General features: G+C 40.0%; 4 protein-coding genes and 1 long non-coding RNA gene across 7 annotated transcripts in view; 2 read left to right on the forward strand and 3 right to left on the reverse strand.

Annotated features, from left to right (window-relative positions):
* Nucleotides 1-2,779, forward strand: part of LOC122968619 — an 8,160-nt gene extending 5,381 nt beyond the window's left edge. The window contains exon 4 of the long non-coding RNA XR_006398853.1: nucleotides 473-2,779. This is a non-coding gene — a long non-coding RNA (uncharacterized LOC122968619). The remainder of the gene's footprint in view (nucleotides 1-472) is intronic.
* Nucleotides 2,780-6,891: 4,112 nt separating this feature from the next.
* On the reverse strand, nucleotides 6,892-8,957 carry cldn23.1 (claudin 23.1). The gene has a single exon (XM_044334048.1). It carries the CDS (start codon nucleotides 8,745-8,747, stop codon nucleotides 7,917-7,919), a length of 831 nt encoding a protein of 276 aa, XP_044189983.1. The 5' UTR covers nucleotides 8,748-8,957; the 3' UTR covers nucleotides 6,892-7,916.
* Nucleotides 8,958-15,583: 6,626 nt separating this feature from the next.
* Nucleotides 15,584-98,373, forward strand: LOC122968247 (poly [ADP-ribose] polymerase tankyrase-1-like). Of its 3 annotated transcripts, none has more exons than XM_044333296.1 (29): nucleotides 15,585-16,387; nucleotides 19,549-19,664; nucleotides 21,009-21,117; nucleotides 26,140-26,235; nucleotides 44,806-44,842; nucleotides 49,309-49,384; nucleotides 64,745-64,839; nucleotides 65,305-65,371; nucleotides 65,801-65,987; nucleotides 69,101-69,222; nucleotides 69,340-69,431; nucleotides 69,581-69,659; nucleotides 71,513-71,684; nucleotides 72,100-72,179; nucleotides 75,814-75,959; nucleotides 76,095-76,260; nucleotides 80,485-80,704; nucleotides 82,552-82,661; nucleotides 85,300-85,488; nucleotides 86,054-86,134; nucleotides 86,704-86,890; nucleotides 87,033-87,115; nucleotides 90,055-90,175; nucleotides 90,511-90,608; nucleotides 91,468-91,542; nucleotides 91,736-91,841; nucleotides 92,941-93,127; nucleotides 93,811-93,967; nucleotides 94,225-98,373. In XM_044333296.1, the coding sequence occupies exons 1-29, from the start codon at nucleotides 15,892-15,894 to the stop codon at nucleotides 94,309-94,311; spliced, it is 3,837 nt and encodes a 1,278-aa protein (XP_044189231.1). In that variant the 5' UTR covers nucleotides 15,585-15,891; the 3' UTR covers nucleotides 94,312-98,373. The 3 variants fall into 3 exon arrangements, with proteins under 3 accessions (XP_044189234.1, XP_044189231.1, XP_044189233.1); XM_044333298.1 differs by having other exon boundaries at nucleotides 15,587-16,387; nucleotides 87,036-87,115; XM_044333299.1 differs by lacking the exon at nucleotides 26,140-26,235 and having other exon boundaries at nucleotides 15,584-16,387.
* A 4,095-nt stretch (nucleotides 98,374-102,468) lies between these two features.
* dusp4 (dual specificity phosphatase 4) lies at nucleotides 102,469-112,843 on the reverse strand. Its single transcript, XM_044334581.1, has 4 exons — nucleotides 112,234-112,843; nucleotides 110,565-110,692; nucleotides 108,295-108,514; nucleotides 102,469-105,963 (listed from the first exon to the last, which is right to left on the reverse strand). Exons 1-4 carry the CDS (start codon nucleotides 112,601-112,603, stop codon nucleotides 105,575-105,577), a joined length of 1,107 nt encoding a protein of 368 aa, XP_044190516.1. The 5' UTR covers nucleotides 112,604-112,843; the 3' UTR covers nucleotides 102,469-105,574.
* A 22,828-nt stretch (nucleotides 112,844-135,671) lies between these two features.
* LOC122967900 (cytochrome P450 26B1-like) overlaps nucleotides 135,672-144,179 on the reverse strand; it is a 22,652-nt gene continuing 14,144 nt past the window's right edge. Inside the window, exons 10-11 of the mRNA XM_044332695.1 lie at nucleotides 140,774-140,861; nucleotides 135,672-136,490 (exon numbers count right to left, since the gene is read on the reverse strand). Of these exons, the coding sequence (XP_044188630.1) occupies nucleotides 136,329-136,490; nucleotides 140,774-140,861 (250 nt within the window). The 3' untranslated portion in view covers nucleotides 135,672-136,328. The remainder of the gene's footprint in view (nucleotides 136,491-140,773; nucleotides 140,862-144,179) is intronic.

A 144,179-nucleotide genomic window follows, 5' to 3' on the forward strand; every position in this document is an offset into this window, starting at 1 on the left:
CCCCTGTGGAGTTTTTTGTAATCCAACAAAAGTTATGTTTACATTCAGTGTTTCTCACCAAACACAGTGTGTACTCTTCAGGTCTAACAAACATGTTGAGTGCATGCTTCCTCAAAAATCATATATTTTAATATCTTAAATCCTACATTGTTTACAATCATGTTTAGCAGTCTAGTTTCACACTGGGATAGTGTGAAACTAACAGCAGGAATCATGCTACAACGACACACATGCGCTTATGAGTGAAAAAAAAATCCCCAAAAACAAAACGTGGACTCACTCTTAAAAGATTGCTCCATAGCACTACTAGTGGTCAAAAACTCCACAGAGTACCTTTAACACACTGATATCTGAGTGTCTAATGTGGATTTTGAATCAAGAACGATGCAACGTTTTTTATGAAGGACCAGCAACTATCTGTTACTGTCATTGAGGCACATATAAAAATAATTACTTTCTCATTCTCATCCAGGTCAACCGTGACATTACGGCCAGTGACACTGGAAGTGAGCTTCCATCAGCATTCCTCTGCAGCAAGCTTACAGTGCAACTTATTCAAGTGTGAACTATGTAAAAATGGACTCTACAGTTCTACTTTAATGGCTGTCTTGTGGCTACTACTTTATGACTGATGCTGAAGCATCCCAGGAACTCCAGTAGTGAACTGAGGTTTTTACACTTCAAGCAACACGGCTGATGGATCAGCCTGTTCTGCCCAACCGTGCCCTGATTACATTTGTAATCTGCATATACTGTTAAAATTCCTCACATTTCACACTACCAGACCATTGTGATTGTCCATAGAGGGAAACTAAAACCTATTTCTATGTTGTCATAGGCCAACAGTGACACAGCTTCACTGTTTTCATGTATCATATTTGATGATGGGTGAAATACAACTTTAAATTATATCCCCACACATGATTGCATTGAAAAACTACTCAACAGAGGAGGCTAATGGCAGGTACAGTATGTATCACACCAACACCCACAAAGTGCTCTCAGTTACTTCATTTAAACAGGTAACCAGTTGTTGCCTTGCCCTACAAAACAAGCCTTTTCTGATCTGATGCCCCTATCAGCAGGACAAAAATACGGTTTTATGATTTTGTTTCATTTTGGTGAATTATCATGGCTATCTAGTGCTAATGAACTACGATTAAACATGAACAAATACTGTAACCATAAATCCCAACAGTAGATGCAAGCATTTTTTGTGTTGTGAGCATACTTTTGAAAGTCCACACACTGACAGAATTTCATGAACTAAATGATCATGTTGTTTGTAGTTGGAATGCCCAGGAAGAAATGTCAGGATCTGTCAATACTCCTATTCAAAATCTACTTCCTTAACCACATCACTTGGGCCAAAGCTTGTTTCCATAGAGAAGCTGATCATGTCTAACACTGGCGCCATTTAGTAAAATAATGCAAATGTTCACCTATCAGTTACTGGCTTTGACAGGGTAGTGGCTTCCTTTAAATACAGCGAAAGCAGAGAGAATTGCTACAGTTGCATAGTGAGCGTTTCTTACTGCCATGTTTTTGTACGTAACGCTGAATTCATACAAGTGTTGAAAACCAGAAGTGGAAGAACTTCAGATGTTTCTACAGTAATCCATTTCATAGAGGTAAGCCACATTTGATTTGCCATTGCTTCTGTTTTTATCCAACTTTAATCATAAAGTATGCACTTTAACCTGCTTTATTTATCTGCTTTAAGTCCTTTACTACATTTTTGTTTTGTTTGTTTTATGTGCTTTGCTTCAAGTTGAACATTTGACTTTGATGCACTCCCTAAGCACCTATATGTCACTGCCAGTCTTTATTTTTGCTTGCCATCTGAGTGACAAGAATAGAGGTCTTCACTTTATTATAAGTGGTAATCGGCAAATCGAGACTTGAGATACTAGAGGACAGACACTGAAGTTTTAATCACGGACAGAATCATTACAGATGGTTTGTTCTCAAAAGTAGCCGTGTCTCTCATTTTGAGTGAGAAATTGGGCTTCTTTTCCTCACAATTTTCCAAATTGTATATATTTTGTATGAAAAGTAAAGAAATGGTGGTTTCAAACTGAACATGTACAAGATCAGGACAGCAAATTCATTTCACTATGGGCTTTTAAATCAGCCCCTGTGCTCTCTGAGTCTTGGCTTGCAGATTGATTACCACTCAAATTTATTTTGACATAAATAGACTTCTGTACCCATGCAGATGTCTCAAAATCAAAGCATAGTATACATTATTTGGCCCTTACTGAGTGGTGAAGTCACTCTCTGGAATATGTATTAAATACTTTTTTATATTCTGTTGTTTCTTTTGTACTCTTCTGACTGAATTACTATGTTTTATACTGTATGTATTTTTTGTAACTCCATTGATAACTACAAGCATTAGCAAGAGGGATAACTTTTACTATGATCTTTATCTATTTTGTGTTGCTGGATTACACAATAATTCATTTGAGGATGATTGTGGAAGATGTTTTGACAACTGTATGTGTATTTCTATGTAATCATGCACACACACACACACACACACTGGTTTTCAGTTTCTCATCTTTCTGAAGACAATAAAAACTGTGTGTCCAGGTGTGTTGAAAGCTCTGAGCATGTTGTATTTTTGTATAAGTTGTTGAATGGTTTTTCATTCTTCTCAGAAATGATGACTCAGGATGACAAAAGAGAAATAGAAGATACTCCTTGAATGAGTTTTGAAAATACCTGCCTCATTTTATTTGTGAAAAGAGTAAGATTTCTGCTCACCAAGCTCAAACAGCCAAAACAACAACTTGCCTTGTCGGTTTTCAAAACTCCATCTTGAGTCTAATCTGGCACCTCATAGGTAACATAACTACTGAAGACCACCACCAGTCCAGAAAGCAAAAAAAGTGATTTTAAAGAGTTTTGACCAAGAGAAAAGAGAGTAGCCTACTTTTTTTCCACAGAGAATGAACTAAGTCTACCACCTGAAACTAAAATGTGTGCGCACACCTCCCCAGATCCTGTTTTGCTTCATTTTTAAATGCCTTCTCCTGTCATAAGAATTTGCCACGCAGCTGTTCAAACTCAAGCCAAACGGTTTTAACTGTCTTTTGGTTTAATTACTATGCATAAATAGATTGTAGAGTTTGTAGTTGGTCGGTGCTGGATTTTTACTAGCAACTAGTATTATTTATCTAATTATGATGACGAGTTTATTTTACTTCATGTTGTTATATTAGCTCATATTAACAAATGTGAGTCTGGGGAAAAACTGATTTCTCTCAATGTTTCTGCCCCTACGGTCAAGGATGTCTGTTCATTTACAGTATTTCATTGATATGTATATTTTTTGATTATATATTCAGAAGATGATAATGCCGCACTGCTATTTACCTGCCCTTCAACATTTTGAATCAGTCAGTTAGTGCATTCTTAATGACTTTTGCACTGTATATTTTGTATTTTATGTTCATTAGCTTTCAAAGAAAATGTGCAAAAACTCCAACGAGTCAATGTTTCATATATAACCACTTTACAAATATCACATATTCATATAAAGAGAAATAGTAAATGACTTGATGAAGTGTTTTTTACTTTCTAAGTTTTCTGGTTATTTCCAGAAAAGTAAAGATGCAAGTTTTCATGTTATTTACACCTGTGTGGATTTTTACTTGACAATACAAATCAAGAACAACTATTTGGATGATGAATATTCAATCAGTGTTAAGACTTTACTTACTTTCAACTTGTCCAGTGTAAATCCTCAATGTCAGTATTAACATTTGAGAAGTTGATCATGAGATGAGATTTTGTCATCCAAAAATTATAATCCAAGGTAATGAGTTTGTGACATTAAAATCATTATTAAGTTGTTCTTACATGCTGCTGTACTGCAGGATGTCAACACTGACAACAGACAGTCTGTGTGTGCTTTGCATTCACCAAAACATGAACTGCTGCCTGATTATCTCTTTCTGGGATCCAGTGACATGATAGTATCAGCTTCAATATTTACTAAACTCTAACTAACAGGAAGCGATACTGGGCATGACTGATTCGTAATCATGCATGTTGACCAAGTAACAGTGTTTGTTATATGAGAAAATATGTATCTGTTACAAGAAGGGACGGGAAGGAACTGCCACAACGGAGACATTATTTCAACACCTGCTTTTCTGTTAATGAGCAGACTTTGTTTAATTTACAGAAGGAGGAGCGCATTGAAATTATAGCTAAATAAACTGCAGTAATTTAACATTTGGTGGTTTGTATGCAAATTATTAAAAAGGGAACTCTGCTGCTTTAACCCATAAAGGTCAGTTTACTAGACATGGGGAGTCCTTCTCTTCTACTGACTCTGTATAAACAGTTGAATCACGTCTTTTGTGGCTGTGGAGGAACTTTCTAAAGTCTGACAAAATAACCCTAATGATGTCATCAGGGTTATTGTAGCTTAGACTTGGACACTATAAACTTTATAAAAGACACAAACTGGGAACATGGGTTTTAATGAGCAGGGAAGGTCTCATGAGAAGATGTTTTGGTTGCATTATGGGAAACAGGCTCCAGCATGACCCATTCAATGGACTAAAAATTAGACTCTCAGGGTCAATCATACTTCTTTTGTTTGTTTTTTTCAAAAAAAAAAAAAAAGTCATTTTAATGAACACACTTCTTAGTCATCCAAAGGTGTGACACTATAGAAAACCTCTTTTGTCACACCCTGAACGCAGGATCTATCTTAAAGAAATCAGTTCAAGTAGTAAAAACATCATCTTGTCTTGGGAGGGGTGTGTCATTGTCACCATTGGAGTGCACAATTAATTGAGTTACTGACATTATATTCTCTTGCATTTATAGTTAATGTAAATATAGACAGTGTACAAACAGATTCCTTATCAGGAGAAGGCTGAAAAGTTGAAAATGAGTCAGTATTTTACAAGAAAAAAAACACAGACAGGGCCCAGTCTCTCAACAGACGTGACACACAGTAACATTCAAATGTGAATATGTTTTTTCCATGTCCCACGTGATCATCCCAACCACAAAGAGCTATCTCTCTCTAAAACATTCATCAGTTTTTTTTTTTAAATTTTGCCAGAGGCAGTAACGCTACTGTAACTCATCTGATGCTACATAGTTTGTTAGCACATATAACTACACCAGAATAAGTAGAGCTGAAGCAGGCAAAACAAACTTTTTTCAATATACTAAACTAAAAAACATAAAAACAAACATTATCTGAGCCTGATTCATCCACTGAAAACAATGACTGAACTGTTTAATGAAGGGAGACCTGTACCTCTCCTTCTTTCACACAGAGTTAAACATAAATATTTGCACTTCTTTAATTGTAACTACTAATTTTATTGTGTACTTTGAGAACTAACACCTACAAAATTAGTATCATGCTTTTGACAATTTGCAATGATCGTACTGGTTTGAAAATGCAAAAATTATGTAACACTCTATAATTCTCATATTCTGGCCCTAATCAGCAGGATTTAGTTTCCCACATTAGACTCTCTGACAATAAAGTAAGGTTACCACTTTCTGGAGCATTGTTAAATTAGAAGGGGTTGGATAGAAGATCATATATTGAAATAGTTACAGTATGATGCTACATTGGTCCTTTTCAACATGTTCTCGCTCCCAACTCGTTACATATGGAAGCTTGGTCAAGACCCCATGGCATCACTTTTTGACGCACAGGGTACCCCTTTAGTGTCATTTTTCAACGCGCAGTATCACGGCAGTCACTGTTAAAAAATAATTATATTTAACAGTGTGCACAAGCACAAAAACTTTTGGTTAGGGTTAGGGAAAGATCATGGTTTGGGTTAAAATAAAAAATAAAATAAAAATGGCAAGGTGATCTCTGTGCTGATTTCCAACTTTCTGCCAACAACATTACAAGCCATCCACCAACCCCTCCACCTCCTAATAAGAAAGTAAGTCAGCTTATATAGATGTCATGTAAAGTACATCACTTCAGAAATGTTGATAGGATACATATTGTTGAAATGTTAATATGCTCCGTATTACAGGTGTTGAAATGTAGATATTCAACGCATCTGTGGTTTGCAGAAACGTACATTGCTAATGTTTTATTCTGGAGACCAGGCTGAAATTTGTCACCTTATATAGACGTCATCAGTCTCATGGCATCTATTTCAGACGTTGTGGGACCCTGCACGTTGAAAAATGACGTTAAAGGGGTACTCAGTGTGTTAAAAAGTGACACCATGGGGTCCTGACCAAGCTTCGATTTGTGACGAGTTGGGAGTGAGAACTGGCTGTCCTTTTGCAGTGACCATTTGAAACTAAGTAACCATTAAACAGAGTAGTAGTAAAAAAGAACAACTTTGGTAACTTTTACCCAAGTTTATCCAACACTAATAATCTTATTTCCACTTGTGTAACATTCAAGGCAAATAACGGTATCTCAGCAAAAAGTTACTCTGCATCTACAGTAACTCAGTGGTCATTAGTTGTGGCTTGAAACAGGTCCCGCAGGGAGACCCGCATCATCATTTCATGGAGGCCACGCAGGAGCTATAGAGGGACGATTGTTCACTACAGTGTTGCTTTGTTTGAGATGTGAAGCTAGTTTAAACACAAGAGGTAATGTTTTTCGACAAGCTGCGTAAAGAAACCAACCGCTCAGACTGGTTGGGCTACATTGTCTGAATACTTATGAGGTTCACACTGAATATTCTGCCTGTATGTCTGTGTTTGAATAGTGTCGGCAGTTATTTCCAATATGTTTTTTTACTTCACACACACTTCTGCAGTTTTGTTGATACTTAAATACAATTTTTTAACATCAAGTGGATTATTAATTTATTATTTATTTATCCACACAAACAAAACAAGAAGAGTCAAGCTAAGAGAAGGGACTCGTTATTAGGAAACACAGTGCACATTTAATAAGGCACTTGTATCACAAAGCAATAAGGACATAATTGATTACATCACAATGCTTCTCAACAGTTGGCCAGTTGTCCTACATCGTTGGTCACAATTGTAAAGTGCATAAGAATACAATATTTACATAAAAATAGAAAAAAAGAAAATGGCAATGTACACTGAGAAAATGTAAAAGCTTCCTTAAAGATGAGGGCTATTTACAAATGGGGTTTGGCATAATTTGCAGACGAGCAAACTTAACATTGTTTTTTCTATAGGCTCACTAAACAATGCAGGTATTAGCTCCATGTTTCACCGTTGAAATAAAACAGAATTATTCACTTTCTAAACTTCTTTTATAAAAAAAACTCTCCTTCCATTCCCTCACATAACAACATTAATCTCATCTCCGTCTCTATTACTATTGCACTGCTTGGAGCACACAGCTATTATAATGACATTATAATTAATCATAATCAAGGCAAGCACTTAATGAGTCTCATCTGCTGCCACATTAAACTGCAGCCCTGCCATTTAAATGATGTGTCACTCACACATCATTTAACCTATTATTCTGTTATAGATGTATGCCTTCAAGTGTTGCTGTCCTAATGATAAAACACTGTAATACTTATAGGGGCATTTAAAGTGATTCTGCTTCACTTAATAGTAAGTTTACAGTGATTTCATAATCTATTTGATCTCTAAGTACCACTGAAATATCAATATTCCTTTATGGTCAGTAAACAATGAGTGTATGATGACTTTAAAGTACTTTTTTGGTATATTTATCTCCTATTATTACTACAATACTTCAGAATATTATTGCCTAAGTTGTTTAGAGTTTAGACTACAGTTTGGACTAGATCTGTAATGTTATAACTTCATTGCGTAATTACCATTTTCCACTCTCAGTCTCTATTGCAGATATTCCTCTCAATCTTCAAGTTGTTTCTCTTCTGTGTGGTTTTGTGTGTCTCCAGATGTGGGATATGTGCTTCTTTGGGGGTCCCTTCCTCTCAAAGGTCTGCATCATAGGGTCTGCCGTTGTAAGAGGTGTTGACTGACCGCACTGCGGGGCTCTTGGCCCGAGGGAAGGACACATCCTCATCCATGGAGTCCCTGGAATATGGGACGCTGCTGCTGGCGCTGCTCCGTGCCCGGTTCAGGCTTGGCACATCGACGCGTCTCGACGGGGGCTTCTGGTGGCTGAACCGGTTGGCCATGACCTCCTCAACCCGTACCTCTCCTCGGTTCTTCCCTCCACAGCAACGGCAGATCCCGATGAACATGACGAAGCCACCCAGGATCTCAAATATCCCACCGATGTAGCCCAGGATGATGCAATAGCCGACGCGCACTTCTGCCGTCGGGGTCACAGTGGCAACATCTGGGAGGATGTGCGTATACCAGGCGATGGGTATGATGGTCATGACGCCTGAGAGGAAGATCAACAGTCCACCCAGGCCGGCCACGATCCAGTTAGGCCTGTCTTTCCAGCACCTGGCACCCGGGATGGCCACGGCCAGCCCGATTAGAGTCACGATGAGGGAGGCCACCATCAACCCCTGAGCGATCGGGATGATCTGGTTGTTGAAGTAGGTGGTGTCCTCCTGGCCGCAGATCGATCTGGTGGTGGTTGTGGCGGCTATGCAGATGTCCCAGATGCCCTGCTGGATGACCTCGTCGGCCGGTCTGCCGGGGACGTTATGGATGGTCCTCCAGTTTGGGGCCACAGTGGCAGTCAGGTCCAGGACCCATCCGCAAGGAGCCATGACCAACCCGAAGATCAGGATGCCCGGGGTGCGCAAGGACACCCGCATCCACTCCTCCGCTGATCGATTCGGCATGGTTACTGCTGTTGTTGTTGTTGTTGATGATGCGTTTGTTCTCACTGCCAAACTCAGTGTAGCAGTTTAGACAGACGCGTCTGAGTTTTGACAGCTGGTCTTAAAAAACAAGTCTAACTGAAACCTGACAGTGGGCGGGGCTTTGGCCCTACCTGTAAGCCTCTGTACTCAAATAGGACAGGTGTGGCGCGCAGTGCACAGCCGGGCTAAAAGCTTTTCCATCTCCACCGGCAATCAAAGACGCGGAGAAGGGAGTTTCGATGAGGCTTTTATCATGCAAATGCCTCTGTCTCCGATAAAGAACCAAAAAAGGGTGTCTGTGAAAGGCCCCTGGAACGGGCGCGCCTGTATCCTCAACGTGCTCAGGTTTCAAAATAGTACAATGAGTTTATATTTATACCCCGTTATTAACTCAAACTCAAATAAACACGTGTGTCGTTGTTCTGTAAACATGTGATTGCTGTAATAAAACATTTCAGTCTTAAATAAGTTAGGATAGTCATCTTCAGATGAAATCAAAGTGTGTGTGCATGAGCTCAGTGGAAAGACTCCCACACATTCATTAACACATTGTATCATAGACTTTGTTTCTGAAGTAAAGTTTTGTTAATCAGTGGCACAGTTAGTGAAACACAGCATGCAATTAAAAGATGATGAAGGTTATTTTTTTTGAAACAGGGCTGCAGTTGATACAATAAAACAAGAATGAGACTCATGAAAATGTTACGGAGGATTCTGTGGTCTCTTTATATAGTCTTTTATTCAGCTCAGGCAAACATACAACAGTACTGCTATTAGGGATTGAACCAATTTATTGGTATGGAGAACTTCATTTTAAAAAAGACACATTTGAATTTCCTAACAAGTAAACAGGTTTAGTAGAACCTCAGTGATTATCACTGTTTAGGTTTGAAAACACCACTGTGGCTGTGTGGGAAGTGTTTTTAGCAAGAATGTAGTTCTGCTGGAATCGTATGACAACTGCTCAAAAACCTTTCTGCCTCTTTGTCTTTCTGTTCTCTTCATCCTTCCTTCAGTGTATTTCTATGTTGTCAGTTTCTGCTTGTTGCTAATTAATAATGCTCAAAACCTCAAACTCTCATGACATCACCATGCACAGATCCTGGGGTCAGTGTGACCCACAAACAGCAAGGTGATTAGTTTTCTAAGGATCTGAACAACCTGTGAACAACTGATGATACACCCAGAAACTACATTGTTGAAGTTTACCACACCTCAACCTCAAAGTGTTTTTTTAAAAACATGCTGTGTTTTCTTACTGCGCCACTGATGAACAAAACTTGGAAATAATTTCCTAAGGACCACTGGAACCTTAAGCCTTTTCCTTTAGGACTTAAGTTTACTGCTGCGAGCTTTGACGTTTTTAAATGTGTGAAATATAAAATCATCCATAACTGTGCTGATTCAAATAATCAAATCACATGTTCTTGAAGCTGCCTGGATCATCGTTGTTTTTGTTCTGAGAATTGTTTTTTCAAGCCAGATTTGAGCTTTGACACACAAGGAACAGTTAAAGGAAGTATGAGAGGTATGTCAACCAACCAGACGCAACTTTGCATACTCATCTCCTGACACCACAGTCTTGTTTTATCAGCAGCTGTCATGTGTAATCAGCTGTCATATCATCACTTCACTGGAACACATAAAAACCAAAGAGGATTGTGGAACACTGTGGTTCAATATCTAATTGTAAATATCTACTTTTGGTGCTGATACTACTACAACCACAGCTATTACTTCTACTACTACTTCTATGACTACTATGATGTATTTTAAGGTGAAAAAGGATATCATCAGCAGCAATTAACATAATGTTTCTGTTGAAGCATAGGGGCTTGATGATGACTTCTGGTGACTAATCCGTTAGGCGTTCTTGGCCTCAAGCAGAGATAAAACTGCCTGTTGTTGAAACAAAAGTTCCCACACTATTGTAGCTTCAACATACTCTGAAAATCTCTCTTACCATTTTTAGTTTTCTTTTTTTGCATTAATCAGTGTGAAGAGCACCTTAACTGTTTTCATTTTTAATCTTCTTGCAGTTTGTGCTTTGCTGTAAGGCAAAGCAGCAACAGGCTTTTAAGCTTGAATGTGAATAAAAATGTATTTAGAACCTGATCAATCCTTTTGAAATGACAAATCATGGTTTAGATACAGCTATCTTCGTTCCAGTATGTCACAATGATGCTGTATGCTTTCTACATCTACAGTTTCATTCGTCATGGCATTTCCATCACAGATCATGTCACAATGATTGCATAATGCATTTCCAAGGTGCTAATAATAATCTGTGGATATGATACATGGATACAAACTGGCTGTCACACACATACAACTGATGCAGTGTAATAGTGCCTTCATTTAGGTCTCATTCTTCAGATCCCAGGCTCTCACTATCACATATATATCATATATGGGTATAGGTTGTATGTAACGTTTTTTAGAACTAGTTGTCACCAAAAGGAGAAGGGACTGATATATTAGACCAAATTAGCAAATTATAAATGAAAAAGAAACAGAATACAGTCTGTCTATTTATTTATTTCTGTCATAGATAGTTGGGCTTTTATGTTTCTTCATGGTGAAAATGAATGCACAGTTTTGTGTGTACATAGTGACTAAAGATGCTGATCTTGCCTTTGGCTCAAACACAAGGGTTTTGGCTATAAAAATGACCCACATCAGGCAATTGGGGATCTCTTGTGTGAGAAAATCTGTTAAATCCAGAAATTAATTTAGGAGAATGATGAGAGGGATGCCAGAGTTTGTGTTGTTGCCCAAAACTTCTGTAAAGGCTGTAACGCTTTCTTGCGGATTGTCTGCGTCTATCTGGTAGCCAGTTCATGTGATAATCTGTTAGTTAACTGTCTGAAGTGAAGGGACGTTTTCCAAAACTCTGTATATGAAATATATATTTTTAAATGTGGCACAGTATCTCAGTCATTAGTCACAGTGTTGCCTTATCGAGAAGGTCCTTAGATGAAATCGCAGCCTTCTGTCAGGAGTCTTCCTCATGCTTGGGTTGATTTTTATCTTGGTGCTCACGTTTCTTTCTGCAGGTGAAAAACATGTAGCTGGGGTCAGGTAAACCACAAGTCAATACCACAGGTTTATGAATGGAATTAGTAGTATGTAGTCTCTCTAGTTTACTGTTTTGCACTCTCTCAGAAAATCCGAATTTGGGTGGAGCTGAGGAGGAACAATCAAGACAGACAAAACCAGAGTAGCTACTAAAATGTCAGAGCGTGGTTGGCCGAGTCACCTGTCAATCAATCAAACGCACCTTTAGACTTAAGACTTAAATCAGATTGAAATTTAAACAAAGGAAATAATGTTATTTCAGTAACTGCAGGCAGATTTTCAGTGTATTATCTAAATGAAATTACATCTGATGAATCCATATGATAGTTTAGTGCCACACTGTTTGCACACTCTATTGTACAGTTTGTCTATCATTTACATTTAGTGTAATGTGTGAATTGCATGTTCATTATAAAGTACACACTGGAATGATATATTTTACAATATATTCTTATAGGCTACTCCTTTGTTGTATCAGTGACTGGCGCAGCTCCTGTATTCTGGAGTCATTACCAATAGTCTCCACTGGAGGGAAGTATTGTTTTCAGGCAGGCCAGCTGACATTAATCAACTCATCAAATACTGCATAGGCCTGTTACATTGAGCTAAAATAATCTCTCACATATTAAATGACTGCCATTACATTTCCCAGCCCTTCATTTGCATTAAACATTTTTGGTGTATTCAGATAATTAAGTGAAGCTGGTAGGGATGTAAATAATTAATCAATTATCGGTTAACTGCTGTTAATATTTTAAAGGTGCAGTCAATGACATTGAGCCTCACTGGATGTCAGCAAACAACTATTTACTCTGTAAGGATATAGTAGAGTAATGGCGACCTGAGCAGTGAATGAAGTCACATTCCCTCTGTGAGTGTTGTTAACCGAGCTTCTCTGTTCTTTGTTTCAGTAGCCACATCGGCCGCACATGCATGGTAGTGCATATGAGTCCCACCGTGTCCCATGGATGTATAAAGAGAATCTGGATACAGCGTTTCATTCCTATGAAGGTTGCTCAGTGGTGCATGAAGCCAAAAAAGTTCAACTTCTTCTGCTTTGCTTCCGCATCTGTGGGGCCCATAGAGCAAGCACACTAATGACTTTTGCCGGCAAAGCCGACTACTTCCGGTTTAGATTCTAAGCATGCCTTAAAGACATAAAGACCTGGATGACCTGTTACTAAACTCAGACAAAACTGAGGTTATTGCGCTTGGCCCTGAACACCTTAGAAACACATCATCTAACGATATAGCTACTCTAGATGGCATTGCCCTGGCCTCCAGCACCACTGTAAGGAATCTGGGAGTTATCTTTGATCAGGATAAGTCCTTTAATTCCCATATAGAACAAATTTGACTGACTGACTATTTTCACCTATGTGATATTGCAAAATTCAGGCACATCCTGTCTCAAAAAGATGCAGAAAAACTAGTCCACACATTTGTTACTTCCAGGCTGGATTATTCCAATTCCTTATTATCAGGCTGCCCTAACAAGTCTCTAAAGACTCTCCAGCTGGTCCAGAATGCAGCTGCATGTGTACTGACAAAAATTAGAAAAAGAGATCACATTTCTTCTATTTTGGCTTTGCTGCATTGGCTTCCTGTAAATTCCAGAATAGAATTTAAAATCCATCCCCTCACCGACAAAGCCATTAATGGTCAGACATCCTCATATCTTAAGAGTTCATAGTACCCTATTACCCCACTAAAACACTGCGCTCCCAGAATGCAGGTGGTCTGCTTGAGGTTTCTTGTTTCTTCCCATTAAAAGGGAGTTTTTCCTTGCCGCTTTCACAAGTGCTCCCTCAGGGGGGAATGTTGGGTCTCTGTAAATTAAAGAGTACGGTCCAGACCTGCTCTATGTGAAAAGTGCCCTGAGATAACTTCTGTTATGATTTGGCGCCATATATATATATATATATATATAACTAATTGAACTGAGTTGAACTGAATTAATGCAGAAGAAGAGGGACGTGTGGTGTACCTGTCAGAAACTGTTCTGCAGAGTTGCTGCAGTACCTGGTTGCGCCACTAAGTGGAGCCTCTTGCGCTTTAATAAGGTTGGGTTACAGGTGTGTTTGGTGACCGCCCATAAGGGCTGTACTAATTTTAAAACAAACGCATCTCCCTGCCGTCCAAGCAAAGAAAAAAGGCGCAGCGTAGCTCGATCTGCTCACAGCCACATTCGTGTTGATGAACTCTGAAGCATAAAGTTGTAAAAAGTCAGTGTTGATGTTTGGCAGCTGTCCGGTTTAGCTATATGAGGCTCAAGCTATTGCTTAACTAGCATCTTGAACAGAAGCAGCTGCTCGTATAATGTAGGCTGAGAGCTGAGTGTCAGAGAGCAGAGAGCAGCTCTATGATGCTAATGTCCAGGACAAGCAGGACTCTAAGTGATGAACAATGTACTAAAAGCTAACACTGCCCTGTTCTGAGTAGACGTGCATTTTAGCAGTGAGAGAAAATGGACTGATAAAGTTGGAGCGACAGTGTCTGTGCGTCTGTTGCAGCTGAGCAGCTGTTTCTATCAGCTGGACTGAAGTCTGTCGTGGTGAACTGTTTTCATTTATACGATAACGTTACGGGTTATTGACTTGTTTTGATTAAATGTTAATTAATTGTTAGATCTGTCCAACACATCTAGTCTCATCTAATTATGTCCTCTAATGGAGCTGGAAGTTATGCAACTGTTTGCTGTGTTTAATACTTTGGATCTTATCGGGCCAGTTGATGAATAGACGGGAGCTTTTAAATGTTAAATTAACTCCTGATTTTGTGTTATTTAATTTATCATTCGAGTGTTACTGTATCTGTGCTTTGAACTACTTATTAATGTGGCCTACTCTGATTTTGTGTCGACCATATATCATGTCAGTGGTTAACTTGGTTTTTATAATGGAAAAATGTCCTGGGAGTGGAACTGGAGTCAAGGTGTCGGGGGAGGATGCTGAGGAATCTACTCAGTATTATGGATAAAGCCTCTCATCCCCTGCACGCCACACTGGACTCATATCAGAGCACCTTAAGCCGTAGACTGAGACCACCGAGGCTTCACAGAGACTCACAGGAGGTCTTTTCCACCAGCTGCCATCGAACTGTATAATTCGTCCCCCTTCTGCAGGACGGGCAGCTGAAACATCTGACTGAGAACATTGATATCAATATCATGTGCAATATTACTTTTATATTTTAGTTTACTTATTTTACTAAATTTATGTCACTTTTATTGTTATTCTATTATCTGTTATTCTTTTATTGTTATTCTATTAGGCACTGGTGTTATACCTTTTACATTTATTGTTTTTATTCTTATGTTGTAATTTCTGAGCGATCTCTGGCACAAGAATTCCTTCAGGATCAATAAAGTTCTATCATCTTAAAACCTGCAGCATATTTCATAAATTGTTCATGATTAACCGATAATCGATTGTTAACACGGCTAAGTATCGATTAAATAAATTGCTTAAAATTTGCGTCCTCAGAAGCTGATGACCTGTATGAGATACACTTATGGATACACTAAACATTTATTCAAGGTCTTAGTGTCTATAAAAAGAGTTTAAAGCCAGGTTAATCTGCATGAACACAGATGCTACACATAAAGATAGATGAAAATTAAAGATGTAACAAACGGGTGAACATTTTTTTTTTGTATTGTCACATTTCACAATTATTAACGATTTCTTTGGGTCCATTGAAAAAACATGCAAAATCCTCTTATATTTAGCCAACCCCCAAATATAATATATAATATTTAATGTCGCCCATAATTAAAGCATATTTTGTGATTTAAACATTAATCAGAGACTAAAACAAGTTTCTGATAAATATTTGTGTAAATTGGTAAGTGACCACATTTTTTGCAAAGTCATTAATCTTCCATATGATTCTCTGTAATATTATAAAGGTGCCTCCCAGTGAGACTTTTGTTTATTCCAAACAGTCCAGTTAATGTAATCCCAATGAGCCCGAGCGGAAGTTTGACTTTCCTCGGCAGGAAATTGTCAGCAGTGTTTTTGTTGCTAGTGGGGACTGTTGTGTTATGAAAATGGCGACGCCTCGTCGCTCCTCTCAGCAGCAGCAGCCAAACTCCTTGCTGTCCTCCCCGCCCCGCGGCTCCCCTCGCCCTGGGACCCCGCCTGGTTCCCCGCCGGGACCCTCCGACGATGCCACCCCGCTTTCCCACGGAGACAGGATAGAGAACACGGCTGACGGTGAGGCAACTCCGGCCTCTCCCACCACCACCTCCCCTGCTCCGGCCCTCAGCAGCAGCGGCAGCAGCAGCAGCACTAGCAGCAGCGCTAGCTCCCCGACCACCACCGAGGGCAGCGGGACCAGCGCAGGCTCTACGCCCGACTCGGGAAGCAGTGACCCGGGCAGCGGTAGCAGCGGCGGTGGTACAAACGGGGCTTTCAGGGAGCTGTTTGAAGCCTGTCGTAACGGGGATGTCTCGAGGGTGAAGAAACTCGTGGATGCGGTGAATGTGAACGCAAAAGACATGGCAGGACGCAAATCGACACCCCTGCATTTCGCAGCAGGTAACCGAAATCATATAACAAACTGACGTCTTCTTTTCAGACTGTCCGACTGCATTTAGGCGGTGCAGCACAAAAATAATCCACGTGGGTGGGACCACAAAGTCATAAACAAAGGTTGTTAGCAGAGCCATCAGCTGTATGTTTCACCACAATAACAATTTTCAGGGCTGTTTTGATCAGCAGATATCATTTGCACCTACAAAGACAAACACCCTGTACATTTTCTCGAAAACATGCATAATATAACGTGTATACTCATAATTCCAGTCTGTTGGACACACTTTTTTCCTCTGGACCATTTACCAGATGCACATCATGATGTAATATTATTACAAATCTGCAGGCCATATCTTTTCTGTTTTCATAACCAATTCTCCATCTCTATTTATGCCAATGTCAGTCATTTAAAGTGTGATTCAAACAGGATAGCAGCATAATGAAATAATCAGTTATAGGAGGATAACAACAAAGAGTGGTTTACAAAGTTAATATAATCTTATTTGGGAAGCAGCAATGGCACAATTTGATTTCCCGGTACTGTTGTACCTTTTTCACACACCGATTTCCATTTTAATTTGTGTAAAGGGTCATTGTGTAAGAATTCGCAGCCTGATCCAGACAAATGGGGGCAGCATATCACCCCACCCACCCTTCTCCCCAAAATCACCCCACCACCATTTTAGTGTAAAGCTTACTGTTTACAGTGAATCTGTGCTATGGTGCTGTTAATATATCGAATTGCTACAGAGACATTTGAGCCAGCGGTAAGTTGCAAAAGAGTTGCACAGATCAGAAAGTGGTTGCACCACAGAGATGAGTTGCAACATAACTCTCAGTAACAACTAGTTAATTACACACATGCCCTAAGGGTATATGCAAATCATAAAATGTCACAGAATTCACTAATGGTTTTTCTGTCACAGCATACATTTTTCATTAATTGCTGCCATTTTGCAACACAGTAATCCAGTAGAAACCTAATTTATTTATATTTCAATATCGATCCAGCTCACTACAATGTACTATGATGCCAAATGGCTCATGCCAGCTTTCACATAGGTGGTGCAGCCCAGTGCAGTTTGTAGGATCAGCTGACATGACCAGCTGATCTCTCACCCAGCCAGCGTCTGAGCGGTAGCCAGCTGCTCTGACAACATCAGTGCAACTTTCCAAACAGGTGTTATTTGGATAAACTGACCAAATATTGGGATTCTACTTGGTTACTTTCTCACATGAAAAAATATTAAAACATAATGAAGTGACATATTAACACTCTTACAGCGAAAATTTCAACAGCTTTCAGCCTGGCTTCACCATCACTGCCAGTGGCTCAGGGCACATGGATGTTTTAAGAGAACTGGATACAGGTTGGAGGCGGGGCCCCGTTCATTCCTATGAAAGTTGCTCAGTGGCACATGAAGCTAAAAAAGCCACTCCCCGCTGTAAAGAAATTACCCGGTTGTAAACATACTGCACGTGCTCTATGGGCTGCATGCTCACTAGAGACTTCTGCTGACTGAGACCGCTAACTGCGGGTTTAGCCTTCAGGCTAACTTGAATGGGGATAAAATTCAATGGTGCAGCTCGTCTAGACTTTTGAAATGTGATGGATGGATCAAATTCTGATAGTGAAATAAAAGTCATTTCGCAGGGGTTGTGACACTCAAAAAAATGTATCCACTGATTAACAGACATCTCTCTCATAATGTAGGCTAAGTCTATAGGAAAAAGTCTTTTTGGACCAGTGTGCATCATGTGACGTTGTAATTACACGGTTTGGCCGCTATGTCAAATTTGCTTCGTAGCTCGGCGCTGTTCCTGTATCTACTTCTATTTATACATCCATGTCAGGGCAGCACTACTTCTTCTTCCTCTCATGTTTGACTGAGGGCAGACTGGACGCCACAGTGAGGTACAAAGTGGTATTATGAGACAGGACGGCCGGACGAGCTGGAGCTAGCGGGTTAGCATGCTAACTTCAGTAGATATCTCTGCAACACAATACCTATACATCTTTGACACAACGTCAAAACTGTTATTTCCTCACATTCTGTTGATAATTTTAGTTAATATTGGAAGGTTTTAAACTAAAATTCTGGCCAATTCTTACACATTGAACCTTTAAAGTTTGTTAATTATCTGACAATTTGAGCAACATTTGGAAGGAAACTTACCTAAAATAACCTGAAATCAAACAGGTTGTGACATATCACGTCTGCGTCTTCACCACAGTCAAACAGTGCTGTCACTGCACAGTTGATTTTTGTGGTTACAGTCGATGATATTTTCTTTTAAAATGAGCCGCTTGGCAACCTATAGGGCCCAGCATGCATCTGAGCTCAATGGCTATTCAAAATGCACAAGTAGTACTCAGATGATGTCAAAAAACAGTGAGACCAATGAAATCTGCTGAAATAAAAAGGTTTGCAGACATAAATGAAACAAAACAACCAAGGTGATTTTAATTCAGACTTATCTATGAATGTGGCATGATATTGTTTTATGTGAGCTCTGCCTTTGGTTTAATCTAAGTTTATACAATGCCGCATACCAACGGTTTACCCTGAACTTTAATATTGTTGTTAAATGAAAGCTAGGGTAATGGAGTACATTTATTTTTGCCGAGAGCAAAATGTAGAGAACACTCAATCATCTCGACGATAGATTAAGATTCAACCCTGCAATTTCATTTCATTTAATTTCACTCTTCAATCTTCCATTTTAGTCTCTATTACACTTGTTCATGAATAAAAGAAGTCCACGGTTATGAAAAAGTGCTCGTCTTCACTTCAGCTCTTCAGTTCCAGGCCGTTTGTTATTCTTTCACCAGTGCTGATAAAAAAAAAAAAAAAAAAAAATATGTACAGCTGTTTTATATCTGAGGTCTTTCAAATCCTCAGCAGCCTGAACAAGAACAGATTCTTCCGAGTCCCACGGCGCGTTCGTAGTGAAGACATAACAAGCTTCACTTGTATTGCACTTTCCTAAACAGCTGCTACACGTGCCTTACAAAACAAATGAACAATATGTATACATAGAAAAAGGCCTGAAAGACAAATTGGAATTAATTTTTGATTCTTAATATTAAGAATCTGGACATCACTGTTAGATGGTTGTAATGCGTCTTCACTGGTCCCTCCCTCTCTCTCCTCTTTTCTCAGGTTTTGGGAGGAAAGACGTGGTGGATCACCTGCTTCAGACGGGCGCCAATGTGCACGCTCGGGACGACGGGGGTCTGATCCCGCTTCACAACGCCTGCTCGTTTGGCCACTCCGAGGTGAGACTTTACACACGTACATTTGGACACGATTGTGTGTCGGTTTTGCCGTTTTTGTGTTCAGGATGGGTCGTTTTGCCACTGAGCTGCAGAGATTCAGACAACAATATAACAATTTACATGCTGACGATTGAAGGTGAAGCACATTATTACAGGGTAAGAGAGTGAGACACAAATGTGAGAAGTACAGTTAATACTTTAGTACAATTGAAATGATAGCTGGTGATAAAAATATCTGGAATACGGCAGTGTTGTGCACAAGAATTAGTGTGGTGGTAAATTTCAGATTGGATGTTGGGACAAACTGTTAACAGTGTTGTCATGAGAGCAAAAGATAATTGTGTTTAAATATGCTGTAAACTCTAATGTGCTTACTCAGCCTTAAAGATCACAATGACAAAACCTGAACATATTACACTTCACTGTCACTGCTACTTCAGTATTCTGACTAGGCCCCGATCAGACAGAGTGCTTTTTAGCAGCCTGGGGAGGCTTTTTGCAATTGTTTTCAATGAGAGTGAAGCTTTTTGCTCATTGCTTTTGTGTTGCTGAGTGCCTCGCGTTTTTGCAGGAGCGCCCTGAACGCTTCGAGTTGAAAAAACTTCTACTCAGAGCAGAAAAGCGCCCAACGTTGTTTGCTTTTTTTCCCCCATTGTCCAATTGGATGAATTGAGATGCGGGCCTTCTGTGGTGGAGACAACAAGTGGAGACGACTATCACAGAGGACAAACTAATGGTGGCTGTTGCTGGATACCTGGAGCTATATGACTTTACCGATCGTTACTATGATATGAACAGAGAACTGCAGGCCTGGAGTGAGTTTACTTCACAGCAAAATAACAGTTAGGCTAAGGGCAGGTGATTTAGTGGCTGCCTAGCAACAGTTTAAAAAAAAAAAAAAAAAGACGCAGCAAGCTGCTCTTTTTTTTTAAATTGTAGGCTTCAACAGAAAAGGCAGTGTGATGCACCTCGCGTTTTGCAACTTCCAAAAATTGCTCTGTCTGATCGGGGCCCTGGGATTATCTGTGACAGATGTGCTCATGCTTTTCTGCCTCCTGACTGTTAACCACTGTGATCAATGTAATGTTTGCGATTTCAAATGTTTTAGAGGCTTTTAGAGCTTTGTTGGGGAGCACTTTGCAGTCTTGTCAGGAACCTGTCATACTAATGCACCTACACGATCACAATGATGATTTAGACATCCAATCTGAAACCAGTCACCACGACTAGAGTTCCACCGCTGAACCCGAAAGTTGTTGGACTTGCTTTCACGTTTCTTTCACCTGATTTGATGTATTTTGTGAAATAAAGAATGAACTCAGACGTTCTGTATGTTGTTGTCAGGTGGTGTCCTTGCTGCTGTGTCAGGGGGCTGACCCTAACGCTCGAGACAACTGGAACTACACGCCGCTACATGAGGCTGCCATCAAGGGCAAGATAGATGTCTGTATAGGTAAGCACATGGGTGCATGTTTAGTATTTTATTGTTCCTTTTGGCACAATAAAAGTCAGTGTGGTTCCTCCGTTGCTAAATGTGTTTATTCATTTGTGATGATTATGCTGTGGCAAATTTTAAGTTATTAAATTCTTCATTGGGTTTGAAGGCAACTGTGTGTGTGTGTGTGTGTGTGTGTACCTTTGTTTTAAATGCTTCTTCCCTGTCTCCCCTCTAAAGCCACAACCTGGAGTTCTGTATAATCACACAGTCATTTTAGAAACTATAATAAGCAACCCGTGGATTGTGAGCTATTATTTTCCATTAAGTATAAAGCAGCAAATAACCTGTAAATTGCAATTACTGTGTTCCTGCTCGTTCTTAAGCCTACGCAGGGGACAAAAGAGCATTGATTTCTTTCTCTTTACTTTATATGAGCTCCCACAAATGTAGTTTTAATTTTATAAGTAAAACAACAACACAGTATCGGTTTAGAAAGGGCAGCAGCAGCAGCAGCAGCAGCCATTGATCTTTAAAGGTGAACCGAGAAATAGAAAGGCGGTGTCACTGATCCCTGAGGAAAATCAGACGAAATCCGTCTGAGCAGAAGGTTGTAGGATCATCTTTATGATCTTAATGGAAAAGCGCTGCTCAACATGAGGTGTAATAACAAACGACTGCAATGATAGTCAGCGTCACCTTGCTTCCAGCGTCAGGCTGGAGCGCTAAGAGCAACAAGGAGGAAAGTTGCACCAGTCATTTTTATGTCTACAGTAAGTGCTGCAGAATGTTTTGACTGCATAGCAGCAGAAGGCTTTGCAGAGCTGTGATGATCCCCGAGCACTAAATTCATCTTGTTGTTATTGATGTTTCAAAAAAAAATTATGAAAAACACTCGAATCGATGTGAAAGAACTTTGTTGTTGGTTCTTGCATAATGTGCATAAATCGACTTCATCCATTCCTGCTTGCTGTTGATTGTGAATCTGAGTAGCGTTTAACATCACAAGCAATTGAAAAGAGCACTTCAGAAATTAGATACAGCACAACAAAGGGTGTAACCTCTTAATGCCTCGCACTACCAGGCCTTGGAGGGAGCAGGTCATGCAGAGGGTGATGTGGTTTCTGCCACACCTCGTCAAAACTCGTTTTTGGGCAACACTTAGTTTCGTTTTATTCTGCAACAATGTTCTGGCCACATTTTCGGGGCTCATGTCATTGAAAGACACAGACGACTAAAACGTACAACGCTCCGATCGGCCTTGCATGACTGCCGAGCGCTGTCGTGTCGGAAGCGGCTCCCGCTTCCAGAAAATATTGCCTTGACAACGGTTTGTGAAGCAGGAGGATGATAAATACTTGATTTACTACTGGTTCATATTTTCAGGTCAAATTACCAATTTGTGAGATAATTTGAAAAGCTGGCACCTTCACCGCCTCCATCCTCAACTCACACACACATTTTCACACAAGGACAACTACGGCACACATTTCCACTTATCATTATTCTCAAATTCTGAATGTGGGCGTCCTTGATTGCAGCAACAGGGTGATGCTTTTCTGCATTACCGTTCTACAAATTACACATAGTACCGAATAAATGTCCCACTTGATCTCAGGCAAGTTCCATGTGCCGGCAAGTTCATTTTCTCTGTACAGAAATGATCTGAAAGCAGTGGCTGCCTGGGATGTTGGAGTCTGAAAACTCACAGTATGCTGTGGAAAATGTTGCGCAATAATCTTGAGTAAACACAGCTTGCAGGTTAACAGCTAAAACAGGATGCAAACAATATTATGTTTGAATAGAAGAAAGTTACTTAAATAACTATTTTGAACCAGTTCTTCACAAATCAGATGATGTAGCACAGTTATTATTATTATTTTACTTGACATAATGATTAGCTTTGAGTGCTGAAAATCATTACTCAGCTAGTCAGTAAGTGTAGGTGTGCATATCCATTCCATAAAGCTTTTAAACATTTGCCCGACAAGGTCAGTGCCTGAGCATTTTGGGTAACCGTAAAGCACTCAGATGGACCTCAACAATAATATGTTTTGTTTTGTTTTTTTGTCCAGACAGCATTAACGGTTTCATAACAGTTTAAATTTGTTTGTGTGGTCTGGATCAGAGAAGGAAAGCTGACTTTGTTGCATGTTTTTTTTTTTTTTTTTTCTTTGGTTTGCAGTCTCAGCTCGCACAGACACAATCAAACCAAGCCATGTAAACAAAAGTCACATGACTTCCAGTGGCCTGTTTATTGGACAGAGTTTCTGTCGCCTGTCATCCTGCCAGGTTTCCAGATTTGGCAGCAGAACGAGAGTCAAATCAACTCTTGATTCGAGTAACTGCAGCGTAAGCTCAGCATATGATGGACTGTCTGTCCTCTACTCCGGCGCTCAGACGACTTGAGTAAGAAATTAATCTCTCATTACCAGACCGGCATCTCTTCAAGCTCAAGGTCTGGAGAAAATCTCAACAAATTTGGGATAAGAAGATCTTGGAAATCCTAAAGCAGCCATACGATTGGCTCTGAGTTTGACTAAAGATTTGTCCTTGAATTTCTCTGGACGACAGCGAGGTTGATGAGATGGAGGGCTGGTGATGTGATATTGGTGTGAATCAGTAGGGACATGGCTTTGTTCTGCTCGGCTTTCCAAGCATGATTTTTTTTTTCAAGGGCTAAATAAATAAACTTTATTAATGTCATCTTATACCCTTAAATCCGTTGAATTGCAAGATGCCCTTTCAAGGGGTTTTAAATTGACTTAACTGAAGACGCTTGCATTGGTTAAAATAGCTCTATATGCATCCAGTTAAGGTTGCAACTAACAATTATTTTCACAGCGCGACACTCGGTGCAGACACTCTTTCGGTTTCAAGCATTTATTTGTCGCTACAAGAATCCAGACAGTGTTGTTTTTCTCAGTTTTAACTTGAAGAGACAGGAAAAGGAGTTGCTTTCCTTCATTATGTGAAGTGAAGGTTTGACTTTTGCCCAGTCAGTGCCTGAAGCTCTTTAAATGTTAATGTGTGCTGTGCAAAATTCCACCCAAAAAATATCAAAATGTAAATTTAGAACAACTAAAAAAAAAGCCAGATGCATGCTATAGTCTCAAATTGTTTTACTGTTTACACTTGTCCTGTCTTATTATCGGCTTGTCAGTCATCTGTAAAGGATTTCGAGTTGCACTAATTGTACGCAAAGTGCAATACAAATAAAGTTTGATTTGATTCTCACAGGAAGGCTTTTACAGAGAAGCAGCTGTAGGAAAGCTACATAACATCGTACCTGCCTGCTTTGTTTTATCTGCTGCTTTCATTCTCCAGCAGCTCCTTTGTCCTCATGATATGATCACTTTTGGCGAAACTTTTCCCGAATTCAGCGTTCACGTTAAAAAAAAAAAAAGTCACAGCACAGACTCACAGTTTTGCACTTACTGGTTGATCACCAGTATCGCAGATAGTCACATAAGATAACTGCTGCAAATCTGACATTGTCCAGAAAACTAATCCTGTCCAAAAAAAGGGGATTTAGGTTGCTCAGAGAGGGCTTTCGCAGGTATTACAGGCGAGCCGTGCCCATTAGAGACAAACCCGAAAAACACAAAATGATAAGTTGACAGTTGCATCTGACTCAGAGACATTTACACAGAACTGGACTGCAAGATTTATGAGCTATTACTATCTGTCTATATGCATGACTTTGTGCATCAGAATGTCATTTCTCCCTCTGTCTCAGCTGAGCGAGTGAGTGACTAAGATCTGCGTCAGTGCCGGGGCAGAGGCACACGCATGCTCTTAGGCGTGCGCGTACGCACACATGAGGCGGCTATCTCTTCTTCTTCTTCTCTGCTGGGTTTTAGCAGCGTAGTTTGAAGTGTACACAAGTCAAAGGGCATGTGCGCCGGGGACCGCTCAGCAATCACAACACTGGGAAGTGAAATGGAGAGGAAGGCAGTGAGCGTATTGACATTAGCGCCCGCAAAAGAGCTAATTTACAAAAAAAAAAAAAAAAAACTGAGAACAGGCAGAGTTTGTTATTCAGCTCATACCTGACAGGTAGTCTTGCATGTCTTCTCTCCTCTCCCCTCCCCTCCCCTCCTCTTCTCTCCTCTCGGTTTTTACTACTTCATCTCTCTCTGTCTCTCTTTCACACTCTTGTTTTGTTTTGCTCTCTCTCCCCTCTCTTCGTCCTCTACCTCTCCCATCCTCTCTGACTCTCTACTCCCCTGCCTCCCCCCCACCACCACCATCACCCCCGCCCCTCCATCCCATCCTTCCCCCCCTCCTCTCCTCTCCTCTCCTCCCCTCTCCTCTCTCATCTTGCTCTCCGCTGCATCGCTCAGTCAGTCGGAGAGGCGAGAGTCTCTCCACTCGCACTGCCCGCCCGCCTCGTCGCTGCTGCTGCCGCTACCTTAGCCGCCTCTCTTGACTCGTCTCTCTCTCTCTCTCTCCTTCACTCATTTTTATTTATCTTCTTGGCTTAAGCGTGCCCTCCCCCACCCCCCTCCCCTTCCCCTCCATCCCCCTCATCAATGGAAGTGTAATGTGTTTTGTAGCCGGTCACGTAGCCGCTCTGTTAGGTCCGCTGTTTCTCCGGCGGTGTGTTGTAGCGTAGCTTTTGCTGCTCTTGTTGTGGCATGTCTGTTTACATCAGCAGCATGGCTCGCAGGGCAGGGGCAGCCAGGGGCAGCCGAGGGAGCAACGCTAGCAACAGAGGAGGAGCAGCTGGAGGAGGAGGAGGAGAAGAGAAATGTGAAACAGTGCTCGCAGAAGGGCTGCCAGGAGACACAACCAGAGGAGGAGGAGGAGGAGAAACAGGGGGGATAGCAGAGGAGCAAGGTGGTGGTGGTGGTGGTGGTGCTGGGAGTCCAGGAAGAGCAGTTTTGGGAGCGGGATGTGGTTTGGCAGCAGCAGCAGGAGCAGCAGCAGCAGCAGCAGCAGGAGCAGGAGGAGGACTAGGAGGAGGTGTGTGTCGGGGAGTTTGCATGTCAGTCCAAGAGCTCAGCTACTGTCTGTGTCTGCCCTGTTGTTGTACAGTGTTACTGCAGCATGGAGCCGACCCCAACATCCGCAACACCGATGGCAAGTCTGCCCTGGACCTGGCTGAACCCTCCGCCAAGGCCGTGCTCACAGGTCAGTGCTACTTCCCTGTCCGTCTATATATATATATATATATATATATATATATATATATATATATCTGTCTGGTGCAGATTGTGTTTGTTCCTGGTCTTAGTTTCTTGCATGCTCTTTTTTTTTTTTCTAAAGATGGAGCACTCCTTTCTTAATTTTACCATTTTGTCCACAACTTTCCCCAACATTCAGCATGCTTTATTTCTTTTAAATCCTCATTTCCTCTTTTTGTCCAAGGCTGCAGGCAGTGTCACCTTGTTTTTTTTTTTTTTGTCCATTTATCAATCACCCTGTCATTTTGCAAAGCTCACTACGCTTGCTATTCAGTCTTTTCATCCAAGGCTGTACGCACGTTTCGCTCTCTGCCTCTCTCCAAGGCTGTAATCAGCGGTCAGAAGTGTTTGTGTCCCTGCTTTCTTTTCTACTCTCTTTTTTTTTTCTTTTTTTTTTTTTCTTTGAGTCCTCTCGTGGCTGAGGCTGCACTCATTGATCAGCTACTCAATAAACTCGCTTTCTGTGTTGGTTTTTGGTTTGCTCGCCTTTTTTCTCTCCTCCTCTTCCTTCCTTCCTTCCTTCCTCTTTCTTTCTTTCTTTCTCTCTTTCTTTCTTTGTCACGTCTTGCTGAAAAACAGAGGAATAACCCAAACAATGACACAGGAACCTTATTGAACAGTGTTTTCTTTAATACAGCACAATGCTGCAAACGATGACAAATTGAAAATACATTTAAATGTAGTTGGAGACTGTAAGAGCCCCACACGTCCCACCCCATCTGTTGGCCTCACGGGGAGCCATCATCATTTTCATTAGTGTCCCACTTGTGTTTATATGGGATGTTGAAGGCCAGTACTAATACTTTTGATTGATAATACTTCAATACTACCTTTTCTCACCAAAATATTCTGTCTATATATTCAGCGTTTCCCTACAATAACACTACAAAGAAGAAGAAAAATGCCATTACACCCTGACCAGCAAAAAAAAACTCATTGGAGAGCTTTAGTGACCACCATGGGACACTAAAGCTTTGTAGTGAAATTCAGACTAATTACCGGTTCCTTCATTGTTACGAGCTCATAAAGGCAGGGAAACACCTATTCAGTGCTAGAGGAACTGCTGGGATACAGTCACAGCTCTTAAATGAGGAACTAATTAAAAATATATCTTAAATAAATTGTAATTTTTTTTTTTTTGCAGTGTCCTCTTCAGCAGACATCTTAATTTACAGACACAGAAAAAACTTTCTCGCATATTTTCCAAGTCTCGTGATTTAGTTTGACATCTTTCCTCTTTGCAAATAATCACATCTTATCTTCACACTTTTAATGAACTTTTCGGCACCGTATTGTACGTGTGTGTTTTCGCACAGGTTTGCTGAGTTGTGAGTCCGTTTTTTTTTTTTCTCTTCAGCTGGGGGGAGGCTGAAAGACATTGTTCTTATATTGAACTAAATTAGTTTTTGTTTGCCGTAGTGGAGCAGTAAAGAGAATGTTAAATTTAAATTCTCTCCTCCTGCATTCACTGTCGCTCACTCGCTCTCTCCGGGTATCGATGCGGGCTCTAAATCAGTTTCCGCAGCAACACTTCTGTGTTTACACTGGGTTACATCAGCAATTCGCCTCGTTCAGCCTCTTCGGTAAATGAGATAAATCTTGAGATACCACAGAGGGGGATTTCACCGCCGCCCCGTGAAAGATTATTGTCCTTGCCAGCTAGAATTGAAATGAGGTTGTTCGGGGCCAGAATTATTGAACATTGCCGCATATGTTGCAGTTAGCCCCCTTCACCCCCATCTCAGTGTCTCCCATGTTATAGTTTTATAATGGAGCTGTCATGAAAATGCAATTTATGAACAGTGCAACTGGAAGATTTAGCAGAGGAGTGGTAATGAGTGGAGTAGACGTGCGATCAAACAGGATCCCAAACATTGCACATTTTAATAGTGTAAACAACAGACTGACTGGGACAGACTTGGATATAGTGCTGCTTACAAATTGTGTTTGTTTATTGACATTTCACACTAGCAGGGATCACATAATTATAACCAAGGGAAATTAGAAGTATATTCTACAACATCTAAAGACACAGCAGAAGTGGCTGCAGTGAGAATCAAAGATTTGAGGATTTAAAAAACTTTTTTTTTTTTCTTTTTAGCACTGAAATGAAGATTTAAGCAGAAACTGTTCAGCAACACATCCAGCCTTGTTATAATTCAGACTAATCACTTACCCTATCTCACCCCATAATGTGCGATAGTCCAAAGCAGCAGCTCGGCACATAATGCACTCCTTGTGTCTTTTTTACCTGTGAGAACTGTCTAAAATCAGTTTTAGCGTGCAGCAGCTGCCGTCATGCATCACATTCATTTATGAGACAGGGTTGTTCCCGGCTTAGTGCGAGGCAAAGGTCCTGCCTCATCGGTGACCTACTGAACCTTGATTTATTTTCGTGTGGAAATACATTTTATCCAGATATATGAGGCCCCATCTGCCTGTGCTATGAATCTTAAACCTCTATAATGGGGAAAAAAAAGGATTTGGCTTTAAAACATGTTTTAATTTACATAAAATAGAGGCTGTAATAGACTCTCTTCAAGGCTGACAGTTTAACTTGTCATAGCAGGGAAAGCACAGGTGTAATTAATAACATTAATGATGGCTCTGTTCCATTGAGGTAATTCATGAAGCCACAGAATCAACACCTTAGCTGGAATACAGCCTTAATGAAGGTTATTAATTACACCTGTGCTTTTCCTGCTATGACATGTCAAGATGTCTGCTGTGAAAAAGGTCGATTAGAAAGTAGCCAAATACTGACTATTAAAAAAAAAACATTTTTACAGACCCCTTCATGGCTTCCACAAAGCAGTTTTTACAGCATTGTGCTTAAAACACACAATGGCTGCATTCATTCTAACTTTTGTTCATTCCATTGATGCATTCAGGTGAAAATCTGCACTTAATAGAGAAATTAGTTGATCCATAACATTTGTACTTTGGCTCTCTCCTCTGTTGTCGGTCCCATCCTCCTGCAGTTGATTGTTCTGTATTCCGTCTGTGGTTCATATCTAACAAATTTACTGCCTCCTGTTAGAAACATGAATTATGCTCTTAATGGCCAGCACTAATTACTTAAACTATCACCCTGTTACATCGTCTTTTCACCTCGTGCCGCCCTGGAGTGATTCCACAATTGTAATTGCTATTGGCAGCGATGCATTGAACGCAATGCTCTTAAAGGCGGTTTTATTATTGGCGGCATGGTCAGGTTTTCGTAAAGGCGGCAGAGAATATTTGAGCAAGGCTTTTAAATTCTCCTTCTTGGAAAAAACTCTTCAAGAGTGTAAATGTGAGCGTATATAATTACGTGTGTTTGTATTTTTGTAGCCTCTATATATTGTTCTACTGTGACACTCTGCACGAGTCTTTTCCTCTCCGTCCTATATGTTCTGTGTCTACGATTTAGAGGTTCTGCTCCATTCTTCATCTCTGCCGCAGGCCAGCACAGCTTTCAGCTTCAGTCTGTGGTGATGGAAGTTTATATTGACCCATAAATTAGCTCTACTGCTCTGCCACATCCAAGAAACTGCTCTCAGAAATGATAGACTCTGTTCCTTTCTAGCAGGAGATGAGGAAAGGAAAGACAGAGAAAATTAGTTTTTTTTTTTTTTTTTTAACCAGCCTCAAACACCTCTCACACTATGTCTCCTTTTCTTAAAGGAAGGGAAGGAACAGGAATCTGTGAGTTTAGCTTGTTTTAGGGTTTTCTACAGTTGTTTGTCAAATAGTTTTCCTGATCAGGGTGAACATACATCAGAACAGGGCAGTGTGGTGTTGATTATCAGGTCTTTATTCAATCCTTTGATTCAGTCGCTCTGCAGAAATGCACACATGACCAGGGAATTCTGCAGATTTGCTGCTCCAGTCTATCGCTAACATGACACACAGCGATTCATACCACACCAGGGGGCAGGCTCACATGCACAACTGTACTTCCCACGCAGAATATTTGATGACAAAAGCCTGTGTGGTGTACTTCTCAACATTGTTTGCAGAAGTACATTGAGCTAATAAGGACGTATGGTACATATAGCATCATTGGTTGGGCAGATTATGTTTTTAGCATGGGCTTCATGACTGGTTTCATCTCTTACATCTTATCCAAATCAGTGTGTGTTACTGGTCAGAATCTGCTGTCGCATTATCAGTTGTGAAAAATATTCACAGTCAAGTCTAATGGAAAAGTAAATTCTTCAAAGCCAAACTGGAGGTAAAACCCTTCATTACTCCTTTGTGCTTTTGTAGTGTCAAAGCTTAGAGAGTAGCAAGTTAATTATATTGTTCCTTATCAGGTTACAAAGGAGGGCATGCACAGATTTGCTATGAGATTAGCCACCTAATCATCTAACAATCACTAAATGGTCACTGGCTCCCAGAGCTAAATTCAGACAGTCCAGGGCACACAGCTTTTATCAGATGTTGGAGCGAAGCTGGTATGTTTAGGCCAGATTTATAGTCCTGCGTTAATGTAGAGCAGGTTTAAAAGAGTCTGATAAGTCTTCTCTTTTTTTGGTAATGCGCGATGAACTTGTATTTTGTGATCAAGCAGTCATTTTCTACAAACCACTTAGAGGCACTGCTCTCTATCACAATGTATATGAGAGTATATAAACTTTTGGTAGCCAGTATCATCAACAATACAAAACACGTCCATCTAGTGTTTTGGTGGACCAGTATTTTGTAGTGTATTCCATTAAAACCAGTATGCAGTGGACTTAAATCAACTTTCTCTTGAATTCTACCGTCAATATTTACTCTAATGAACATGGCAATGTTATGTAACCATAAATATAAAAGAAGGAGTAGTCTTTGCATAGCTGTAAAATGGTAATGCAGATAGTGTGTGATACTACAAATTAGGACCCATGGCAAACCTCAATAAATAGGTCCATCTATTAAAACTACATTGGTGGAATTGAGTGCTTTTAACTGGGGTTCCCCAGGACCCCAATATGTTGATATTTTTAAAAATCACAACACAACTAAAACAGAAACAGAAAACAATGATATGAAGTCAGTAGGAACAAATTGATTGACAAAGTCATGAAAAATTGGAATGATAGAATAAAGCACATGTGATATATGACAAAAAGTGAACCTCTAGGGTCTGAGGGTACCCCAGTCGGTAGGACACAGAATACTCATCACTCACGGTGGGTTCATGATGATCCATTACAAGAAAATATCCAATAGTTACTAGTCACACAAGAATTGAGTCTCCAACCATAGTGCCCTTAATAGTGCTGCTTAACTTGAAGTTTGATGTTTATTATTGAAGTTGTCAGTATACATTGATATTGACTGCTAACTCAATCAGCCACACTTGACACTTTGAATGACACTCAACATGATGGAAGATTGAAAAGTTGTTTCATCAACTAAAAGGGAAAAAAAGACCTCCAGGCTGCCCACTATGTGACCATATTGACCACAAGTTGAATCTCCAAATCCCCAGTTTTGAGCCCAGTTGTGGCCTCTTGTCAATTAATCCACGTTGACCCATTCACACCAACAGCCAACACAGGTGTTTCTGAGGGTCTTGCATCAGCATGAGAGTGTTATCAAAAGCCTGAAATATCCCTTAAGCGGACTGCAGAAAAACACACAGTAATGATGTGAAAAGCCGCGGTAGAGCTAACTCCGGAAACGAGAGGATCACCAGGAGGATTTTTCTTTGCATCCGTCTTTCCTGTTGTCGTTGGTGATTGATCTTCCTCTAGTCGGAAAAAGCAGTGATTAGGACACTTTCATCAAGTTGTCTGCCCTTGACAACTCTTTCTCTTCTCCACTCATCTCCCCATCTCTTTCTTTATTCACTCATCAATTACAGCGTTGTTTAATGAGCTTGCAAGTACAGCATGTTCTCCATCCACCCCACCATCATCAGCCTTGATGTCATTCTTTTTTCCATTGACACCTCATCTATACTCTTTGTCCTCTTGCCCCCTGCTGTCTCTCAGCCGTCAAGCGATATCCCATCAGCCTCTCCATCTCTTCCCGGTGACGCTTGTCATTTATTCTCTTTCTGCTCTTCACTTGAAATGTCTCACTCTGCGTCACCCTCTCTAAGTCTCTGGCAGTAACATGTACTCCATTGATTCCAGTGTTATATCGGCCTATAAAGAACACAGAAGTGAGCTGTTGCTGCATCACAGACCTCTGCAACAGATGTGATTAAAACAGATTTGGCTTTAACATGACACCTACATTCAGCTGTAAGATGGAGGTTGCCGATCAACATCACTGCCTAGTTACAGTATAATCGATTAATCTTCAGGACTAAGGCTGTTTGTTTGTTAAGAACTTACTAAGAAACAGACCGGTGAAAATAAGCTCTGTTTAACTTAACTGGTAAAGGTAATTTCTGCGGTAATCTCTTTGAGACTGTTTTTATTTTCCCCGGTATTAAGCTCTCATTGTTGATTTTGTCCGCATCTTTGGTATTGAGCTCTCACAACTTTGTTTTTTTTTTTATCTCACATGGGAAACAGTCTTCAGTGTTTGATATATAAAAAATTCTGATTTAAAAAAACAAGAAAGATACCTGTAGAAGCCTAATGGATGCAGTTACTTCAGCCTCCGGCTAGATGACAGAATGAGTGACGTGGGTTGAACTTTGAGCCACTGAGGGGGAGGAGGGCGCCACTAACAGTGCACGTATTGCATAAAGGTCAAAAGTTTCATATTGTGTTAGGACTGACAGTGGTGTTCAAAATGTTCGCAAATTTATTATGAGAAAGAAAGAAGAAACCATAAAAGTGGTAGCAGTCAAGAGGAATATGTGAGATTTTAAGTAACAAGACTGCTTTACTGCTAAATGCTAATATACTCACTGTGACAAGGCTAACATGCAGATATTTAACAGATATAATGTTTACCACGTTCACCATCTTAGTTTAGCGAGTTAACATGCTAACATGTGCTAATTATACACTAAAGACAAAGTACAGCAGAGGCTGATGGGAATGTCATCCGTTTTACAGCAATTTAGCCATAAACCAAAATTTTGAACAGATTCAAATTTTGACCTGATGATGGCACTAGATGAAACGTTAAGGTACCACCAAAATGATTACAATTCATTATGATGGAGACATAAATGGTTGTACCAAATTTAATGGCAATCCATCCAATAGCTGTCGAGATATTTCATTCAGGTGATGACAGTATTACTACAGTTCACCGTCTGGAAAAATGAACGGCTTTACAAAGTTTTGTGTCAATTTATCCAATTTTGAGATATTCAGTGCTTAAGTGAATACTTTGACTTGCTGGTGGCTAAATCACCAAAGTTGTTTAGTCCATCCAATAGTTGTCAAGACACTTACCAAAAAAAAATGTCCCATCATGGTGGCATGAGAGGAATAGCCAGTAACTCAGTAGGATACATCCTCTGGGAAACATGAATGTCTGTACCAAATTTCATGGCACTTCATCCAGTAATTGTTGAGATGTTTCAATCTGGACCAAACTGGGTGCTTGTCTGTAGCCCGGCAATGGTTCATTTTTCATATCTGTATTATGTTTATAATTGATTATAACAGTTTTCAGTGGCAACTTGTCCAGTCTGCTAACAAGAATAAACAGCGGAGTTTAGCATCTGGCTTCATATTTTCACAACTTACTGTGGCTTTTTCATTGGTCTTGGCCATGGAAGTGTGTCATGACAATTTTACAAAAGTATTTTTTTGGGATATTGACACAAGGGTTTTGTCCTCCAATTTGTACAGAAGGCTGCACTTCTCGTATGCTTTTGTCTTTTGGAGTGGGACAACATTACTCACCGGTTATGATGTATTTGGTTTTGATATGTGGTCTTTGAAGGGTGGATGCGGGCACTGAATTGGCACACAGCTCATAAAATACAACAGATGGCAACATTACCTGGCACCAAAGACCAGCCAATAGCAGAGGGTCAGTTCAGTACTCTGCTTTTCACCAATAGACGCCAGGATTCACAAAGACTAGTCTTTTGCGTTTTATTTTGGTTCACTGTATGATGTACCCTCTATCATTTACTTGGAAGCACTTCTACAGTTATAAACCCTCTTTAGTTATGGAAGGTTAAAGTGTCTTTCTGGAAGCCTTTAGATTAGGAAAGTAAATAAAGAAGAAAAGAAAAGAATGATCATTCATTCCCGTATGCATTAATGCTGCATAATAAAAAGGAGCGAGAGGAACAAATAGAGACGGAAGAGAGACGGGAACAGAGAGTGAGAGTCCATTAGCTGCTATTAATTACCTCTGATTGGTATTCACAGACTAGCTGCTTCTGAGCCTCAGAGAAATCAGTTCTCCACTCTGGACCTCAGTCAACACACACACACAGACTTCCATATTACTTTTGCCTATCTTGTTTTCACTTACTCTTACTCACACTTTGCTCACAAATTCCCTCTCTGATTTCATTCGCTCTGCAGGCTTGATAAGATTGTTCCAGCGTATAAACCGAGTCATATTTGATACCGTTTTGAACCAGAATTGAAATGACACATGAGCAGAGTAACATTAGGGACACATGTTGTCTTGATTTATGACATTTCAATGGCGTGTGTTGTGTGTTATGTTACTGTTTGATTTTGGTTCAGCACCCACCAGACAGCGGGATAGCCAATTCTAAGTCCAAGATTCGGTTTCAGGTGTTGTTGCTCCCTTTGATATAGAAGCGTTGGGTCACCTCCTTTTTAATTGCCCTCCTGTGCTCCTGACCTTGTCTGCGATGTGCCCGGCATCATCATCATTTTATATTTTTACACATAGTTCGTGTTCCCCCGTGTGGTTACTGTTGATTACTGCTGGTAATCTGGAGGTGGCCATAGTTTCTGATGTTGCATCTCATTGTTCTCCGTCCAAATGCTGCTCATTCAAGCTGAGAAACCCATGACAGCTGTCTCAGGTTAATTATATAACATTTTCTCAGCATTGAGCAAACATTGTTTTCAAGTTTTTGCTGTTTAAATTGAACTGATTTGAGGGCGTTAGACTTGAAATTGGGATGCTTCCAGCGCCACTGTTAAGGCAGCCTTTGATCTTTCTTTCTCTTTTCATTCTCTTTGATTCAAATGTGTAGACATACCTTCTCGCACACACAATGTTGCTCAGTTCGGGTCAGAAAGTTCAAGGCAATATCTGCGTAACCTTTTACCAGACTGCTGCTGATAGACGGGTGAGGAAAGGTCCAGGATTTCTCTGTTGGTCCAGACAATTGACCATAAAATATACAGAATGAGTGATACAGTCTTCGGGTTAGTGGATTGAAGTTGAGACTGTTTTTTTATAGTTAAATCTACATGTGAAAGCAGCTGAGAATGGAGGAAACATCTCTTAAGCGGCCACTGTGAGTAAATGATGAATGTGAGTGGTATATATAATCTTTGTACTCCCCATAGTTTTTCATTACCTCCCCTTGATGAATTGTATTCCATTTACTAAAGCAATGACCCAGTTGCTCCATGAAAATCAATTGTCTCATTGTGCCTTGTCTTATAAATTCTGTAAAGCACATTTGAACATTTTCAGCTTTAGACGCTAATCAATTCCCTGTATTGAATAAACAAAGCATTAGTCTCATAAACAACCGAAGTTGGCCTCGCACTTGGATTTAAAACTGAAGACTTTAGAGTGGATATGAACAGAAGTTAACTTTGGTGACTCTTAAAGTTCCTCCCTCCGGTCAAAGGAGGAGAATGGACTTGAAGTAGGAGACGTCTTTTGTCACACAGTTAAACTTTTGAAATTAAGAATATATTGGAGGGAGAAGGAGGAGATGTAATAAGAATTTTTAATGAGGTCATTAAAGTGTTTTTTGGGGAAAATCATGTCAGACACAAATGATTAAAGCAGAGGATTAGGAAGTCTTAAAAAAAAAAAGTCTGTAGGATATTTGAGAGTGTTCAAGACTGGATTTTATGGGCATATTCCTACATTATTTGCCATTAAGTCAAAAACAATCACTCAGGTTTGGTTCATTACAGATTCATCATATGTTATCCTCATGCGGTGTAAATTTTCAGCTCCATGTCCAACCGTACATCGGATCTTGTTTAGTTTGGAGTCTGTGTGGAGAGACTCGAAGACCCCGAGTGAACAAATGCAGAATTAAACAACTTTGAACAAGTTTTTTTTGTCAAGAATCCCCTACCTTGTCATCTTGTCAGCGTTAGCTTTTCATCCTCCGGGATGAGTTATAGACGGGCAATAATAGACTGTCACCAACAAAGAAACTGTGGCTGCAAGGATATGCTGATATGAGATAGACAGAGGAAAAAAAAAAAAAAAAGAAAAATCCCGTGAGACTAAAATAGCTTTCAATCGTTTTTGTATGGTATCCCTGTCGTCTTGTCATAAGTGGAACTGGTACTAATCTAATTTCTTTCGCTGCCCGACAGGTTTTCATCCCTTGGAATCAATTAGGGCTTGTGTTCACCATGCGCTGCTTTTCAAGCTACTACTGCTCACAGAAGCTTTGGAAAAACGTTTGTCCGTGCTCCTGGTGTTGCTGTGTGACTAGTAAAAAAAAAAAAAACACCAACAAAAAAAACAGTTTGAATCATGGTGTACTTTATCAGAAATTGTGTGTGTGTGTGTGTGTGTGTTTCTATTACAACTGTGTTACTGCCAAGCTGCGCGTTGAAGATGTGCTGTCAGCGAGCACCGCCACTATATTGTAAATAAAGAGAAAAAGAAATTGTCGCTTTGAAGAGAGGTCCGTGGTGGGCAGGCAGCTTTAACATAGCAGAAAATTAGCCAGCGAGCTCTCACAAGGGCTGGCGGAAAAAAATGATGAGAGATTTAAGAGAGCGAGGGCGGGAGATGGAGAGAAAGTCGATGAAGAGCCGGGGTTGGAGGGAACGAGCCAAAGGGAAGGGAAGGACGTGTGGAGAGATGTAGAAGTAGAGAGCAAATACAGAGAGTGAAAGTAGAGAGAGAGAGAGAGAGAGGGAGAAAGGATGGAGATGCTTTATTGGCTTGGGTGACAGACGGATGACAGGAACAGAGAGATGAATTGATGCGACATCAAGGGAATAATAAGAAAGTGGAAGAGAGGGGAGCTCAGATCGGTGTGTATGTTAACAGCCTAATCATGAAGACAAAGAACTGCTGTAGCTGCTCTGAAGGCTTCGTTCCGCTAATGCAGCGGGAGCTAAGGCAATCTCACACCTGTGCGCACCGTAGAGTGTGTACGTGTGTGTGTGTGTGTGTGTGAAAGAAAGAGAGAGTGTGAATTCCTGTGTCTGTAGCTTTCTTCTCCTTATCAGTGACATGGTCATTGATTACCATGATGACTGCTGTTCGATTGGTCCCAAGTGATGAATGAGCCCGAGCACTATTTCCCCTCAGAGTCTCTCACACACACACACACTCACACACACACTCACACTATAGGATCAATACACGATTCTGTTTTGCTGTCTATCCAGTCTAAGAAACGACAAAATGACCCAGCAAAAGAAACAAAACAAAGTGACTTTTTTTTTTTTAATATATATTTTGTATGTGTGTGTGTGTGTGTGTGTGTGTGTGTGAGTGTGTGTGAGAGAGAGTTAGATGCACTTCCAAGGTCCCTCAACCCATTTGGGCCATTTTCCTGCAGCTTAATTGCCTAGTTTTCCACATGGCTGCACAGCTCCACAACACTGTGAGTTAGTGAAGGCAGTTGGCCAGTCCACAAGAGGAGACTGACAGAATTTGGTTAATGAACTCAAAAAAAAAAAAAAAAAAAGGATAGGAAAGCAATCTCCCGTGTATGGAAATCTTCTGGAAAAGTGATTGGATGTGTGTACATATTAAACCAGCGTCAGTACTCCGAGATGCTAAACATTTTTGAGAGTTTATTGAATATTTCCTTTGAAATCAAATAGATTGCAGCCCGGTCGGCCTCGCAGGATATGCAGAATGCTTTACACTTTCACAAGTGGGTCTTTCAATTATCAATTATTGAGGAATACAAAATGACTAAATGAAGCTGTTTATCCTCAGGAAACGAGCGGTTCTGGAGGCTTCTCGAGAAGATCGCTTACACATTTAAACGGGATAAAAATCATTAGAATATTGAAAAACTATAAAATATAAAGAATACACCCTGTAAATAGGTCACAGATGGAAGTTACAATATGTCCGTTGAACATTGCAATAATATGTTTTCTTTTTCTGTTGTGAGTCATTCTGTGGAGCAGGCCAGACCAGCCTGTGTGCCGATGCGGAGGAATGTGCTGACTGCAGTCTGCTTTTGTTTCTCCTCGGCTGTTGTGTGACCCTTCTTTCAGCGCCGCGCTCAGGACAAGCACTTTACGACCCAATCGTATCCACATTAATGTGTCCGACTATGTCGTTCTCGTTGTTGTTTGTAGTTTTGCTCCCGCACGGAGGTGTCGGTGCTCCAGTCTCGTTCCTGTTCCTGAGTATCTGTTCATTGAACGGTGCTGTTGTGTTGTGGCTGTTTCAGGCATGCTAACTAGTTTCCTGATACCATCGCAAAATTAGCATTTTATTTTATTCTTTTAATCGCTATCCAGGAAGGAAACCTTCTCATAGCCCTCTGGGGTAGTGCTGCTTTAGCTGGTGGAGAAAGAAGCTCAGGAAAGGAAATCAAAGGACATCCTTTTACTTACAACTCTGGAAGAGAGGCGGCTTAGCAAGGCGCTCTACCTACAGCTGTTCATTGGCTATTAATACTGACTGTGTGGCAGGAAGGAAGTCGGAAGTGGACAAGGATTTTGTCAGATCTTCCATGATGACGTTAAGGTCTTAAAGGAATCATTTTTTCAGCAAAGCGAGATCCTCCAAGATAGAGTGACAACTGGCTTGTGATGCAGAGCAGCGTTATTACACCATATAGATAAAAGCTGTTACTTATCTCTTTTCTGCATATTTTTTTTTTCTTTTTTGCAGCGTTTAGCAACTTGGGAACAAATTAGGATCATCATTAGCTTTTACCATATATAACAAACCATGATTTTTGCATATAAAGTCAATGGAAACTTGTCTAGCAAATAATAGATGGTTGTTTTTTCAACTGAAATGATTTTAATACCAACAAACAGCTTTGTTCAGCATTTCCTGCTTTTGTTAACAGTTTCACAATCTATGCAATACTACAAACAAAATTTAGTGGATCATCATACTCGCCAAGTAGGAGCAGACACGTTTCAAAGCGGCTGCAAAAGAGTAGAGAAGAAACATTTATTTAGAAGAAAATGATGAAAACTCAATTTTGAACACATCCTAGCTCACCTCTGGCTACACCCACAGTAAATGTAATTAACCCAGAACGACTGCGATGAGAAACACTGTTCAAATACAGTGATTTGGCTGTGCCCACTCAAGGTCACAGACAGACACACGCTGATATCGTATCATGATGAATTACAAACCATCCGTCCTCTGCTTTCGAGAGGTATACGCTGTCGAACACATCCAGATTCTTGTTTATGAAACTCAGCAAACTAAAAGAGAGCGGAGTGGGTGGCCAAAAAAACACAATTAATGCAAAGCTGTTCTCTTTGGTGCACTGTGTGAAGCAATTAATCACACACTGTAAGCGGTGAGTGTGTGTGAAGTAAGCTGAGCCGAGCCAGCCAGCAAAGAGGCCTAAACACCCTCTTTTATAATTTCCGTTTCACCTCCCATTTATTTTTTTTTTCCCCTTTTGATTGGTCTCAGCGCGCACAGATCCACTTACAACCTCAGCAGTTGCGACCTTGCTGAGGTTATAAGTGGATCGCTCAACGTCTGACTCAAAGCCAGTTGTTGTGTAACAGCGGATAAGCTGCTTCTACAATAAATGATATTTGATTTAAACACACATACACACACACACACACACACACACACACACACACACACACACACACAAGCAGACAGCTCGGCACTGAGGCGACTCACGGTCCAGTCAGCATCATCTGTGCTTGTACAACCACTTAGTGCATGTGCACGCACGCACATACACACACACACACATAGTATACTGGGTCCTTGCTGCATGGTAGATATATATAGGAGTGTGACTGATATTGACTTTTACTCACCTGTGTGCACACACACACACACACACACACACACATGGCTGCATGCAAATAAGTATATGCCTTCATACAACAATTGGAATTCAAACAGTGATCGCCGGTGTCTACTGCACTCTGCCAAGGGAGTGACACACACACACACACACACACACACACACACACACACACACACACACACATACACACATAATATCATCATTCAGGAGGCAGCTAGCCTGTCCTGAGCTTTAACCTGTCCTTGTCTCTTCTGTTTGGAGTCAGCAGGATTGCCGACACCACACACACACACACACACACACACACACACAGACGCACAGCCAGACTCAGTTGTGTTCATACATACTTAAATACATCCTCCTCTCTCTAATACCACTTAAATATTAAGTATCCACCGCCAGCAGTGAAATGAATCTTTTCCTATAAGATATTTTCAGTATTTTGCTGACTTTCTGACTCAGAATCACCTACACTGAGTGACCAGTTGTGACTTTCTGATTTAAAACTGGCTGGCTGTTGGGATAAAGCCAGCACCCCCCCCCCCCCTTTACATTCATTCAGCTGTTCTTTTTTTTTTATCCCTGTCCGTTGTCATCACCAACATGTAGCTACAGTAGTTAGGGGTTGTGTTAACACATTATTTTACTCTACACATCTAATGATATGCACTTAAAATCGCAAGGAAATGAGAAATTACTTTTTCACCTTATTCGTATATTTTCACGTGTGAAAGAACTGTACCGGTGGTTTTCGTGCGTGTCTTTGCAGACTCCTGGTGTTAGTGTCCAAAACGACAACAACCAACAAACAAACACAAACAAAAGTGTGACAGAAAAACTACAATTACCAGGGTGGAAATGAAATGAAGAAGCGTTCTTCAAGTCAAACGCCAACTTTTATGTAGTTTTAGTTTCACAGTTTCCAACATCGTACTGTATTACAGAGAAGACTGCTCAGTCATATGTTCTTATATTTAGATAGGCATGATAAACCCAGCTTGGCCTTATAAGAGATCCACTTTATTAAAACTTTTCTTCACTTTTTTTTTTTTTTTTTCAAATTTCTGCTTGGCTTTTACTCAATGTTAGATGTTTGCAAGGATGTTCGGCACGGTTGCTAAGGTGTTTTCACACAGTAACGGGGTGAAGATATCAAAATATGATGTAATGCAATCAAAGTTTCCAGCGTACAGTATGAAAAGTATCAGCATAGGTGTTGTCAATTAACCATCTGTTTTGATTTGTATGCGTGGTGTCTAAAAGTGTGGAAGGTGTAGTTCAGCAAAGTGGCAGCAGATTAACAATGATACTAAATTATACTGTCCTTGTCCTTGCTTGGTGTGTGTTTGCGTGCGTGTGTGTGTGTGTGTGTGTGTGTGTGTGAGAGAGAGAGACTAATTAAAACTGCCGAGTCACTGTTGGTTTAATCACTTTAGCTTGCAAAGCATGCACAGTATTGGATGCAAACCGTGGTAGAGCAATCTCATATTGCCTACAATTCATTTAAAGGCCTTCATTTGTATACTATGCAGACTTCACACAATGATATACATACTGTATGTTTGCATCCAGGTGTCAGTTACACTTGCATTGAATTGGAGACTGAGTCACTCCTTTCCTTTCAACAGTTATAGCTCATAACTTTCCCTTATTTCCCTTATGATTTTTCCGACACGGAGCGGAAGGAGACACAGCCGAACATTTCGGTGTATAAAGGGTGAAAACTGTGTGAATAAAAGCGCTTGAAGTTCCCCCCCCCCCCCCTCTCGTTTAGAAAACCACCGCAGCACAGAGAGTTTAATATCACTGATGACTTCACCCGCTCTGGCAATAAGAGATATCAAAAAGCGTAACGCTAAAAGCTTGATTTTCAACCAATAAAGTTCAAAGCGTGATGACCCGTTTAGTTTGAATGAAGTTTAAAGTGTGACAGATTTGTTAGACTTCAAATAGTAGCGGGGGTTTCGGGCATTTCTCCCCAACTCTCTCCCAACACAATCTCACATTTCTATGAATTATATTTAAAAAAAAAAAAAAAAAAAAAGTAAACCAGAAGTAATAGCACGCTGGTCCCCATGGAGATGCACATGTGGATGTGTTGTATATGTATGCATCGCTAAACCAGTGGGAGATGTAGATATTGTGCGTGTCGGCCAGCGAACACTTTAATAGTGATTATGCTAGTAATGATAATGATAATATAATCCAGCTGTGACTGTCTGGTGTGTAATGGAAATATGATCCTGTCTCAGCACATAAATTGGTTCAAAACTACAGCATCCAATTTAGTTTCTTGAGCTCTCTCCTTACATTTCTCTCTCCTCTCTTTGTATTCATATTTTCTCTATCCCTCATGCTCCTCTCCATCTCCCCCTTTTCTTCCTCCTCCGACTGTTCCGCCTTAGCCTCCCTAACACCAATTATACTGTGTCAAATCCATGCATGTCAGTTTCCAGATCCCTAATCATCCCTTCTCTCTTTCATCTACAAATCCTTTGTTCCTCCCTCCTCCCCCTTTTCCCTTCTCTGTAACCTTTCTTCTTCGCTCCTCGCCCTACCCCACCCCTCCGTCTGCTGTGTGTACACACGGCCCAGCCTCCTCATCCTCTTTCCATTTATCTGTATCCCATTTACCTCTCAGTCTTCCTTTTGATTTTTAAAAAAATTTCCTATTTCGATTTTTATACCTCCGTCTTTCTCTCTAGCCGCAGTTAAAAAAAAAAAAAACCTGTCGCCAGCAGCGCTTCATCTAACATCTCACTGTGGCTATTTCTTCTTCTACTGTTCCTCACTGCGTGTTTCAGTCTGATCCACTGACCAAATACCAGAATTAATCCATATTTTGTTGTGTAGACTACTTTTTGTACATAGAGCTCCTCTGATGAGCTTAGCATTAGTTTATTTACATTTTACACACTGAAAAAAATAGTCCCAGCATGTAACTTTCCATACACATCACAACTTGTTGTTTTTACAACTCTGTGCAGATGAAACAAAGATATAACATGTTAATTAGTGATATTTAGAAGATTGGCAAGGTGTTTTCCCCCTTTAGACTTCAAGTTATTAAAAGAAAGCCTGTGTTACAAACCGGACATGTGGAGTTTGAAAGAAATGGGCATTTAGGAAGCATGGGGTGTCTGATGAAGGACTCTATTGAGTGGCATTATGGGAATCCAGTGTTTTCGGAGCTTCTCCCGTTCTGCAGACTAAAAGTCAGGATATCTATTTGATCAGTTTTTTAAATCTGTCTCATGTGAGTCTCACAACTATACGGTGGTGCAATACTAAATCACCGGATTACCTCTTTTAACGCCCAAGACTGATATCGATCCTCTCATTTAACTCCTGGCAAGAGAGCGAATGAGCGTGCCTCCCAAAATATTGAACTATTCCTTTAAGTTAACGATATACAGGAAATACAACGGAGAGCAGAAATGATACTTTAGTTCTAAATGTAAAAGACATATTCAGTAAATTACCATTGGATTACCAGAGCGGACTGATTAGGATTATTACTTTGCCCCACCCCAAAAAAAATCATCTCAAAAATTGACAATTGAGGATGCATTTGTCAATTATAGATAATAGATATGATCAATTGGCACAACCCCTATGTATGAATACCAGAAAGCCATTACATTAACAGACAGAGTGATGTTACGGTTTCCTTGTTTGAAAAGGAATTCTGTCTCTCTGGTGTGTTTCCCAGGCAGAGAAGACACACATGGGAAGGTGTGTGTGTGTGTGTTGTGACTGTAGTAGCAGGGGGGCAGGGCTAAGAGAGGGAGAGAGAGCTGGATAGAGGGTGAGGGAGGGAGGGAGGGAGCAAGGTAGGGGGAGGGGTTTGTTTATTTCTGTTGTGTTTTTTGATGGTAACTGAGCCCACAGGAGGGAAAAAAAAAGCAGGGAGACAGAGAGAGAGAGAGAGAGAGAGGGAGAGAGAGAGATGATGGGGAACGACCGGAGAAGCTCGGCAATATGAGCGGCAAACCGAGACGCCGAGAGACAAACGCGGCGAAAGGAGAGAGAGGGATGGACAGACGCACAGACGGATAGAGGCAGAGCGCGTGTCAGTCGGCCGCTCGTCGCCTAAACAATGAACGTGTTGTGGTCGCTGCCGGCAACGCATCGTCACGGCAACCGGAGCCAGAGGGGTGCGCACTGAGCGAGAATGGCAGAGAAAGAGAGGAGGAGGAGGAGGAGGAGGAGGAGGAGGAGGAGGAGGAGGAGGAGGAGGATGAGGTGGAGGGGAGGGGGGGGGGAGGAAGGAGAAGAGATTGAAAGAGAGATGGTGTCTTCCCTCAATAGATAGATCCTTCCTCTGTGTGTGTGTGTGTGTGTGTGTGTATGTGTGTGTTTACATCTGTGTGTGTGTGTGTGTGTGTGTGGTTGTTTCTCTGCCTGATCGTGTGTGTGTGCATGTGTGTGTGTGGTCGGTATGTGTAAGTGACCAGTTGTCTGACACCATGATCTTCTGTAACCATCTAGGTGAATACAAGAAGGATGAGCTGCTGGAGGCGGCGAGGTGAGTACCAGACTCTGCACGCTCTTTGTTTTCATCTCGTTTTTTTTTTTGTTTTTTTCTCTCTCTTTTCTCCTCTCTTCTTCTTCTCGCCTCGTTACGCTCTTTCCTACTTTGTGACGCCCGTTCATGTCTTCCATCTCCTCCGTTTAGTTCTTTTGCCTCCTCTCTCATCTCTTGTTCCCTCGCTTACTTTCTTCTCCGCTCCTCTGCTGTCTCTGTTTCCTCCCTCCCTCCCCTCTCGTTCCCTCTAATTTCTCGTTTCCCCCTACTTCACCCGTCTCCTCGCCTCCTCTCCTCTCCTCTCGTTCCTCTGTTTATTTTCATTTCCTCCTCTTTTTGATCATTTTCTCCCCTCTCCTTCTTCTCCACCCTTATTCTCTTGTTTCCCCTTTTTTTCCCCCCCTCTTCTCCCCTCCAATCCACACATGTGTACTGTTTCCGGTCCTTGTTTCTCATCCTCCTCTCTCCTTTTTATTGTTTTCTTGCTCTTGTTCCTCATTTCCTGTCTTTCCCTCTCTCATCCTTTTTTTTTCTTTGTATCCCTGTTCTTGCTTCCTTCTCCTTTTCTCTTATTTCCTGTCTTTTTCTCTCCTTTCTTTTCTCATCTTTTCTTTCATTTCCTTTCCTCTTTCATTCACTTTATTCTTCTTCCCTATCACCACCTCTCCTCCTCTTCTCTCCCTCTGCCTTTTTTTTCTCTCTATTGTTTTTTTTTTTCTCTCTCTTTTGTTTGAATTCCATCATCTGCTGCCATCACCAATTTTCTGTCATTTTGCCGCTCTCTCCCTGTATGTCAAACTGTTTATCACCGCTTCCCTCTTTCCCTCCATCACCACCATCACTGCTGCCACACACACACACCCATACACACATACACTACCCCTACACTAGACAGGTGTTTCAGATGCAGAGAGTCCAGTACATGCGGGCCAGGGACACTTTATACATGTTATTGTTGCAGGCGTTGCAGGCAGTGCATGTGGGCAATGTGTGTGTTTGTGTGTGTGTGTGTGTGTGTGTGTGTGTGTGTTTCCATCTCTTGCATGTGGAAATGGCACAGCCTTCATTTGGGATTGTGTGTGGGTGGCTGAGCGCTCAGTGCCTTAACAGCCTCACTCCCTCTCCCTCTCTTCCAGGCACACACACTCACATACGCACAGACACACACGAGGAAGCAGCTGGCCTAGCATAGCAGCACCCCAGTGTATTGTGGGGTCAGCAGGCTGTTTAAGTGTGAACTGTGAACTCAGTGTGCCGCTCTCACAGCTGAGCCACTGACTGGCTTATAACCAATGTCATTTTTTAGAAGAACTTCTTTTTTTTTTTTTTTTTTTACCTTCTTTTTGTTTGTGTTGTTTTTGGTAAAATAACTCCCACACATGACTTTTGGGATATCATTGTTTCTCTGCTTTATTTTATTTTTTTTTCCATTCCTATTTCTTTATGGCCCAGATAGCATCCTTGCACAGTAGAGTAGTAAGTAGAGATGATAAAATTATAATAATAATGAATGTTGATGACAGGGAATGTATTACAGAGGGAAAATATGCAACTGCTGTCCAGGGATGTCTGTCCAGTAAAGCAAATCTGTCCCTTTAAGTTTGTCAGTCAACTGACAAACAAGCAAGCAAGCAAGTCAAGTCTGGTTGATTCAAAGTCTTTGCTGATTCGGATCATCTCTTTTAATTTACTAGCTGTAAATGTTGGAAACGGTATCCAACGGTTCAACTGCTTAAAGCTTTTTGACCGTTAAAAGATACTTTAAATGCACCGCCTTTCCTCAAACAGAGTTCATAAACAGAGATGTGAGGATAAATGTTTCCCTGTAACCTATAAGATAAGATATCTTTATTGTCTGTCACAAAGCAACAGAAATTCAATGCACACACACACGTTGAACAGGACTAAAGCTGTTAAAACTACAATTGACAAGAACAATTTGAAACAGGTCAGAGTACATTTCCTATTTCAATTTGTTCAGGGTGATGATCGCAGAGGGAATAAAAGATTTAATGTAGGTGTTTTTCCGGGCCAGTGGGACTTTGTAGAGTCGACCTGATGGCGGTAACCGGAGGGATTGGTGGAGGGCGTGAGAGGGGTCCTGCTTGATCTGAGTGGCTTTCCTGATTACTGACCGACCGAGTGTACGGTTCAGATAGGGGAGTTTAGGGTGAACCAATTATTTTTGCTGGCTTGATTAGTTGTGTGGGAGAGTTTTGTTTTGTGTTTGGTGATGAGGGTGTTGTACCAGGTTGAAACGTTGAAGGTGAGTATAGATTCAATTAGTGTCCTGAAAGCTGGGGTCAAAATGTCCTTGCTGACATTAAAAGTCCTGAGCTTCCTCAGCAGCTTTCTTGTACACAGAGTCGGTGTGCTGGGAAAAGGACAGGGAGACACCCCCCCCCCCCACCACCACCACCCCTACCCTCCCACCCCCCAAGGTACTTGTTCTACCAGCTGGCCTTCGATACTGACGGGTTGGAAAAGAGGTGGTTGTTGTTGAGTCTGGTTTCTTTCTGCTCCCACAGCACAGCTTCTTAGTCTCGGTGATGTTGAGCTCAGGGGAGCTTTCCTGAAATGTCTGGACCAGGTTGTTTACTGTCTAATGGTATTCAGACAGAGCATCGGTGCCACTAGATGGGCCACTAAGGGCCATGTCATCCATGCACTTTAAAAGTGTCATTCCTTCACTGCTGCAGGAGATGATGTCGGTGGTAAACAGACCCTGAACCAAGTACGGTGCATTGGGATGTTTGTGTATACAGTATTGATAGCAGAAGAGAAGGTCATGAATAAAATGCGAGTGTAGGGCTGTGCTGAGTCCAGGTGTTTGGCCACAGTGTCTTAGATTTAATGTTTAAAGATCCCCTCCAGATATGTTTTAAGATTTAAAATGCAGTACTCGGAATAATATTTTGTGTTTATGTTTTTTTAACCAAAAAAAAAAAAAAAAAAAAGTTCAATTTCCCTCGTTAAAAAAATCCCACTTTTTTCAATTCAGTTTAACTACTGGACACAAGATGTGTCCTACTTCACTGAAAAGTCAATTATTAGTGTATGTGCACTGGAGGCTTCAAGTTTCCACATGTAAAGGGAACTCCGGTGCTGGGTTGTAATTTTCTGTGGGCTTGGACTACAAGTTACATTACACGTAGTCATCGGATCCATTGCAAATATAAAAACATTGAAATGAAGTGATTTGGACGGATTTGAGATGTGATTCATGTGATTCATCGTAGACCTTCTTGTTTAATCAATACATATCTATGCGTGGTTGTGATTACTGTCACTAGTGGGCCACCGTAGATCATTTGTGTGAGTTAATGGCCAGAAAAATATCAGTTATCAATAAAATATTACTGATAACGACTTTAAAATACCTCAGTGAGCCGCAGTTAGACACAATCATGACATATGGTTGCTCACCCTGAATTTTTAAACATGGTGATTTCTTTCACCAAAGGACTTTCCCTCTTTCCCAAGCTGGTGCATTATACCGACTTATTTTAGATTCATATCACCATCACTTGGCTGGATGCTAAGTTGTGATGTCCACAAACCCATAAGACACACACACACACAGACACAGACACACACACACACACACACACACACACAGACAGACAGACACCATGTCCTTCTCCCCCTGCTTAATCCTCAAGATGTTGTTTGCATCAAAATGAAGGCTACCTTGTGTTTGGGAAGCAGCAGTAAACAATATAAAGCGCAGCAACTAAAAGCAAGATGCTGGTGGATGGAGAGGGAGGATAAAAGTGAAACAGGAGATCAGGAGACAGCAGATAATGGTGGTTGGAGAAGGAGAGAGAAACAAGAGAAGTGAGAGGAGAGATAGAGATGATGAATGTCTGGGGTTTTTTTTTTAGACAGAGTGAAAGATACAGAAACAAAGAGAAGGAAGGAGAACCAAAAGACAAAAGTAGAAGGAGAGAGGATAAGGGGAACATGGAAGAATAGAAGAATAATCCTTTTCTTCCCATCTGACAGCTTCTTCCTTTACGGCTGTCACGGGGATGTCGGTTGGATCGGACGCTGCCTTGGCAACACTTCCCGGTGGTCATCCAATGCCAGGGCAGCGGGCCCACGAACCAGGAAACAGATCAACAACATAAACAAAATCTTAACTCTTCTGTAGCTAGCTCCAACAGCTTTTATTTAGCTTGTTGCAGTCAGGTTTACAAGAAAACACACACACACACACACACACTTCGAATCACCCCCCCCCCCCCCCCCCCCTCCCTTCCCCGACCATTTCTTTCTGTCGGTCTGTTTCTGCAGATGAAATTTTCCCTTCAGTCTCTGGCTTCTTATCTCACTCTCCCTCATTTTCTCCCCCACACTCTCCTGCTGAGGAACAGTGTTAATCCTCTGTGGTGGTGGATGTTTTTCTCTCTAATGTGCATTTGTGTGTGTGTGTTGTGTGTGTGTGTGTGTGTGTGCGTTCGCAGGAGTGGAAACGAGGAGAAGCTAATGGCCTTGCTCACTCCGCTCAACGTCAACTGCCATGCGAGCGACGGCCGCAAGGTAAGAGCAAAAGCATGCGCACACGAAAAAAAAAAAACACACGCGCGCTGTAAAGCAGTAACAAGCTCATCAGTGGCGTTTTCTGTATGACTGCACCTCAGGAAAGTCATTAGAGTTACAAAACCATCCAACTGGTGCTTACAGGTTGTTGTTGTTGTTGTTTTTTTTTTTTTTCCATAAAAGGAAAGTGAAACAAATGCTGTTACTGGCACCTGTGGGCCTCGGTTGTATCAAATAATCCAAACACTCTCCAGCAGGCATTAGCGGCGTCTTTCTCGGCTGTCAGTCATTAAAATTAATAGATGGAGACACAAACCCTTCAGTGAATAAATTAGCACTCATGTTGAACAATGGCAGCGCGTAGCAACACTCAGAGCACCGTCAAGACTCAGGGACCCTGAGACCGAAAAACAAATGATGACAGTTAGTAATACATGTCAAGAATAGAGGGATTTACAGAAAGTGGAGATGCTAGATTATTGGTAGACTTGTAATTCTGTGGTGGCACTTACTGTATTTATAACCGCAGTGGTTCATATATAATGTTTTCTTCAGAGAGAGAGAGAGAGAGAGAAAGGAGCAGAAAACAGTTGTCTCAAAGCAGTTATCTAAACACTTCCCAGCACAGAGAAAAGCACCTGTGATGAGGCGTTTCGCTTCGGCTGTCTAGATTCTCAACAAAGTTAGAAGCTGTGGTTAAATCAACATCTAACAAAAAATATATATAATTTGTCAGCAGATCGGTTTTACACAAACAAATGATTTTCACTAAGATCTTATTAAAGTTTGGATGAAGCCTCTAACATACAGAGAAGGAAAGCAACAACCTACCTAGCCTCTGGTTGAGTTCTTTTATTGATTATACTGATCATTCCACCGGTTAAACCCCTGCTGTCACCACTCCAAGTGAAGAAAATCCCTCCAGAAGACACAGGGTTCCCCAAACGAGCCCAAATACACTCCGACAAACAAACCTCCAAACTGTCAGGAGGGAAACTGACAACAAATAAGGAAAATAACAAGACCGAACCTCCGTCTGGAAGTAAAACAACAGGCAGGAGTCCCGGTTTGAACTGATATCACAGAAACCCAGCAGGAGTCGAGAAAAGAAGCTCCGTGTGTCGCTGACTCTCCAACCAGCAGCGGTGGCGACACTTCACGTCTGTGACATATTCTACAGATGTGGACATTTGAATTATAGTGAACGGTGTAATGTTGCTGGTATGATGTCAATTTAGCCATCAACAGATCATTTTCACCGTCTGTTTTTGCTGGGAACTGTGCGCGTCATGCGGGAAAAAAATAGGCGAGACCCCGAATCTGTAGATGACACACTGCAGCAGGCTGTGAGGCAATTTAGGCTTAGTGGCCGCAATCGGAATTGCAGGTCACGTGACACGTGGCGGGCCCCAAAAAAAACTGTCATACAAAAATCATGACAAAAGAAACAGCCGTTAGATTATTAACACATTTTTCTGAGCGTGACAAACTCTCCAAAATGACCTTTAGCGGTATCGCAATTTCAGCCACGAGCATCAATAAAAGGATGTAAATGATTGTTCTGCCGGTCGTGTTCGGGGAGCTGGAAACACTTCTCCATTTCTCTTAATACATCCATGGTTGAACGAGGGAGCGCCTGGATAATTAAGAGCCACCCGAGTGTGTGTGTTCATTTCCGGTGCAGCGATGCACAAAGCTGAACATATTGAAAGAGGTTAAGTGATCTAGAATGAGCACGATTTATAGGTTCTCTCCGTTTCTTGTACCGGTCACCTTTGTCATGTAGAGTGTGTAACCTGTTTGTAATTAGCCATATGTTGTACTTGCTTGACTAATAGCAATAATTAGATCAGGTGTTCCAAGTTGCTCGTGTCGCAGTCACAAGTTAATTCTGGTTAGATTTCATAGTGTAGAGAGTGTGAGGAGAAAATACAGGGCATGCTGCATTAAAAAGTCAGGTAACACCAAAACTACACTGTGCTCTATTATATTCTGTTCTGACCACAACATCCTCCCATGCGTCCTCAGGGAGTCATGAGCCTCAGGTTGAGCTCCGCTGCGTCACAGCGGTACGTCTGGCTTGCTACTGATTAGTCCTTCGGATGAATGACTGGAAGGAAAAACAGGCTATTTTCTAGTTTTGTATTTTTCTAGCTTTAGTCGAAGCTGTCCCTACAGTCCACCATATCACTGTTTTCCAACCTGACAGAAATAAAGACTGCTGCTCTTTACTTTTGAGAGCAGAGTGAGATTGAAGCTCCACTCTGCAGTAGCATTTGGCCAAACAAGTGCAGGATCCCTCTTGTGTTCTTGTGGGCGTCTCTTGGGGTTCACAAAACACAATCTTTTTTTCCCTTAATATTTGTGCTTTACACAAAATTTGTTATTCTTCTCAGAGTTGAAAAGCTTCTATAACAGCATTAAGGTTATTTAAAACTAAAAACCCAAACCAGTGACATTCCTGTAGAGAGCCTTGCTAGTTTGTAGAAAGTTAGCAAGCAGAGGTCGTTTTTATCTAAGTGATCCGATGGGTCAGAGACATTTTTCAGAAATCAGAGGTTGCTGTAATTTATTGGCTGCTAAAGCAGAGCCCACTCTATTTTATCGGTTGCTATGACAACTACCAGGACAACCAGGGAGCCAAAAAAGAGCCTTTTACACTATACTTTTGGTAACAGTCAAATAAATGCTATAACAGCCTTGAGGAGGCTCTTTCCTATAATTACGGGTGCTTAAGAATTGTTGATGATGCTCAGCTGCGGCTTGTATCCATCATATCACCGTCATACCCATAATTGCGAGAGTGCATCCTCCGGCTATTATCTGTGCAGGTGGCCTGCTGGGGACGTGATACCCCGAGGGAAAACCGTGTAATTTGAAATTCTTTGGAGACGCAGGGAACAAACACAAGAGATCATTGAGAAATGTTGAAATTTAATGGTTCATAACTAGATGAGAGCAACCATTTCCAGAACATAAAAATGTGCCCAGGCGTTTTTCTGAAATGACCTTTCCTGCACAATCTGTATTTGGAATGCTCTTTAATTGCCCAGACCGAAAGCAGTCATGCACAGTAGATGGAATATATTTTCACGCCAGTACAGTTTTATCCTCTTTATGGTCTTAAGGGTAATTTAATGGGTTGATGGGGATGTACATTCCCACTGCTAACAGAAATTATTGAGTGATTTCTGCTTAATAACTATAGATACTGAGTGAAATTATGTTGCAACCAAAATGTTCCCACTTGTCACCCTTCGCCAAAGCAACTAAAGCCAACCAGTCCGCTTCCTACAGATTAATATAGATTCATTCAGTTGACAATAACAGATGTCTGCACACTAACAGCCTTAAATAAATCAGATGAGTTTAAATGAGCATTTATGTTTATTAACGGTTGATTTTTCAGGATAGTAATATTGTGCGGTGATGATCGTGGTTTCACACACACACACAGTAAACTGACATACTCAAGACATGTTGTAAAGTAGTAATACATATAAATAAAATCTGAATATTATTACAGTTAATGTTAAAAATGAAGCATAAAAATATAGATCCAGAGATAAACAAAAAATGGGCAAAAGGCTTTTCCTCTATAATTTTCATGCCTGTCTTAACAACACGTTGACTCAACATATACAGCCTACCAGTACCTGAGATCAACCTATGAAGTTATGGGCACAAATAACTGGTAACTCATATTTACCATAAAAAACAGACATGATTAAACTCATTGATATATCAAATAGGGCTACAACAACTAATGGTTACTTTTATTATTGATTAATCTGTCAGTTATTTTTCAATTATTCAATAAGTCTAAAAAATTGTGAAAAATGTCCATCACTGTTTCCCAAAGCCCAAGGTAGAACCTCAGATGAGGATTAAAGGAACCAGAAAATATTCACATTTAAGAAGCTGAAACAAGAGAATTTTTCAAAATAGTCGGCTATTAATTTCCTCTAAATTGATTAATCGACTAATTGTTGCATGTTCAATGTCAGAACACAGGTCAGAAACTACAAAATCAAATTTTGTTACAATGCAAACAATGTAGAAACAAACTATCAATGAAAATCTTGAATTTTGATTAAAGAAAGAAGTTTACTGATAATTATTCTGCAACCTCTATGAAGTTTTATTAGTGTGTAGGAGTGAGTAATAAAGGAGATAATTGTGTGATGCAAGAACAGTTTTTAAGATCAAACTTCTGCAAAGGTGCAAAAAAATGATAATATTCACATGTAATAAAACAATGCAAATGTGGATGCACCGTCTCATAAAGGAACGACCGGCTCATAACACACACGACAAATCACCACGAGGACACCGACGATCATCGCGGACAAAACTGAGTGTGTCAGAAATCCTACAGATTGTTAATAATGATGCTTCTCTTAAAACGAGACAAGTCGCTTCCTTCTCTCTCTGCCTCTCGCTCTCTCTCTCTCTCTCTCTCTCTCCCTCTCTCCTCCTCCTCCTCCTCCTCCTCCTCCTTTGCAGTTTCATTTTAATTAGAAATGGCACAGGCTCTCCGTCTCTCCCACTTCAACAACACACACTCACACAAACAAACACACAGATCTGGAGCATAAATGTTGATTGCGGAATGCCCTCGGTGAATTAAAAAAGCTCTGCTTGTACACAGCACACACACACACACACGCGCGATGAAAAGTGGAGCAAATTAAATAGAGAGACTGGATGAAGAGAAAGAGGTACACAGTGTGGCCAGAAGTATGTGGACACATGAGAGTATGGGACTAGTTCCAATTAAGGGGGACTCATAATGCTACAGCATACAAGTGTGCTTTCAAAGTCTGTGGCAACAAAACAGACTGTGAGCCAGATCTTATCATGAAGCATCAGTGCATATTATTGCCCATGGTTTTAAAAATGTCGAACAATCGAATATAGGTGTAATATTCAATGTCCACATACTTTTGGCCTCATAGTTTATCTAACCCTTTTTTCTGGAAAAATGTTCAGTTTTTCCCCACACAGCTCTAATTCTAGAAAGAGCCTCTTGTTCTTATTACACTGCGCTATAGTAAAGGCAGCAGAGCTATAACATCCGCCTCTGTGTATGTGTATGTGTGTGTGTGTGTGTGTCTGTGTGTGTGTGTGTGTGTGTGTGTGTGTACGTGTGTGTGCGCGTGCGTGCGTGAGTGCACTCAGATGATTGAGAGCCCATCAGAGTGGGATATTATTAACACAGCTGAGTGGAGAGCGTTATCAAGCTGCCTATATTGAAACCTACCCCCCCCCCCCCCACACACACACACATACACACACACACACACACAGGAGGCAGACTCACATGCACACTTGCTCCTACATGCTTCCTCTGGAAAAAGGCCCGTGCTTTCTAACAACCCACTGAGCTTCAAAATGCACAAAAACACATACTCATTTTTTTTTTTAACTCTCTTTTTTTTGTAACATTTCACACTTGATCCGCAATGCATTCACAATCACACATGACCAAGCCCCCCCCCCCCCCCACTCTACCAGCACCTCACGCCCCTTCCTTCTGGCCGTAAGCATAGACTACCCGTGTGCAGAAAGGCCCGTTTTAGCAAGAGCTTTGTTCCTACAGCCATACGAGCTTTAAAAGTAACCTCCTCTTAAGTTACAAGAAATCCAGTCTGTGGTGTGTAGAGTGTCAATCCATGTCTCTAGTGTGTGGCCCCTGTAATTAAGGGTCCTTGTAAATCCTGTATTTTGTATAACTGTATAATTCTGAATGTCTTCCACCTTCTCTGGAAAAGAATTTCCTCCTTCCTCCTGTCTGTCTTTGTTTAATGTTCAATATTCCCTTCTTATTTGCTTCAGCTATACTATCAGTAGGGGAAAAAAAAAAAAAATCTTGTTCATTTCAGGGAATACATTTCATGTCTGAACATCCTCAATGTGTTAGTGCTCTCGTGAATGTTGTGAATTTTGGATCTATATCTCGGTGGTGAGAATCATCGCACCCACTCGCGTCCTAGCTGGCACCAACATCAAAGAAACAGACAACTGAAGAGCAACACAGAGATTCAGATTCACCAGGAGAGAGGAAAAGGAAGAGAAAATACTTTAATTGAGGCCTTGTTTAAATGTTGATTATGAGAGCTGATCCTGCTGAGAGCCTCACGCTGACTGACGGTGTTTCTCGGGCCCCGTGCGATGAAAAACTCTGTTTCTTCAAAAGTGAACTTTTCAGGAATAGATAAATGGACGTTTGACTTGAACAAAATAGGTTTTGAAAGCTTTTTTTGAGACGTTTTAAGAGGTGCTTTAGAAGATTGTGTTACATTTTAGTTCAAGATGTCAATCACTAAAATTAGACATTGTGAAGCAAGCTTTCTCCACTGAAAGCGAAGGTCGACTCAGCTTTTGGCGTACAATCAAATGAGGTTCTTTTCATTCCAGTGCTGACGTTTCTATTGAAAAAACCTGCCTGGACGCTCTCCTTCGATATTAAAACTCATCCGTTGGTGTCCTGCGGGATCCCGATGAGTCCGCAGATCAGAGCCGAGGCCGGCGCGGCTCTTGTCTTGGCGGAAGTTTGCTCATGAGTCATGATTACAAATCAAGGCGAACATGCACAAGGTCGTCGGAACGACTGCGAGTTGTGCGCGACAGGAGATTTCTCACAGTGTGACGGCAAATGGAACCTGATGCCCCTCTCTGAGAGAGATTACACTTCTGCTCCTTTGAAACGGGGAATAAAAATATCCAGAGGCATTTTGTTAACTGTTCAGGTGACAGATGACAAATAGGGTAAGGAAAAGTTTTAATAAACCTTTGTCAGTGACAAATTTAACCTCTTGCTTACATGTAAGCCCATGACATGTTGTCATCCAAGGTAGAAGTATGCAGTTGTAGCTCACACAGGTAGTTTACTGTGAAGAATCAAATGTTACAATCTTTGTTCCCCAAAGAAAAAACTGTTAAATTAAGTTTTAAAATTACAATTGATTACAATTATTATCCATCTGAATACCTGCTGTCGTTTAAAGGAAAGTATTTTAGCTGCGATTCATATTTTTTTTATTTTAGATCCATAAATAATTGATCATAAGAAAAAAAGTCATGCAGGGTTCAATTAAAGATTATTGCTTCACTCTTGTCAGACCAGGAGGTTTGACTCTACAGTAGTATGTATGTTTTCTAGCTGAAAATGTCCTTTCCTTTCCTTTCCTATGTGAAAAGCCGTTTTCACATAGGAACTCTAGACAATGTGCGGAGATCGAGGTCTGGACGTTTTCCGGGAGTTGCCCTTTCACACATGTAGCACACACAGCAGGAGATTGTCCATGTCAGACATGTTTTTACCTTTACTGGAAATACTCCTTTTGATTTAGGTGAGAGCGGTGCCTGGGTAGAGCGTACAGGAGACAGGACATGACACAAAAAGTACGCTGTGGTTGTAATTCAGCGTTTAAGCTTTTCACCAGAAACGGGACGGCTTTTATTTTACGAGAAGTCACAGGATGTCCTCTCTCCCATTAGTGCTTGCTTCATAGTGGCGCATTCAGGCCCAGTCAAAACTGTCACGATTGTAGCAGGAACGGACCCAAATGCAGAGACCGTAGGCCAAGCAGAAGAAAACGTCTTTATTAGAAGTGTACAGCAAAAACAAAAGCTGGCTGAGCTGGGCTGAGCAGAACGAAACAAAACAGAGGATACAACAAAGAGTGACTGCAAACCAAGACTTATATACTAACTGAACTAATAGACAACAGGGAACAGGTGGCAAAACACAAGGGCAGGCTGTGAGAGACACTAGGAGCAGGGCAGGACTGACGAGGGTAATGCAGGGCAGGTGAGAGGAGGAGCACATGAACATGGAACACGCAAGGGAAACAGAGCAGACAAAACACCACTCAACAACCCAACATAAACCAAAGCGTCTCTGAATGACTGAACCAAGGAACACAGAACTACAAACTAACCAATATCCTAATAGTCTTTCCAAGAAACAACTCAAACATGAAAGAGCATAATCAAACGACCAAAAGTTCTGAACAGAGTGCAACACAGGAAGCCAAAAAGAACACAAAGAGTCCCTAAAAAAAAAACAAAGAGAAAGTCCAGGCAGGATGTGACAAAAAAAAAACAATGCAGCATAGCCGGCTCGCTGCGTTGATCCAGCAGCAGCCGCATGATAGAAACGTCATCAACACACCCACTCACCTCGCTGTGAATCCTCCGGAAAATGACCCGCTGTGTTCACACATGAGCTCAGTCGGACAGTACGCAGGCTTTATACCGGGGAGCTGGCAGGGTAAAGTCTGTTTAACGTCTGGTCCGACCGATTCAGACATTCGCATTCACACATGCAGCTCCTCCGGGTGATGTCAGGAAAATGTCAGGGTTGCGCTGCGTGTGTGTGAAAGGAGCTGTAGAAAGAAAGAAGGACACTTTCTGTTATTTTTCAAGGATTGTACTCCGGAAGTTACTTTCTAAGCCGCTGAGCTTAAAACTTTCCGTGGAGCCCTCAGCTCCTCGGAAAAGTCAGTGTTTATAGCTGGGAGGCAGAGCAGATAGACAAGTGATGGCTGAGATATCTGTATGTGTGTGTGTGTGTGTGTGTGTGTGTGTGTGTGTGTGTGTGTGTGTGTGTGTGTGTCTCTGGCGGTGTGAGTGTGCACAGAGAGCATAAGATGAGAAGACTAGCTGTAGGTTATTTATCTTCCAAGCTGTTGGCTGGACTGAGCTGTCAACAGCTTCCACTCTCTGTGTGTGTGTGTGTGTGTGTGTGTGTGTGTGTGTGTGTGAGAGAGAGAGAGAGTGTGTGTGTGTCAGAGGAATAGCACACAGATTTGCTAATATGTTTATTGATCCAGTCATCTGACACTACTCATCTTGTTAGTGCATCTACCTGCAGCGCTGACCCGAGTACTCAGACAGCTGAAAGTGGAGCGGAGCACAAGTTAAAGGGATGTTACACTATTTTTTTTTTAACATAAAAGTTACACAATTTTACTCCTATAGTCAAAATTCTTTGGAAACATGTTAACTGACGACCGATCACAATTATTCCAGTAACAACAGTAAATTAGCCTCTTTCAAAATAAGACTTAATTGAGACAATTGTAGGAATCAGAGAGGATGAAAGAGATTAATGCATTTTGGAGGAACAATGTCTCAGCCACTCAGTAACAACTAAGATTGTTTGTTTTTTTGGTTCTGACTCTTTAGAAAGATGCTTTCAGTCTGTAGCATGAAGCCAAGAGAGCATCATCCCTCTGAAGTAAACACCAGAGGAACAAAACCTGAATGTGTGTCTATGTTCTGTATTTAGTCATCCTGCTAATTGATTGTAAATAATCTCCATAATAGTCAAGTTTTTTTTCTCACAATTGAAGATTGAAGTGGAGAATTTGCTTGATAACTCGAAAAACAAACAAAAAGAGCATCGTCAGCTTATGAAACAATGTAATTAAATAATACAATCAGAAGTACAATGCATCATATCTCTGAGAAACAGAAAGAGAGCAAGCACACACACCACCTACAATTACCTTTTCTCTCTCTCTGCTGAGTTGGCACTCAGCCAGTTCTTAAGTACCCTCGTATAGACTGAAAATATCCATAGCTAACCTTTACGGTCAGTTAACAACCCTCAAATAGAAACAAGGGTCAAGAGTTCAACTAGTCTAGGAATAACAACCATATATGCTAGAATGACAGCACACAGGTGTGAACCAAAGCAGCATCGGATGACAAAGTGACATTGTTATCACATGAATTGAAGAACAAATGACACCATCCTCTAGAGGCTTGTCACATCAACACATTAAAGAGACATAGAAAGCTACATAACATTTGTCCAACCGCTGGCTCAGACAAAACTACAACTACATAAACTAACTGTACATGTAGTCAACTATCTCATTTTATCTAGCAGGGAGCTGAGTTTAAAATATACACAGCATGAAGGTATTTGGAACAGGTGTAATAACAAACTGAGCACTTAGTTTAAGAACATTTGTAGCATATATAATATATACATGAAATACATCAAATGATAACCACTATTTAAATCTCTCTCACAAGATGTTCTCACAATTTGAAGTGCACCCAGTTTCTTTCATGATTGTTCATCTTTTCACTGCAAAAAAATTTAAGTCATTGAATTAACATGGTTTAAATATTTTCTGGAATCTTTTTTTCATGATACATTCACAGTAATCTGTGTTTTTCTGACTTGTTTAAAGATATTGAGGCTCATTTCTGGGTGAAAAAAAATCATGCCCGGTTTAAAACTGAAGTTGAATGCTGTGTTGAATGTGTGTGTTGCTATAATTAATCAAAATGTTGCATTTACTTGTAGGTAGTTAAAGGATAAATGGGAGACTGGTACATGGCAAAGTTAAGGAATTCTTTTATACACACACACGACACGCACACACACACCAAACAAAATGGTCTAAATGTGGCCGTTCACCCTCCCAGATAGATCATGTCTCATCGCTATGGCAACTGCTGACAGTTAGCAGTCACCGTTGTCATGGGAACAGCTTGACAGGCTTGTAAAGAGTAAAAAGGAAGACCGAGAGGGAGAGAGAGGGAGAAGAAGAGGATGTAAGAGATGTTAAAGGGAAAAAACGGAAAGGCATAACAAAGCAGGAAGTAACAGAGAAGCAGATTGCACAGCCTGACTGTTTTTAAATCAAAATGTGTGATTGATAGTTTTGATATTCTGACTTATTTTTAAAGCTGTTTTTGAGATGCTTGTCTTTACTATTTGATGACCAAGTAAGAAAAATCTGATGACTGTTGTAACGTTGACAAGGCTGTTTACATCATTTTGATTTTGCAGCCGCAATTCAGATGTATTGAGTTTCTATAGAGGGATATATTTCAAAAAGAAAAACGCCACCAAGGAAAGCCAGAAAGATTGATTAGTATTTTCCGTCTTAGCCTGACCCGCTCTCTGCATCCCTCCTTACTTCCTACCTCCTTCATCTCCTTCCCTTCCTCCGCTCCTGACTGCCTTTACCTCACAGAAAAGCTTTTAGATGATTAAAAACAACAAAGTGGGTTTTTTAATTGCTGTTGTTCACTTTCACTCTGTCAGCGTAAGTGCCGATTGGGTGCATTTGAAATATAGTCTATATAGTATTTTTTTTCTTTTTTTTACTTTAGGGCAACATATTTCATCAAGTCTCAAAGGGCTTTATGGTGAAAAAAAACAGTAGTAGGACACAGTCACAAAAAAAAAAAAAAATAAATCTGACTAATAACTGCATTTAACTAATCATCAGTCATTCACAAAAAAAAACATTTAACAGCATTTTAAAAAGAAATGCAACCAAACAAACCTTGAGCACGCACGCAAAACTTTATTAGAAGAAAAAAACAAATCAGCAATGGACACCCCAACTGCAGTAGGCGACAGTAATTAAAAGGAGGCTAAATGTACATATATCCAATAAGAAATAATTTAAAAAGATGCTCAGTATAAATTAATATTTATAATTTCCTCTCCAGTATCATAAGTTATCCACGTGATTGTTTTCTCTTCATCCATTGTTACATAAAGTTTTCGACACTAATAAGGTAGAGTTTCCTGTCATCATCGTTCTTACGTCCTTGACACACTTACACTCTCCTCTGTCTATTCCTGTGTATATATTCATATTCATCATATGTCAAATGATGCTATTTCTGAGTCGCTTAACTTACCTTGAAGTGTAGCGACTATGCCACGAGCCTGTAAATAAAGGCAGTGAAAAAAAAAAAAAACGAGTAAAAACAGCCCAGGGCTCAAAATGTTTTAAACTGAATGCTCTCATCACTCTATATGTTAAATACATACTATATCGGTGGGACTATTATGGGGAATTGTCATTTCAGGCAATTGTGTAAACACCCTGATCCGACCTTAACCTCGCTCGCACTGTTCTCACTGTGCTTATGTAAAAACAGGCGCATTTAGAAAGACCCTCGTCTTCGTGCGCCACTGCTGCACTCTGTTGAAAGAGCATTTATTAATGTTTTCTTCTCTGACTTTTGAAGGATCAGTACGTGGCCTTGAGAGTAGTGAAACATACTGACTCTTCATCTTTGCTTCATAAAATTCAGAGCTCAAGAAAAAGCTACTACTGCTGCACTGCTGCTGAAGAGGAATAAACAGTAGTGGCAACTGGAAGATTTTGGACATTAGATGGGTCAGATAGATGCTTAATAGGTGACGCTTTTGATTATTTGCACTACTGGCTTGTAGCTGCTGAGGAGGTCAGAGGGTTCTTAATAAAAGTTTCAGCCGGAGCTTCTTTTTTTTATGACATTACTCAAAATAAGCTTCAGTGTGGAGAATCTAATTCAAGACCTGCTGAGGCGATGAGTGTTTATGTCGCTCTCATTCGCGCGCACGCACGCATGCACACGCACACACACACAAGTATGCATGTACCCATTCTTCTCACAGGGTTGACAGATTGAAGAGGTGGAGCTTAAACTACCCTGCCTGACCCTGGCAACGACATTATGGTGATGCAACAGTACATGCACGTTTGTGTGTGCGTGTGTGTGTGTGTGTGTGTGAAGCCTAGAGGCCTAGCTGATGACTCACTGGTAGCTTTAAGATGTTTTGAGGACAAGATTAATGCTTTACACACTTGTGTTTTTTAACACGCAATTTGCAGCAACAAGCGCACAGGCACAGGCAGACACATACACACACACAGAAGGACACAACATTTAAAATGAGGACGATGACTAACTGTGCACCATGTCCTGCTCCTTCCAAATGCTGCTGTCACATCCTGTAAATACAAGTGTGCCATCTGTCCACCCCGGCTCTGCCTCGCTGCTGCTGCTGCTGCTGCTGCTGCTGCTGCTGCTGCTGCTGCAACTTCTCAGCCTTACAGCTGAGTGAGCAGCAGAGATCACCAAAGATTATCTGTTGTTCCACATCTCCTCTGAAGTTCGGTCAACACTGGGCAGGAACTGGGCTGAAAGGGAAATTCCACATGACGCTGAATTGTCTCCTTTGTCTGATAAAAAAAAAAAAAACCCTAGTTCCAACCGCTGTCGTCATTTAATGACTTAAATTAAACTTATTCTGTCTGTGATAAGAGAGTTTATCGTGTCCATGTGACCTTTTGAGACCATGCTGCGTAATTTACAAAATAAGCTTCCATTTCCTGCGTTTGGTTTGTGAAAAACTCTCATTTTACTGTGAAACACCTTCTATAATTTATGGCTAGAAGTTAGTGAAGCTCCTCTTTTTTTGTAACCAATTTTTATATGTATTTTTTTTTTAATCTTGCCAAGGTTTTGCATCATGGCTTATGAAAAAATGTAGTCTGACTTTTTAATGAGAACATTTTCTCTGTTAGTGACCCATGAATGACCCCCTTAAGGGCCACTGTTCTCTAAAATGCAGCCAGTGGCTGCAGTCTAATAACTGCACTGTAGCTTTTATGAATGTTGCCATCATTGTGTGATTTCTGTGCTGTTTTTGTTGTCATTTTCCTTTTTTTTTATTTTTTGTTGTTGTTTCAAATTTTCTGGCGACATTTTTAGCAGTTGACATCCCAAAAAATGCTGGTAAGTTGTTTGCTTACGGCCGGCTTGCTCAGTTCAGATTGCTGCACTGTTTTGGGGGTTTTACGTCGGTTTGTTGGATGGAGATCGTGCTGCTGTTTTTGTCGTTAGATGTGGGTGAAGTGCGTCACTGTGCCGCTGTCGCACCGCAAATCCGAATCCTGCTGACACAAGTCACAACTCCAAGCATCTTCCCTTCACCTGCTTCTTTACAACCCCCTTCCCCTCTCAACCCTGCACCCGCACCTGTGACATATTCTTCTGCCTGCTGCCTTCCCACATGACTTCTTTTAGAGAATTATGTGGTTGTCAGCAGAATGAGACGGCATGCATGATGAGGAGCAGTCTTTGCACTTTCTGAAAGATTCACTGCTAGAAGGACTCTGCAGTTTGCATTCATATTTAAACAAAATCTTCAGACTTTTTTTTTTTTTTTTTGGTCCAAACTTTAATGTTTACTGCTTCAGACAAATGCTGATGTTTATGAGGGAAACATATAGTAGAAGTAGAGAGGCCAAAAGGTGAAAATATATTGTAATATTTTGTTTTTTTTATTTATTTTAACTGGTTAGTTCACCCAAATTACAAGAAAACATACAGTATTTTACCACTAGTGGCATCTAGCCATGGAGATAGTTTTGATTTAATGTGCCCGGGTTTTCGTCTCTGGCATTTCTGCCACTAGAAGATTGGATTTTCTTTGTAGTACTCCAAGCATTGAAAATTGACATCTAAAAAATTTAACAGCTGGGTCATGCCAGTGGCCGAAGGGTTGGCACATATCTGGCTGGGGACAAATTGTTACATGACGTTCCCCCGTCTCTCTCACCTCGTTTCCTGTCATGTCTCCACTGTCGGTTATCCCATAAAGGAGTAAAATGCCCCCCCCCACCACCACCACCACTAGAAGAATTTTTTTTTTTGTAATTTGGATGAATTGACCGTTTCATCTGGGCATCTTAAGCATCTTTTCATAGTATAATTTCAAAGGGTTTGATTCACAGAAAATGTTCATAGGTTTTGAAGGTGAATAGTTGATGGATCACCTTATCTGGAATATCAGCAGACTCCTGTTCAAACATGACCCAGACAGTCAAATGCTGCGAAAAGGGACGTTGCCACACGTGAATGCGACACATTTCTAGTTAGCTCGGTGTGAACTTTATGAGATTTGTTTATATCTGCCTGCTGCATGTCGTATCTTTAATCCCGGCCCTATTCACAATTTGATCTCTTGTACATCCACTGTTGTAAAAATCCGTTTTTTTATATCATGACCTCGAGGCAGGTTTTTCAATACTTTTTTTCCTGTAACAAGTTCAATCTGGCTGAATAATGGAAGCATTGTCGCCGCCATAACATTTCTCCACCAGTCCGGGTATCACTCCAGCTTTGAGGGAGAATGCATAGAGAGCCGGAGCCATCTCCTCTTATCTTAAAGCATTCAGAACTGCAGCTTTTCATCGGCTTTATGGAGGAAATATAGTCAGGCTTTGTCACTGTAGACTGTTTGAGTGGTGTGAAAGCCCATTTCTCCCTGCAGAGTCTCAAAAATGTTCATACGGCTGCTCGGTGAAAACGCACCTGAATGTGTACTTTATATACTGGACTGATGAGAATGAAATCATCATGCTGTAGAACAAAGATGTGAGCTAGCATTTACTTTATATTTTTGTCTCTTTTTTTTTTTTCTTCTTCCCACTCTATGTCTCCACTTTCCCCCTGCCTCTTTTTTTTTTTTTTTCTCTCCTCTTGCTCTTATTGTTCCTCTCTCTCTCTCTCTTTCTGCGTCTCTTCCTGTCTCTCCAGTCCACTCCGCTCCACCTGGCAGCAGGATACAACAGGGTGAGGATCGTTCAGCTGTTACTACAGCACGGAGCAGATGTTCATGCCAAGGACAAGGGGTATGTACAAGTAAATAAGTGAAATAAAAAAAAGAACAAGTGTGGAATGTGCAAAAATGCAATCTTAGAAAAATTACAATAGCTAACATTTCAGTGGTAATACACTGCCACCGAGCTCACGGCAGGTTTGGAGAAGAGTATTTTCAAGTAGCCTCTCCGTCACTGAGACAGCAACAAGAATCCTTTTTTACACCTGATTGGACGAACGCGCCACTCGCTTGGCTCTCATTGGCTCTTTTCTGATTTACTCCTACATTAAGGTGCCAAAGCATAAAGAGGTGACATTAAAATAGAATTTCATTTAGCATTTTTCTTGATGAAAGTATTTCATTTTTGCCAAATTAATTATTTAACTTAAGACATACACATGCAGTGGAGACATAAAGAGTTTTAAGTTCTGCTTTTGAATTGATAGAACTTATATTTATCGCTAATTAAGATTTGTTTTGTGTTTGATCCTTCCAGTGGTCTGGTGCCTCTACATAACGCCTGCTCCTACGGACACTATGAAGTTACCGAGCTGCTGCTGAAGGTAACACAAACACACACACACAGATGCTGAGCCGACTGCAGAGATTTTGGAGATGGGGACCTCGCTAAAGCTTTACAATGCCATCTGTTAGACGAAGCAACATCAGCCTTAAACCTGTCCTTCCAAAAGCGAAACCAATTCTCTCGTCCAGCTCGGTAGTTACTGAGGCAGGGGCGTGTTTTTTGATAACTTCAACATGATACTTGAATACTAATAACTCAAATGGATCCAAAGAGACCCAAATTTAACTGCTTTGTTGTTTTTATTTAATTAAAAACCAGACAGATATCACACACAAACCAGTCTTGAACAGTGTTTGTAGCGTCCTGCTGCTGAATTCCTGTTAAAATGATTCAAAATGAAAACTTTCCCTTTCTCTTCTTCACCCGTATCTCCTCATCCTCATCCGCCGCTCTCGTTTTCCTCCAGCACGGAGCCTGCGTGAACGCCATGGACCTGTGGCAGTTCACCCCGCTCCACGAAGCGGCGTCTAAAAACCGAGTGGAGGTCTGCTCTCTGCTGCTGAGCCACGGGGCCGACCCGACCCTGCTCAACTGCCACAGCAAAAGCTCCGTGGACATGGCGCCCACTCCTGAGCTGAAGGAGAGACTCACATGTGAGTTCAGCGCTTTTCATTTACATAAACTGCAGCTGCATTGTGTCTACCAAATGAGTCATGGTGCTGAATTAATGAATAGGTTGTTTCGGGAAGGGTGTATTTATACCAGTCACGTTCGGAGCAGTTGATCTGAACTTATCGGAGACACTTGAAGAAGAGTCTCAGTACTTTTGACGAGAGAACGGTTGTTTTCCGGAGCAGAAAACAAGGGATTATGGTTATGAAGAGACACAGATGCGAACATCTGATAGCCAGCAATTTGACATGCTTGGAAAGCTGAGCAGAACAAATGAAGTCTTGACTGATGCTCCTATTCAGCTTTTTTTTTTTTTTTCATGTGTGCTTACCTGAATGAAACATCACAGGAAAAGAGTGTAGGCAGATCTGTCATTTTTTAAAAAAAAGGGTTTAGAAGTGAAAGAGAAGAGTTTTGGTTCCTTAGCTTCCAAAATCTCTAACCTTGTAAAAAAACCAAACAAACAAAAAAAACCTGTCAAATTAGTTTTATGATCAAAGGTCATTTGACGGTAATTCTTGGCAGCTGAAAAGGTGATTTAGTGTCAGGTCCGTTTCTGGAGATGAGATGCTTTCCGCTTGTTTTTTTTTTTACTCTTTAGGAATTCATTTTCTCCGTTGCAGCAAAACTTCAGAAGCTCTCGTAGATTAAACTTAACAAGCAACACTTCTCCAAAGTAAAAATTATAAACAGACTTGAAGAAACCTGATAGTCTAGCGACATTAATGAGCTAACAAACATGAAGCTACAGTACACACAACCCTTAACGCAACACTCTCTGTAGGAGCTGGTGGTACACTGGTACTCTCTCCAATTAAAAAGACTGTCTGATGCTGTGAATATCTAAACGTCCAGTCCTCTAATTTAACACTTTTACCAAAAATCCCGCAAAAAAAATACTGTCTTATATTTGGGCCAAATTATATTTGGAACTTACTGGTAAAACAAAACCAGCCTGCACCTTTTTAGATATTGTGACAAGCTAATACTATACATAGACTTTTTTAAAACGCCTGAGGGTCAGGGAAGTGAGTAAAACATGAAGTGGATTCTAGAAAACGATGAACCTCATCTGCAAGAACGTATGCAGACATGAAAGCAGACCAAATCTATCATTTTAGCACTCTGCTGTGAGTTTGTCACGTTTACAGTTTCTTCCTTTTGGAATTCAATTCATGCAGTAGCGCATTCATAGAGCCGCCGCTGCAGCTTTACTTCAAGATGTGAGGATCACGCCCTTCATCTGAAATATCCTTGAACAACCGTACTTCATGTTCTGTTTTCATTTCACTGTGATTCAGGTTTTGCTCAAGATGTGTTTTCCAATAACCTTTCAGAATATATTTACTAGAACCGATAGGCGTGTTGCTTTTTGGGATACTGCTTTGGTTTTGAATATCAGATTAGTCATACATATACAGAAACTTTACAATCCTGCTGCCGCACTTGTTGCTTCATCTTTGCGAAAATTAAATGTTACATGAATCATAAACCGTTGTAAGTTTATGTACAGCTGCAGGACATTAACGCTTCTGTCGGTTGTTAGTTTTTTGATGAGGGTGTCTTCTTGTCTCAGTGGGACATTTGCTGCAGTAACGTGACTGCTTACAGGAATATAAACCTAAACATGAAGATTTTTTTTAGACTTGATTGCCGTTTTTAAATGTAATTTAATGTGTTACCATATTACTTAAACTTCTAGTTTAGAGATGGGGCCTCTACCTGGTGACAGGAAGTTCCTACCTAATTGGACAACAACCTGTATCATGTTATTTGACCATAACAGACAAATAACTGAAACTGTGAAAAATACTTTGGTTTTATTGAACCTTTGATACCATGACAGTAAGCCTCCTGCTGCCTTGAAACACTTCAGTATCATAAAGTAGATGGTCAGCTGATGAAATACATATACTTGCAGAAATCCAGAAAATAAAAGCATGGTGTTCATGTCAATTTGATTGTTTGCTGTTCAGCAGCTGATTGTCAAATCTCAGATGCCAGAGCGTCATTGAAGGCAACAACAGAGAAAAGTTCCAATTGCAAATGCTTTACTGCAATAATCATTTATAACAAGATTTACAATTTAGATGAAATGTTCACCGTGATAGATTTGTTATCTCAAGCATCTTTTAAGGCGCTAATAGTTGACTTTCATACTTTTTTGACATGAAAGTAGCTGCATGTAAGGTCAATGTAACATTGTAGGATTGAAAATACTTGGTAGTAATGTACAATACAGGCAATCTGTAAAACGTGCATCTAAAACAAATTTAGTTATTTCCACGTGTATTGAATTTAATGTCTTCATAAATCTTTCTGACTCTATACAATCATTTGTCTTGTGAAACTTATGAAATGCTTGTTTTTTCACATATTTGACATCTTAATAAATGGAATCCTCTAAGACGGAAAAATACTCTTCAGCTGAGTCCACAATGCGCCTTTAACCTGTAATGAGAGTCATTGGGAGTCATTGTTGTGGATGAAAAATGACTTTATAGTTTCACCCAAACAATAAACCGCAGTCCCATTTATCATTTAAAAAAAATTTTTTTTTATGTTGTCGATTCTCTCTCGACCACGTCCCCTTGAAGATGTGACTTCTGCGTGGCGCTGTTTCCATTTGTTTAAATGTCTGATTATAAATGCACGAACACTGTTGCTCGGTCGGTAGAGAGACTCGAACAGACTGCTTTTATTTAGCCCGAAATGCTTCAGAAGCAAAATAGTTTGTTGTTTGTAATTTTCAGTCCCCAGGGGATAATCACTTGTTTCCGCTTCAACTCCGGCACACAGACTGTTACAACAACAGACTGCGTGATATGTTATTAGCTCTCTGATAAAAGGTTTGAAGTAATCTCTCTGAAGTATTGGTATGCTGCAGGGTCATTGCAACTGAAAGAATATATTGTTGTGGTTGAGTTTGAAGTTTTGTTACTCCACTTTTTCATTTGGATACTTTTGCAACCTTCTGTTCAGAGGAAAACTTTCAAAATAAATTCAAAATTGCACAGCGCTCCAACTGAAACCATTGTTGTTTCTGCTCCTGATGTGTGTGTGTGTGTGTGTGTGTGTGTGTGTGTGTTTCCAGATGAGTTTAAGGGCCACTCACTGCTTCAAGCTGCTCGAGAAGCTGACATGGCCAAGGCTAAGAAGTCCCTCGCATTGGAGATTATCAACTTCAAACACCCTCACACACACGAGACCGCGCTGGTATGACACACACACACAGATAGTACTGCACGCACTGATTCTACTACACTGATGCAGAGATGCTAAGATGATGTTTCTGTGTGTGTGTGTGTGTGTGTGTGTGTGTGTGTGTGTTAGCATTGTGCAGTAGCATCGCCACACCCCAAGAGGAAACAGGTGACGGAGCTGCTGTTGAGGAAGGGCGCCAACGTCAATGAGAAGAATAAAGAGTGAGTGCTGTTTTCTATCTGCTTGTAAACCGCTAAGTGAGATAATTATTTATATTTTTTAACACTAACTGCACACAATCAATGAACGAATTCAACATATCAAGGTCGTTACAGGCTGATTCTTTTCACTCCTCTCTCTCTCTGTGTAGTTTCATGACTCCTCTCCATGTGGCAGCAGAGCGGGCTCATAACGACATTATGGAGGTGTTACAGAAACATGGGGCCAAGGTAAACCGCGGTATTTTTCAACATGCAGTCAGCCATTCATCATTCTTATTTTCTGCATCATCTGCCTCATCTTCCCCCCCCGTCTTTGTATCCATGCATTTATTTCTCTCTTTTGCTTTACTTCCACCTTAATCCCTCGTAAATGATGCGAATCTGGTTTTTATATCCTATCCCATCTGTAAACCTCTCTGTTTGTACATCCAAACTGCTTATCTTTACATACGTAAATGAATATTATAGATTGTTGTGTTTTGTTGTTTGGTGTGTCTTTGTCATTCCGATGTATATAAAATAACGTTGTTGCAATAAAAGCTCCTGCAATCTGAAACATCAGGGCTAAACATCAGGTTTTCGTGTGTCAGATCCTCAGAATTAAAGAGAGAGGCTTTATTTCTTCAGCTTCCATTTTGGTCAGACATTCAACAATCATACAGGGTAAAGATCACTGTAGGAGCGCAGGGTTTTATACATTAAAAGAGGGTTACACCAGAATGCAATGCAGCGAACAAAGATCCTGGATTTTCAGTAAAAGTGATGACTCGTTGCATTTTATGGCTGGAAGAATGTGTTCTCTCGCCATTACTGCGCTATCGCTACTGATATTGACACATTTAGTTAGCAATACGAGAGCAAATATGATAAGGAGTCACTCAAATGACAAATTTGTGAAGCTAATGTCCTCTCAGGTCCTTCCTTACTCTCACCCTGTAACCACACCAAACCCAATATAAACTATATGTGATCTAATACAGAGGTTTTCAAAGTGGGAGGCGGGCCGTCCCAGGGGGAGACTCAGTGAATGGAAGTGAAAAAATACTGCATTAGTTATTACATTAGTTATCAAAGAGAGTTCACATTGAATTGCCTAAATGTATGTGATTTGTTTAAGGAGATAGTTCAGAGATACAGTTGTTCTGGGGAATTTTACTGATTTTCCCAGAGTCTTTTTATGTATTTGGTGTCGTCTGAAGTATATTAAACAGCGATATCAGGGTATCTTGGCTCAATTGGATCAAATAACATAATCATGATCTCATAGGCTGGAATTGAGCAAAACAAAGCGAGTAAACTAAGATGGGGGGGTGGGGGCTTTTTTTTCCAAGTTTTGTCTGAGGGGAGGCCCACAGTCTCGACCTAATACATAAATAACAACAATAACAATATCAGACATATCAACATCTTGCCACACTGTTTTTACTGTAGTAGCAATCCCTTTTATATTTTTGGTAGTATTACGTCATTGTATTGTAACATTGTAAATTCATGAGGAGGACCTCTTTATGGTAATATGCATTTTTTATATGATTTTTGCATCAATGTGATGAAGCATCTTGATTCAGGAAGGTAATTTTCTATCTGGTCACATGATACTTCAACATAATCATTAGACTTGACTCTGTTTAAGAAATATCTAAATGTAATCATTTCTACAGTTTGTCAGAATAAACAACATCCAGGATCCTGTTTCACTGATTGTTATAATTTTCTTTACATACATTCAGTGGGAGGCATATTTATTATCTTTACATAGGGAAGTTGGGGTTGAATTTTTAAAAAGATGTATGAGGAAGTATATAACGGTTTTGCCAACTGATGTATCAGATCTATGATGATCAGTATCTCAGATCAGAACTCCATCCAGCTGGAAACTTCTAATTACAGGTTGACAAAACTCCTACCTGAATCAGATTTAGATGAGGCTATATGAGGCAGAGTGGGTTCAGCAGACAAATAAATCATAACATTTCATCAAAAATTACTGCTGGATTGTCACTGCGTATCACAGATTGATGTATGATTGGTGGAGCGGTTCAGGGAACAGAATGGTAATACAAAGGTGTTTGTGTTTACAGGTGAACGCACTGGACACGCTGGGTCAGACGGCGTTGCATCGCGCAGCACTGGCAGGCCACCTTCAGACCTGCAGGCTGTTGCTAGGATACGGGGCAGACGCCTCGCTGGTGTCACTGCAGGGTTTCACTGCTGCTCAAATGGGAAATGAAGCCGTTCAGCAAATTCTCAATGGTATGCCACCTTTTGTGTGTGTGTGTGGGTGGGTGGGTGGATTGGAGGGGGGGAGGGTTTGCAGATGTGTAGGAGCTGTGGTTGCTATGCGCTAGCAACAGCGAGATTAACTGGAATTGTTTTTTAAAGGTCAATATTGATAGTTTGAGAGTGAAGGTACAGATTGGTAAATAGCTTTTAAGGCAGAGTGGTTCAACTCACCTGTTCAGTGCAAGAAGAAGAAGTAGCACGTTACCTTACTGCAATATATCCAGATAACAGTTACCAACATTATGAACAGCTCAGTATCTTTAATGAAATACATACAATCTTCACCTCAACCTTTGTTGCACAGGATAATTTTACTGTCATGGTCATTTGTAGTGTATCTAAATGTTTATTCAGCGTGTTCAATCTCTGATGTTCTTCTCTGTAGAGAACGTCCCAGTGAGAAACTCAGACGTGGACTACAGACTTCTGGAAGCTGCTAAAGCCGGAGACCTGGACACGGTCAAGGTAGTTTGGTTGTTGTTTTTGTCACATTCTGTAACTCACACTTGGAAAGCAAGGTTTTCATGAGGTGGATACAAAGGGCGTAAACTAGGTCATGCTGCTTAATTCAAAATTCCATTTAATTTTGGATTTTAGGGTGTGAATGTCTCTAGATTGGACTTAATCTTTTACCTTTCACTGTTCTGCCCGTGTGATCCCAACCCTATGTAGATATTTCACAGACTGAGGCGTCCTGGTGGTCTAGTTAAGACGCTTATCGTATAACCACAACGCTCCTGATACAATCCTGGCTGGGGGCCGTTTGTTGCAAGTCATACCTCTCTCCCCCCTCATGTTTACTGTCTACCTTTTAGCTGAAAACTATCTTATAAAGCCAAAAAATAGAACTTTTACAGACTGCTAGGACCAAAGTTGCATTAATATGAATGAGTAATAAATATATTGATTGATTAGACTCTGGTCTTTTCAGTCATTGTGGTTGTGAGGATAATCCAGATACACTAGTATACAACTGAAACCTTAAATATTCTGTATGTTGTCGCTACCTTTAAAGCAGTCCAACATGTTATCATTCAAGGATAGGTTCACTTTTTCTTAAAACAATACTCACATGCACATATGTACATTTAAAGAACTGTTGGTCGCTTTGTTTCTCTTTCTAAAGGAGTATAAATGATGGTACAAATGCATCACTTCCATCAATTAAAGCATTGATACTCTACATATAATGATAAACTAGCTTAACACTTGTATAAGGTAAATTTGACAGTGACTCATTGAAATTGGGGCTCAGATAATCTTACTCCGGGAGAGCTGGATGTCCGCAGATCCTTTTATTTTTAAATGAAACTGGAACAAAATGTCCTGACCTTTGTGATTGTTCTTGTTGCTCTTATACAGTCCTGGTTGTAGTGATTTTTGTTAAATGTCAGGTGGACGCTGTTCACCACGAATCAAATGTTTTCCGGTCATATCTTTGTATCGTTGTCTATGTCGCTCCCAGTGAAAATCACAAACCTCTTTTATTGTCAAAGGGCACATTTCGCATCTCATAAGATTTCCTGTTTATTCTACTGTAACACTCAGTACGATGACAGTCGTCCCCTGCAGCTCACTGGGCAGCGCAGGGCACCGCCACTGTTAGCACTTTGATTTGCAGCGGGCCCACTCATGTTGAAAATGTAGGCACTCATGATGCACTGTAATACGCTTCGGATAAAACCACCCACCAAATGTCAGGACCTGGTAAGAAGTATTCGACAGAAGTATTTGGTTTGGAGTGAAACTCAGCACGAGACAGACAGTAATAGTGTTATCCAGATGAAGAGCCGCTGAAAGCTTCTGTCAGCATCTGAAGTGTGATACTTTGGCAGGTTGGCAGGGGATTGTAGCGGAACAGACGATGAGCTCTGGTCTGACTTGTCTGTCAGTCTCTTTTTACCTGATGCACACACACACACACACACACACACACACATACACACACGTGCAACAGTCTGGCTGAGCTACTGATTGACGTTAAAATAACAGTTTGCACCATTCCTGGGGTAAGTCCTGTCATCTGTTCAAATGTTGAGGAGGTTCACACTGAACTGTTAGATTGTCACTATTAGAAAGACGATCACCCCAGGCGACAGGCCAAAGATAGACTGTTTCTGTCTCTAGAGAACATGTTGTACTTCATTTGAAGCAGTAATTATAATTTTAGAACACTGTAGGTGCTCCACAGTAGAAGCTAAAGCTGCTTTGACTGTATTTTGAAATATTATTAAAAGACACTTTCATGTACTTAAACTCAGATGGACCCCAGCATGTTGCCTTTATCCACTGGGCCATTTTTAATACGATTCATCCCTTCAACCTGTGACTTATAGCAACATTATCTTAAGATGTAAACTACTGTATCTGAAGGTTTGAAGAGTGACTTCTCCTCCTTCTCCCGTCGGTTATTATGGATATTGTTAGATTTCAATCCTGTTTCACACTGATTGCACACACCCAGACAAGTAGGAAAAAGTCCTGTCAAGATTCAAACGCTCCCTTAACTGAGCACATTTGCACATCTTCACACTGTGAATACCCAGCCAGACACATGGTAAATTATAAGTGAAGTCAGCTGAGCGTGACTATATAAAATTTTTTCAGTTGCATCCCACATGTCTTTCCATATTGATGTAAGATATAAATATTCAGAAACTCCAGAACAAACTAGAATTGATCCTTAAATAACCCCCTCGTCATCCAGATCATCTCTTCTCTCCACGGTTTCTGCCGTTTTGATTCGTGCGAAATATCTGCAGCGTTCGTATTCTACTCACGCTGCAACAGGCTACAGCTGTATTGTTTGTTTGTTTGTTTTCACGGGAGACGCAGCTTTTATAGACGTCAGGGACACTGCCTCGGCGGCAGCTGAAGTGAGGGGTAATGGCTTTAGATTGAGGAATAAGTCTGCCAGCAGGATGTTTCATTTTATTTCCTGTGGAGCAGGATCCTGCGAGCGGTAGGAGGGAAATTTAAACCGAATTTCCCACCGTCTCACCTCTTATTGCTGAACTAAGGTGTAATTGGGTCTGAAATAAAGCAGAAAGTTGTTTCTGTTATTTTATGTTAACAGTAGATGCCCCCAGTTCAGCAGACGTGCATTTTTATCTCAGCTGAGCTAATAACTTCAATATTGTTGCAGTTGCTCTCTCAAAATCCCCTTTTCACGCATTTCATTCCACTGACATATTTTCCTTCATGATGGGTGGGCAGAGGAACAGAGTTACTCTTTTTTCTATTCTTGTTCCTTTTTCTTTATGTTTCAGAAGTCCTGTTTGTCTTGTTGGATGTTAGATTGGGTTTGGTGGCTTGTCTGTATCATCTAAAGCAGATTTAAAAGGCATATCAGTGTTTATTTCTCTACAAAATGATATCAGTCATTAACCAACACATCTCATTTACACAGCTCTACACAATTTGTTTCTACTGGATATTTGCAGAAAGCTACTAAGCTAGAAAACAGAATCCAATTAGCTATAACATAAAATACATTTCAAGTAATTAACATGATTTTAAAAAATTACACAAAAACGGTGTAATTAAGGACAACAGTGACACCAACTAACCGTCCTGCCAAGAAACAAAGAACTAAACATGAAAAATTCAAGGCAGAACAGAGAAAAGTGCAGTGTTCATATTTGTATGTAAATTACATATTTTTCCCAGTTATCTGAGAAAAATGATGTGTCTGGCTTCCTTCCAGTTGATGATAATCACTTTTTCTTCTTCTCTCAGTTTTGAGATCCTGGTCATTTATCACGACTGATCATCCATCTTCAGTAAAAAAAAAAAAAAAAAAAAAGGTTTTATTATTGTGCTTCAGTGTTTAAAAAAAAAAAAAAAGAAAAATTGTCACATTCTACTGGATGAAAAGGCTCTTCAAATGATCCAATCAAAATCAAATCTTTCTCCAGAAAAGAACTTAATAATAGAACGAATATGAAAGAAAATGAATCTTAATTGTAATTACCACATGACTCGGCATGCAGCCATAGGTCATACATTTATTTCTTCATCCCTCTTTGATAGATAGGGACAACAGCAGATTTTAATTTTAATCTCTCTCTTTTTGTCTCTTTGTCTGCTTTCTCTCCAGTCATTGTGTACGGCTCAGAATGTGAATTGTAGAGATCTGGAGGGACGACACTCCACTCCCCTTCACTTTGCTGCTGGCTACAACAGAGTGTCGGTGGTGGAGTACCTGCTGCACCACGGGGCCGACGTGCACGCCAAGGACAAAGGGTGCGACACTTTATAGTCGTGGTTAAATTTGGGGCAAACATATAGAATTAAATGTTTGTAGAATAAAACATTTTTGTTCAGAGCAAAGTTATGACCATAAACAAATATTGTATATGTGTGTTTTTGCTTTTGCAGCGGTCTGGTTCCTCTCCATAACGCCTGTTCGTATGGTCACTACGAGGTGGCAGAGCTGCTGGTCAGACACGGAGCCTCGGTCAACGTGGCCGACTTGTGGAAGTTCACACCGCTCCATGAGGCCGCTGCCAAGGGCAAATATGAGATCTGCAAACTGCTGCTCAAGGTTAGACTGTGGGTCATAACAGAACATAACAAACACCTGACTAATGTTCAGTAACATGAATGCATATTTAAATCTACAGGAAGGATTTTACATAAAAATGGCCTTATCTTAATAGTCTTTATCAATGTTAGCGTGGCAGGATAAACTTCAGTTGTCTTGTATAATCATTTCTAGAAATTAAATGATAAATTGACAAATCTGTTAGTTCATCAACAGGAAATAAATCATCAACAGCTTGATAATCATTATTAATTGAATATTATTGGGTTATAAGCTTCTGGATGGACCAAAAAAAGCCATTTAAAGAAAGCACCGTCCACTCTGGGAAGTTGTGATGTACATTTTTATCGACTTAATGAAAATAATTGTCAGCTCTTTCTTCATCCAAAAGAAATGTTCTAAACAACAGTGAGAAAACTGGACTCACTGAATAGATGTTTTTTTGCTGTCTTGTCTCTTTGGTTTCCTTTGGTATAAAACATCACACCCACCGCATTTGCAAACATGAGCGCGCTGTTTTCAGTCACCTTACAGGATCTCTGGGTACATTGAGGTCTGCAGAATTCAAATAACTACATTTTTCTACTTGGTTTGCTTGGTGTTGCTTTAACACTTTCTCTAAACATATACTTTTCAGAGAATCTGTCCTGCTTTCTGAAGCGTGAGCTGATGAAACAACATCAATATCGTTTGTTACCAATGCAGTGAATGACATGTGGCGCCCTGTGAATAGAGCATGTAACACACTATGTATGTACTAGTCCACAATATGGACCAGACATCTTATTACATGAGAATCAGTGGCATTTTCTCTGCAAAAAAATAGATGCTAGAATCCTTTCATCGGCCAATCAGAAGCCAGTATTCAGCAAAAGGTATGACTTCACATGCTCTCCTGGATTTATCAGCCCATTCAGGACGAACTGCAACCAATCAGATCACAAGGCTGAAAATATCTGTTGTGTAATACCTGATTGTCACATCTGCTACAGTCTAAATGAGTCCTGTGAAATGTTGCGGTTTCACAGCTGAATGTGTTTTTGTTTTTCCTGTCATAAACACCTCCAGACAAGGTTACATCACCGCTGTGTTGTGTTGCCATATGGGGCTGCATAATTATTATTAGATCAACACTGTTGAATTCACACAGCAAGCACATGAACGCACACAACAAACCAAACACACACATCAGCAGCAGGGGAAATGTGTCGCTTCAAGACTCATGATTTGAATCCCTTCATCGTGATTGCACGACGAGATGAAGTATGGAAAAGATAAAATATAAAAACATTGTAATAAAAACTTCAAAGACAAAATATGATAAAGTGTAAGACAAAAGTTCTACAAAATGTTAAGGAAGGTGACAAGTCTGGAGTAAAAGCAGAGGACTGGGGAACAAATATCATTAGGAAATTAAATGACACCAATAACAATTAATGAACGAACATTCAAAACATTTGCTGGTTCCAGCCTCTCAAATCGGAGTAATTGAATATCTAAAGTGAATGTCTTGTGGCTAGTTGGTTGGATGGATGGAAAATGGAAATTAAGCAATTTGAAGGTGTCACATAGGGCTCTGGGACATTGTTATGGGGTATTTTCTAGAATAAACAATTAATCTGAGAAAATTTAGAGATTAATCAATGCTGAAAATAATGATTAGTTGCAGCCCTACAGTGTTGATCATGTGCCAGGGTTCCTTTTTGTCTGCAGTTGCCCTTAGCAACAAGGACTACGGAAGGGACGGCCTTTTGTGGGCATGCGCAAACAATCTGACGTCAGTTTGATGGGGAAATAGAGGAAACAGAGATCATTTTTACATACATTCACCTCATGTTTTGGGACTTTTACCAAGTTTAACTAAGAAATCCAACATTATAACAGTATATAAATAACAGAAAATCACAAAAAAGCATGTTATATCCCCTTTAAATATTCATTTTGTATTCACGTTTGATCCGTGCTCTAGGTTCGTGTCCTAGAAGGCTGCATCTCCAGCTTTTGGCAGGTCTGTCGGACAGTTTTTATCCGTGTTTCCTGGTCGGCGAAAACGCGCGTCCTCTTGCCGAAATAAGACAGATTAAACAAATTCTTCAATGTCAGTGTGCAACTCCCGTGTAGCCTCATGCGCAGATAAATCCCAGTCAGTGCTCTCAAAACGGTCCTGGAGTTCAGAGATACAGTAGCTGCCTCGGGCCACACTTTCACTGATCTGATGGTTGGTTCGGCTCTCTCAGTAAGAAGTCTGGAGGCAGTTAGAAACACAGCCAAATGATCGATAGTCCAAGGTGGTGGGAAGGTTTGGCTTCTTTTTTTTTTTTTTTACTTTTTCATACTGGTGAATTTCAGAAGTAGATTCATGTAGACATGACAGCGCCCTAATTTCTTCTTTACACAGTGGTACATTCACACATGCATGCACACAAGTAACAGAGTGTGTGGTGTTAATCTGCCATGGCCTTGGGATGTTCTCTCTTTTTAAATAAACTATTCCAGAGTTCAGCAGTAGGTTTTCCTTTTGTCTCCTTTGTTTGTTGTCAACTTTCCATTGTCCCTTTTTTGTGTTGGATTTGTACTCAGAATAATACCCCTCTCTCAGTACCGTGATAATCTGCAAGGTTCTTGTGAGAATTACAAAAAACGCATTTAAGCGTTTTCTTTTGTTAGGAAAGAAGCGCTAGAGCATACTGAACTTCTCAATTAAAGCAGAATCTGCCTTGTTAGCGTTTGGCATGAAAGGTGTGAGCTTGAGTCACTTATGATCTCGGCTGGATGTCTGGCCGTGATGGATCTTCATCTTGTTAAAGACAAGCTGTCAGTCAAGCAGCGTTACATCTTCTTGTTTGAAGGCTTTCTTTTGTTTGTCCGTTCATGGCGGCTGTCGCTGTTAACGCTAAATACCCAGCAGAATTCCTCTTGTGTTTATTGTAAACAAATCGAAAAATGTCAAATGTATACCTTCATATGTACCAGAGGGTTATTGAACCACTTTTCATTTCTGTGAAAATGTACCCAGTTGCTACTTAAACGGGTCTATATTTCCTGGACAGTGAATCAATTACAGTGAGAATATGATTACATGAGCAGTAAAGAGATGATAGAAGTAAAGAAGTAGGGCAGAAAAACCACAATGTGGATAGGCTCAAAAAAGAAAAAAAAAAAAAAAGACTGAAAAAGGCAATACACCCATAAGAGATGCATAATGGACATTTCCAGGCCAGCAGTGGGAAAACCCAGGGGAGTGGTCCCCCAGCATCAAATTTTAATGAGCGCATTTTCAAAACTTACAATGAAAAGTTAAACCGTAACCTAGGAGACAGTTGAGCAATGGAAATGTCTGCTTTCCCCATCTCCAGGGTGTTTGGTGTTTTCCACTTCACTGGATGTCCTGTCCTCACCTCTTTCCATCTCCCCGTCTCTTCTGCTCTCTGGTGAATTACCTTCATCCTCTCCTCTCACTCCTCACTCGTCATCTTCTAAGTGAAACGCTTCCACCGGCTTTCTGAGATTAATTATTAAATAATACTGTATATAAGGTGCTCTACATCAAACAGCATGCGGCTATGTACAGCTTGACAACCCGGCTGTGTTTTTTCAGTGTTGTGTTAAGAACATAGATAGAGTGACTTATAAGTTCACTTGAATGCATCAGTTTTGGACAAATTTGTGCAGGTGTTCATGATACTAATCATTCAGGAATTCCGGTTTGATTCTATTCATGAATTCAGCCAGTCGTCTTCTCTGCGGGGAAAAGCCAACAACGATCCTTCCTCCCGTGCATGATCATGTTTTGATTCAGAGCGTGCACAGAAAGGAGGGGACGTTCACAGACGAGTCCGTTGTCAATGTGTATGTGAGAGAGAGAGAGACAGAGAGTGACAGAGAGAGAGAGAGCAGGGCAAATCAATGCACTGCATCGGTGCACTGCACGCAGCTCTACAATGAAATAAGATTTTAGCCGTTTTAAATAGTAAAAAAATAGAAAATCAATATGTGGCTGAAAAATGTTGATATTGTGGAGGGCCACCACAAATGAATGAATGTATGGGAAACACTGAATATTGGTTAGGTTTAAGTAAATGATTGGTAATGTTTTGTACCAATATTTGATGTCTTTAAATTTTGGCTTTGACATGCTAAAAATGTAGAAATGTTATCCGAATCAGGGCAGGAAAATCTGTTTTTCCATTCTCTCTCTCCAACGATCTCTTCGCCTCTCCACAGCACGGAGCGGACCCCACCAAGAAGAACCGAGACGGGAACACGCCTCTGGACCTTGTGAAGGATGGGGACACGGACATCCAGGACCTCTTGAGAGGAGATGCTGCGTTGCTGGACGCAGCCAAGAAGGGCTGCCTGGCCAGGGTGCAGAAGTTGTGTAGCCCCGATAACATCAACTGCCGGGACACGCAGGGACGCAATTCCACTCCGTTGCACCTCGCAGGTAACGTGCATGTAGAAACACAACATGAAGTTGTCAGCGCAAACATACACACACACACGTTCACAGGTCATTTTAATAAGTAAACACCTCAAAGAGTAAAGCCAGGTGTTTTGTGTACGGGTTTCGCTGCAGTTTGAGAACAGAAGGTGCAGGATTTAAGTGAGTTTGGACATTGTATATTTGCTGGCGCCAATCAACCGGTTCCAGCATCCCAGAAGCAGCCGGCCTCCTAGGGGTTTTGGCTCAGTGCAGTGCCAGGAACAAGACAAACAGACATCTTAAAGTCATGAGGGCAAAAACACCTTGATTATAGACAGGCGGGCTGCCACAACTTAGCAGTTTCATTTTTTGGTAACACCATTTTTGGAGTCTTTTTTTATGCAGATTTAGCACGCACAACACTTTTCAGAGAACACTTGATAACAGTTATATTAGCTCAAGAGTTCATATTGTGAATGTGGGCTCCTTAGTGTCACAGTTTCTATGACGGGCATGAAGTTTGTGGGAAAAAAAGCAGCTGATTTGTTTCTCTTTGAGTCGGTAATGAGTTATATCCATTTTTGTTCAATTAACTTTTAATTTTTTTAATTACAATAATTACAATACAATATTATCTATACATTTTTTCTCATTTCTTTCTAATTAACCAATTCATGTCACAGTTTACTATGCTACCACTAAATTATCCAATACTTATAGCTGCAGTAGTTTACTATAATGTCCTTGGATCTTGCACAAACTTTATGCATTTTTAAAATCCTGATAACAGATAATGTAAGTCTTCAAAGGTACACACACACACACACACACACACACACACACACACACACACACACACACACACATTTATTTATATATTCAGGATCTGCAATCATGATAACATTGGCTTCAGAGATAACAGCTGATACTCCCCTCTTCTGTAGCACCTCATAGACATAAACACACACACACACAAATAAATCCATAATTCACAAATACTGTGTACATATAATCACATACAAATATAAACTAAACACTCTGTGCAAACCAAAGACTGTGTGCTATAAACTCAAAATACACAAACAGGTTATGAAGCAGCATGTGCGCCATGTTTCATCCTTACAGTCGTTTCTTTTAACCTTACCTTAAAATCTTATAGCAAGAAGGGTCTATTTTTTTGATTTTTATCTTCATGCTTTACTTGGATTCTCTTATCAGGATTTTCAAAGTGAATAATGTGAAGATTACACTCGAGCACCGCATAAGGATTTTGTGACAACAGCATTGATTGTGCAGGCTAATTCCACCGTTTTTTTTTTCACATTAAATAGTTTGCTAGCAGCTGGCGTAATGTTAGAAATAAGGTTAAAGGTAAACGCCTCTGCTCGTCCCTTAAACAACTCTATCTTACCTGCAGCGTTTTTTCCATGTAGTCGTCTTCTGGTGGAAAAAAAATGTGTCTTTGTCTTCTTGGATGCATTTTTAGACTCTGTATTTATAGAGAATGTCATGACCAGATGTATGATGATAAAGTACAACACATGAGTGGAAAGTTGAGAAACTGCTGAAAAAACACTTTGAATGTCTCTGTGATATTTACTTTTTCTAAATGTGACCACTAAGACACACACACCCACACACCCTCTGTCTTGATGTACTTGCTTGTAAAAGGAAAAGATGATTATACACTGTCACGCAGCAGCTGATGTAGGCTGACATGTCTCTCTTTCTTCCTCTCTTTCTCTCCTCCTCACTTATTACCTGACTACATTTTTGTTTCTCCTCTTTTTCCTCTATTTATCGGCCTCTTTCTCTCTTTTCTGTCCTGCTGCGTTTTCTATACAACCCCCAACTCTGCCGCTCTCTAGCCGGCTACAACAACTTGGAGGTAGCAGAGTATCTGTTGGAACATGGAGCTGATGTGAATGCACAGGACAAAGGAGGGCTGATACCTTTGCATAATGCTGCTTCATATGGGGTAAGACACACACACACACACACACACAAGATGCACTCACACTGCAGACTTGAATTCAGTTTTTTAGATTCCTCTCTTATTCTTTTTTGATATCTGTTCATATCTGTGGTTGGATGCAACTCATACTCAATGCAAATATGAACTCAGTATTTTGACCCACAATTAACAAACAACAGTTTTGGTAATTGTTACCTGTGAGATTACGTGTTTATTCATTTATCAAGCAAAAATCCCAAACATCAGCTGCTTCCAGCTTCTCAAATTTGATGATTTGGTGCTTTTCCCTTCATTCTAAACTGTAAATTTTACCTTGGGCTCTGGGGACTCATAAAAAAAAATCAAGGGATTCAGTTGACTGTTTGTCTTGTTGTTGTCCATGATGTCGATCCTTTCTCAGGTGAATGTCATGAAGTTTAACTGTTGACATTAGTGAATTTGAGCCTTTAAATCCATATCACATGTAGGATGCATGCAAAATAATCTGAATGTGGAGTGAAAAACTTGCTGTTTATAACCCAGTTAATGCAGATATTTGATATTCTATCTGTGATATAGGGCAGTAATAACCCTTTTTATAATAATTGTTATTACTACACTTTGGTTTTCTGAAGACGTGCATGTACAGTTCCTTCCATAAGTATTCAGCCCCACTTGGATTTTCTACATTTTGCAGTGTTACAACCTGGAATAGAAATTTATTTTATTGGGCTTTTTATCATTTGATTAACACAACATGCATAGTGCTTTGAAGGTGCAAAATACTTTTTGTTGTGACACAAACAATAATAAGACCAAAAAGCAGAAATCTGTTGGATGCACAAGTATTCAACCCCCCTCCCGATTCAATACTTGGTAGAACCACCTTTCACTGCAATCACAGCAGCAAGTCTTTTGAGGTATGTCTCTACCAGCTTCGCACATATAGAGACTGCAATTTTTTGCCCATTCCTCTTAGCGAAATAGCTCAAGCTCAGTCAGATTGGATGGAGACCGTCTGTGAACAGCAATTTTCAAGTCTCGCCACAGATTCTCAATTGGATTGAGGTCTGGGCTTTGACTTGGCCATTTTAAGACATTAACATTCTTTGCTTTAAACCATCCCAGTGTAGCTCTGGCTGTATGCTTATGGTCATTATCCTGCTGGAAGGTGAACCTCTGCCCCAGTCTCATGTCTCTTGCACACTGAAAATAGGGGTTTTCTTCAAGAATTGCCCTGTATTTGGCTCCATCCATCTTGCCCTCAATCCTGAGCAGTTTCCCAGTACCTGCTGATGAAAAGCTTCCCCACAGCGTGATGCTGCCACCATGTTTCACTGTAGAGATGGTTTGCTCAGGGTGATGAGCAGCGTTGGGTTTCCGCCTCATATAATGTTTTACACCAGGACTCAAAAAGTTCAATTTTGGTCTCATCTGACCAGAGTACCTTCTTCCACATGTTCACTGTGTCTCCCACATGGCTAACGGCAAACTCCAAATGGGATTTCTTATGGCTTTTTTTTCAGCTGCTTTCTTCTTGCCACTCTTCCATAAAGGCCAGATTTGTGGAGTGCACAACTAATAGTTGTCCTGTGGACAGATTCTCCCACCTGAACTGTGGATCTTTCCAGCTCCTCTAGAGTTATCATTGACCTCTTGGCCCAATCCGTCAGTTCAGGTGGACAGCTGTCTCTTGGTAGATTTGCTGTTGTGCCACATTCTTTCCATTTTCTAATGACTGCTCTGTGCTCTGTGAGATATTCAAAGCTTGGGATATTTTTATATAACTTAACCCTGCTTTGTACTTCTCCCCAACATCATCCCTGATCTGTTTTGTGAGCTCTTTGGTCTTCATGATGCTGTTTGTTTAGTAATGCTCTCTAACAATCTCTGAGGCCTTCACAGAACAGGTGTATTTATATTGAGATTAAATTGCACACAGGTGGACTCTATTTAACTAATTATGTGACTTCTGAAGGCAATTGGTTGCACCTGATCGTAGTTAAGGGATTTCACAGCGCAGAGGGTGAATGTTCATGCAAGGCACTGAAATGTAATATTTCCTTCATCCGGAGCTTTTCTCGGAGTAACATTTTGCTTATAGCTAGATGGCATTCTGCTGCTGAAAGAGTCATGAAACACATGTTTGAATGAAAACTTCATGAGCTCTGCGTTTCGGAGACACAAACACACACATACACACACATACACACAGTTTAGCATCTCCCACTGTTATTCAGAATAAAGCTACATTGTGTTTGGTGCTAAGACAAGAGCTAGAGACAACAGGCTTCGAGGGAAAAGAAGAGAAAAAGAAAGGAAGGACCGGCGGGAACACGACGATCGCAGTAGAGTTAATAATTCACACAATGTCTGCTCCAGAGAATAGCACATATTACATGATTTTTTATAGCACTCACTCACCAGACTTCACACGTTTGCGCTTGTTAAATGCTTTAATCGTCGTTGTCTCTTTTCTTCCTCTTCTGTCTGCTCATATTCTTTACTTCTCATCCCCTGCTTTCCTTTCTATCTCTCTCTATTCTTTCCCCCTTTCATCTTCTCTCTCTCCCGCTTGTTCCCCTTTTCTGTGTCTGTCATCGCCACCTCCTCGCTCTTCCTCCTCCTCTTCTTCTTCACCTCTTTTACCTCCTCTGTCTAGCACGTGGACATAGCCGCGCTGCTGATCAAGTACAACACGTGCGTCAACGCCACAGACAAGTGGGCGTTCACTCCCCTCCACGAAGCGGCCCAGAAGGGGCGGACTCAGCTCTGCGCTCTGCTGTTGGCCCATGGAGCCGATCCCACCATGAAAAACCAGGAGGGACAGACGCCACTGGACTTGGCAACGGTACCGAAGGCTTTCTTAGAAATCTTGCACAGTTAGATTCTTGTATCGAGTTGAAAATGTTGCATATGTGTTCACAGTTTCAGGTTAGTTGCGGGGGAAAGATTCTTGAACCGGGCCACCCTTCATTTAGTGGATGTTAAGTGGATGACAAGTTTTGTTGTTCTCAGCTGTTACTTCAAGGCATTGTACAAAAAAAAAAGTGACAAAACGAGCAACCTTGAAAGGAAGCTTCTCATGTGTCCTTTCTGAATTAAACAGTCCTACAAGCTAAATTTGAGACGCTTTGTTGTTTTGCACTGATTTAATTGGTTCATGGTTGGAGAGAATGGTGGCTGGCAGGGATGAAGTCGGAAAAGAAAGAAAAGACCAAAGACTATTTGTAACCCGTTCAACTGCTGTTTGCAGCAAATGTTATGAACTAAATAAAACAGTTCTCTCTTCTTTCAACCTCCATCTTTACATGTAAGCAAGTTAGTACATTTAGGTGCAGAATCATACTTAAGAGTGTGCAAACAATACATCTGTCTACATCTTGTCATTCCGTCTGTCTCTCTGTCTGTTGCAGGCCGATGACATTAGAGCATTGCTTATTGACGCCATGCCGCCAGATGCCCTGCCAAGCTGCTTAAAACCTCAGGCAACTGTGGTGAGTTTCCACACACACACATGTACATACAAGTATAGAAACTTTCAGTTGATGAAACATATTACATGGCGGCGATATAATGTGTTTCCTCATAAGAAGAAATATCAAACATATTAAGAAACAGTAAAGAAAAGACAAAAAAAACAGAAAATTTACATGCACTCCCTTGCACTTTAAGGTGCAGTTAATTATTTGCATGTGAGACATCAGGTGGGATTTGCAGTTTAAGCAGAAGCACATACAGGAGTTGTAACTGTACAGGAGTTCAGTTTAAACCCTCTAGGCCATTGATTTGTCAGTTTACATGTAAACACTAGAAGCGGTTGAATTATTAATGAAAGTGCAAGAGATGAAAGCAGTTGAACTGTCATTTGAAAAGTAGCAAGTGAAAGTTGAAGCGTCAGTTGAACTGTAAACAATGACAGCATTGAAATTTCAGTTGAAGCTGTAGAGATAGTACAGTATGTACTGTAGAAAGTTTCAGTCAGTATGTAAGCAGTAAGAACAGTTGAAATGTCAGATTTTACTTATCAGCCCTCAAAACTAAATCCTCTCTCTCCCGCTCTTAGGTGAGTGCAAGTGTGGTGAGTACAGGCGCCACAGCAGGCGTGGTCATCTCTCCTTCTCCATCCCCGTCCTGCCTGTCAGCAGCCAGCAGCATAGACAACCTGACCACGCCCCTCAGTGACATCACAGCGGCCGGTGCCACCGGAACAGCAGACGGAGCATCTGGGTCCGACAGGAAGGAAGGAGAAAGTACGTACACACACATAAAAACACTCAACTCGTGTCAGGAGTTGGTTCTTTGAAATAAAAAAACTCCTGCGGAGACGATATGATGGATGTTGTAAACATGTGTAACAGTTTAGATAAACCTTCTGACATCACTGTGTCTCAGCAGCTCTGCTGGACATGACCATCAACCAGTTCTTAAAGAGTCTGGGGCTGGAACACCTCCGAGACATCTTCCAGAGGGAACAGGTACACACACTTCTAATTTTTGTGTCTGGAAAGAGACAAAAGTGAGAGCAAAACAGCGAAAGGTGTGAAGAAATGAAAGTGTAGAGAGTGAGGGATTTTTTTTTTACTTGTTTTAGTATTTCTTTTCCTTGTTTTTCCTCCATTTTACATACCTCATGTCAATTTTTCTTTTGCAATCATGAATGATAGCTGAGACAGAATAAGGTAGACAAAGTATGACAGAAAGAGGTGACAGACTGAGCAAGAGAGAAGGAACGAGGGATGTAGATAAACGCAGTGAAAAGAGAGAGAGAAAAGGAGAGAGGCTTGAGAAGAAAGATGAGGGGGGGAAAAAAGAGAGACGGGACAGAAACAGAAACAAAAGGCAGATGGGACAACAGATAGAGGAGAAAACAGACAATAAGAGAGACAGTAATAGAAAGTGAAATTGAAAGGTGACAGCTGGCTAAAGTCTAAGCACAGAAGTCAGCGTGGCAGCAATATGGAGGATATGTGTGTGATTGTGTGTTAGTGTGTTACATTTATTCTTGATCCCCTTGGAGGGAAACAAGCCTTTATTAATATTCAGATGGTGAGTGAGATGGAGGTGAGAGTCAGCTGGGTGTTGATAGAAAAGTACATTTATATTTCAGAGCATGAACGAGGACTCAAGAGTTATAACAAAGAAAAAGCAGATTCCACTGACTCCACATTATTACATCAGTCTATTTAATATATTTAATCATTATGAAACTACACTTCTACTCATTATGCTTACTGTGCTTGTAGACTAAAAACTAAAAACAAAGATCTCTCATATTTTAGCTGCACTGCTGTTATTAACTTATATCAACATACTGCTGTGTGAATAATCCTCCCTCTGTAAAGCCTCGCTGCTTACTTGTTAGTTTTACAAGAACATTAGTAGAAAACCTTTGTCAACATCAAGTGTGATCAAACAGTTTAAGCAAAAAAATGATGAGATCGGCTCTTACAACTATCTTGATTTGGCCCTTTCATGCAGAAAAAGTACAATATTTTGAAATATTGTAATGATTTGGTTGAAGAAAATAGCATAAGTTAATTATTTGGATATTTCAGTGAGATAGTGTTTTATAGAGGCAGATTGCCCCAGTGCTTCTTTTCCACCACTAAAGCTGCTTGCTTTTAACTACACGTTTGCATGTGCACGATGGCTGTCTTGCATATCCTGTGTCCGTTTCAAGCGTTGATCGTGCACGTCCTCAGAAATTAACGCAACGTGTCCACAAGATGCAATACGCACATGAAATGTAGGGGCAGTGTGGGGGCGGTATGAGGATGTGACAGGGTCAGGGTTCAGTAGGCACGAAAGCAGCAACACAAATGGTGGAAAGTTTTTAAGGCAAGTTAATAGACCGAGTCTGCAGTTATCGCATCTGTACGACGTGTTTATGCCGCTTCACAGTGGCAAATACGTTTGAATTAACAAAGTAGTAACCTCCTCGAGTGTTGCCATGTTTAGTTTTGAAATCGTGCTTCTTCTTCTTCTTTGATGTTCATGCAAATTCAAAAGTTCTATTCATGTCCTTAGTTCTGTGGTGTGCCCCCTAGTGGAATGCTCCAGTAACAGGACGAGTACATAGTACGTGAACAATTATATTCACAATGCAGCCGGTTGTCTATACAAACTTGTGGTTAAAAAGCAAGTGTATCTCCAGCCTTAGTTTGTTCTCATTCTCCTTTTTTAATGCTCGTTTTCCATTTGGATATAAAAAACCTGAGTGGAAACAGAAAATATGAAAAAAAAAAAGGAAAAACTCAAAATATCACAAAACCGTTTTTACGCTTGGCTGAAGTGGGAAAAGCTGGTGTATCAATAAAAGCAAAATGCAATGGAAACAGACTTGGCAAATAAATCATGATGCGCATGAAGCATGTGACTTGACATCACTCCAGCTTTGGCTCCACTGAAGAGATGAAAAATAACTGCAGATGAAAAAACAGCAGATCTGGAGCGATGAGGAGACTGTAGTGTTCCTCAAATTAATACATGAAACAAACACAGGTGCCATATTTCTGTCATGTTTTCTACATTGTTTTTCACCACTTGAGGTTTGACTGGCACTCTTATAAATACATCATCTTGTGGCACCCTCTTCTTCTGCAATGTGTTAACACACCCAGCTGGAAAATTAGCACCAACCAACTCCCAACATTCAAATAACAGTAGTGAGTGGGAATATGCATTAATTTGCTCTACATTTGAATAGAAACCTGGCTACTGAGATGAAATTGACAGCCAATGCGGACAACCTGGCTGATATATCGCTTTTACAAGTTTTGGATTTACAAAAATCTTCAGTTACTATTTTGCTCATTTCTGCCTGATGCCTTCAGCGAATTCTCCACAGTGTATTTTAGACTGTGATGATTTATACCAGCAATCGTGATCACAGCAAGACGGCAGAAAGTAGGTATAGGTTACCGTTTGAAAAACTGAGTTATCTCTGCCTCCAGCATGAATCTCATCTCGGTTCTCCTTGAACAAACTTGCAAAACTTTACCATCACCAATTTGCATATCAATGGCTTGATTACTGCCATCCATTCATTGACCTTTTCCTCATGCCTCTTTTGTCTTTCTCTCATGAATATTTGTCACACCCACTGTCTCTGCAGTATGTCTTAGATAATTGAATCCATTATCATCAATTGCTTTTCATTTTGGTGACCAGTTATGGTATGAGCCACCGTTGTCACCACAATCACTATTAAACCGTCAGTCTAAGTGTGTGCAGAATTCTACTACAGTCAAATATAGTCAAACATCATAATTTGATGTAGTAGTCAGGTCTGTAAGTAGAAGTATAGCTAAGGTAGCTACTGTAATTATGATCATTTAGTGTTATTTTACATTCTTTTGATGGCAGACGCAACCATCAGCAAGACTGACATGACTTCTTTGCTGTTTCCGGGCAGATTTCGCTGGATGTGCTGGCAGACATGGGTCACGAGGAGCTCAAAGAGATCGGCATCAACGCTTACGGGCACAGACACAAACTCATCAAGGGCATCGAGAGGCTGCTGGGAGGCCAGCAAGGTCAGGAAACACAGAGACACACACACACATATCGAGTGTGAGTGTGTACTTGTGAGCTCATAGGGAGGCGCAAGTGTAGGGAGATGTTGCATCAGATGAATCATATAAAAAATAAAATGAATATTCAGTCAGCACAGTTGATGATGGTTACACATTTTCAAGGTAAAGATGCGCAGTAAACCTGCCTCTGCTTTTAGAAACACTAAGCAGATGATGATCAGATGTTGTCTCAGGTGACCTGTACACCAGATTCCCTAAAATGTCGGTGTCGTCATTTATTCTTCGTTTGATTCATCCTCTCCTGACTCGCATTCATTCAAAATGTGTGTCGGTAGGTGCAAACCCGTACCTGACGTTCCACTGCTCCAGTCAGGGCACCGTGCTGATCGACCTGGCACCGGATGATAAGGAGTTCCAGTCTGTGGAGGAGGAAGTATGCAAACACACACGCTTCATTTCATTCATCATCTTCATTTATACATAGACACTACACACATTTAGGTGATGGTGGTTATTTTTTACCCTCAGTATATACATGATATTCTAGCAGTCTGGACAAATAATTTAAGAAATTTAAATTTTGTGCTCGTGCGTTATTTGTACTTGCAACCATCTGGTTAAGGACACACCATGCAGTGTCACCACAGTACAGCAGCTCAGTATGCGATGCTCCACTGACTATACCGCTCTTGTAAATGAAACCAGTAATTAAAGAAGACAGCAGATATCAGTCTGAACGAGTTTAAAATTAATAAGGACTGTCAGACGTTAACAGAAATTTAACAGGTAATTTAAACTGTAATTTTTATTTGAAAAATGACTGACATGAGGTCTCTCCAGGCTGCGCTTCTAATATTAGAAAATGTAGGTTACAGTAAATGCCTTATTTTATGTTATAGACATCAGTAATTGAAGTTATCAGAGATATACTTTTACCACAGGTATTTTTAAAGAATCTGCTCTGAATGAATGAGTTGCTGTTCTGCAAGCTGAAACACCAGATATGAAAAAGAAAAAAATCAAACAAGCTTAAAGTTTGCATTGTTACTCGAGGTGGTCACTGAAGATCGCTCTCTGAATATGAAAACACTCCTGGAGTTCTATGCTAAAAAATGACTCATCACATCAAGTCTCCAGAGAGCGCTATGAATCACACCAGATATTATTCACGATATGTGGAAATAAATTCATTCGAATTTTTTTATCCCAAACGTTTTCCCTTTTTAACCTTTCAAACCTTTGCGTGTGTGTGTGTGTCATTTTGATTGTCTTCTATATTGTTTCCTCCTAAGCTACAGAGCACTATCAGAGAACACCGCGATGGAGGCAACGCAGGCGGAGTCTTCAGCCAGTACAACATCATCAAGGTGTGTACTCAAAAACACAAACACACATATACAGACACACAGACCAGTTTTGTTGTTTTTTTTTTTACCACAAATAAGGAATTTTAGATTATGTGTCTTGTTTGACTTCTGCAGATACATTTAAATTCTTATTTCATGGCACAAGTGACGCTTTTCTCTCTTAATTTCACTCTTCCTCCCTCCGACTCTGCAGATTCAGAAGGTGGTGAATAAGAAGTTAAGGGAGAGATACGCACACAGACAAAAGGAAATCGCAGACGAGAATCATAACCACCACAACGAGCGTATGCTGTTTCACGGTAAATAAATTCATGTGATACAATACAGAGCAGCATGGTGGGTTTCCCCATCATATACCATACAGTGCAGATGTAATGCTAGCATCGTTACGGTATATACGGTACATTTTTTACATTTATTACATAAATAGTGTGTTTCAGGATGACAGCTGAGGATAAATTTTGAAAAGTTTGTTGTTGTTTTGTTCGTAAACTTTAGTTTTTTGACAAAAAATACACCAAAATCTGGTTATTCTCAAGTTGAAGACACACATCACAAGACTATAATTTGCACGACCTCTTCATCATCATTAAGCTTTGGTGATCACATCTTCACCGTTGCTTCAGTCACTTCCTCTTAAGTAAAACGCAACACAGGCTTCTGCTTCAAGGTTCAACCATTCATGTTCTGAGATGAACTCTGACTACAATGTCGTCATGGTTGCAGCCCGACTGTAAGCTTGAACAAATCCCATTAATCTTCCATGTCCCCTCGCAACCACAAGTTTCAGCCAGGGCGACGCCCGCAGGACCGCAGCCGAGTTCTTGTTTCTTTTAACCTTTAAACACTGTAGAGAAGAAAATCCCAAGAAGTCATAGCTTCTGTGATGCCTGAAACGGTTTATCTGACAAGAACGATCGTACTTTGTTGAGAGTGTCTTAGATCGTGGATTTCCCACGATAACGCTTAGTCAGTATCTGGATTTCTCTACCTTGTCTGCATTCTTTATACTTGCGCTTTATTTATTTATTTGTGATTCACTGTCTGGAGATGTGAGCTCTTTATAAAAGTGTAGGTGTACCTATCATAGCGGAGTCTTAATGTAGACATCTTCACAGACACTACTATGTGTTTTCATGATCATTTTTTAACTGATTATTATTGGCAACTTGCATTTGGGGACTCCTCCAGTGAAGGCTCCAGAAAATGAGTCAGATTAGGATATGTTGTATTTTTTAAAGCCAAAACAAACCAAGTTGTGTTGGAAAGTTTCCAAGTCCATAAAGAAAACATGTCCGTATAGGAAGCGTCCTCGCTGTGGAGGCCTGCAGGCAGAATATTGCAAGTCTGTGCTTTGTGATTATCTTAATACAGATGAGTTTTTCATTCTCTTGCCAGGCTCTCCCTTCATCAACGCCATCATTCATAAGGGCTTTGACGAGCGCCACGCCTACATCGGCGGCATGTTCGGCGCCGGGATCTATTTTGCAGAGAACTCCTCCAAAAGCAACCAGTACGTGTACGGGATTGGTGGAGGCACAGGATGTCCCACCCACAAAGACCGCTCCTGCTACGTGTGTCACAGGTGAGACATCTTATTAGAGTAGGCAAAATGAATTGACTCCGCCGCCATGGTAACCGGCTCTTCTTCTTTCGTTCCAAACCAACTAGAAATCATATCACTTTACTTTACGTGTGACAGGAAAGAACTGTAGCTGTATCTCAATTACAAAATCCTAATCCTAAACAGGTTTTATGCTGTGAGTTTACGCAGATTTTTAACTGTGCTGTTATAGTCCCACCATGCATTGCACAAAGAAAAAGGAGGAGAAACTCGCAGCTTTAAAGAAATAAAACATAACTTGGATGATCATGAGAAAACAAAAGGTTTTTTTTGTTTTCTTGACTTCCTCTGCATTCGTGGTATTCCAAAGCAGCAGTTCCATTGACATCCATTGGTGCTTGTATCATTTCCTGTTACTACAAAACAGTAAAGCACATTTATTATTTGTATACTAATTGCAAAAACAGTATACTATGAGAGTTAGAATATAGTATGTACTGTATACTATTATTATGTAGGATGGAAGTGGGACACAGGCAGAGAGAGGAGGGATTTGAGAACCTTTTATCAGCTGGAATCACTGTTGTTATTGCAGGTAGCAATAGAATATAAAGCATATTATGACGTGGAGTAAAAATATATTAATAAAACAAAATTTTGACCTTACTGTTGATAGCATCGGTGTGCGTGTGTTTGTATTCCAGGCAGATGCTGTTCTGCAGGGTGACGCTGGGTAAGTCGTTCCTTCAGTTCAGTGCGATGAAAATGGCCCACGCCCCCCCTGGACACCACTCTGTTATAGGACGGCCCAGCGTTAACGGACTGGCGTACGCAGAGTACGTCATCTACAGAGGGGAGCAGGTCAGTACACACACATAAACACATGTTATTCATGTCTGCATGTCTGTTAAACACCTTTTGTGACATATTGTTGTATGAAATAAGAAGAATGTATAAATCCATTAGTCATTTCCTTTATAAAATAAGAAGAAAACGGTGAAAAATCACAATTCACAGAGGCCAAGATGACATCTTGTGTTTATTTTATGATGTTCTATTAATCCACTTATGACTTCAGCACTAGAAATAAGCCTAACATTTAGTTTCCTCGTCCACAGGCTTATCCAGAATACTTGATCACCTACCAGATCGTGAAGCCGGAGAGTGTGGCCGCTCCCGCTGCCACCGCTGAGCAGAAGTCCTAAAACACAACCACAGCTGGATCAGAAGATATAGTGGACTAGAGGCACTCTCTCAGAGAACTGAACTAGAAGGCGTTTCAAACCTCTGACCCAAAATAAAAGTCTCCAGAGCTGAACTTGAGGTGGGTGAGGTTAAGTGTGGACCAGGTGCGAGACCCTTGAAAATGGACCCAGACATTTCTAAGCAGCAGCAGAAGAAGAACAGGAAGATGAGGAGGCAGTGTCTTTGAGTTTTAGGGGTACAATACATGCACAGTCCATAGCAGCAGAATGCAAAAATCCATCAGATTCTTTAATTAATTGGATCTAATTCTGCAGAACAAAGAAATGGTTTGATCCACAGTTCTGGAAGTGTATCAGTAAGCCAATTTTTTAATTTGCAGGGCCTCCAGCTTGATCCTATAAAAGCGATTAAGAAAACAATTAGAACAAGACACAGTCCAAAGCAAAACAAACACTCCTGATTTAGCACCTTTGCACTGCTCGTGTATTCTACCCCGAGTTTTTAATGTGTTGTTTTGATCGTGTCCTCTTTCGGCTTCGTGCATCATCCGCAGCTAAACAATACCCTGAGGCCACAGCTATTGTCGTGCTGAACAGAACAGAAATCATGCGAGGCTGATGCGTCTCTGTATGTCTCACATCGTCTCTGTTGTAAACAAAGAAAAAAGATGAAATGAGTGCGAGCGCAGACGAGTGAAAGAGATTATGATGGACAAATACCCAGAAGTTAATAAGAAGAAAAACAAACAGGACACTAAGAGACCACAATCCACTGCTGCTACAGTGACGGCTGCAGACTTTCCACTACAGTCCGAACAGGGACCATCTTCAACAGACCAAACCAAGTTCATATCAGAGCTGCTGCAGCCGCTGCCAGCAAAACAGTGAAGAAACATAATATGGTCATCACTTATAAAGGCATTTTTAGGTTTACGTTGCCAGATAACCCCAATTTTTCAAAGGTGTTTGTGGAGCGGAGTTGTGACAAGTAAGCAGCAACCACAGATGCCATCAATTAAGCCAACATTCCCTGAACATACCACTTTTTGAGCCCTGCTTTCATTTAAATGAAAACACTTATGGGAAAATTTGTCCCAATTAGGAACAAGATTGTCACAACAAAAAAGAATTTGGAGGCTTTCCCATTCAATTTGATTGTCCGTTTTGAAGTGGTCATCATAGGAACTGCATCTAATAGAACTTCCACATCAGCTTTGACGGTCAAACGTGGTGGTTGCTGCTTGTTTCAGCCCAGTTCAGATTAAAACAGTCCAAATTCGCTCTTTTACCAGAACCAGGAGGACCACGAGAGACCAGACTTGTGACACTGTCACATGTTCATGCATATACACTGCACACAAACTTGTTCACACACTGAACACTCTCCTCTTTTAATTACAGCTGCATTTGGCAGCTGAAACTAGCACACTGTTGGCTCAGAAACAGTAGGTAGAGTTTGAACTTCAGTTCCTAGAAAAGTCACTAACGCCATGTTTACCGACCCTGAGAGATCGGTGATCTAATACACCAGAGGAGCCCAAAAAGAGAGATAAAAGATGAAAACATTAATTCAAGCTTCCAGAGGTCTGACTGGAAAAAAAATGGAACATTATTCTCTTTTAAGCTTGGTGATTAATCCTGATTTTGTCTAGTGCAGCTTTACATTTACACCTCTGTCATTCATTCAGTTACATCTGAGGCATCTTTTTGTTTTGTATCTGAATGTCTTTCAGATCCAAAATTTTCCCTGTTGTTGTTGTTTACATGAAACTGCTGCCTTCCAACCCCTTTCCTCTCTACATGTAACCCCTTGGTGGTTGATGCCCCCTAGTGGTGCGACAGAGGAATTACAGGCTTGCAGCAGATGGAGTGTTAGTACTATTTATTTGTGTTTTTTAGTCATATAACAGGCATTTATTCCATTTTTGTTCACTTCCTGTCATCTTTTCTTTATTTTTCCCTTATTTTTACACTCCTGAGTTTACAATCCTCAAACATGAAGCAAATGTGAAAGGTGAGCTTAAGTCATTCAGCCGGCTGGTCACAGGCTGCAAAAAGATATTTATATAGTCAGGTATCTGCAGGTTGACTGAGGATGATGATGAAGAGGATAACGGATATGTTGTATATGAAGATGAGCTGTCACACATCTGTTTGTGTCAAACCTCATAACAGCAAGATTAGCAAACTCCTCACACTATGTACTGTAAGCTTGATTTTATTTTACTATACTGACTATGTATTTTCTGCTGATAGTTTATTTGTTCTGTACGTTATTTTTTAACACTGTACACCACACGGGACCACATACAGTTTAGTGTCTTTCATGGTGATTACTTCAGATTATGTCAAGCAATGCTGAAATCTTGTAAAACGGAAACAGAAATGCCCTTAAAAGGTTTTGAAAATGAACAGATTGCTTTGAAAGTACTCGCAAAGTCATTATGATACAGTTTACCATAATCAGACCCACATACATGTGATTGTTTAAAGATTTTTAAACATCAGGCATTAGTCAGGGATGGGATTTTTAAGAATTTGAACACAGAACATATCGAGAGTTTGATATTTGCTCTCTGTTTATCCTAACACTGTTAGCATTACAGTGTCTACCTGTCAAACTCAGATTTCAGCTGATTTGCGCTTCATTGAAAGGTGAAGATGACGTTGGTCTGAGCCAAGTGTGAAACAAGCATTAAGTCCTTGTTTAGTGTGAAGTAAGAGTCTTTCTTCAAGTGGTTCCAGTGAGAGTTAAGTGGCAGCTCAAAATAGCCGCCTCTCTGACTAACAGACTAAACCTTTTTATCAGATTATTTTCAAGCCGTGAAGTTTTCACACTAGAATTTTTCCCTCAGTTTTGCAAAACCATCTGCAGCCCACATTTGATAGTAATAGTTCATCCCAATAACAATGAATGATAACATACATAATTTATGTAGCAGCACATTTCAACAAATTACTAAGTGATTAATTACGGGGGAAATGAAAAGGAAATTAATTAAAACTGAAATAGAAATGAAAAGACGGAATAACAACCGATGACTAAACTAGAAATGAGAAAATGGATAATCTTGAAATTAAATGATAATGGAAGTTTTTTTTTGCAGGAAAAACAAAAGAGTTGCAGTGCAGGGACACAGTTAACACAAATGTAAAATCCAGTCTGTTAACTCTTTTTTTAGATGCGCCTGAAGATCAGATTTTTATCTGCCTTGAAGATCAAATGGGAAACTTACATTTCTCTAAAAATCAATGCATAATAATCAAATGATTGTTTTTGCAGTTCACAAAATGCCCAGATCTTGATCTATAAAGCTCAGAATAGAGTTTTAAACCGATTAATGTCACTACAGGCAGCATGGGACAAAAAACAAACAAACAAATTAATAGTTTTTTGGAAACCAGCAAAAATTTTGTCATTTTCCTGTTTTTAACACCTTTTACATCATCTTCAATCAAACAAACTCTGCACTAGAACAGAGGTTTCAGATAAAGTGGCAGCATCACTGTTGGCTCTCAGAACAGACAGAGCAGGTGGAGTTTATGGAGTTGACCTCATTAAGGTCAGCAGAACTGTATGATTTATCAGAAGAGAGCTGAGGCTTTGTTTTAAATGAGACTGTAAATAAACTAACTCCAGAAGGGCCTTTTAACAGGTCTTTTATGGATAATTTTGAGTTTATTTTTCTTGGGTTTTTTTCCTTTGAAAGACTTTTCAAAGACTTTTTTATGTGATAACTGTTTGAATCATGTTTTAGCTGATCTGTCTCTACTTATCTGTCTCAAGGGCCAGTCAGCCATGTTGTTGTAAATAGTTTGGAGCGCTGTGTGCGAGTGTGTGTGGGTGCGTGCGAGCGTGTGTGTTCAGTCAGTCCATGTCTCACCTTCTGACCTGCCTTCTACCAAAAACCACCAGTTTAATTAACACATTTCCTCATCAGTTATGTTTGACCTCCTGTTGTACAGACGGTTGTACAGAGCTGCTGACCAGCTAACACGCGGAACAAAGAAACTCCTTCACTCTTTACAGAAGAAAATCCTTAATAAAAGAACTTAACAAACTGTCTTTTTGTTTTACTTGAGCCGAAAGTCTTAATTAGTTACAAAAACATGATTTTAGTTTGAGTTGAACATCAGTTATTAATCATCTTTCTTCAGTATTTACTCCTTTTTTTACCTTTTTTTTTTACCTTTTTTACCACAAACGACAGCCTCCACAATTACCATTAAGTTAAAACAGCACCTCTCTAAAACAGTTTAAGCAAAAAACCAAACATTCAAACGTTCGTGAAGGTGGGATTTATTGCAGGGCTGTTTCACTAGACTGTATTGGGTTTTGGTTGGGTGTACCTAATAAACTGGCAATAGAGTTCACAGGCTGTAACCTGCACATGCATGCAACTAGAACTGAAATTAGCTAACTGATACTATTTTACTTTTTTTTGTTTTCTGACCTTCCACTGCACTATTTCTCTGTCCAACTGCAATCTGTTTTGATAACTGTACTTTAATGAGACATCAGGCTGAACTGGAGTTAATCAACAAATCTATTTAGTGCTCATTGTAATCCAGACACAGAGAGATCTGGCAGACCAGGAGGTTTCAACTCAACATTTAAAAATAACTCAGGACATTTTTTCTCTCATCTGAGATTAGGGAGGCACTTCAGAGTCTTAAAACTCCAATACATCCTGTTTCCTGTAGCTTTCAATTGATTTCCTGTTTTTGCTTGGAGATGAATGGCCATAAGGGTGAAACGGTTTGGCACCTCAGCCAATCCGAGAACAGAAAGAAACACTGCGATTCATCAATCTAAATGTTCATCTGGATGGTAAATCAAGATGGTGAGAAAAAAGCAGAATCATCAATACCTTCACAGATAAAGAGTGCAGATCATCCTTTTTCGTTATCCATCTAACCACTGGCAGTTCTGGCATATTTAAACCACAGGAGCCAGACTGGAGCAAGCTGTTTTGCCAGAGGGGCCAGTTCATTTCACCTTGAAAGATGCTCATCTTACCAGTGGTGTGGTTGGAAAAAGTGGGGAAGCAAAGTGTGACAGATTATATAAATAAATAAGGTGTAAAACAGTCAGATTTGTAGTTGTATTGTGTCAGTGGAGTATGGAAGTCCTGGACTGCCAATAACAGAAAAAGATCAATTCTCATCACCAACTAGAAATGTAATTTTCCATTTGTGTGCACAGGACATAAAAACAGATTTAAAATGTCATTAAAAATGAATTATTACTGACGAAGTAAAATGAAAATGAAAATTCATTTGAACACTTGGTGGCATTTTGCATCCAATAAGACTTTTTTAATGAAAGACATATTGACATGTCGCAGGTAGACAAGCACAGGTGTAAATAATAAAATTCAGTGTCAGGGTCCTGGTGTTGTGCATGTTGGCTCACCGTCACACTGTCATGGTTTATAAGAATAGGACAGAGCCGTAGTTTTTACTTTTACTATGATGTATGTCCTATGATGTACTGTCCTATTGACTGAAATGTACCAATCAGAGAACAGCATTCCACTGCTCTGGTTTCCTGCAGCCAGGCTGCCTTATCTGTGGTCAGTATTTTAATGACTGGAAGAATCCTGCCATTATTACAATGACCATAAGAACATCAATTTCCATTCCATTAAAAATGTGCCAAAATCAGGGGACACACACACATACACACACACACACACACAACAGTCTACAAGTCCTACAGTATCATCTACACTCCACATGTATTAAACCAACTGAGCAACCAATAAATTTAAGAAATTATTGCATTTGCCTTATATATACCTACAGTCTATAGACAGCAGCAATAACATATTGTAACAGCTGTAAAGAAAGACTAGGACAGCACTACAAATTGACTTTTTTAATTGCCACACTAATGTTTCGGGCAAGATGCCCTTCTTCAGCATGTGCACTGGTAATTACACAATCAATAGACACAGGTGGGGCTAATTATAAATGTCCACAACTGACACAATAGGTCCATCCCAGCAGGGGGAGCCACAAACAAATATGATGTAGGTTACTGACAGTGAATAAAACAGTGTATAGAAAATAATAAATAGAAGGAAAAAAAATACGAATTATATTAAGTTCATAAGAAACCTATGAAATCTCCTCATTCAACCCATTGGGAATGAGGGTGTTAAGGGAGTGTATCCAATACGCCTCCCACTGAAGAAGGATTCTGTCCCTGTTGCCAACTTTCCATGGCATATTCACTGTCTCAATGCCCATATAATGTAGTTCACTCAAGATGTGGTTATGACTACAAAATACGTTTTGTTTTCTCAACATAATATAAATTACATGGGCATTTTAACTGGTAAACCACATATTTAGTGTTGCATGTGATTCTGCCCCTAACCTTGATGTCAACACCAGATTTCGGATTGGGTGAATTGATTACCCTTAATCATACAATAACAGTGTATACCATTATGACAAGGAAAATTTCCACTAGGCATCTGAGACAGAAAATCCCAGATGTCTAGGTGGAGTTTGAAATGCGCTTGCAATTTGGGGGTCACTTTCCAATATACGCCAATGTCTACTCGCTACTTGTTTAACTGACTTAGATATAAGACAAGACCTTGCATTGGTGTCCAGATGACCTTAGAGGACCGGATAAATTGGAGAAGCAAGTCAGAAAGTTAGAGTGTCACAAGAGCAAGGAAAACTTTATTGACAAGAAGTAAGCATTTGTTCTCAAACTAACTAATGCAGTGGTCTTATAACAGTTGTGTTGGGATCAAATTTGTTCTTTCATGTAATGAAAGCATTTTGAATTAGCTGTGGTCAGCCCACAGTCTTTAGGTAGACCAGTGAGGAACGCATTACAATAATCTAACCAAAAAGGGATAAACACCTGAATTTACAAGACATAAACACATGGATTGTACATCTTCAAGCATTTTCCTGAGACGATAAGTCTGTTTTGCTAAATATATTTTTAGGTTGATAAGTATGTGTGAGTGACATGGCTCAGAATCAGTCTTAACACCCATATTTCCTGCTGCAGAGTCAAACACCAAACAAACATTATGTTCAGAATTTCAGGTTTGTCATTAAGCAGCAAAAAGTTGTTGGACGTCCAATTGTTCCAGTTATCTTTAATGTAATCATCAGTGATTTAACAGGGCTGAGAGATGAGACTGGGAAATGATAAAATCTATTTTAATTAAATGAGAATAATAGGTATTTTAGATAGTAAATGGGTTCTGGCTGAAAATACCACCCTTGCTGTTTAGGAGGACTAAAAGGAACCATCATCTGAAACAGGCTAAATGGGGACAATTAAATGATCTCACCACTGGATGGTGCTGCAGACTAAGACCTTATCTGAAAATACAAGGATGCAATGGGTTTTTGGTATTTTTAATGACAAAGAATGCACATGCTGTACATAGATTACCTATTTGTATCACATTATAAAGGATTTATGTTAGAGAGGATTTCTTGTTGATATCAATTAAAGCCGAATTAGAGAGCTGCCAGCACTTGAATGCAGAGATAACAGCAGCAAAACCCAACACCAGTTGTAATTCTTGTATATTTTGTTGTTCTTGCAAGTGGATTTCTAATTTTATTTTTAAAAATCCTTTTTTGTTTATTAAATTTGCTAAATTGACTCTTGGAATACTGGATTCTGCATTTTCAGACACTTTTCACCGATTTTTTCATTTAAAAATCTGTTATTAATTATTTGCATCCACCCTCAATAATAAATATGACATGCCGCAGTTTGTCTTTGACTTCTGAGAATCCACTTTTTAAGTAAAGTGTAATGTATTAATTAGAAAGTGTTATTATAAGAGGGGGAACTTCAGTAAAAATCCCCTTTTACTTGTTTTGACTCTATTATCTTATCAGTCTGTGTTTACATGAGTCATTGTCTGATGTTTTGTTCCACCTTGAACCCACATTTTGCTAAATGCTAAAGATCTACTGTACTTCTACAGTACGTCTGTGTATGATTTTATAAAATCCTACATTCCCCATAATGCCATGTACAATGTGAAGTTGTTATGTTGGAGAGATGAAATTATTCAATGTCTTAATTATCATATGATGATATGTATTCATAATGTATATTTGTTCAGTTTCACACTCTATCATACAAAGAAAGCACATACAACATAATTAAGAACATTGTTTATTCAACAGTGGATCTTCAGTAATAAATAAATGCACAGATCATTCATTCCACAAGAAAATTGAGGGAAAGTTGTTTTTCTTTTTTTTTATATAAATGTCCAAGTGGAGGATTGATATTGCCATGATGAGTAAACAGCATTGACCAGACAGAGAGACAGTCAAGACGGATGGACTAACACAGAGAGACAGACAGACAGATAGACACAGACCACACAGATGTGTACAAAGTATTGCGTTTTTCACTGATTGGCTCTCTCTCTCTCTCTCTCTCTCTCTCTCTCTCTCTCTCTCTCTCTACATGGACAAAATGTCTTTCTGCAAAGTCTAGTCAGTCTATCATCACCATGATGTGCAAATCAATCATAAATTATAAATACAGTATTGCATCACTTCAAAGTGCTACAGAGATAGGTGCCAACAATCTTCAAAAACGGAAAAAGGTTTGTTTTCTTTGAAATCCTGTGTGTGTGTGTGTGTGTGTGTGTGTATGTGTGTGTGTGTGTGTGTGTGTGTATGTGTGTGTGTGTGTGTGTGTGTGTGTGTGTGTGTGTGTGTGTTTTGTGCGTACATCAGGACTCAGGTATAAAAGCGACCGTGGTTGGACTTTGTGCCTTTGGATGTCTAGTACAGAGTGTAGAGCTTGGACTGGTCAAAAGCAGAAGCAATACAAACATTGTCTCAAATTCTGATATTATGAGGAACTGACATGATGTTAGAAAGTCCTACAGAGTCACTGTCGTTTTTTCTTGAATGGATTGTAAGTGCAGTATTGCATGACCTCAAAGCGCTACAGAGAGAGCTGTGGACAATCTTCAAAACAGAGAAGGGTTGTGGTTGTTGTGTTGTATGTGTGTGTACATCAGAGCACTCTGAGAAAACTGAATGTTATTGGATTATGGCCTCAAGGCTCAAAGCTTTCTTCTATTTTTCTCCATCGCTCCTTGTTTTCAGTGAGGATTTAAAAAGTGAAATCAATGGCAGATCTTAAGATTTTTTCTTTTTTTTGTACCTGGGTTACCCTAATGAAGAAGGACACTGTTCTTTTAAGCCTATTGTTTGGTTAGCAGAGTGTTAAAATAGCCATGTTTGGATGTCTTGTCTTTAAAAATCTAGCACAGTAGGATGGATTTGTTAAAGAATTGGAGGATGAGAAAAATATTGCTGTTAAAAATCCTCCAATTTGCTCCAATTTAAAATGTCATTTTAAGTGAGCTGGAATCCAAAATTGCAGGATTATTTGTAATGTATTTAAAATAACCTGAGTTTTCATTATTTCACTTTCATTTTTTTAAATGTCTATTCACTGTTTTGGAAGTCTGTCTTTGTTGTTGAATCCACCGTGAGTCTGAGGCCTAATATAGACTCACACCTACTCATGTACATTATGTGAGTGGAAAGAAAAGCTTTTGCTCTTTTGACATTGTGGAATAAGAATCTGTACTACACTGCTGAAATGTGGAGATTTTTTTTTTTTGACAAACATTCAGCAATTTGCTTTCTAGCAGCTAAGAAAAAAAAAAAAACAACAATTGCTCCACTGGCACAACCAGGGTCGCTACTGTTGTAAATCCATGGGACACCTGTATGATCAAGGCACAAACATCTTAAAGGACCATTCGCTGGTGATGCACATTTTAGCCCATTCACCAAAAAAAAAAAAAAGACCATATTCCAAAGCATCCTATAGGAGCCAGTGTTTTCAATTCATTTCAGTACGCTATGAAAATAAACCTGCACAGAAGAACTGAAACCAATATCTTCAAAGTTAAACGCATGTTATTATTATTAATAATGGGTTTAAATATACAAAAATGCCAGCATGGTCCTTTAAGTGGCTGTCTTCCAGGGCCACTGTGCTCTCTGAACTAAAATGAAAATCCAGGAGAAGACAATGCCGCCACAAAATGTCCCAAAAGCAACATGTGCTCAAAGTTTTTAGCAAAAAGAGACTGACTGAACTGTTGTGATGACTTCATCCTCTCATGTTTGTTTTTCTCTCAGCCCTTTCATTAAAAATAAAAAGGTTTTTTTTTTTGTGATGTAGCAGAGGGAGACGTGACGGAGTTTCCTAGAGTGTGTATCAGGGGCCTGCAGAGGGGTTTCCCAGTCCACTTGCTAGGGGCCCTGGCCTTTATTTGGCATTTCGTTTTATTTATTTAGCCTCTTCAGCGAGGAGATGAGGATCCGAGGAGAGGAGGGGAGGGGGGGAGGGGGTTTGATGGGGTGAAGATGAGAGGCAGAGATGAGAAGAGGAGGAAGAGGAGGAGGAGGAGTGGAGGAACATAAAAGGATGAAAAGGGGATGAGAGGAGAGGAAGGTGTGTGGGAGAGACAGAGAGAGGAAGAGGACGTATGAAAGACAGGAAACTCCGGTCGGATTGCCGGTGGAGCACCTGTCACTGAAGAGGCTCCTGCTTTCTATCACCCTCTCCTCCCCTCTTTCTTCCATCCATCTCTTTTGTCTGGCAACAGGAGGACAGCCAAAAGGGAAAGAGCGGGTGCTTAAAATTCCTCCTTCCTTCCTGTGTCCATCTCCTCTCCTAAAGACCTGTCGTCTCCATAGCAACAGACCCTGTCTTCATACTGAGCTTATTCAGTTGGTAGTCATGAATGTGTGTGTGTGTGTGTGTGTGTGTGTGTGTGTGTGTGAGGCAGAGAGAGAGAGAGTGTTCGCTGCTCCTCATGCCTCTCTGTGTCAGTGTGCCTCTGTGCATGTTGTTGTTGTTGTTGTTGTTGTTGTTGTTGTTTCAAGGAAGAGGGTGTATCTTCAGTAAACTTTAGTCCAACACTCGGTCCGAGCTCGCTTAATGAAACAAGTTTTAAAAGCCAGTTCATTTTTGGTCAATTTGAATTAAACTCATGTTAAAATGGAAGGAGCGTTGGCTGGTTTCTGAGCTAAGAAAGTTTGTTTTTTTTCAGTCTTTGAGTTTTAAATCAGGCACCGTGACGCTTCTCACCTCCCCGCCCTGGAAGCATGTACATACTGCAGCGGTCAGCAAAGACTGACAGCTCTTTCAGCCAATGGCAGCCCAGTCTGTGCTCAGTCTACTTTGTCAGAGGGAAGGAAGTCTCTTGTGATTGGCTGTCCATCAGCAGCCTGGGGAGGTCGTGATGGGGCTGTGGTGCAGGTAGGCCGAGTTCACCACAGAAACTGGGAAGTTGAAGATGAACGGAGAGGTGGGCGTCGCCGTGGTCGAGGTGGTGGTGGTCGAGGACTTGGGTCCGAGCAGCGGGCTGGCCGTGGCGGCGGCTTCGGCAGCGCACGAGGTGGCCAGGAGCTGCGACTCGAACTGCAGCAGCTGACCCATGAAGCTGAAGTTTGGGGAGATGATGCTGCGGCGCCGGCGCACGAACTCGAAGGCTTCGTCCAGACGCACCCGCTTCCTCTTCATCAGGTAGGCCAGGCAGATGGTGGCGGAGCGGGAGATGCCTGCTTGACAGTGGACTAGGACTCGCCCACTGGAATCCCGTACTGAGTCTGAGGAGAGAGAGAGGGGTCAGAGGTCAGAGGTTTCCATTCCAGAGGTTTTCTTTTTGCACAAACATTTTATATGCCCCATATCCCATTTATTATTTTATTAGTGTTGTCAGTGTTGTTTTCAAAGTGAAATTTAAGTCGGTGATACCAACTTTAACTTAAATAATCAGTAAACTGAACTGACTGTTTTCCTGTTTATTTTCTCTCTAAGCAAAAGGCTCCAAGCATGTTTGCAGCAGTTCATTCTAGGTTGAGCTTTTCTCTTCCATTCAGTTAAGTTTTTTAGATAACAAAGACACTATTCGAACTCCAGTGGCTCATGACAGAGACTGTAAATGTCAGTCTTCATGCAAAAGGAAGCAGTACTAGGGAGCAGTTCCTCTATGCTTGCAAAGCTCCTCCCCGAAAAAAATGTGAAAGCTCATGTTAGCTCTTTCTTTACATGTCCTTGTTCAAAGATAAAGAACAGTTTACCACTGTGGTTCGGTGACACCATGAACTTTAACTAACGAATAAATAAACTCAGGTAAAAACAAACTGTCACCTCGAAATGTAAAAGTTCTACATGACAGATACACACTTCCTCTCCTGCACACTTTCGCAGCTTCCCCCTCTTTGTGTAGTCAAACCAGTAACTAACCTCAGAGTGAGAAAGCAGCGAATCACATTTAACTGAAACACGCAAGTGCAAACATTTGAGTCATCAGCCTCTCTTTCACACTTCCTCCCTTGTCCTATTTATGTCTCTCCCTCTCTCAGTATGTTTAGACGCATGCTACGACTCTATTACTGTGAATAACCAGATTTAGGTAATAGCTTGATTAAAGCGTTTACAGTAACTCAATTTCCCCTACAACCTCAGTGTGCATGATTAGTTGGACGCTCATGTTAATGTCCCGGAGCATGTGTGGCGGCCTGCAGGAAATTAGAAGCACACAATATGAGGAAGATAATGGAGGGGCTATATTTATTGTTTTTTTTTTTTCATGTTGATGAATTTAATCTAATTTTCCACCACTGCTGGCTATGCTGCTGTTTGCATATAAAATCACTGCTTTGCATCTACTTCACTCCATGACCTTTGTGGCACACGAGCAGAATTAAGACCTGTAAATACACAAACCACTCGCCCATTTCTCACTCTTTGTGTCTTGCTCTGCTTTTCAGATGTCTGTCATTTTTATTTCACAATCTCTTTCTTACACACACAGATTTCAGGTAACTCCACCATAGCGTCTGTTCACCCGGTAACAGTGGATGAGTCAGAATCTGGTCCCACAGCAGCTAACTATGACGCATACCAGCACCTACACACACACACACACACCAGAGTGCACGCTCATGAACATACACTCACAGCACAGGAACCACACACACAACAGCATGATATGCTGAAAGCACAAGCACAGCTCACACTCGCTTGTATTATACAAACAAACACAAATCAGAAATCATGGTGCGGAGAAATGATTGATCGGAATATTTTCTTCATTCCAAATTCTATCTTCTGTCTGCTCCTCAATCATGTTACGACATTTTGTTCTGTGATGGATTAATTTGATCTTGGTATGTTTTTTCTTTCGTTTTCTGCCTCTGCTGAGATGTGTGTGATAAAGGGCCACATAAAAATAGTAATTTGCAACAGATTCCTATGAATCAATGTCCGCATGGACAGAAATAATCTGGCACATGAAAGTCTTTCCATTGCTGCTCTCAGGACTATCTGAAGGCTCTTTTCTGGGAAAATTCCTCCCAAGAAGTGACGTGTTTTACATTTCAGGTTGCTATAAGATAAATAGAGGAGGAGGGCGTAGCGTTAGCAGAGATGAGCTACCATTTCTGACAAATCAAACTGCATCAATGCAAAATCCAAAAGAAGAAGAGAAAACACTGTTTGATTGACAGGTGATCTCTCAGAGGTGACAAATAGAAGCAATGAGATTGCAGCACACAAAACAAAGACATACCATGGTTTGGTAGATTTTGAAAATATTATAATATTTACCTATGTGGTTTCATAAAGTAGGTTTATTGACAATATTTAGCAAAACAGCTATTTTTAAAAAGGTATTTCACATGTACACACAGACACTGTGACTGCTTGTACAAAAACATCCTACAAACAAACTTAACCGAGATCAACTCTTTTGATTTTATCTAAAAATTACGTGACCTCAAAACGAACCACATGAAGCGCAAAACACGCCATAGCCTGAAGCAAGCTCGTTTTATTTGTAGCTATTCACCATGGGAATGCATTCATCTCCCACACACACACACACACACACACACACACACATACACACAAACATCCCACACTTACTCACTGACCTATGAACTCGATAGCCTCCAGGAACCAGCAGCTGATGTCTTCTTTGTGGTTGTCCTCCACAGGGATACATTTGTATTGGTACACCCCCTCGAAGTGGTTTGGACAGTCGGACGACACGTTCAGCAAGGCGGAGATTCCTATGGCGTCCAAAACCTCCTTCTTTGAGGCGTGCAGAGCGCTACCAAGATACAGGAAAGGCAGGATCTCAACTGGTCCACCCTTGACAAAAGAGAAACAGGACGATGATGATTAACTAATTATTTCTTTTTTAATCGGCACTGAGGAGTCAGATTTACTGTTCTGAGGCATCTTTGTACATTGTTTATTGATTCATTCACCCAAGTAATAACTCATTCATTCAATCAGTAGTCATTGAGTCCACATTAAGAACATCCCTTGACCCAACCAAACTTATCAGCTAGTGGAACCACGTTGGACGGAATTCACTTAAATGAAAAACAGCTTACATGATGAGACAAAGAATACTCTGTCTCAGTGTGCAGAAGCAGCCAGATACCAGATGACTTCAGCATAAGCGTGACCTCGCTTAAATATTTTGTTAATCACATTAGCCACACTTATCATTGGACAAGAGTAGCTTATTATCTGTATGATTGATGCAGGGTCGTTCGATACGGGCCATTTAGTTAGTTATTTATTTCCCCATATGGAAACACAATTACCCAACAGTCTTACTGTTGGACCTGAGTGTCTGCTCCACTGACCAGTGTCTCCGTGTACCACCCTTAGAATTAAATGGAAATATCAGCATGTTTTTAATGCACCAGTGAGAACATTCACCACTCTGTTGTGCCTTGTAATTATACGATCCACTTTATGAGTGGAGACGTACATCTGAGGAAAATTCTGAACAGTAACATTGCCCCAGAAAATCAGTTCCCATCAATAACCGATGTGTGATGTGTGCTATGGAGTCAGAAAAACTGTAATGTTCTACTGTGTTATGTACAGTGCATAAATTACATACTCGCTAACATAGAATTGACTGAGGACATGAGGGTTTATTTTTAGACTTTTTGCAGAAAGGAAGCATCTGGTGGAATGTTTGACCTTTCTAGTTTTGTTGAGTTTTGATAAAAAAATATTAATAACGGTAACATTTAAATCCCTAGACAATCAAAATATAAACACTTCATGGTAAGAAAGAGCTTTTATGACATTAATACAAATTGCTGGGTTAGTATCTGTGCAAGTCGCAAGCTGATGTTTACATGTTACAATCCAATTTGGACCATTTTTGCTTTTTTTTTTTAAAAAAAAATATCTGATGTTTATTTTATTCTGATGTCAGAGTGGAAGTAGTTTTTCCCCCGAGGGGGCAGCTGGTTGGTGGTCTATACCGGCAGTGAGTCTTATTGACGAGGACTCTGTCTGTTTATGTCACTGCCGCTGACGACCTCGGTACTGACACAGCGTCAGGAAATGATCAATACTGCTAAGAGATGTAATGTGAGGAGGAGGGGGGCGGAGGGCGAGAGGGAAAAAGCAAATGAGATACTCAGCTAGCTATTTTACCCTGTCCATTATTTCTATCCTGCAACAGGAAGCTGGTCTATTCTATCTGTAGCCTATTTGTCAAACAAAAATCCACCTGACAGTGTGGCCATGACTCGCATTTTTCTTAGAAAACACACAGAGGCCGGATTGTCTGCATCTCTCTTCTCATGCGTTCCAGGGGAATTAAACCCGAACCACATGTGACTGTGAGAGTTGCATAAAATCTGCAGGCTCAAACAACAGCAGATCACTGACCAACAAAACAAGGCCGCCCAGGTCACAGGAAGTGATGCAGAGGTGAATCAATGGTAAGCTACGTATGACCCCCAGGCCGGACATATCATCAGGCAATAACTCATTTAAACAAGGAGTGTGTTTTCAGACAATGCTGCTTTTTTCCAGTATAGCCTAGAGCTTCAAGAAACAAGTTTGTACCACCACGTTCACTGGTTTAAATTCCCAGACTGGATGTGAAAAAACGGTTGAATGAACATGGGAAAGTGAACAACAGTTGAATTGCCCTCGAGCAAGGCAAATAACCCCCAGCTGCTAGTGTGTTTGCACTCAGGAGCTCTCACATGTGTGAAACTGAAGTTGACTTTTGCCGGATAAGAAGCTGAAACAGGTGTTAATTAGTTGAATTTGACACCGGTGAATGTCAACTATGTTATTTAAAGCATAGTTTTTTTTGGTGAGGGAGGTTTGAGTTCATGTGTCTGTCTGTGTGTGTGTGTTTGTGTGTGTGTGTTACCTGGTCATGGTGTGGAGTTCCACAAGACGAGCAGGCTGAGTCGATGCTGGACTGGCTGGCGAGGGATGGTAAGGATTTGGTCTTCAAACAATACTCTGGGTACTCTGTGAAAAACCTGTCATATCCACCTGAAAAAGAGACATCACGATTAAATATGATGCATTTTATCCACTGCTTTGCTCTACAGAAAGTATAGTGTACCTTAATCTATTATGCAGTGTTTTAGAAATAATCATATGGTAAAATATGAGCACCAATGGCAGACTTTAAGAGCCTTTTTGTTTGGGGTTTGTGTGCATAAAACACATTAGAAATGTCTGCTTAAGTACAAAAGAAGCATGGCAGACCACATTTACATCTAAGCACAATCTGCACCAGGATTTTCTCCTCTGCATTCAATTAGTGTGACATAAAGTCTGTTAAACGGATCCCTGACTTACTCTATCCTGTATCTGCTGCTGTGGATTTGAAACAATTTCATCATCCCTTTTGTTTTGTTTTTTTTATACATCTGCAGGCTGACCGCTGCTCTCTGCACCTCAGGGATCAAATCAGATTAACTGGGAAATGTCATCTTTATAAGCTACATACATACACTCCTGTGCTTCAAGGCGTCTGCGTCATTAGGGTGCACACACACACACACGCACGCACACACACACACACAAAGAAGAGTGCGCCACAGCTTGCAGCAGCATTGGTTTTCAGATTTCCTGAAGTCTAAATATAGTGTGGTGGGTAAATTCAAGCGTTGATTTTAGATTTCACTGCTTCTCTTCTGTGATTGACCCAAAGCGGACTCTTTCTGAAATGATGTGTGTCCTGTAAGTCCCTCCGGTTTGATGTGGCTTCTACGCATCAGCATTACCTCATTCACTCAGCTCACGGCCATTGGTCTGTGTGTGAATGTGTGTAGCTGTGAGTGAGTGAGTGAGTGAGTGTGTGTATTGAAAAAAAAAAAAAAGAAGAAGAAAGAAAAATACACCAGTGCATAAAAATAGAGCAGGCACAGTCAGCAGGATATTTCAATCTCTGGTTTGAATGAACAGCTACTAAAACAATACTCACTATCTTTATGGAAACAATAAAACATTGATTATGTTGAAATATTAAATGAGCAAAAGATAAATTGGTGGTGTATGTATACATACCATAATTAGACAAAAACATATTATATTTATTATATCCAAGCAGGTTTGCAGTTATTGTTTTCATCATTTTTACTAAAAAGCATATTCAATAATAAACACAATTAGTATTAGAATATAAAGCACTTGCCTATTGTTTGTAAAAAATAAAATAAAAAATGCAGTAATGGTATTGTAAGCTGGTGTTAACCCATATAAAGGCTGAATCCAAGAATAAAATACACATTATAATGCATTTACTTACATTTACTATTTGTGTTATCATTATTATTACAGTATTATGTGAATCTACTGCACTTGTGAAATGTATTATCATCATTTTATTGTATAATTTTAAGGTTGAATTTAGGAAAAACGACCATTTATTACTAATATTACAATCAAAAGCTTCAATGGACCCATACAGAGGCTGAATCCTGAAATTAACTGATCATATTTGTGCAACTTGTACGTATATTTTACCACCATCGATGCAGCTGACCCATATAAAGGCTGAGCGTAATAATGAACCACATATTTACCTTTGAGCAGGTATATGTCCGTGCCGGAGGAGTCCCTGCATAGCGCGTTGAGCACCAGGGTGACGGTGCTGTCCTCCTTCACCGTCTCGGAGTCCGGCGTCCTCTCGTCGTACAGCACCACGGCGGAGTACATCCCGGAGCGGAGGCGGCTCCGGACCTCCTCGTCCCCGGCCAGTACCTGCTCCAGACTCAGCACGGAGCCCTTAGCCCTGCGTCGGACGATTGTGTTGCAGCGGGCGTTGACTGCGCCTCGGATGTGTCCCGCGCTGAAGGCGAGAAACGAGCGGCAGTCCAGCAGCAGGCACTTGGCGCTGTCGTCCTTCAGGAGCCGCTTCAGCAGCGGGCAGTCCATATCGCACAGCTCCTCCATCGCACGTCGTTTCAGGCTGCGTGTGTAGGCTTCACTGTCGCTGTAACCTCCTGTATCTCTGTCTCTCTTTCTGTGCCTCCACCGCCCTCCAAACCTGGAGAAGGCGCACGGATCCTGCTGTGGATTCCCTTTGCGCCTCTCCTCTATCCGTGCATCTTGTCTCCAGTGGAGCGCATTGTAACGGCACTACTTTTACGCACAGTCCGGCCACCTCTTTCTCTCTCGCTGTCTGAGTGTTTCTCATCGGGATTGTTTCTCTTTTTTTTAATGAATGGGTGCATCGCGTCACGGCGGAGGTGACGTCAACCGATAGCAGCCTATCACAAAGCGTCCAGTTTCTCGTCCCCTTCCCTCCTCTGCCGTTCATTCATAAAAAAAGACAAACATCAATGAAACGAGAGTCGATGGGGATGGAGATTGGACTCTATAAGGCGTGCAGTGGAGTTTGGCACTCGTCATGCCTTAACCAGCTCATGACCACATCTGAATGATCATTAGTATTGTTATGATGAAATAAAGGAATTAAAGGGATTTCAGATTAACCAGTTTAAAATTCAGGGATAAAAAAAAACATGACCCAGTTTAAGTAAGTTGTGTGTGCTAAATACACAATATATACACAGTGATATTCTCTGTTCTCAGTGGGTTGCAATATTGTAGTCATTTTATATTACAGAGGGATCCCTCCATGTTTTCCTTATACATTAAGGATGTCCTACTGGAAAGTCCTCTGAAACAAATTCATTATTCTGGGCTATATAATTAAAACTGACTAATAAAAAAAAAGCATTTATTTGTGCAGAGACATAGTTGGGATGCTCATTTTATTCATAATTTATATAATATATATATTATTTTAAAAATCACAATAAAAGTGAGTCAAATACCCCTGTAGCTTAATGTGAAAAGATCAGCTTGTGCTGAGAATGTGTGACTCTATGGTACTTTTTAGCTTCTTTTCGGGGATTTTTTTGGTTTTACACCCACAAATTTGGTGCAAATTCACTCTCCCCTCTTTCATTAAACCTTGCACAAGTTTTAAATGAAGAAACTCTCATAAAGTCACAGCCCAGCAGCAAAAGTCAAACAGAAAGTTGAACTTGTGAAAAAGCATCTACCGCAGCTGAATCGGATAAATTTTCTCAGGGTTGGTGGAGACCAAAACCAGCTAAGAGAAGAGTGAGTATTAGACATGTTTTTTGACAGAAATACAACTGCAAATGAATGTTAATGCTGCTTTGCTTCTGCTGGATGCAAATGTAGAAAATTGTTTCCTAAATTTTAACCACAGCAACATTATAAGCCAGGAATGTGGTGTTAGCAGTGTACATGTTAGCTTGCTTTGATGTTTATCTGCCCCCTAATGGCCACAAATCAATTAATGCAGCTTTAAGGTCAAACTTTATTAATATGACACATTTTACTTGCCAAAAAGTAAATGATTTTAAGTTTTCATGTGAATATTTAATATTCTCTTAAAATATGAATGTTTAATTCAAAATTAAACTGCAGCAACAGTATTAAAACTATACTACTTCACCTATAGATAATTTCAGTCTGCTTGTGGCGTAATGTATTGGACCGGAGGTGGGTGTGCTTACGTATATGTGCACACATACGTTTGTGTGTGTGCGTGCGTGTATACGTCTGTGTATGCATCTGTGTGTGTGTGTGGGTGTGTGTAATCCTACAAGCGGAAACACAATTTGCATCTTCTATCACACAGCCTTAGCGAGCGTGCTCAGGTATTTGCATGTTGATCTCATTTCCATGGTTACGAGAGGAAAGAGAGCAGCACGGCAGCAGATGAGAGGAGGAAAACGCAGACATACTGACATAAACAGACTGAAAGCAAAACAGGCAGACACACCAGCTGAAAGAGATAAACAGACCACAAAACGGATCATTTTAATACTGTATCATTCTCAGATACATTTATTATGAATGGGTTTATGTGACACGTGCATGTGTGTGTGTGTGTGTGTGTGTGTGTGTGTGTGTTGGGGGGGCGTGGGTTTTTTCATTGCTTATCATGCTCATCTATGAAATGTTGTATGTCTGATTTATTTTTAATGAATACTCCAAGATGTAACTCATGTGATACAAGTATGATCTAACAGCAAGGTTGAAACGACACTTGAAAGCAGACGATCAGTATCAGGCGCTGCTTGTTTCCAACCAGCTTGATCTCATGGGATATTCTTAGTATTAATACAAAAGGATTGTCATGTTTTCTGTCTGATATGTATAAAAACTAGAAGAAAGAGTGAGCTCAACCAATAGCTTTTCACATGAAAATAAGAAAAAGCTAAAACTCAAATGAGTAGATATGGCAGCAGGGTGAAGATTATCAAGCAAAAAATTCCTATAATATGAACATTTTTTAAAAAAAATTTATTGTGGTGATAATATTGATGATGGTGGTCTAGAGTCTAAGTCATTGGTCAAAAATCTGTCTGGTCTGGGTTGAGGTCTGGTGACTGCAAAGGCCCTACCACATGATTCACATCATTTGCATATTAATCAAACCATTCAGTGACTCCTGGTGTCCTTCACTGTATGGAAGCATCTGTTATGTTTCTCCACTCATTTTTTACTTTTTCCTTAATCGTTGTTGTCTAAATCATACGTGAAAAAAGTGACTCCTCTCAGAAAAATCTGAATTTGGACACACTGAGCAATAATGTGTACATGTCCTGCGTGCGAACATCAAGTGTGCATAGTTGAGAGCAGCAATGCAGCAAAAAAATGAATCATGGATGAAAGGACCAGAGAGGTGAGAGAAGGTGAGATGGAAGACAGGACGGAGACAGGCAGAACGATGAAGGAAGTGGAGGAAGACTGAGGATGAGGAACAAAGAAAGACAGGATGCGAGAGGGGGGCGAGATGAAGGACGACAAAGAGGTAGAGGAGGGAAAGTGAGGGATCTGTGCTGGACTGTAGCCTCTATTAAAACACACATACACACCACGCCGCATTACTACTGACCCCAAACAATGCCTTGCACAGGCGGGATGGTGCTGCTGCCATAGCAACAAGGGAGAGGTGTGGGAGGGCGGAGACAGAAGGCAGGGAGCTGCGAGGGGATTGGCCGGGAAAAGGCTCTTGCGCTGATGTCATCCCTCCCTCCCTCTTCTCTCCCCTGTCCATCCATTCATCCCCTCACATCCCTCGCCTGCATGCCGTCATCCGTCAATACAGCGGATAAGAGAGAGTCAGAAAGAGCGAGAGAGAGAGAAGATATTTATGCGCTTTACACACGTCAGTGTAGTAAACATCTCTCTTTCTCTTCCTCCTTTTTACTCCATTTTCTTCTCTCTCATCCCTCAGTCTGATACCCTCATCACACTTTCTGTCTCTAATGTTGTCTATTTTTACTTTATTTATTCCTCTAAGTGGGGCAGTGCATATCACAGTGATAAACATTGCTGTAAATGTTTCGTGTATAGTCCTTGGACAAAAAAAGAGGTTATTGAAATAAGACAAGCCTGCAAAACAATAATTGAAAATGAAATGTCATTGTTAATAGATAATATGGACTATATAAGACATCACTATGCTACATTGTCATCGGCAGCAGCAGCATACTGGGCGATACATGCAAGCAAACACAAAGAAATAGCAGAATAGCAAGGTGACAGCTGACAACAAGTCAAGTACTCAGACAGAAGGTGACGACAGCAAGGAGCATTTTACAGTGGTGGCCCAGGAGAAAGGACGGGTCGTCCATCACAGGTTTGGTAGTCCGGTCCTCTACTACTCCTGTCCACATGTCGAAGTGTCCATAGGTAAGACACGAAACACGAAAACACCACCTGCTCCTGATGACCAAGCTTGCAACTCAGTGTGTGAGTGACAGAGCTGACCACCAATGGACCATTGCATTAAAGGAATAGTTCAACATTAAATATGAGGCTAGAGGCTGGAGATGGTTATCTTATCTCAGCATAAAGGATGGAAACAGGGTGAAACAGCTAGCTCTGCTCTGTTTTATTGATGGTATGTCACTCACTGGAAGAAAACAAATGGACGTATTCCTCTAAATGTCATACTATCTTTTTAACTTTTAACACAACAGCACTACAACCCAAATGGGGTGAAAAATTGAGTTCCTGAGATTGGAGGTTCATTCAGTAAACTGGGACATTCGTTGTTTTTTCATCAAAGCAGTAGGATCTAGTATAATGCAGAGTGTTTGTTGTACTGGCCAACACTCAGTGGTGGAAAACATTTTTGTTTTTTATGTCAGAGTAAATCCACTCTGACATTACCAAGGGGGACAGAGCTGAAGTGAGAATGTCAGTGAAAATTTCCAACACTACATGGTAGAAAAATTATGCTTTTCTACCTGTTTTCTGCAACTGTTGTATTGTATGCACGCAAAGTGTGAAATGACCAGTTGTCAATTCACTAACAGAGACCACGGCATTTGTACAGTATTAAAAAAAAATTGTTCATTTGGATTGGCAAGAAGATTCTGGAAGAACTGGATTCAAGTAATGAATGGTGGGATGATCGAGGGTCGAGGAGAGGGATGAAGGTCAATCACCGGGGGATGAATGGGAGCTGAAGGTTGGTTGAGGTCTTGTACGATGGGATGATTGGGGTCGAGGAGACGGATGAAGGGGGTTGATTGCATGATGATGAACGGGGGCTGAATGGAGTCGTGATGTGGCTGGAGCATCTAGGAACCCGGGGGTTGAGAATCAGGGTGGGAGCACGTCTTGATGAGCTTTCTGCTTCATCATCGCCCTGTGGTTCCACAGAAAGGACCTGGGACGACCAGAATTCGAACCCAGGATCTTCTTGCTGTGAGGCAACAGTGCTAACCACTGAGCCACCGTGCTGACCACCAAAAGGGGAGAGCAGAAAAAAACAGGGTACGGGGGGGAGGGTTGTGAGGACTGAGACAAACAGGAGACATGCCTATATATAGGTTTGCACAGGTGATTGAATTAGTGAGAGAGAGTGAGGCGTTGTCTTGTTCCTGAACCTTAGTTAGAATAACTTCATTAACTGTCCTGTTTTCATGGCTGCAATATAATGGAAAACCTGCATATACAGAGTACAAATAAAGTTTAAACACAATAACACCATAAAAAACAACACACACACAGACTTGTGTGAGTATGTGTGTGTGTGATGCATGTGTATACACACACACTAAATCTGTCCCACTCTCTAATCCCATAATCCAGTGGTTAAGCTTTGACTGAGTGCCGCTACGTTTTCATGAATGAGTTTGTGTCATTTGTTTGTGTGCTGACAGAGAGAGAGAGAGAGAGAGAGAGTAGGAGAATGTACTGTATATATGAGAGATAAATTAAGAGGTAGAGATGTTGTAAGGGCACAGATGGGAGAAAAATAAACAGGTGAGGAAGAGAGAGAAATAGATGGAGAGAAAGAGAGAGTGGGTGGGCGGAGAGGCGAGTTGTGCAGCGGAAGTAAGCGAGTGGTGTGGTGGGGGTGGTTAACTCTGTTTGGAGCAAATCCATATTTTCTCTCCCAGGCACGTTGATGCTGCTCATGGCTGAAAAACCGGTTAACCTTTCCACTGCAACTAAATAAATAAAACACTTTTTTAAGTACCGCCTCTTTGGTCGTGCCGTTATGTACTGATGTTATCAGTTTTGAATCATTAGAAAACTGAATGGAAAAACCTGCAACAGGTGTCTTATACACACAAAAAAGAGTCTGTGCACCAAAAGCTATGCAGATAGTTTTGTTTTTATGTGCTAAGTTTTTAAAATATCCACCTCTGACACTTCTGCCTCCACACCAATTCAAAAGAGTACAATGGATTTTTTGTAAGACTTTGATTACTACTCAAAAATTACATTTTAAAAATTCAACAGTAATGTGTGTTTCAAGAGACAATGTCCAAGCTACTCAGATTGACTGGCTTGATACTGTGTGTGAGAAAAGCAAACTTTTTAAAGATGCTTAATGAACAGATGTGGTTGGAATGTTAAATGTGTTTGGGAAAGAGATTTGGGTGCATCATTTGATGAACATCAACAGCCTGAAATCTGCTGCAACCCTGAATAATATCAAAGATTTAAAGGTGAGTCTCATACAACTTTAAATTGTCACCACTGGACCCACAGTAGGTTTTAAAGTCTCGGTTTAAAATAGTCTGTAGCCTGCTGGAAAATCTATCAACTCTGGATGAAGGTTCACTTTTATATTGTCAATATAGGTGTGTAGTTTGTATTCTAAACTTTATATTTTAGGAGACCATAAGGTATTATTTGCTTTTCTGCAATCTCTGAGGGAATTTTCAAGAATTGAAAAATACCTGGAGAGCTTCCTTTTAAGGACTGAGTGATGCTAGTAGGTGCTGTTTCATGTGATGAATGTTTCGATTCCTAACGCTGAAACGCTGGAGTTTTGGGGTCGATGTCATGTTTGTCCAGAGCTGTTTGTGGAGACTGTGCGGGTTAATGAGTAATAAAGCTAACGGGTCACCAGCTGCTTATCCCCATTTCAATGGATCCACTTCCAAACCGCGCATGCACACACACACACACACACACACACACACACACACACACACACACACACATACACACACACACACACACACATCTGGTCCTCACATGCTAACCTACTGAGCTTAAGGCTCCAGACACACACTTGCCTTATTGCCCTTAGTGCTCCTTATTCGGTCATTGTGTAGCTTACTTCCTCTCTGCCCTCGAGTGCAATCATCATACTAATTGACAATCTATGACTTGAAATTAATTAGTTTCAGTTTTGGCAAAAAATCTGTTTTGAAATTTTAACCTTCAATAACCTTGATTTAAAACTAATTTACAATTATAACTTGGCAAGTCAGAACAGTACAGTAGCCAGTACAACTACTGAACTAAATTGTTTTGATTAAAGAGGTCAAAGATGTAGGCTAAAGCTTCAGACAAAAGTGTGGACGTCCCAGTTTTCCTCGTGACCTTCAAATCTCAGACAATCGTATTCAACAAATTTGATCCTGACATCATAGAAATTTTGAACCATACAAAATAGACATCTGAATCCTTTGAGCACTAAATAATAATGCATCTAGCTAGTCAAGCACCAGAAGCATATTCATGAAAGATGTGGTGCTATTGTGTTAAAACATCAAGAAATAACTTGATATTTTGGGAAACATGCTAATATGCGTCATTGCTGAGAGTTAGATGAGAACATTGACACCACTTTTAGATATGAGAGTGGTATCGCTCTTCTCATCTAACTCTGGGCAAGAAAACGAAACCCCAAATGCTGAATTATTCCTTTGACGTAAATGTTGACCTCTGCATTCTGGTCCAAGTGGTGCTGGCCTTTTTTACAAAGCTCCTACAGTGTAAGGGACACACATCAAGACTTCTTTCGTTCAGTGTAACCGATGAGAAAAACGTAAGAACACTACTAACAGTGAAGTCCAACTGAAAATGTACATTACATAAAGCAGGTCTTTGCTTTTCATGAAAGGATTGTTTTTACAGTGGTATGACATGTTCAACCCATGTTGTGGCTAAGAAACCCAAAGTAAAAGTAACATTACAGTGAAAATCATCTTTTTCCCCCTCTGTCTCTTTCTCTCTCTCGCACACAGACACACACACAAAAAAAACAAGTATTCCTCATTCAAATGTTTTCTCTGTGTTTTGAATAGTCAAATCAGCACAGGATGAAACTGTGAGATCATATTCAAAGCTATTCATATTTTACTCAAACATCTGTAACCCAGGGGCATGTGTGCAGCCAAACATTCCTGTTACGCCTACAATGTTCAAACTGGGTTTTCAAAATATATGCAGCTAATACAAATATCGTTTTAGTTAATGAGAACAGGAGAGAAGTTCATGATCGTAGCCTGGAGGAAGTTTCCTTACCGAGGTTTTTTAAAGTACCTTCCTGTCATAAATACTGTCTCACAGATTAGGCATGAGTCCAGACTGCTTGTTTTTATATTTGTCAGTCTGGGTTATGTCCACAGGCTGGTGCTGAAGGGTTTGCAGACAGCAGGAATGCCAAAGAGAACTATGAAGGTACAAGCAGTTGTCTATTTGGATGATATGATGACATGAAACAGATGACATGAGTTTTTTTTCACTTACTGTTATTGTTCGAGTTGTTTATTGCACCACACCAGACACTTGTGCAGCAAAATTCATCAGCGAATCTAGAAGATTGGTGACATAGTAACCACTTGCAGGGTTAGTTGGTGGACTACTGTGGCTTGTGAGCAAGCCGCTAACAGACTAGCCAATTGGGAAGACACTAGCGCTAGTCAGTCACAATAGTTCTGTGAACTCTTTTTATTTTCTCTGCACAGTGCTGTTAGCTCTCGCCTGGTATTTTGTTGGATTGTACATCATTCACTCAATAAAGAGTTATTGAAGGGGGATAAAAAAAAAAACTATGTAAGCTAGCATCATGGATTCTTTCCCATGAAAGTTGCTCAGTGACCTATGAAGCAATATGAACTAGTGAATAGTATTCACTAGTATTTCTAGTGAACTAACCAAAACCCTCTGCTGGCTGAGCCGACTGGCTTCTGGTTGGCTCCTCACTCACTTGAATGGGCACAAAATAATTTAATCATGCTGCTTTTTTTTTCCAAATGTTATTGGACCGAATGGATCAAATTCTGATAACAAAACTTTTGCAGGGGTTATGACGCTCAGAAAAAATGTATTCAGCATTTTACAGCAACTCACAATGGGAAAAATTCTATTTGGGCCTCTGTGCATCATGTGATGGACCCAGAAATTGTAATTACACAGTTTGGCCACTATGTAGCGAGGAACTGTTTCTGGAGGCTTGGCTGGTGCACTCCTCTCATCTCTCAAAGTGTCACTATCTACTAAAGGCATAAAATCCCCTAAAATATACATAAAAAAGCTCCATAAGCTAGCAAGCTTGCTAACTAACCGTTAGCTTGGTTGCAAGGGCATAATAATAAGTTAAAAGTTTATTCAAAAGACATATTTGTGCCATCTTCTCTCTCATAACTATCTGCAAATCCTGTTTTGTGAAACAGTTAATACTTTTGAGTCCTATAGTCCAGTTCCTGTAGCCTAATAATTGTACGTCCAATACAGGCAAAAGCTAAAATATCATCATTTTTATTTTTCATCAGTGGAAACAAAGTAACATTTACATTAAATTAAGAAAAAAAATCATTACATTTTTAGACAAGACAGATACACAAAACATAATCCAAAAGTAAGATAAAACTTAAGAGAACACAATGAGTTGTTGATGTCAAGAGTATAATTCGCATTCTGGAAGTGAGTATTCTCATGCATGTACCGTATTATACATGCATGTATTCCCCCATGTTTATGGTGAAATATGTCTGTGTGCAAATGTGAAGAAAGAAGAAAGAAAAAGGAAAAGAGATCAAATATATTTTGATACTTGTCCTTTGGTGTCAGCTACTAATGACCTACTATTAACCCCATGTTTCATTGTTTCTTTTTCTTTTTTAAAGTTGTTTTCACATTATTTTTTCTATCAGCGGCTCAGTTCCTCTCAGTGTGTTTGTGAATGGATGACTATGAATGAAGACTGTGTGGAGGATTATCTACAGGACAAAAGCAGACAAGGAAAAAACAGAACTTGTGTTTGTGTGTCTGTTTGTCTGACATGTGGCAGTCTAAGCAAAAAAGACACAGGGATTAAAGGCAGGAAACAGGCTTGCTTTAAAACCATTTTCACATCTGTGCACAAACAACTGTTCCAACATACATTTAACTTATGATTCTGGATGTAAAAATTTGTATATTTTGCTATACAGGTATGCACCCAAACAGTCAAATACACGCACACACACGTCTGCACAATCTGACACCACACTCTCAGTCATCTTATGTGGCAGAGGTGCATCCAAACAGACACACACGTTGACGTCATCAGTCTCTCATGCTTTTGTTTGAGAAAGTGTGACAGAGCCAGAAACTGTGGTTACTAAGACAACGAGCGGGGTAAATATGACTGGTGACGACAGGTACAAACACACAAACACATGTGTGCACACATGAGCAGAAGCGTACACACACATTTAGTACATGTTGAACTCATGTTGACCTGTGCCTCCTATATTTTTCTGTTCATTTTCTCAGAAAACAACTTGAAGGGCAGCTGACCAGTGATGGAGAGTACAAAGGGGAGGAGGAGGAAGGAGGGGAAGACAGGAGATGAATGGGGGAGGAAAGAGAGGAAGCGGAGTGTCCTTGTTAATGTGACACGGTCACATTTAAGTGATTGAATTTCCTCTGTGTGAGCGTGTGTGTGTATGAGTGTATAGCCATGAGTCAATTGCCCAATTGACTAGAGTTGAACAAGACTAGAGTTACACAACACACAACTGAAACATGTCCGTTGCCCCTGCTCTGTACTGGCTGGAGGCTCTAAATGAAACTCAGAGCTTGAGGTTTTATCCCAATCTGCCCCAGTACAACGCTACTCACTCATCTAATCTACTGTGTTGTAACATTATCTTCTTCATCTTCTTTGACTGCTGGCTTCCTGTTCTCATGTTATGCTAAACTGTAAAAATATGCAATAAGCAAGTCAAGATGATTTTTTAAAATTTTTTTTATACACGTCAGAAAGACAAACTCTGAGATGTAGATTGTTGACAAACTTTCACCTAATTCTTGTGAAGCCTCATGGAGGAACCTAAATCATATTTGTGTTGACTGTCTTGCCTCTTTTCAACTGGATTACTTGTGTAATTTACAGTTCTGTTGCTATTTTTCATCACTTGTAGCTTACATTTTCTCACTTATTTGTCGGTAACTTACAGTATGAACATTACTTACCTTTTGTCCGTTTCAAAATAAAACAGTAACTGTGCCAAACCTAGCTTAACTAGAAAAATTGAAGGTCTGCACATATGAAACATTGACATTCATACAGATAAATCCAGTAGAACACTACATGTTGAAAAACAGCATTGGATCAATAACATTTAGCTGAATCTGTTCTGAATATATTCACTCCAGTAGAAACCAGTAGACCTGCAATTTCCCTCATTGGTTTCTTTACCACATTACCAAAAATTATTGCATGAAGCAAACAAGCATCATTGTGGAAAAAACAACTCACAGTCATGCGTGAATCTGCTAACAATGGCCTGCTAGCTGCACTAATCTGCTAGCTGTTATCTACAGACACAATGTGGGTGGACAGTGGTGGATCAAACAAACATTAATGCATCATTTTTACGCACACTTCTTCCAAATATATCAAATATTAGCAGATTTGAGGATTTGTTTAGTTGCTCAGCTAACAGCTAATTGAACTAGTGTCAAATGAAAGTTGTGCATTTAGCCATATTTTGGCAAATATATGATCGGAGTATACTGATGCTGCATATACTTTGAAAGGCTTTTATGGACATTTTGAGATAACTGTTGGAGTTTATCTGTTGTAAAGCTACAATACACTACGAGCTTTTGAGCCAGGTAGCGAGCGTCTGAAACTCAAAACATATTTGAACTAAGTAACTAGAAAGCAATTTAGCAAGTAAGTGGCCTAATTAAGTAAGTAACTAGTAAGTAAGCAAGTTAGCAAGTAAGTAACTATTAAGTAAGCAAGTAAATAAGTAACTAGTAAGTAAGCAGGTAAGTAAGTAACTAGTAAGTAAGCAATTTGGCAAGTAAGTAACTAAGTAAGCAAGTTAGCAAGTAAGTAAGTAAGTAACTATTAAGTAAGCAATTTGGCAAGTAAGTAACTAAGTAAGCAAGTTAGCAAGTAAGTAAGTAAGTAACTAGTAAGTAAGCAAATTAGCAAGTAAGTAAGTAAGTAACTAGTAAGTAAGCAAGTTAGCAAGTGAGTAAGTAACTAAGTAAGCAAAGTAGCAAGTAAGTAAGTAACTAGTAAGTAAGCAAGTTAGCAAGTAAGTAACTAAGTACCAACACTGTCCAAAATTTTTGCCTGCATTGCAAAACTTCCTTCAAGTACTTTACAAAGCTAAAGGGAATAGACCTTTAAAGTGTTGGCTATAATTTTAGTATTTTATTGTTTTTACTTCCAAATATTTGATCTTCCTGTGTTGCCACATGCTTGTATCCCTACAATCAAGCTGGTGAGTAAAATATTATCGTAACTGAAAGGGACCAAAGAGCGTGAGCATGTTTTTACTGAAACAATGGTTAAAATGACAGGCAATGAGTCTACAGGGTTTCAATACAATAAGTGGGGATGGGATGTTCACAAGATTTTCAAAAGACACAAAAGAATTTCCTAATGCAACCTAAGAGGGAGCATGGTAAGTTGAGGACTTGGGTTTGTGGGTGGAAGATTACCAGTTTGAATCCACTGAATGATTAAAATACTGAGGAGAAGAAGACGGAGGCGAGAGCTGTACACTTATGACTCTGATGCAAGCATTTTATTTTTAATTTTATGAATCAGCGTTCCAGGCACTTTTCTTTTCCTTCTTTATTATACATAGATATTCAATATGTGTGTGTATATGTATACTAAATCGGCACTTCTGTTGTGTGTGTATGTGTATATGTCTGTGTACATGTAGTATAACTTGGTATATTTTTAATGTAAAATAAATAAATACATTTAAGCTGATTCATAAAATGTGACCGTATGGATGGATGATGGAAGGATCTCTACTAACTCTATTTCTGTAATCATATTGATTGCTCTGTGAGCTCATTGATTTGAATCACCTGTCCTGATCAGTCACTCAGATGATTTTATTTATCCTCAAGAAAACAAACTGTGGTGAAAAAAACCATCAGATGTTTATCTATAGTATCTTTTTTTAAGCAAAGACATTTTGACATCACAGTAGGAAAAGTATGGGTATAAATAATAAAATCAAAGATCAGATCTCTGTGTAAAAGCGAAAAAATCTAAAAAAAAATCCACACAATCAGTGTAGCTGGTTGCCAACCTAAACAAACAATGTTTTACTAAAATATTCCATCTTTTGGCTTATATGTCATCTCTGCCTCATCACATCACCCTCAGATCGCTTTAGAAAAACATGTGTATGCCTGGTCTGAAGAATGCAGGGGTGCGCACATTCTGACCACACATTCTGTATTTATAAATACCAGTTTATGTGTGGGAAATGGCGTATGCATGATTTTTGTGCATACGCATTGTTTATACATGTGGCCCCTGGTGCTGGCTCACTGTCACACTGTCATGGCTTACTGGGAAACCATTGTTAATGTTATAAATTACACCACATTAAATAAAGGCATAAAGGTCAAATTGCTGTCTATTAGTCACAGGTTACAGCAACGTCACATTGTCTGTAAAAAATAACATTCTTATTCTGTTTAATCTAATTGAACACTGTCCTCTTCTCTGCTATAATACCTTCCAACCAGACCACGAAATATCACTACTCTTCAGATGTGAGGGTCAGGTCACATTTACTGGACCTTTCAGCTAATCTCATTGTGTTGTGGCTGATATGACATGATATTTTGCTCTTTTAAAGCTCACTGCATTATCCAAATTGACTTTGCCATGGATACCCATTGTCTGTTTATGCTGCAAGCAATACTGCCCATGCCCTTTGCTTTAACAAACTGCCTATAAATAGCCAACTCTTGGTAAAGAGCAACTGTTGGACAATATTTACAGGAGAGTTAGACTGTTAGATACAGGAAGTTACATAATTTTTAGGGTGGCCCCAATTCTGGGAACCAAGATGGTTTGAGTGGTTTTATTTTTTAAAGAGGCCTGTATTATCCATATCAGATATGTCCCACTAACCAGCTCCCATTCTTGCTGCAGGGGAAATGCTTCCTCCTTTAAAATGTTTCCCATGAATTATGCCTTAAGCCCATCACACATTCGCCTCAGCATTGTGCTTTAATGGCACTGAAACTTGCGGTTGCCAGGAAACACTTGATAATATTTTGGGCCATGCTGGGAATATTACACATCTTCATTGTACTGGAAGATCACCCTGTTTATCACATTCAGGAAGACACTACTGTGGGCAGCCTTTTAAAACTTTATTTCGTCTTCAAATCCTGAAACCATCTAGTTTTATCCTCCTCCCAGGAGGAGGATAAAACACTGGAAAGTTTGCTGGAACTCGCAGTCCAACTCCTACTCATTCGATCTGTGGCAGCCAAACACCAAACCCATTCTTCAGTTTTGAAGAAAAATGATGATTTCTGCTTTTGCATTGATGTCTGTGTGTTGTTCCAACTACAGTTATCTTCTCTAATTGCGGAAAGACAAACATCTCCTCCTACACTCCCACTGGGACAGGTTCTGAGGAAAAGACACAGCACGGAAGATGCAAGGTTGTAGCATTGAATTAAGACAACAATATTAGTGCAAGGCCTGACTAGAACTGAGAAAAGGTTGGTTTTTTCTTAAACATATTCAGAAGAGAACCAATTTTGGCTATGAAGCCACATTTAGGAATCTTAAAGCAATTAACCCCAATCCAATACTTATGGGTTTTTCCCATATTACTTAACAAACAGCAGCTCTTACACTCCACCACATGCATTCAGGTTACGGGATGCTGGTATTTGCTTCACATAACATTACAAGCTATAGCCTAAAAGTAACCATCAAGTTGGATCAACACCTCTGACAGTCTCAACAACAACTGAAACTCTACACGCTATTTCAAGCAGTCAGTGCTACAGTCACACATGACATACCTACAACATATCTTCAATGCAACCTTTGCCAACAGGATGGTTTATTTAAAGCTCACTCTAGCTCTGCTAATGCTAGCTGCTGCACTGCTCACCTGAAACTTAAACATTCACCTATAGGTTCAGGGTCCCCTGGGGAAAGTTATTATTGTCACTCCCCGCACTCTGCCGTGCTGAGCTTGGTGTATCCTTACGGGCAATGACAAGGTCTGAATGTATAGAAAATATCGATTAAGTATGTCTTCTGCAAGGAAAGGTTTTTAAAGATGACAGTGCTGTATACTCAAAATGATGCATACTGTCACTACTTCTGCATCTGAATTCAGATACATTATATCTGAAATCATGCAATCATGTCTATTTTTCATTCACTTTACCAACACTTTGCTTGTTTACTCACTTGAATGAGCAGTTACATTCACTACGTGTGAGTTATAGTCAGGAGTGAAAGGCGGACTATTAGTAAGGTGGCCTGACCTCTTAATTCAAACTGTGTGAGCACAGCTAAAGCTGTAAAAGAAACAAGCCTGCTATTGTTGTGTCTATATCTGAGCGTGTTGAGAAGCCAGCTTTCCTAACAGCTCAGGATAAACATACTTTTCACAGAACTCTGCAGCACCAAGCAAACAGCACAGATTTAGGGTAAGAATGTGTCTACATGGTGCCCTGGTTGGACAGCTTGCTTAGTGTGTGTTTGCATTCAGTAAGTGTGCCTGATTTATGACAATGGCAATTTAACCCAGTGAACTTGTTGACAGCTAGACAGTCAGGGTTATGTTTCTATCAAAAATATTTGATACTGGTGTCAATATGATAACTGAGTTTTCATCTAGCCACAAAAAAATACTTTTTCAATACTTTGCTGAACACGAACATGTTTTTTTTCTGCAGAACAGGAAGTAAGTGAGGCTTCTCACTGTGTGATACTGTGTATCTATATTTAATGTTTGCCTAAGATAATACATTTAACAAAAGAAACAAGCCCTAACCTCAACCCTAAAACAAATTTGGTGAAGTTTAAATTTTCAGTGGCAATAGTTTTACAGTTTTATTTAATCACAGACAAAACCCTGCCTTAATCAAACAGTTTACAAATTGACTTCAGTGCTTTGTTGAATATAGTCATAGATGCTGGTGTCCACAAAATCCAACACATCCAAAACATATACTTTTCTTTTTTGTGAATTCCTAAAACAGCAGGGCATCATAGTTTTAAGCTAACATTACCAAACCAGTCCTTTCATTGTCTGCAGCATTAAATCATGGCAGATGTCACCAGTGCACAAAAGTTGGCTCTAGTTACAGACTGCTGTCAAATCTTGGCTTTTAGATTTCCATTCTGGCTGAACTTTTTATTTAAATACCCGTCTCCTCTCCTCCCCTACACACCACACCTTCTTTCCTCTCCTCTGACCTCTCCCCTCCTTTCATTCCTTCCATCCCTCTTCCCTGTCATTGCCTCTCCCCTTCTATCCCACTCTCTTTTTCTTCTTCCCAAGCAGACATCACTGGAGACAGAACTATTACCCCGGAAGCTAAAAACAGGTCAAGTGTTGTTCCATGATGTTGAAATTAATGACTGCAGTCCCAAGGAGAGGAAAGAGGGAGAGTTGGAGAGGAGTGATATGAAAGACAGGAGATGAAGAAGAGTGGCTGAGAGTGTTTAAAAGACAGAGTGAGAGTATGTCAGTGAGAGAGGGAGTTTGGAGAGGGATGCTCTCATTCTCCTGTACTCCCAACCACTCCCTTGTTCCCTCGACATCTCTCCCACCCTCCCTCGCAGATTACAATTGCAACATCATGGAACAACACTTGATTTTAATTATGAAATTATAATAAGAATCACAAGAGGATGACAGCCGGTCCCAAAATACTCTTCATGCATGGTGAGCTGTTGAGATATTTCAGCATCAGAAGCAGAGGGGTCAAGATAATCTTTGTGAAGACATTTAACAAGACTAAAAGTAGCAGTTTTATTTTATTTACTTAATTAAATGATTTATGTGGATTTGTTTTAATTGTGTGTCATTTAAAAATTTAATTCAGGTATTATGTTTTATAGGAATAGTATTAATCTACTGTGAATAAGCAACATTAGAGTTTCACAAATGCTGAGAAGAGAGATAAGTTGAATTTGAATCACTGATTTCATTCACAGTATTTTACAGTTGTTCATCCTCGACTCACTTTTTAAGAAAGTTGTGGCAAGATTTACAGTATTTTCAGTAGGAAACTGCCAATGGTATCGTAAATTATATAAATATATAAGTCTTACAGTTTTTTTTATGAAATCTTTTTTAAAGATTTTATGTACCCACACATCCAGACATCTGTTTCTTGTTCTAAGAGGGCACTGAGAAATTTAAAGCAAACAAAGTATAATTTCGATTTTTTTTAAGCCATGCTAGCGACAGTATGGCTTGAGGTATGGCAATGTCAGCTGGTTAGTGGACCACTTCTGCCAGACTAAAATATCTCAATAAATATTGGATGGATTGTCATGAAATTTAGTACAGATATTCAGGGTTTCTAGAGGATGAAGCCTACTGATTTTGATGACCCCTGACTTTTCCTCTAAGTGAGGTGGTCTTTTCCTCTATTACTATCATGTTGACATTTTTGATTTTTAGTACAATGTCTCAATCTATTGGACTGCCATGAAAATTGGTTTATGATCAAATACCTGCAAAACTCATGACATTCCCATCAGCCTCAACTCTACTTTGCTTAATTAGTGAGTATTAGCATACTAACATGCAAAACTAAGATGGTGCTATCTGTCAGCATGTTAGCACGTTGACAGTAGCATAGCTCATAGTACCCCTGTGCCTAGCCCAAAGAGCTGTCTTGTTAATCAAATTTACACATATTTTTTACATAATAAAAATAAACACTGGTAAATTCACTGATTTAAAAAGGAATCCAGCCCTTCTTATTTCAAAAATGAATGTAAGCCATAATGTTTGGGTGTGAAAATCAATGTCATGATCCTAATTACAAATTCATAAAGCAAAATTCTCATGTGAAGGCTTTCACTCTCTGGTTTCAGTGCTGTCAACTGATGACCTGACTATAGATTTTTAGCTGCATCCGCACATCCTGGAAGTTCATTAATAATCTATGGACTTGAAACTCTACTGATGTTACAGAATAGCCAGCAACTTGCAGACCACTTCTCAACTTCTATCAGAGACACTCAGAAGATACAGGACCCTTTACTGCAATAAATTATTATATACTTATATTTGGCAGAGTGCTCTGCTCCTTAGGGCTGCCCGGTGAATCCGAGCAGCAGCGTGTGGTTCTGCAGCAGAGGGAAGATAAATGAGACAATTAAACTGTGCTTGATGGCACCTCAGTGACTAATGGCTTTTCCTTCCTGCCTGTCTGAGCACAGATAAACACAGTAGTAAGCAGCAAGGAGTGTGTTTGTTTGTGTGTGTGTGTGTGTGTGTGTTTCTTTGTGTGTTTGTGTGAGGGCTTGAAATTTGTTGCAGGGATTCAATTGCTAGATAGACAAACACTTGTAGATGTCAAAACAATGAGACTAGAGATACTAGCTGATAGAAAGGAAACATGAAGTCTGTGGCTGTACAATTTTGTGGATGAATTTCTCTAAAGTTACAACAGTAATTCCTCACCACACGTTCTGTGTGCATTTTATTATCAGTTACTCACACATGAATCTTTCTGTGCTGAATGTGTTTTACCCTGATATCATGTATGTATAGTAAAAGACCCTTTTACATTGTTCTTGTTTCAAAACTTATCAGCTGGAGACAGCATTTCCAACCAACTACTTCTATCTGAAATCCAGGATTTCACATTTGTAAAAGTGTGCTGGGTGCATAACACACATTTGTTTACAGTGACTACTTATGTGTGTCCCAATGTGTGTGTGGTAGGGGATGGGGTTTTCCTGCCCTTACTTCCTGTTGTATACCCTATTAAAGGCCAACAGTTCCACTGGGAGTGGACAGATAGGACAGTCATGTGGTAATTAGCTCTGCTCATTAAAACTGACCTCAGGCTTTGTTCTGCCATCTGGATACACTGTCCTACCTCCTGTTAGACATGTGCGTCAGTGTGTGTGAGCGCCTGACATGATTTCCTTTTTCTAACAACCCTGCTTTGAAAATGACCCCACCTGTAGTGTGTTGTTTATTTCTCCCTTTCTTTTGTATCTATTGACGTGTCCTTCCATAAAGCATTGAATCCATGAATTGAATTCATTGTTAACGTGATTTTACCTCATGCATTTGTATATTATAACCTCCTACATGCTCTGGTTGCATGTGCGTGACAAAGACTATGAACAGTAATGAATGAAGGATCAGATAATGAACACTTGAGCTTCCGCTTACTTCTAAATGGGCTGCGTTTTGTCGTAATCAACGCATATGAAAGAAAAAAATGTACATACGCCGCCTCTGCTCATCACATTCTTGAAATTCATTAGAACTGCATTCACAGGAGCAAATTCACTCGGCCATTGTTTGAGGGCACATGATCAGCTGATTTTCAAATTATGTTTTAAAATGTGAAGGGTGGACTATACAACGAAGCACACAGATCCCTGGAATGCAACAACTATGCCACATGAAATGCTGATCTATGTATCAAGTGACTTAAAGGTTTTTGCGTTGAATCTCTGCAACGGGCAACGTGTCTGGATGAAATCCATTTTTTATCTGTCAAATGTGCAGTAATAGAACATCAGTAGTTACAAGACCATATTCTGCATGCTTTAAAGGTTTTAAGCTTATTTTCTGCTTTACAGTGCATTCCCTTTGTTTCTGTACAGCTTGAAATTTGCAGAGTTTTGAAAGTGCCTTGAGAAAAGTCATTCATCACAGTGAATATTTAGCTGCCCTTTTTTGGGTGAATGTACATTTTTGCCTTCTGGTAATGCGGACTTTTTAAATTCTCTCAGTAGGTGTGTTCATATGCACATAGGATATTCTGGAAACTAAGATTTGAGAGTCACCTTTATAACTTTGATAATATTAAAAGTATCGAATTAATATTCCTTTCAGGATGACCATGTTTGCTTATTGTCTGTCTTCTGCTTTTCTGCAGTTGACTCTTAAGTTTTACATATAAAAGCTTCCAAAAAGCACCAGATTGCATGCGAGAAGGAAGTTGCACTCAACCACAATATCATGATAATATATCTTTGACAAAAAACAAAACAGTTGATATAATATTCACTCATTCATTACAGATATCAAGACAGTTTCGATTCTCTCGCAAGAACATTTTCCACTCTACAGACTCAAAGCAGCTGCTGCCATAAAGGAATTCAATCTAAAGACTTATACTGTGCTTTGGAAGATAAATTGCATGAAAATGTATGTGATTTGCAGATAATGAGCTGAAACAGAGGAAAAAAACAAAGGTAGAAGAGTATGGTACTTCTAATGTTTAGTCTGCCAGTGTCCTCTAACTTGTTTAAACAGGATTAGAAAGGTAAAACAGAATAAAGAGAACAATTAAATAGTTCTAAGAAGAAAATGACATGAAAAAGTGAAAAATAAATTAAACGACGGAGCCGTGTGTCCTTGTGCAAAAGAGGGCTCAGACTGTGTCGCTCTGGCCTGTCGTAAATTGTTGTGAGTCGGAGCAACAGCTAATGGGTGAAGTGCAGGGACAGCAGTGAGTCATACCACTCTGTTCACAAGAACCCCATTTTCTGCCAGATCCAGTGTGATGTATGTCTGCAAGTGTGTGTGTGAGAGAGAGAAAAACAGAGAAAGCCAGACGGCTGAATGAGACAAGTGAGAAATATTCATGTCTGCGGCATAATTCAGTGTGTATAGAAAGGAGTATAGTTGCGTGCGTGTGTGTGTGTGCGTGAGCAGAGCAGCGGAGACAACACAGTAGGATTGTTGAGTAGCTCACCGCAGGACAAAAGCATCTTTCTGAGACATGCATATGTAGCTGATTATGTAGACTGCAGACAGCATTAATGGCATAGCTCACATTGCGTACATGTTACACACTTCAGGCTTCATTCACACTGTAGCTGGATGGGTTCCAGTTCAGAATGAATTGATCTCATATAGTCTTGGTAAAAAATGCTGCTGAAATATGTATAAGACTATATAAAATACAGTTATAAGCATGAATAATGCTGTACTTTAAAGGATAGCTTCATAATTTTTCAAGTCTCTTAAAACAGTAGTCAGCTGACCATAAATGCTGAAACTGGTTTTGCTCGCTGTAATAATTCCTCCTGTTCATACTGACCATTAGAAGATCCCCTCCAAATAGGTGACAAAATCCACAGTCCTCACTTTCGGCAAAAATGTATTTAAAAGTTTATATATAGTTTATATATATTACTTTATTGAAGATAATATGAAGCTTCAGCAGTCTGGGTTAGTCAAATAAAGTGGATATTTTACAGTCTTTGTAACAAAAAAAATCCCCCTTAATGTCTCTACAGACAGTGAAGGATGGTAACTTTGAAAGATTTGATTTGATTAATTTGGATGGCTAAAGTCTCATAATAACTTCAAATAAACTTTTAAATACATTTTTGCATTAAAGGTTGACTGTGGATTTTGTCTCCCATCACTTACATTGAAAATGCATTATGAAGGGATGTCTTACCGGCCAGTATGAACAGGAGGAATGATTACAACAAGAAAAACATGTCAATGTTCATTTGTTTCACCTGACTATTATTTTAGGGCAGATTTGAAAAATTGTGAATCTATCCTTTAATTTCATTTGTTGTATTCCTCTTTTGTTATAACTCCATGTTTATTTTACTTAAACTGATTTTATTCTCCTCTTGAGTTTTAATTTTAAAATGTTCTAACGTAATTGTTTGCATCACGTAAACAGTTTGAAATGCCCTTGTCTGCTTGAAAAACAATACTGTGTTGTTATTTGCTAATAGATTTACAGTGTTTGGCAAGTAGCCATGCGCTAAATCTTATAATTGTTTTTGATCTCCTGTTTTATAAACAATGTGCATAAAAGCAATTAGATAACGTGATATTTTAGATCAAAAATTTTAACAAACAACAAACTGAAAACAAGGCCAGAACAACTTTAGAACATACCAGCATTTAAAATGAGAAAATATTTCACCTGTAAATTTGACAAAAGAAAACAATGGAAGCAACAACAGAACATACATAAAACAAAGCACAAAGACTCATAAAAATAACAATGTAATTGTGATAATTGAGAGTAATGTCTTCTTGTCTCAAAACATGTATATCTGATTAACATTACATGAAGTTAGACTCTGTCTTGTACATCAAACCATTACGCATAATAAAGATTAATGGAAATGTACATAATATGTAATATAATACATAGAATTCACCTGAATATGAATAAATAAGTAATTAAAACTTACTGTTTATTCACACAAAATATCTGACGCTTCATCTGAATACTTGGTTGATGATTCATGTGCTAAAAAATCATTCAGGTCACTTGGGTTATTTCAAATTTAGCCATGTGCTATGAAGCACCTTCAGGCATCATTTACATGTGATTCAGATGGTGTGTGTATCACTGCCAACCGAACGCTTTCAAAAATAACCAGGTTAGTGTGTGTGTGTGTGTGTGTGTATGTGTGTGTGAGACTTGCATACTAAGAGGAAGCAAGTCAGTGTCGGTATGACGAACTGTTGCTAAGCAGTGGTGGTTGCTAGGTGGTGGAGGGGGGGGAGGGGAAACAGGTTTGCAGTCAGTGATGGAATCTGAGGGCTTACCTCTGTGTTCCTGTGTGCACGTGTGTGCTCCCTTGGATTTAATAGTTTAAATATTGATAGTGAAGCATGAAGGTAATTAAGGTAAATTTCAATTCATCGTAGAACATCTGATGTATGAGACATTTTACTGTGATTTAAATCAATGAGCGTTTCACGTGGTGTGGTGAATCTTTTTAACCATCGTTTGATAAATGACTCATTTAAAGACGGACAAAAAAATACTGTCTAGCAGTGTCAGATTCAACAATGGAAGTCTTATCATGAGTCATTCATTTTGTCTTCAATTGCAGATTTTTCAAGGAAAGCTGATGAATATCTGGCAGAAGAACACACAGAGTGAAACCAGCACACTCCTCGGCTTTCCCCACAATGATTACTGTATCATACGCAGCAGGGGAATGCCTCACAGTTTACTGGCTTCCCTCTCTGTGTTTCAGATATTTTACAGCTTTTTCTGCCCATTCTAGACATATAAACATACATACATATACATATGTAATCCACAGCTGGTGTTTCTAGTAGGGATGTGCATCTCCATCACTGAGGCTGATGCAATACGCATCTCGATGCACTGCCAATGATCTGATACATTAAAGATACATATGAAGACACTGACAATGAGATTCAACACGATACGATGCGATTCCATGCAAAGAATGATGCTATATGCAATTCAATATGGTACAGAGAGTTTATTTTATTTATTAAGCATATAGCAAATCATAAATTAACTAAGAAAAGTGCCATTTTTACTTCACATATTTGTTTCTCTAGTACTGCAACTCAGTACGCGTCTCATTTCGGCTGTTTCTTTTTGACCTTTAAAAAAACACTTGGACCTTTCACAAACAGGCCTTTTCACAAGTCCTTCATAGTGTTGTGTTCTCTGTCTCCTGTTTACATGCATATGACCCAAACAATTACTGTCAAAATAGTTTAATGAGCCATTTACTCCGTCGTGTGGAACATTAAATCCAGAGCTGTGGCATGCCAGTCTGCTTGAGAAACAGTTTAGAGATGAGGAATCAATCTAAATGTTAAATTATTGGTCACATTTCTAAATAATAAAAGCATGAGGCCTCTACACTGTACTAGTGATTATATATATCTATATATATAAATCGGATTTTACTGATGCAAAGATATTAGAAACAATGCATCGTGAGTTAATACCAAATTGTATTAGGTGCAAACTTTTTTAATCAGGGCAATTGCATCGTGAACATTTATGTTGGTGCACCGATGCGAGTCGGTGATTCTTCCCATCCTTAGTTTCTAGTGCTCGTATGGTTTTATAAGAAAATGTTGTACATCACTAAATGTACTGTGCTTTCCTATCTAGAGCTGCTACTGTCAGATCTGGTCGGATCCAGTTGGGTGAAGGAGATGGTGGGGGGGATGGCGGGGCGAGACACAGGCAGCCATTTGTACTCAAGGTCCTGCGATGGAGGCTCCAAACACCAGTCGTAGTGCTTTAACAGGTACACGCACGCCTCCTGGCAGCAAAACACAAGAAAAAAAAAACTGTTTTCTGGATGTGTTGTAACTTCAGTATCAGACATAAACAGAACTTCATTTCTGCCTGACAGATGATATTTAGAGTTAAGAGCAGCGGGGGCTGAGGTGGCGATTTCCAAAGCAAAAATAAAATGTTACTTGGCAGAGCTACAGCCTCCACCGACGCTGAATAAGCCTCCAACTTGCAAAGATACAGCCTCCGTAACACTTTTTGTTTGTTTGCATGTTATTTTATAGGTTTGGAAATAGCAACGCAACTCCTTCTAGCAGCCAAGCTGAAAGGGAACATTAGGTTCTTCAGACTTGGTTGGCTGCGGTAATGACTCATCAAACACAACTCCTACTTTTAGACAAACATTCTAAAAGTTAATTAATTTTTAACTGAATCATATGAAGCTTACCACTTTTTTTGAAATTTTCTTTATATCAGTGCTCATTTGACCATCTGGCAAAGACTAGACAAAGACTTCTCTCACTATATACAATTGTCATTTTTCACCAAAATGTCACAATTACACTCATTCCATCTTCAGTCTGCTTTGTGTAAAGGCTGAATTATGGCACCACAAGACAGGGAAAACCTTATTTTCTAATCTGTTCTACATACTTAATGCTCCATGGCTGGTGATATCATAGCCAGCTCTCCCCATTGGCTGATACTCAGCCACGGAACCGACCTATCGCATCCTCCAGTAACACGCAGTTGCCCCGCCTCCCTCCACTTTATGAATGAAGATTATTCTGATGGAGGGGGAGGAGTGGGATGAATGAACGAAGAAGGAGGAAGGGAGGAAAGAAGTGAGGGAATGGGGTAAGGATGATGAGGGTGGGGGAGGGAGCAAGGGGTAGGGATGAAGCAAGGAGGCGATGAGTCACATCTCTGACCTAGATCCCTGCGGTCTACTTTTCACTCTGCTCACGCCCTCCTGGGTGTGTGCATGTGTGTGTGTGTGTGTTGGTGTGTGGTGGCATGTGCAAGTGGTCAGCCTGCTTAGAGCCAATCAGACATACTTTTAACAAGCAAATGGTTTTTTAGCCATAACAGAGCAGGTTACATTAAGAGATGAGGTTCAACGAGTGCATCATTGGTGCAAAATAAACCTGTTGGTATTTCTTGTGCATGATCACAAGCAGTGTTGGATCAGTCATTGTATATGCTGCTCAATGCTGAAAAATAATAATGAACCCTCTATAAAGCACCTATCTAAAAGACAGGATCAACTACTTAAAAAAAATGGAAATTAGATAACAAGATATTATTTTAATACTGGAATAAAAACAAAATACAGTGAAAACATAGTGAAAAGGTGAAAAACCAAAGTCAACGGTAAAATTACAACCCAAACTGTCCACTGTAAACATCTATCGGCTTATGGACTTCCTGGTTCAATACTGACTCAACATGCTTGCCGTAACTGTGCTATTGTGCAATGAGGGATTATTAGCGGAATTACGTGTGCGCTTTTGCTGTTTTGGACGTATTTTTACCGTTGGTGCTGCATTCCTACATCTAAGCAATTACTGTTGTGAGTGAAATGTTATAATAACCGATAAGGAGCAATAAAACGTACTGCTCCTTTAATTTTGACTTTCCAGACAGTTCCCTTTGAGATACAGTATTAATACTTTTGCTGTGTTTTTATGTGTTTATTAATGTATTAATATCAAAGGCACTTAATGTATGGGCACGGATTATTTGGTGCTCTGTTACTGTCTCATGCTACTTTGGAGGGCCATATATCATAGTGCTCACCAGCTGACAAGTATTGTTAAATTGTATTTATAGTGAGACAATGTAACTTTTGCTCAACAATGGCATCTGTGGTTACAAGTGGAAATGAATGAATAATATGAAGCAATATTTATCAAATATTTGCCAACATTAGTTACCATAATCTACTGGTCATAACAGACCACGTAAGGCTAGGTCAGCAAAATGTAGGATATTGAATTGAGTAAGGGTGTGATGCATTTCTTACGAATTTCAGTTTTCGTTTTGTAACAGGAAGAACAGGAAAAATATGTAATTCCTTCTTTCAAAAGTTAGATATTGTGTTGATTTTGTGATAAATTTACATGACAGTTTCCCTGAGATGTTAACATTACTTTTCTTCCTCATCTCTGGTTGTTATTAGTTATGAGGCAGTATTAATACATATTTAAATGAATATGGTAGTGGTGTGGTGGATGCTGCTGGCCTGAAAATCAAATCCACCACATTCATCTCTCATTTCTACAGTGTAATCCGCCAAGAAGATGACTACTCATTATCCATTCAGAGAGTATAGAGCAATGCCCTGCCCACATTATCCCATTCATGCGACTTTCTTAAGCAATAAAAAACAAGCAGCCTCTGGTTATCTAGAATACGTAATCCAATAATTTTAAAAGAGATATGATTGTCCTGCTGAACAATGAGGAGAGCTGAATGAGAAGAGAGCAGATCATTAAGCTGCTGCGAACATTTCACCTGGGCTCCATTTAATCAGGCCCAACATTTACAATGACTCATGAGTGTATGTGTGCGTGTGTGTATGTGCGTCTGTGTGCGTGTGTAGGACTGAGTCATCCCTTGCTGTTGCATTTTGGATAACTTGCAGTAACACCCCAATCCATATTATGTCTGTACGTATGTGTTGCTGTTTTTGCACAAGGAAGAACGTAGATGATGTCTTAATGACTATTATCTACCAGCGTAGGTTAAATAACATACTCTACGTGTGTTAGTTAACAGTCTGGCTCAACTGATGTGGACTGCTGAGATAAGCCTCTCATTGGCTGACTAGTGCAATCTGCTTCCTTCCTTCTGCTCTCTCGTCTGGCCGTTGTTGCCATATTCATTGAGAAGTGAAAAGCAGTCGACCTGGCAATGAATGAAGTCATGAATACAAGACTGTGGTTCAAAATACAACATAGATATATCTTCTTTTGTACATTTCATGTGTTTGGCTGCTGAAAAGGCATCATGGTTGAATCAGTTAGGTGAATATTATGACATCCAACACATATGTTCTTAAAAATGTCTTAAAATATAGAATTCTTATGGTAAAAATCTGAAATCTGAGGGCTGTTATCATTGCAAACTGCATCTGTGCCTTACAAGAACAGAACAGCTTGACAGATAAGCGTAGCAACAGTAGCTAAGGGTGGCGGGGCTTAGCAAACAATAAATTAAGTTAAAAGATGTCACTTTATTGGTTGTAACATGATAAAGTTGTTGTTTTGAAGTTGGTGTCACCCTCTCACTCCCCAGAGTCAAGACTAACACACACATATACACACGCACACACACACACACACACACACAAACACACACCTGTTTCCAGAGGAAACACCCCCACATGGGAAGCAAATCTCTCTCCTTGCTGTTGTCACACCTGTAACACACCTGTCTTGTTCTGGAGCTCTCCATGGGCTATCTATGTGCGTGTGTGTGTGCGTGTGTGTGCGTGTGTGTCTATGTGTCTCCCGAGCATATACAGTATGTCCTGGTGGCTATGGTGAGTGCTGCCCTTGGGACTGGCAGGTGGTTTAAACAGGACAGTCTGTACCTGGGATCTCAGGCTCTCAGTCTGATATCACTGATGAACACACACACACACACACACACACACACACACACACACAGCCAAGCATTTCATCATTCCCATGAGCAGTGCTCTATTTACTGAATGGTTGGGGGATGGTTCACCTCCCTCTCTGTCACTGTTGGTTCCTCTCTTGTTCCATTAAGTGGGTGTTAAGCTTCAAAACTTTGAATTAATTACACTAACTTTGTTCTTTGTTTATATGTCAAGTTATGTCAGTTCTTGACAGTACAGTATTGTTGTTCCTTTGTCATGTTGTAGGTCCCAATTTTCACTTCTCTAAAAGTGTCCTCTCAGGTTGAAAGATCCCTTTTTTGTCCCATTAGTAAACACATTCACTCACACATAATCCAAAACGCACACCAGTGCAATTGTTATCTTTTAGGTCCTCTAAGTGAACCCAGAAGTTGAGGCTGGTCAACACAAATGTGTCAACATTTCAGCATTTTAACTTCTCCTTTGTGTCTGTCTCTCTGCCTAAAAGAACACTGAAATACAACACAAAGTCAAAAAGGAGGTTAAAGTCAAAGAGGACTTCCTTCAGTCATCCTTTCACCTCCTTTACTCATACAGTAAAGAAAATGTTATGGACAGCCTAAGAAATGGAAATAATGAAAGAGCTTTTTTGTGTGAACTTATGTGTTTCATTGATGTGAGTAAATAAAAGCAGTCACCTTGACGAAGACGTCTGTAAGTTTAAGTCCGATGCAGCTCCTGGGCCCACTGCCTAAGGAACAAAGGAAGTGCTCCTGGCCTGCATTCCTGCACATGCAAAAACATAATTGCATGGTTATACAATAATACTAAATGTGTGTTAAGAGAGATGCAAATGCTCAGAGATACAGAAATCAGTATACTGAAAAAGCTTTGAAAGTTAAAAGAACACAAAACTTTGGTGAAAAAAACCCCAAAAACCTCAAACTTTACTAGTTATCTATTTGCCGCTTGCCATTTTTAAATGATTTTCTACAAACAACAGCACTCAAGTCAAATTTGAATTCCATTCATAGTTGGTCGCTCAGCAGAATAATGACCACTTCATACTTCATACTACTGTTTTGTGCGTCTAACAAAACCGTCAAAGAAGACGTTGTTATCCACAGGATGATTATCAGATGTGAGGTCATGTGACAGTCAGATGATGAACAGACATCATGTCTCTCAACCAATGATAAGACCCGTAGTCACTGATCATACAAGTAAACCTTGTTCATACAATACATACATTCTTTAGACATTAATGGAGATCAGATCAGCTTAGCTTTGTTTAAATATGTTAATAATCTAACTATAATTTAATATAATCTAGGTCTATTGTATGTCTCTTCATTTCTTTCATGATTTACAGTAGTCCTATATTATCAGTTTCAACATGTTCATATTCAGTCTGTATTGTTATAAGTTCATCATACCATTTAGTAATAGCCTACCTATAATGAGAACAGTTGTATTAACCAGCTCTAAAAAATTTATTTCACCATAGCCACAAAATAGTCTGTTTAGGTTGGTTGGGGTTTTACAGCTACATTGTCATTTTTTTCAAATTAGCTGAATATCATATTTTCAAAAATCAAATTGGCTTAAAGTTTGATTGTTGTGGAGGTGTAAACAATAGAAACTATATAAATGCAGCAGTAGTGGTAGGTTAGTGTGTAGCCTAAGTGAAATTGTGTTCCTTGGTAAGCTATGTTTAGGCAGGTGAAAGACAAATGGACAAACATAGGCATAAATGATTAACTAACAGTGTTGGCATCTACAGATATTTTTGTAAACAATTTGTTATTGGTATCAAGAATTTTCATATCAGTGCATCCCTCACATTTTTGTCTGTTTGACTGCTGCATGTATGCAAATGATGTACAGTAATTCATTGTGCCAACAGCAGTGATATGCAGCTGACGCATCTAGGTCGCCGAAGCCGTACTCAAAAAATTCATCCAGGGTTGGCGGGTCTGCAACTGACATGACTGACTGACTAGAACCACACCACTGGTATGGCTAAAAAAGACCTATACCCTAAATTTATTCTTTGAAAGGTTTTATAAGCAACAGTTCTACGGTTTCACAAAATAATCCTGACTTGATGTCTACTCACTGGCTTTTCTTAAAATAATTTTGTGTTTTATCCTGAACTTCAGTGACAACTCACCGAACTATAGATACATGTGAACATACTTGTTTAATACAACTAAATCTGATTATGATCTAGCCAAAGAGTTCAAACTACTTATAAGGCATTTTTGAGGAACAACCAGGCTCCTTGCTGGTTCCATCTCACCCTGACCTCAGAGGTCAAGGTGAGCTCTTTTGGGGATCAAGAGAAAATCACCAGGATTCTGGAAAGGAGTGAACAAGTCTGAAGTTGCACGACAACAGAACATGGGCATGTATTAATCTATGTCACAATTTGACTCATGTTGACGGTCTGACTCTCTCTACCATAACTGCAATAACTTTTCAATGGAACTTCTCTAAAAATATACTTTTAAATAAACAGATGATGGTTGCTTCCAGCCGGCAGGTTTGTCAACAACCTGCTGATGCAGACCATCTCCCCCCTCTCACCACTAATGCATCCTGTCTTCCTGAAACCTGAGCTCTGATTAAAGGGAAACAGGAAGCATTAGTGGTGTGTGTAGTCTGAGTCTAGTGTGTGTGTGAGTGGATTTGTGTGTGTGACAGTTAGAGACAGAGTGAGAATATTAGTGTTCTCTGCTGCATCTGTCTAATGGTTTAATGTAATGTACTATTAGACCCATCTTGAAACAGTAAGACGTGTAGCGTACAATGCAGTCCTGTAATACTGAGACACAGAGCAGTCCAGCATAAGGCTTTAACAAGTATGTTGAGTGGATGGGAAGTGAATCAGAGACAGGCTGAGCTTATATGAGTAACTTGCTGAATGTGGATGCTCTTACATCACCCCGATTTTTTTTTTTTCCCAGTGGAGAAACATTTGACCAATGAGAGTGTAGACAGGATTGGGAATGGGGATATCTAAACTAAGAACTCAAATTGATGTCTTTGATGAAAACTGGTCAAAATGGTTTACCTATGTATCAACTATAAGGCCTGATTTTATATAACAGTAGGCCTAATATACAAATATACTTACTTTGAGGGCATATCTTCTCATTTAAAACAATCTTCTTTTTTTGTATTTTTTTCCCCTCCAAGTGCAGAATTGATACGCACGTGTGTGGGTGTAAATGTATGTGTGTGTGAGTGTGTATACATATATATGTATATATGTATATATATATAGTTGTTTATGGAACCTCCCCTTGTGTTTATTTTACTTTTTTGTGTTTTATGTCTGGTTATCACATATGTACCACTTTTGTTTATATGTGTTCTTTAAAAGAAAACCTAATAAAAATAAATTTTAAAAAAAGAATGGAGATGTCATCTTTCTACATTAATGAAATGCATTAATACATGCGGACAATCGGATGAAATTAACGCAGCTGTTCAAGTTGTTGTAAGTTGACTTGACATAAATAATAAATCTTAAATCAACATATTTCCATATTTCCTCTGAATAATGTGAAAAACAATTCAATTTAACTGCTTCTCGTAAATGCAGCTTCCGTATCAACTGAAAATGACGTCACTCTCTACTGACTGGTTAGAGCAAAACAAAACAAAATAACCCCACCACCACCGCTAAGAAATAGACTAACATAAACACTATGCCAGGCTGAATGAATGAAGTGAAATGAAATGGGAATTCAATCTGAGACCACAGAGAATCTGAAGTGAAATTCTTCATGAACAGCTGGTTAGTCAGTGTCAGTTGAAAAAAAAAAAAAACTACAGCCAAACATACAATTCAGCATATATGAAGAATAAAGTTGTCATTAATATATTAATTATGAATAAATATTTACAAGGGTTTAAATGGAGCCGTTCTTTCAACAAAATTCAATTGGGAATCAATTATAAACTCAACAAAACTGATTAAACTAAGTAAAATAACTCTATGTTCTCTGGAATTAGTACTTAATTACATATTTATTTTCTGGAAGCTTCAAGTGAATTATTAGGAAATAAAAGACCTGTAATATATAAGTAATAAAT

Source organism: Thunnus albacares, chromosome 18, assembly GCF_914725855.1.
Source record: "Thunnus albacares chromosome 18, fThuAlb1.1, whole genome shotgun sequence".
Taxonomy (NCBI): Eukaryota; Metazoa; Chordata; class Actinopteri; order Scombriformes; family Scombridae; genus Thunnus; species Thunnus albacares.

What these genes read in the sequence shown, in the direction of transcription:
- cldn23.1 (XM_044334048.1), bottom strand. Translation starts at nt 8,747, where the DNA reads ATGCCGAATCGATCAGCGGAGGAGTGGATGCGGGTGTCCTTGCGCACC.
- LOC122968247 (XM_044333296.1), top strand. Translation starts at nt 15,892, where the DNA reads ATGAAAATGGCGACGCCTCGTCGCTCCTCTCAGCAGCAGCAGCCAAAC. An exon ending in ACCCCTGCATTTCGCAGCAG is followed by an intron (nt 16,388 to 19,548) that starts GTAACCGAAATC and finishes CTCTTTTCTCAG; the next exon opens with GTTTTGGGAGGAAAGACGTG. An exon ending in CACTCCGTTGCACCTCGCAG is followed by an intron (nt 80,705 to 82,551) that starts GTAACGTGCATG and finishes GCCGCTCTCTAG; the next exon opens with CCGGCTACAACAACTTGGAG.
- dusp4 (XM_044334581.1), bottom strand. Translation starts at nt 112,603, where the DNA reads ATGGAGGAGCTGTGCGATATGGACTGCCCGCTGCTGAAGCGGCTCCTG. An exon ending in GGACATATACCTGCTCAAAG is followed by an intron (nt 110,693 to 112,233) that starts GTAAATATGTGG and finishes TCTCTTTTTCAG; the next exon opens with GTGGATATGACAGGTTTTTC. An exon ending in GAACTCCACACCATGACCAG is followed by an intron (nt 108,515 to 110,564) that starts GTAACACACACA and finishes TCTTTTGTCAAG; the next exon opens with GGTGGACCAGTTGAGATCCT.